Source organism: Mobula hypostoma, chromosome 14 (assembly GCF_963921235.1).
Source record: "Mobula hypostoma chromosome 14, sMobHyp1.1, whole genome shotgun sequence".
Classification (NCBI taxonomy): Eukaryota; Metazoa; Chordata; class Chondrichthyes; order Myliobatiformes; family Myliobatidae; genus Mobula; species Mobula hypostoma.
Genome location: NC_086110.1, coordinates 45875590 through 46007968, shown reverse-complemented (window position 1 = coordinate 46007968; position 132379 = coordinate 45875590). Strand labels below are relative to the sequence as shown.

Here is a 132379-nt window from a genome sequence, read left to right as displayed (position 1 = left end):
TTCATCCGTCACCTCACTATCTCCTCATTCCCTTTATTTCTCCCTTCACAATAATCCATCTCTCCCCAGCTGTCTACCTCTGATCCCGAATCCCTATCCTGCTCCTTCTCCACTTTCTTTCCCTCAACTCCCCCTCTCACCTTGTCCGCCATTACCGGACCAACACGACCCCCTCCCAGCAATTCCCGCTCCTTCTCCACTCCTTTTCCCTCAACAGGTTCCAAACCACATTCACACATGCGCCCACTCCCCGAAACAATTCGCAATCCAGCCCCCTGATTTCTAATTTTTCCCAGTTTTCATTAATTACCGCACACCTGCTTTCCATCAGTGAACTGAGGATAAGAACCCTGGTGTCACTGTCATGCTTCGCTAGTTCGTTGGTCTATTTTAGTGTGTGTAAACCTCGTTTCCTGATTCCTTAGGACTGTCAGTTCTAAGCTCCGTACCATTCTCTGGATAATCTACGTAAACCTTGTCTCCGTGTAAAGTTTCTCCTGAATACCTGTTCCATGTTCGCGGCTGCGCTAACGCCTCCCGACCCTGTCTCCGCGCCTGTGTCCCCTCTTGGGTTCGTCCCCAGCCACATCCTTGCAACAACCACAGACTAAACTGCAAATTAACCTTTAGAAAATCCTGCACAAGGACCCACAAGTCCCTTCGCATCTCAAGTTTCTGTATTTTCTCTCCAGTTAGAAAATAGTCAACCCTTTCATTTCAAAGGTTTTAAAGGTACATTTAATGTCAGGGAAATGTATACAATACATATCCTGAAATGTTTTCTCTTCATGACCTTTCATGAAAACAGAGGTGTGTCCCAAAGAATGAATGACAGTTAAATGTTAGAACTCCAAAGCCCCCAGCAACAATTCCCCCTCCCCCACCAGCAAAAAAGCATCGGCACCCCCCACTGAGCATTCAAGTGTGCAGCAAAGCATCAATAAGGACACAGACTTGCAGTACCCCAAAGGCTACTCATTCACCCAGTATTCGACATACCACAGGCTCTCTCTCTCTTCCCGCTAATAAAGGAAAAAGAGATGTCTCCGTTTCACAGTGAGACGGGAGACATAACAAACAACTCACTGAGTTACGAGGTTAAAAGTCTGTTGCGTCGCTTTTTCCGAGCTCTGTGCCCAAAGAACTCAGGTCTCTGGGCACACAGCCAGCAGCCAGCTTGCTGCTTTCGATCTTTCATCTCCCACTTCTTCTACCAAAGTGCAGAACCATACACTTCCCAACACTGTATTCCATTGCCATTTCTTTGCCCATTCTGCTAACCTGATAAACCAAAAGCTTTCTGCCATTTACAAAGAGTGTTTCGGGATACACTTCCTGATGAAGGGTCTCAGCACAAAACGTGGACTCTATTCCTTTCTATAGATGCTGCCTGACCTGCTGAGTTTCTCTAGCATTTTGTTTGCATTACTTGAAATTTCCAGCATCTGCTGAATCCCTTGTCTTACTCATCCCTTTTAGCATGGCTACCAAATGGAAGTGCTGAATTTTCTCTATAACACACACCACTTCCCTTTATAAGAGGATTTGATCAGTGGCACTAGTTTCTGGACACCAAAAGTTGAAGTTGAAATGGGGAACTAAGAGTCTGTCCCTACTGCCTTGTCAGTTTGACCTGAAAGTTCTGCTGCCCGGGTGAGACAGCCACCAGATCAAACAGAACCCTTATTTGTCTCTGCAATTCTCTTTACAGTTTTGAGGTCTCACTCAAAAGTGTCATTCTACTCTCACTGGCCTCTTTATTAATTATCTTTTATTCCGAATAAAGTGGCCACTGGGTGTAGATTTGTCTGGTCAAGGCCCTGGAGTGATGTTTGCATCAATGAGGCAAGTATTGATTTCAGTTTGATCTGCTTACCTGGTACTTGCTATGGAGGGAATGCAGTGGATGGTGGGTTTACAGTGTAAGGAGAGACTGAGTATCCTGGACATGTGAGTCCAGAAGAATGATAGGCAATCTCATTGAAACTTACAGAGCCTGGCAGGCTGATTGCAGCGAGGATATTTCCCCTGGCTGATGAATCTCAAACCAGATTCACAGTGTTACAATGAGACCATAAGACAAAGGAGCAGAAGTAGGCCATTCGGCCCATCGAGTCTGCTCCGCCATTTTATCATGAGCTGATCCATTTTCTCCTATTTAGTCCCACTCCCCTGCCTTCTCACCATAACCTTTGATGCCCTGGCTACTCAGATACCTATCAATCTCTGCCTTAAATACACCCAATGACTTGGCCTCCACTGCTGCCCGCGGCAACAAATTCCATAGAATCACCACCCTCTGACTAAAAAAATTTCTTCGCATTTCTGTTTTGAAAGGGTGCCCTTCAATCCTTAAGTCATGCCCTCTTGTACTAGACTCCCCCATCATGGGAAACAACTTTGCCACATCCACTCTGTCCATGCCTTTTAACATTCGAAATGTTTCTATGAGGTCTCCCCTCATTCTTCTAAACTCCAAGGAATACAGTCCAAGAGCGGACAGATGTTCCTCATATGTTAACCCTCTCATTCCCGGAATCATTCTAGTGAATCTTCTCTGTACCCTCTCCAACGTCAGCACATCCTTTCTTAAATAAGGAGACCAAAACTGCCCACAGTACTCCAAGTGAGGTCTCACCAGCGCCTTATAGAGCCTCAACATCACATCCCTGCTCCTATACTCTATTCCTCTAGAAATGAATGCCAACATTGCATTCACCTTCTTCACTACTGACTCAACCTGGAGGTTAACTTTAAGGGTATCCTGTACGAGGACTCCCAAGTCCCGTTGCATCTCAGAACTTTGAATTCTTTCTCCATTTAAATAATAGTCTGCCTGTTTATTTTTTCTGCCAGTGTTGTACCATTAAAGACTGAAATGAGCAGAAATTTCTACACACAGGATGGTGAATCTTTGGAATTCTCGAGCTGTGGAGGTACAGGCACTGAGTTAATTCAAAGCCAAGACTGATGAATTTGTGTATGTTAGAGTAAAGGGATTTAGAACTGTTTCCAGCAGCTGGCACAGAGCAAGAAGATCAGGAACAATCTTTGTGTGGAGAACATTGAAAGGATCAAAGTGCAGACAATCCTGTGTTTTTCTATAGTTGTCCACTGGACTCTTTTTTCCTGCTGACTTCGCCTGGAGTTATTGAGAGAATGCAAACTGTTGGCCTTGGCATATATCCTCTATTCGTAGAGCAGGAACAAAGAACAGTACAGCACAGGAACACAGTGTTCCACAATGTTATTGTGAACTGATTAAGCTAATGATGCTAATTAACTGAAACCCTTTTATTTGTTAAGATACAATGCAGAGTAGGCACTATGAACCTCACCACCCAACGAATCCTGATTTAATCCTATCCTAATCACAGGACTATTTACAATGACCAATTAACCAAACAACCTGTAGGTCTTTGGACTGTGGGAGGAAATGGAAACACTCAGAGGAAACCCACGTGGTCACCAGGAGAATGTACAAACTCCTTACAGGCAACATCGGGAGTTGAATGTGGGTTGCTGGTACTGTAAAGCATTGTGCTAACCACTACGCTACTGTGGAGCCCTTTTTGCCCAGACATGATCCATATCTTTCCATTCTATTGATGTGCCCATCTAACAGCAGATTAAACCTCCGTCATATCTCTCTCCATCACCACTATGGCAGCACTTTCCAGCTACCCACCACACTGTGTTTAAAAAAAAACACTCCCTTCAACTCTTTTGGAGTTTCACCCCTCACCCTAAATGCATCCCCTTTACTATTAGACATTCCAGTTCAGAGAAAAAGATACAAGCTGTGGACTATATCTATGCCTCTCATAATTTTATAAACCTATCAGATCTCCCCTCAGCTACCGCCAATTCAGAGAAAACAACTCTAGTTTGACCAACTTTTCCTTTTAGTATAGAACATAGAACATAGAATAGTACAGCACAGTACAGGCCCTTCGGCCCACAATGTTGTGCCGACACTCAAACCCTGCCTCCCATATAACCCCCCCACCTTAAATTCCTCCCTATACCTGTCTAGTACTCTCTTAAACTTCACTAGTGTATCTGCCTCCACCACTGACTCAGGCAGTGCATTCCACGCACCAACCACTCTCTGAGTAAAAAAGCCTTCCTCTAATATCCCCCTTGAACTTCCCACCCCTTACCTCGAAGCCATGTCCTCTTGTATTGAGCAGTGGTGCCCTGGGGAAGAGGTGCTGGCTATCCACTCTATCTATTCCTCTTATTATCTTGTACACCTCTATCATGTCTCCTCTCATCCTCCTTCTCTCCAAAGAGTAAAGCCCTAGCTCCCTTAATCTCTGATCATAATGTATACTTTCTAAACCAGGCAGCATCCTGGTATATCCCCTCTGTACCCTTTCCAATGCTTCCACATCCTTCCTATAGTGAGGCGACCAGAACTGGACGCAGTACTCCAAGTATGGCCTAACCAGAGTTTTACAGAGCGGCGTCATTACATCGTGGCTCTTAAACTCTATCCCTTGACTTATGAAAGCTAACACCCCATAAGCTCTCTTAACTACCCTATCCACCTGTGAGGCAACCTTCAGGGATCTGTGGACATGTACCCCAAGATCCCTCTGCTCCTCCACACTACCAAGTATCCTGCCATTTACTTTGTACTCTGCCTTGGAGTTTGTCCTTCCAAAGTGTATCACCTCACACTTCTCCTGTTGAACTCCATCTGCCACTTCTCAGCCCACTCCTGCATCCTATCAATGTCTTTCTGCAATCTTTGACAATCCTTTACACTATCTACAACACCACCAACCTTTGTGTCGTCTGCAAACTTGCCAACCCCCACTTCTACCCCCCATCCAGGTCGTTAATAAAAATCACGAAAAGTAGAGGTCCCAGAACAGATCCTTGTGGGACACCACTAGTCACAATCCTCCAATCTGAATGTACTCCCTCCACCACCACCCTCTGCTTTCTGCAGGCAAGCCAATTCTGAATCCACCTGGCCAAATTTCCCTGGATCCCATGCCTTCTAACTTTCTGAATAAGCCTACCGTGTGGAACCTTGTCAAATGCCTTACTAAAATCCATATAGATCACATCCACTGCACTACCCTCATCTATATGCCTAGTCACCTCCTCAAAGAACTCTATCAGGCTTGTTAGACACGATCTGCCCTTCATAAAGCCATGCTGACTGTCCCTGATCAGACCATGATTCTCTAAATGCCTATAGATCCTATCTCTAAGAATCTTTTCCAACAGCTTTCCCACCACAGACGTAAGGTTCACTGGTCTATAGTTACCCGGACTATCCCTACTACCTTTTTTGAACAAGGGGACAACATTCGCCTCCCTCCAATCCTCCGGTACCATTCCCGTGGACAAGGAGGACATAAAGATCCTAGCCAGAGGCTCAGCAATCTCTTCTCTCGCCTCGTGGAGCTGCCTGGGGAATATTCCGTCAGGCCCCGGGGACTTATCTGTCCTAATGTATTTTATCAACTCCAACACCTCCTCTCCCTTAATATCAACATGCTCCAGAACATCAACCTCACTCATATTGTCCTCACCATCATCAAGTTCCCTCTCATTGGTGAATACCGAAGAGAAGTATTCATTAAGGACCTCGCTCACTTCCATAGCCTCCAGGCACATCTTCCCACCTTTATCTCTAATTGGTCCTACCTTCACTCCTGACATCCTTTTTTTCTTCACATAATTGAAGAATGCCTTGGGGTTTTCCTTTACCCTACTCGCCAAGGCATTCTCATGCCCCCTTCTTGCTCTTCTCAGCCCCTTCTTAAGCTCCTTTCTTGCTTCCCTATATTCCTCAATAGACCCATCTGATCCTTGCTTCCTAAACCTCATGTATGCTGCATTCTTCCACCTGACTAGATTTTCCACCTCACTTGTCACCCATGGTTCCTTCACCCTACCATTCTTTACCTTCCTCACCAGGACAAGTTTATCCCTAACATCCCACATGAGATCGCTAAACATCGACCACATGTCCGCAGTACATTTTGCTGCAAAAGCCTCATCCCAGTTCACACCCGCAAGTTCTAGCCTTATAGCCTCATAATTTGCCTCATCCCTCTTCCTGCCTATGTCGTTGGTCCCAACGTGTATCATGACTTCTGGTTGCTTTCCCTCTCGTACCAGGATGTCGTGCACCCGGTCAGAGACACTCCGGACCCTGGCACCCGGGAGGCAACAAACCATGCGGGTGTCCCTCTCACGTCCACAAAATCTCCTGTCTGCTCCCTTGACTATAGAGTCTCCCATCACGACAGTTCTCCTCTTCTCCCTCCCACCCTTCTGGACCACAGGGTCAGACTCAGTGCCGGAGGCCCTGCCACCGTGTATCTGCTCTCTATTCCAGGTAGTTGGTCAGTACTTGGAGTAAAGTGCTGATTTAAATGTCTAACTATTTGGGCTGCCGTGCTTTGACACGAATACCTCGGCAGAAATGTTCTTCTATTAGGTGTGATGTTAAACACCTAATGAGCTGATACAACTCTCCAACATCAGGAAGTTGCAAAGGCTGGTGGGTTACCTGATTCAGTTCTTTGCTTCTGCACATTGTTACCTTGACAAGGCAATAGGATGTACATTCTTATTCTGAGGGTGGAGGCATGAGGGGGTTTAGGACCTGAGACTAAAAACAGAAAATGCTTGAAATTCTCAGAAGATTACTCACTACCAGTGAAGAAACAAACCACGTTCATGTCGCAGACTCGTGACCAACTAAACCTCATGGATGTGAAATGTTAATTTTCCTTCTCTCTTCTGAGGTGTTGTGTGGACTGTTGAGTATTTCTAGCATTTTCAGGTTTCAGTTCCATCTTTTAGCATCTGGAGATTTTCCTCGATGAACTCACTGTAAGGTGGGGATTTATTAAACAACTGAAAGTAACAGTTCACCACTACACTTGATGGGCCAAAAGGCCTGTTAGCCATTAGACAATATCATTGAAAAATAAAGCTGTCAAGGCGAGCTGGTATTTACATTCCTGTTCCAGCTTCCAGAGGTCAGATTTGTTTACTGTTAAGATGTCAGGAAATTAAAAGAAAAGTAGTTTTTCAAAAAATAGACATGCATTTGTACATTTAAGTGGTGACAACATATGTTTAGCGTTTACCATCAAGGGAATACTTATAAATTATACATTGTTGTAATTTAAGAAAAGTAGAAGTTAGTGTGTGCACAGCAAGCTCCCACATATAGTACTGTGTGACAATGACCAGAGAATCAGCAGTGTGATGATGGGGGTAGGATTGCAATGTTGAGAAATCTGCCATGGAATGGTTATAGAGTAGATTAAACATAATTCAATGTTATTTTTGAAGACAACGACAAACATACTCAATCCTATTTAAAGTGCACAGTGTACAAGATGTTGAAGTTGTGGCTCAAACTGCTTTAAGTGTCAATATTCTGAAACCCACAGATTCACTTCCCCGAGAAACAAGCTTCTGATCTGCAAAGTGTTTCTGACACATGGTTTAAAGTGGAGAAGAGCCTTCCTCAGACCATTGTTTATTACTTGAAAATGCCTGGTTCGAATAAGTGCCCCTCACCTCCTCAACAGCACATCTGTGGCCTACAAATGCCAATAGAGAGAGAAAAAAACAGGTGTGTATCGAATAAAAAGGTTTGGAAAACTATCAAGACAATCATTTTGCATTACTTTTTACATGGCTTCTGAGAGCCATGCTATGACCATTATAAGCATTCCTTCAGCTTTTTGAACTTGTCAGAATGTACTGTCAATTGTACAGAATTCATCTAAAAAGACACCACAACTGAAAACTGGCTCTTAAAGTTACGTAGCTCTGCTCTCCATGTACACTCAATGCGATTCCTCATCGACACTACCAATGTGCTATTCGCCTTGAAGGTTTCATCTATTATAAATAAATTCTTTGGAGCCCCTGCTGCAACCCAGCACGGGAGATTAAAATAATTCCATAATTTAGTTAATCTTATATATAGCTTCCAAAATAATTGTCTTTGTTATCAGTTCCTGCAACTTTTGAGTATTTTACTGCAGACAGGGATGTTCATGCTCTGTGGTCAAAGTGAGTAAGGACATGGTGAATAGCATTAATAGACGTGGTTGAAATTACACAGCTCAGCACACTGGTTTGAAGAATGATGGTTCCATTTTCTTTGAAATTGGGACTAAAATTGTACCCAATTTTGTGTATGAACTAGTTTTGAACACTGCATGTCTACTACTCAATTCAACCAATCCTTGATATTCAAGTTTGGTTAAGCCTTCAAATTCACTATTGACCTGAAGTCCAACAAATCAAAGTACAAACGTCTGTATTTTTATTCCGATTTAACTTGTTGAGTTTACCGAGACTTGCTAACATAGAGCAAGAGCTTATAAGTATGAATCATAATGGCTAATCTCCCACTCCAGGTCTTTCCTGCTTCAGAAAGGCTTGTATTTGTTGAGTGGATGACCCAAAGTGCTGAACTACTAATGAACTATTATCTGTTTCCAATGTGGTGTGAAAATATGCCAAAGAATGTGTCTAAAATAATTTTCTATACTCTGGATAAGGAACTCGTCTGATTCTCTTATCCCACTCTGTAATCTGACATTAGTCTGCTCATTGTGGCTCGGAGAACAGGAGGCCTTGGAACATGTTGGAAGGCATACGCAACATATTTGCAAAATAAATAGTGAGTAGAACCAGTTTCTCCACAAGTTCCCTCAAGAGGTTCATAAGTTATTGTTGTACTGATAATTTTCATTCTCACTCTCACGACCTCTGAGTAAAGAAGTTTTCCCTCATGTTCCCCTTAAATTTTTCACCTTTCAGCCTTGACCTATGACCTTCGGTAGTTGTCCCACCCAACTTCAGTGGAAAAAGCTTGCTTACATTTACTCTATCTATATGCCTCATAATTTTGTGTATGTACCTTTTTCAAACCTCCTCTCAATCTTCTACATTCTAAAGAATACGGTCCTAACCTATTCAATCTTTCCTTATAACTCTGGTCCTCCAGATCTGACTGGCAACATCTTCGTAAATTTTCTCTGTGCTCTTTCAACCTTGTTTACATCTTTCCAGTAGGCAGGAGACCAAAACTGCATACTATACTCCAAATTAAACCTCACTATCATATAACCATATAACCATATAACAATTACAGCACGGAAACAGGCCATCTTGGCCCTTCTAGTCCATGCCGAACTCTTACTCTCACCTAGTCCCACCAACCTGCACTCACCCCATAACCCTCCATTCCTTTCCTGTTCATATAGTTGTCCAATTTAACTTTAAACGACAACATCAAACCTGCCTCAACCACTTCTGCTGGAAGCTCGTTCCACACAGCTACCACTCTCTGAGTAAAGAAGTTCCCCCTCATGTTACCCCTAAACTTTTGCCCTTTAACTCTCAACTCATGTCCTCTTGTTTCCACGTCAACTCTATCTATCCCCCTCATAATTTTAAATACCTCTATCAAGTCCCCCCTCAACCTTCTACGTTCCAAAGAATAAAGACCCAACTTGTTCAATCCTTCTCTGTAACTTAGGTGATGAAACCCAGGTAACATTCTAGTAAATCTTCTCTGTACCCTCTCTATCTTGTTGACATCTTTCCTAATTCGATGACCAAAACTGTACACAATACTCTAAATTTGGCCTCACCAATGCCTTGTACAATTTCAACATTACATCCCAACTTCTATACTCAATGCTCTGATTTATAAAGGCCAGCATACCAAAAGCTTTCTTCACCACCCTATCCACATGAGATTCCACCTTCAGGGAACTATGCACCATTATTCCTAGATCCCTCTGTTCTACTGCATTCTTCAATGCCCTACCATTTACCATGTATGTCCTATTTTGATTAGTCCTACTAAAATGTAACACCTCACATTTATCAGCATTAAACTCCATCTGCTATCTTTCAGCCCACTCTTCTAACCGGCCTAAATCTCTCTGCAAGCTTTGAAAACCTACTTCATTATCCACAACGCCACCTATCTTGGTATCATCTGCATACTTACTCATCCAATTTACCACCCCATCATCCAGATCATTAATGTATATGACAAATAACATTGGACCCAGTACAGATCCCTGAGGCACACCACTAGTCACCGTCCTCCAATCTGACAAACAGTTATCCACCACCACTCTCTGGCGTCTCCCATCCAGCCACTGCTGAATCTATTTTACTACTTCAATATTAATACCTAACGATTGAACCTTCCTAACTAACCTTCTGTGTGGGACCTTGTCAAAGGCCTTACTGAAGTCCATTTAGACAACATCCACTGCTTTACCCTTGTCAACGTTCCTAGTAACATATTCAAAAAATTCAAGAAGATTTGTCAAACATGACCTTCCACGCACAAATCCATGTTGACTGCTCCTAATCAGACCCTGTCTATCCAGATAATTATATATACCTTCTCTAAGAATACTTTCCATCAATATACCCACCACTGACGTCAAACTCACAGGCCGACAATTGCTAGGTTTACACTTAGATGGTAATGGCAGTGGGGTGCTCAATGCCTCAGCCCAACTCGTTGGTTTTCCTCAGGCTGATGGTCAAGCTGAAGTCCTGGCAGCCTCTTGAGAAGCTGTCCATGAGACATTGCAGTTGCTGTTCAGAGTGTGTTGCCAGTGCCGCGTCATCTGCAAACAACATGTCCCTGATGAGTACTTCACGAACCTTGGTTTTTGCCCTCAGCTGGGACAGACTGAACAGCCTCTCGTCCGATCTGGTGTGGAGGTAGACACCATCAGTTGATGTTCCAAAGGCGTGCTTCAGCATGACTGTGAAGAAGATGCCAAACAGGGTGGGGGCAAGCACACAGCCCTGCTTCACACCGCTGCGGATGTTGAAGGCCTCCGAAGAAGAGCCGTCGAACTGAATGACGCCCTTCATGTCTGTGTGGAATGACTGAACTATCCTGAGGAGCCTTGGGGGACAACCAATCCTGGCAAGGATTTTGAACAGGCCGTGTCTGCTCACAAGGTCGAAGGCCTTCGTAAGGTCAATGAAAGTGACGTAGAGTGGTTGTCTTTGCTCTCTGCATTTCTCTTGTAGCTGTCGAAGGGAGAAGATCATGTCGATTGTGGAGCATTTGAGCACCCCCCTGCCATTACCATCAACAACTACGAGCTGGAGGTAGTTCATGAGTTTACATAACTTGGCTCCACCATCACGGACAGCCTCTTCCTAGACCCTGAGATCAATAGACGGATCGGACGAGCAGCCTCAATATTCGCCAGGCTGACAAAGAGAGTCTGGAAGAACAGAAAGCTGATGACGCACACCAAAGTTACAGTCTACTGGGCCTGCGTCCTCAGAACACTGCTTAACGGCAGCGAGACCTGGAGCCTCTACTACAGACAAGAGCAGCGTCTCAACGCCTTCCGCCTTCGCAGCCTGAGACACATCCTGGACATCATGTGGCCTGACCGAGTCACCAACAATGAGGTCCTGGCACGCACCCAGATACCCAGCCTCTTCACCCTGCTCCAACAATGCTGTCTCCGCTGGCTGGGCCACGTACACCGCATGTCAGACGGGAGGATCCCGATAGACCTGCTGTACAGGGAACTGGCCTCCGGCAAGAGAGCACAAGGGCGGCCCCATCTTCGTTTCAAAGACGTTTGAAAGAGAGACATGAAGCCACTGAAAATGAACGTCGAGAGGTGGGAGGACATCGCAAGCGATCGCTCTCACTGGAGGCTGGAACTACGCAGAGGTCTAAAAAGAGAAGAGAAGCTGAGGCTTGCTGTTGAAGAAAAGCGCACTTGTCGGAAAAACAGCACCAAGACAACACTGGAGGACAGCGCCTTCAAGTGCAGTCGATGCAGCCGAGACTGTCACTCCCGTGTGGGCCTCTACAGCCACAACAGACGCTGCTCTAACACAGACTGAAGCAAGACCTTCCAGGCGCAGAGCCATGGTCTCGCGAGACTAGCGGATGCCACCACCACTCTTAGAACCCTTTTTAAACAACGGAACAACATGAGCAATATGCCAATCCTCCGGCACCATCCCTGTTTCTAATGACTTCTGAAATATTTCTGTCAGAGCCCTTGCTATTTCCGCACTAACTTCCCTCAAAGTCCTAGGGAATATCCTGTCAGGACCCGGAGACTTATCTACTTTTATATTCCTTAAAAGCACCAGTTCTTCCTCTTCTTTAATCATCATAGTTTCCAGAACTTCCCTACCTGTTTCCCTTATCTTACACAATTCAATATCCTTCTCCTTAGTGAATACCGAAGAAATTGTTCAGAATCTTCCCCATCTCTTTTGGCTCCACTCTGATTCTCTAAGGGACCAATTTTATCCCTCACTATGCTTTTGGTATTAATATAATCGTAGAAACCCTTGGGATTTATTTTCACCTTACTTGCCAAAGCAACCTCATATTTTCTTCTAGCTTTTCTAATTTCGTTCTTAAGATTCTTGTTACATTCTTTATATTCCTCAAGCACCTCAGATTCTCTATGCTGCCTATATTTATTGCAGATATCTCTCTTTTTCCGAACCAAGTTTCCAATATCCCTTGAAAACCGTGGCTCTCTCAGACTTTTAACCTTTCCTTTCATCCTAACAGGAACATAAAGATTCTGTACACTCAAAATTTCACCTTTAAGTGACCTCCATTTCTGTATTACATTCTTCCCATAAAACAAATTGTCCCAATCCACTCCTTCTAAATCCTTTCGCATCTCCTCAAAGTTAGCCTTTCTCTAACCAAAAATCTCAACCCTGGCTTTAGACCTATCCTTCTCCATGATTATATTGAAACTAATAGCATTGTGATCACTGGACCCGAAGTGCTCCCCAACACAAACCTCTGTAACCTGACCTATCTCATTCCCTAACAGAAGATCCAACACTGCCCCTTCTCTGGTTGGTACCTCTATGTATTGCTGCAAGAAACTATCCTGCACACATTTTACAAACTCCAAACCATCCAGCCCTTTTACAGTATGGGCTTCCCAGTCTGTGTGTGTAAAATTAAAATCTCCCACAATCACAACCTTGTGCTTACTACAAATATCTGCTACCTCCTTACAAATTTGCTCCTGCAATTCTCACTCCCCATTTGGTCGTCTATAATACACCCCCATAAAGGTTACTGCACCTTTCCCATTCCCCAATTCCACCCAAATAGCTTTCCTAGACGAGCCCTCTAATCTATCCTGCCAGAGCACTGCTGTAATATTTTCTCTGACAGGCAATGCAACACCTTCCCCTCTTGTCCCTCCCATTCTATCACACCTGAAGCAATTAAATCCAGGAATATTTAGTTGCCAATCACACTGCTCCTGCAACCATGTTTCACTAATAGCTACCACATCATACTTCCAGGTATCAATCCATGCTTTAAGCTCCTTCACCTTTCTTATAAAGCTCCTAGCATTAAAATAGATGCATTTAAAGAATTTTCCACCTCCTACTCTCTGTTTATCACTAACAGCGCAAACAATTTTACTATTTATTTTCTTCCTTCTTCCCTACATCTGTTCCTACACTCTGGTTCCTCCTCCCCCTCGTATCTGGTTTAAATCCTCTCTAGCAAATCTACCTGCAAGAAAATTTGTCCCCCTCCAGTTCAGATGTAGACTGTCCCACTGGAACAGGTCTCACCTTCCCTGGAAAACTGCCCAATGATCTATAAATCTGAAGCCCTCCGTCCTGCACCATGTCTTCAGCCACGTGTTGATCTGTGCTATCTTTCTATTTCTAAACCTGCCTGCACGTGGCACTGGTAGCAATCCTGAGATTGCTATCCTGAAGGTCCTGTCCTTTAACTTGGCTCCTAACTCCCTAAACTCTCCTTTCAGGACCTCCTCACTCTTCCTACCCACGTCATTGGTCCCTACATGTACCACGACATCTGGCTGCTCACCCTCCTTCTTGAGAATATCGAGGACTCGATCTGAGATATCGCGGACCTTGGCACCAGGGAGGCAACAGACCATCCGTGATTCTCGATCTCATCCACAGAACCTCTTATCTGTCCCCCTAACTATCGAATCCCTTATCACTACTGCTCTCCTCTTTTCCCTCCTTCCCTTCTGAGTTGAGGGTCCCATCTCGGTGCCAGAGATGCAACCATTGCAACCTGTCCCTTGTAGGTCATCCCCATCAACAGCATCCAAAACAATGTACTTATTATTGGTGGGAATGGCCACAGGGGTGCTCTGCTCATTCTGTCTATTCCCCTTCCCTCTCCTGACAGTCACCAAGCTACCTGTCTCCTGACCCTTAGGGGTACCTATCTCCCTGTATCTCCTCTCTATTTCTGCCTCTGCCTCCCAAATGATCCGAAGTTCATCCAGCTCCAGTTCCCTAACTCGGTTTGTCAGGAGCTATCGTCTTATAAAACTTCAATTTAACATCCCTCTTCTGTACTGAATACATTGATTTATGAATGCCATTTGCCAAAAGTTTCCTTTATGACCCTATCTACCTGCGAAGCCATGCTCAATGAATCATGTGCCTGTATTCCTAGATCCCTTTGTTCTACCATGCTCCTCAGTGCCTTACTGTTCACTGTGTAAGACCTACCCTGCTTGGTAACGTGCAACACCTTGCACTTGTCTGCACTAAATTCCATCTGGCATTTTTCAGCCCATTTTTCCATCTGATGCAGATCCCGCTGCAAGCCATGATAGCCGGCTTCACTGTCCACTACACCCCCAAACCTGATATCGTCCACAAATCTGCTGATCCAGTTCACCACATTATCTAATTCAGATCATCGATATGGATGACAAACAACAATGGACCTAGCACTGATCCCTGTAGCACTCCACTAGCCACTGTTCTCCAATCAGAGAGGCAATCCTCTACTACCACTCTCTGGGAACCCCCTCGTTCTAATTTTCCTCACTTCTCACATAATGATGTCCACTCAAAGGCATGCTGTAAGCCATGTTTAAAATTTCAGCCCTGTAACCTTTCAAAACCACCACATGACTTGCATGCACAGTGACTGGTCTCCAATTCCTCATCAACATCCCATCTTTAAGGTAATATCCCACTGACTCTCTGAACCTCCTCTCCTCTGAAAGCCACCTCCCTTAAAGCCACTATTTCAGAACCTCGCTTCTGTTCCTTGACACATTCCTTTCTCAACAAAGACAAACCTTTCTTATACACCTTACCCTTATCAATTGTACTACTCTCTAAGTCCTGCTGAAATCTGGAGGATAGAAAAGTCTGTGACACATCATAATAATTCACCTTTGGTCTTCCCATCACAGGTCTCAATAGCAACTTTGCTCATTAGTTGATTTGCTGAAACACTCTTATCTTGGAGAGCTGTCAACATGCCTCCATTGTTTATTAAACTCAGTACCATCATCAGGCTGATCAGAATCATGTATACATTACGAAAGAGACCAAATAAACTACCCATCTGATTATGACCTATACTTCGACTTGTATCCATAGCAACTTCCACTCCAAAACCACAACAACTCTTCTTCCTCTCCATAATATCACTCTGAATAACAGCATGATCTTGCAGGTAACCAACAGGAATTCTGCAGATGCTGGAAATTCAAGCAACACACATAAAAGTTGCTGGTGAACGCAGCAGGCCAGGCAGCATCTCTAGGAAGAGGTGCAGTCGACGTTTCAGGCCGAGACCCTTCGTCAGGACTAACTGAAGGAAGAGTGAGTAAGGGATTTGAAAGTTGGAGGGGGAGATCCAAAATGATAGGAGAAGACGAGGGGGAGGGATGGAGCCAAGAGCTGGACAGGTGATTGGCAAAAGGGATACGAGAGGATCATGGGACAGGAGGTCCGGGAAGAAAGACAAGGGGGGGGGACCCAGAGGATGGGCAAGGGGTATATTCAGAGGGACAGAGGGAGAAAAAGGAGAGTGCGAGAAAGAATGTGTGCATAAAAATAAGTAACAGATGGGGTACGAGGGGGAGGTGGGGCATTAGCGGAAGTTAGAGAAGTCGATGTTCATGCCATCAGGTTGGAGGCTACCCAGACGGAATATAAAGATCTCCCAGTCTGCATCGGGTCTCGCCAATATATAAAAGGCCACATCGGGAGGACCGGACGCAGTATATCACCCTAAACGACTCACAGGTGAAGTGTCGCCTCACCTGGAAGGACTGTCTGGGGCCCTGAATGGTGGTAAGGGAGGAAGTGTAAGGGCATGTGTAGCACTTGTTCCACTTACACGGATAAGTGCCAGGAGGGAAATCAGTGGGGAGGGATGGGGGGGGCACGAATGGACAAGGGAGTCGCGTAGGGAGCAATCCCTGCGGAATGCGGGGGGGGGGGATGGAAAGATGTGCTTAGTGGTGGGATCCCGTTGGAGGTGGTGGAAGTTACGGAGAATAATATGTTGGACCCGGAGGCTGGTGGGGTGGTAGGTGAGGACCAGGGGAACCCTATTCCTAGTGGGGTGGCGGGAGGATGGAGTGAGAGCAGATGTACGTGAAATGGGGGAAATGCGTTTAAGAGCAGAGTTGACAGTGGAGGAAGGGAAGCCCCTTTCTTTAAAAAAGGAGGACATCTCCCTCGTCCTGCTACAGAGTCTACTACAAATGACTGAGAATCCCCACATTCCACTGGTACCAAGGTTAACCCCTTACTCACTGAACCAAGGTCAGCTGACACAAAAGGACTGCATTCCCTTTCAACCAAGTCAGACACCTCAGACCTTAACTGAGTTTCAACACAAGGTTCAGTACCCCATGAATCCACAGGTACTTCAGCAACCTGAACACTTTCAATCGGAACAACTGCCTCTTCTGGGCTGTCATCACTTGTCTCAGTTTCAAATTCAAGGTAATCTCGAACCTCCCAGCTACTCTCTGGCAAACTCTCTTCTGGAGTTAACTCAACCTCATGGGTTAAAACTTCTTCATCTGCTTTCTCAGCAGACCCCTGCAGGGTAAGGGCATCCTCTGCCACTGGGTATGCCCTTACCTCATCAGGAACACAACTTTTAAATTCATCACACAAAACTAGCCCTTCTGAGCTGCAAAAATCATCAGGGTCCGACACTAAACCTCTCTGCTGCAACCTCTCCCTTTTAAACTGTCTCTGCCTTTCTGCCACGTGATCTTCATGTTGCCATTTCTCCCTTTCGAGCTGTCTCTGTCTTTCTGCCTCTCTAGCCTCATGGACCCTCTGTTTTTCTGCTTCTTCTCTCTGTTTCTCTGCCTCTCTGGCCTCTTTCTTGAGCTGTTTTAATCTCAATTCATGCTCCCTTCTTAATATTTCCAACAGAAGCTGAAGCTCATCCTCAGTAGGTTCACTTTCCAGGAACACCTATAATGCCTCCTCATCAAATGTTCCATTTTCTATATAATATTCAACTATTTTCCTTTGAATTTCTACCTTACTCACACCCTTCTTTACCTCAATTCTCAATTCTTTAGCAATGTCCCGCAACTCATACTTTTTAGCAAACTTCAAAGTCACCAGGTCTGGTGATTTCAGAAAGTCTCTAACATCCATTTCTGCTGTTTTTCCACACAACCAAATCAAAAGTCCAAATTCAAAAGGGATTCTCCCCAATCAAATCAAACCAGCCTCCTGACCAATTTGTTCATATCCCAGACGAGCCCTCAATTAATATCACATACCCCATGACGGGGATAAAGAACCAGCAGAAATAGAAACCACTTTGGAGTCTCGTATTGCTATAACTAATAATATTTATTAGTAACTACGCAATACAGTAATATAAATGTAAATAAATCAAACAGGTTAGCAATGATTATATATAAAAGTAAGTGTGGAATATATATGTATGAAAACCAAGCTTCTTTAAGTCTAGGGGTAAAAAGATACAGTCTTAAGATGTTGAGTAAAGTTCAGTTCAGTTCAGTTCATGGTATTTAGTTGAGTAGTGATGAAGAGAGAGAGAGAGACAGAGAGAGAGTTGAGTCCTCAGGTGAGCTCATGCCGTCAATCTTCTCGTCGTCCTCCAAAATCCTTTACAAGTCACCGACTGTGACTTTAAGCAGGGGGACCGGTTTTCTGTGGTGGAGCTATCACCCAGGCGAGGGTGGACACATAGACAACTCCCCACCAGTCAACCCCTTCTCCTCAAACTGGAATAGCAATTTGGATCGATCCGCCTGATCGATCCTCCAAAACCCACTTTCCCTGCAGGCACAACAATGCTCATTCGGTGTCCAGATCATGTGTCTGAGGTCTGCATCATCTGACCTCCTACTTATTTCACCAGGCTGAGCATCACCTGTCTTTCAAAGAGTCCCTCCTTCCTTTGTCTGTAAAGGAAATGCACAAGCAGGCAACAAGTCCTTGAAGAAATATCAACAACCGGCTGAAAATCATAACATCGGGTGTCCATTAAATAACACTGCCTTCGGTCACCATAGCAACTTACGAGCTGCTCGGTGCTGTCTCCAACTCCAAACTCAGTAAAAATCCAAAGTTACTTCCAATGCCTTAAAGTGACAGTCCAACCGTTAATCTTCGTCTCTCTCTCTCTTTTCAAAAGCAACATATCGGTGGTAAATAACTCTGTGTCTCTCTCTCCTTTCCAAACAAACCATCAATGATAAATGTCTCTCTCTGTCTCTCTTCAATCAGTTAATAGGGGCACTCCTGGATCCCCTCACACATCCCACATCCCAAGGAAGCATGGGTTGTGAGGTGAATTGATATGGGAAATGGCTCCTTGTGTATGGGTCAGTGCTAGAATCTGAGGAGAGTTGATAAGGAGAATAAAATGGGATGAGGGTAAATGGTACTTTCAGCATGGACTTCATGAGCCCAAGGGCTATTTCTGAGATGTGTGACTCTAAGAAGATCTGTCCCCATTGAGACATAGAACATTCTTAAATGCTTGACCAGGGAAATGCAGAATGGATATTTGTTCAGCTAAAGAGTCACTGCAATGAGGAGAATTCTCTGAAAAGGTTCAGATATATGGAATTCCCTAGTTTAGACAGGGGTACACCAACAGTATTCCACAGACCTGTCAGTTAACGTTTAGGGTCCAAGGTATAAAAACAGTTGGGAATCCCTGCTCTAGATCATCAGGCATGATCAGTCATTACATTTAAAATGGCAATCAATAGATTTATGAATACAAATATGAGTAAAATGGTGTTGTGATAGATGAGGCATGATTTTGTTAACTGATAGAGCAGATTCAAAGGAGCTACTCATGTTCAATGGAGTCTTCTTCATTGCTCAGGAAAGTACTGAGGATTCCGCAAGTTCCTTATTAAACAAAAAGTCCTACAGCACATGACAGTGTTGAACAGAAAGACATCTTTATCTTATGCAATGGGTTTTGTTTGGTTGACCATAACTGTTTGCTTACTACAATCAGACATTAGCACTGTGAACATCTGTCATAAATTGCCATCCTTTGATGCTTCAGTGCCTAGAACAAGGACCAAATGGTAAAATACAATAAAAACACATAGATATGAATAACTATGTCCAACCTCCCCCATCACTTAGTTCCCTCTTCAGGACTTCCCTGCTGGGCTGTAAAAGAGAGATTGCAGTTGTTGAGTGGATATCCCAAAGTGGCTAACTACTAATGAAATATTAACTCCGTTACTAATGTGATGCAAAAATATGCCAAAGAAATCCCCCCAAATAGTTCCCTAGAAGCTAGTGGATGTGTTTCAGTAGGCTCACAACGATGTAGGATTTTGTTTAGTTTATTCACTCCATGTGTAACTTCCCTTATTGGCTACCACTTGATTGCTGAATTAACTTGACTGAATGGCTAAAAATATGTGGAACACATGTTTGTATTTGAATAGCTTGTCCACTGAAGGAAATGTTCAGATAAAGAGACAAACATCAGATATGAAGAAAAAAATGTGGATGTTAAAAATCTAAAAGGGAAACAGAAAAATGCTGGAAATACCCAGCAGGTCAGTTCACATCTGTTTCGTGTTGATGAGTTTTTGTCAGAAGTGGGTCGGAGAGAAATGAAGCTTGTTAAGTCGCAGGAATGGTGTGGGGGTAGGGGGAATATGTCTGATGAGGTAAAACCAGGGTAATCATGGATTAGTATAAACAAGGTTACCTTGTCAATGAGTGAATGAGAGAGGGTCTCTCTCGTCGACTATTTACTCTTCCATAGATGCTGCCTGGCCGACTGTGTTACTCCAGCACATTGTGTGCGTTGCTTTGGATTCCAAGCATCTACAGATTTTCTCTTGTCCTGGAGAGAGGGAAACACCTCCTAAAGTTGAAGAACTACCGAATGTTTATCAGAAGAGGAAGTCTGTGTTAAGCAGCAGCGGGGAGAGGACACAGCGCAGCGAAAGCGGAGAGAAACCCGCAAATAAAACAGAGATCGGTGGACAGTCGCTCTGGCTCCGATGAGTAGTTTCACCTTCTCCTGCCTGGGAATCCTCGCCCTCCTGCTGCAGGTGAGCCGCAGTCCCCAACACTGATCGTCTCCAACTCATCTGAGATGCTGCCGTGAGCTCTTTCATGTGTGATTGTTTTTCGCTCGGATCGCCAGGTGTGGGTGGGTCACTCTTGCCCCAACACCGGCTTCTGGTTTCCCGTCACAGTATATTCGCCCATCTTTTTAATCCAATTAAAACCGAGATTTTCGAGTGGGGTCCAATCCAGGCGGGTTAGACAGACCTCGGGGATCGGCGGTGCAGGCGGCGAGCGGTTGCTTCACGTTATCTAACATGAAACGACTCTGTCCGACAGGTTTGCAGTGGCGAAGGATCACAGCGATGCGAGGGGTTCGATAAAGACTCCTACGTTTTCGAGGTGGAGTCTCTGGCGGTGGGTCAAGTACTTGGCAGAGGTGAGAACGAGGAAAACACCCGGGTCTCATCGGGGAATAACGTCGGGTGTATGGGAAAGGCAGAGCGAGTTTTAAGGCTCAGACTGCAATTCACAGAGACAGATCAGGCGGGAAAGGATGCAAAGTATCCGGGGAGTGGATATGAACTGCAAAAAAGGGGCTCTGATATCGGGGGGCGTGGGGTACAAAGTCGTTAGCTTTTCAATGTGCAAGGCACAACATTGCAGAGTGAGAGTTTGACCACCCTTCCCTCTCTATGCTGTTCTGCAGATGTATCTGTCGTTCTCGGTTACGTTCCACTGGAAGTTCGGCATATCTGCGAATTATAACTGTGCACTTTATACCCAAATTCAAAACATCTGCTCCAGATTAGCTAAGAACTGTGAATAGTTTGGTGTCGTGTTTTCAGTCAATTTTCTGTTTTGTTTCCAGAACAGGTTCAGGTATGCCGTTCCATATTACCTGACAGATAGTAACCTTCAAGCGAATTTGCGTTTTGTGTACTAGACGTTTATAACTACAACTGGCAACTTTAGTTTATGTTACGTACATTTTCCACTGCTTTTTGTGTGTCCGGTTTTGGATCAAGTTTATGCGAGATGGATGCCATACCAATTTCAAAAACAGACTCCACCCACTTTGGGAAAAGTCTTCTGGCCGCACAAGATGTGTTCCTTCATTTTGTCGGAAAGTTATTTTATACTAAACGTTTTCAGCTAAAATGCTCTACTTTCCTTGAGTTGGACTTGTGTCGCTTGAGCAGTCTTTGAGGAACTAATCCGATTGTCAAGTGTCTGAAACTTTCAGAGGAAGTTGCATAGTTTTTATTGATGGGATTGCCAACAACTTTGTATTGGTTAAAATGATGCCACATCAGTCACGAAATTCATGTAATGCAGCAACAGCCCAGTTTGTAGTTTCACTTTGCATAGTTACAAATGCATGGATTTTCGGTATAGTTCCCTCAGCAGTAGGGTGTCACTGAAGTTTACTGAGTCTACCTAGATTTGTTTGAAATACCCACTGTACGTTGTCCTGAATGATATTAAAAAGGGATCGATGAAGTGTTTCATTGTCAAGGTTTTAATTCTTGTGAGCAAAGAGGTTTAATTGCTGGAAAATTCAATAATATTCAGAAACTACGGCTGATCGCTTTCCTCCACCACCCCAGCTCAACCTCTACAACCTATTTGTCATTGTAGTCATACTTCCACTTTGAGTAGGATGTGTACACTTACAGCGTACATTTGACGCAGAATTACAGATCAGCCTTAAGAGTAACGTAAAGAGGAACAGGAACAATCCTTAACAACAGGAATTCTGCAGATGCTGGAAATTCAAGCAACACGTCTAGTCCTGACGAAGGGTCTCGGCCTGAAACGTCGACTCCACCTCTTCCTAGAGATGCTGCCTGGCCTGCTGCGTTCACCAGCAACTTTTATGTGTGTTGCAGGAAAAATCCTTATCGCAGTAGACTGATGGATACTATTTCCAGAGACGGGCCGAATGCCCATGTCCTGTACTGTAATAATTGTCTGATTCTCAGCAGTGGACTGATTTTAATGGGGCAAGTGGTGATTCATTCGTGTTCATTTATTGACATTTAGCACCGAATATTGAAATTTCTTAGCATTCTCGTTTCTTTTGTGAATATCGGTGGTTGGTTTGAGGAAAATTGATGCGTCATCATTATGGCACATCCTTATTTACTAATGAGGGCATTGATATGGCGTTCCTTTCTCTTAAACCCGGCAGTTCACTCACAATTACGTAATACAGAGTGTTATGGCCGGTGTGGGGAACGGTCTTCCTTTTACTTAAAACCTCAAGAAGATGCGCATATTCAGCCAAATCCCAGACAGGCCTGCATCCTTAGCTGATAGCGGAGGGGACTCATGGAGTGGAGACTGAGCTGGACCCAGACAGGTAGACAGGCATGCCGGTCCCTACTCAGACAAATCGATTCGTGGGGTATGTCGGGATAACCGGGGGAGACCAGGTACCAGTGATGCTTCAGGCGAATCAACCAGATAAGAGAGTTGTTCACTATGGTTGCCTTCGAGCACCCTTTGGAGGGGTTCGGTGGAAAAGTGGTTCTGGCCGGTACCCAGAGGTCGACCGCTCAGCTCCTTGACGTTAATCTTTTCTCTTAATTCCCGAGTCGGAACTCCCCACCTTTGAAATTGAGATTTGTCCATGAGATTGCTGGCTGCACCGGAGTCGATAAACTCCAGGTTCATTGATCAGAGACCTCCACGATAAGGAAACTTCGAGCATTACACAATTGGGGAAAGCCGACTGAAGAGAGAACTGACCCGCCAGGACTCCTCTCGCTGCTGACGTGCATCTTCTTTTACTGGACGCTTTTGACCTGCCGCCCAGAAATGTCCTGGATCGGCACAATGTTCTCCCGCGCCGCTCTCGTTCCTCCTGAGACAGGTGCAAGAGTCCTACTTGCATAAGCTCCTCCATGGGCTGGGCGGTGAGGAATGGAGGGTGGGTGAGGAAAGACGCGGATCAGTTCCTATTCGGAGGAAGTTTCAAACATTCTTTCCCTGCGCCACTCAGTTACCCAGTCGTTAACTTGAAAAGTCAGATTAATCAGGATATCCAAACTATCCTGCTCGCCCCAGACAGGTTCTCACACCGGACCCCCGCGTTCAGTCCACGCTGGAAGGCAATGATGAGAGATCACTCATTCCAACCCGTCTCCTCTGCAAGTGTGGGGAATTTGAATGCATAGGCTCTCACTGTTCCTACCTTAGCGCAGGTCCAAGTTTGTGGGCAGCCTCTTGACCCCGTACTGGAATGTCAAAAAATCTCCTTAACACCGCCACGAAATGTCGGAAGGACTATGCTTGCTTCCGTTAAGCGTCGAACAGGCTGAGTGGAGGTCCATCTAGGAGATTGACCATGTACGCCAGTTTTCGCGCATCCTTACAGAAACGACCAAGCTGGGCTTGGAATGTCGGCTCGCATTGCGTAATAAAATTCCTTCAGTCACCGACATCATTAGAATATCTGCCAGATGGTGGAATACCCTGTTCCTGTGCAGTCGCGGGAGTCTGTGGGGTTCCGAAGGCGGGACTCAGTTCTGGTCCGGGAGCGGGAGTATTAGTAGCAGAGATTGTCAGGGCAGCAGAAAAAGAGAACCTGCGAGATGCTGGGAGTGGGACCTCTCATGATCCTCTCGTATCCCTTTTGCCAATTACCCGTCCAGCTCTTGGCTCCATCCCTCCCCCTCCTGTCTTCTCCTATCATTTTGGATCTCCCCCTCCCCCTCCAACTTTCAAATCTCTTACTAACTCTTCCTTCATTTAGTCCTGACGAAGGGTCTCGGCCCAAAACGTCAACTGTACCTCTTCCTAGAGATGCCGCCTGGCCTGCTGCGTTCCACCAGCAACTTTGATGTGTGTTGCTTGAAATTCTAGCATCTGCAGATTTCCTCGTGTTTACGTGGTTAAACTAACTATAGTGTTAACGTACTACTAAACATGAGCAAGGGCAACTGTCCTGATGAAATCTGAACATGGGGGATGAACAGTAATTGAAACCATACCAACATGTACCTTATACACATTCTTTTTAAACTAGTTCTCTTTATGTTTTGTGATGAAAATCATACACATATATATGGCCAGTGTGCAACAGATTTCAAGACAATAGGAAACAATGTATATACAAGTCAGGAGGAGCAATACTTAGCAGATGCATGGGCTGCACGCCGGAGGTGTGGAAAGCAGTCAGCAGCAGCCAGGGAGCATGTACTCAATACGGGAGAAGATAGGCCTGGCCCAGACTACAACACTGCAGAATACCATGGCATAGTAAACATTTGTAACTCAAGTTTCAGGGACCAGTGACACAAATCACAGGCAACCCCTGTGAATCTTCACCTTTGTTTCCAGACTGGTCTGAATTCACTCTCCTCAGCAACTGATAGGAAGGGAAGGAGAGGCCAATATTAGCATCATGATGGAACTGTGCATGTTGAACAAAATGGCGTAACTGGGCACTGGATTTGGCTCAGAACTCATTCTTTTAATAATACAACCACAGGATAAGTAGCAGCAAAAAAAGGCTATTTAGCTTCTCGTGCCTGCTCCACCATTCAATACGATAATGGTTGTTCCTATCACCCTTATTCCCATCGACATCCAAAAAGTATCAATCTTTGTCACTGATAGTGACTTTATTATGGTCACAGGCACTGAGATACAGTGAAAAGCTGTTTGCATGCCATCACTATAGATCATTTCAGAACACAAGTACATCGAGGCAGTTGAAAGAAAAATGCGCAAAAGAATGCAGAATTTAATGGAACAGTTTCAGGAAAAGTGCAGCTCAGGCAGACTAAAAGGGAACAAAGACCAGGTGGCAACTCCAGTGTACTGTGTGTGTTGCTTTGGATTTCCAGCATCTGCAGATTCATGTCTTTTTGAAGGACTACAATGAGGTGGATTGTGAGATCAAAATAAGAGCCTTTTAACAGCAAGATAAAAGCTGATCTTGAGCCTGGTGACGTGTTTTCAAGATTTTGTATCTTCTAGCCAATGAACGAAGGGAGAAGAGAGAATGAGACAGGTAGGAGGGGTCTTTGATTAAGCTGCTGCTTTCCTGAGGCAGTGGGAAGTGTCGACGTAGACAATGAAGGGGAGATTGGTTTTCATGATGGACTGAGCTGTGTCCATAACTCTGCAATGTCTTGTGGTCTTGGCCAGAGTGGTTGTCATACCAACCTGTGATGCCTCCTGATAGAATGGTTCCTATGGTACATCTCTAACAACTGATGAGCATCAACTAGTTCATGCCAAATTTATTTAACTGGGGGGGGGGGTGCGGTGCTTCCTTGGCCAGAGTGCTGATGTGATGGGACCAGGACAAGTTATGACCAAGATATTCAATACACAAGATAAATTATATACATAGATTGATTGTATATGCATAAAGTCACACTGAGATGCACACAAGATGACTGACAGGTAATAATAAAGTGGTGGTGGAATTAGTGGGTGGAGGTGATGATCAGCCTTACTGCTTGGGGAATGTAAATGTCTTTGTGTCCGGTAGTCCTGGCATAGATGCTATGTAGCCTCCTCCCTGGTGGCAGTGGGAGAAGCAGTCCACGAGCAGCGTGGGTGGGATCCTTCATGATGTTAATGGCCGTTTTCCAGCACTTTTCTCTACCCATGTCCTTGACATCTGAAATTTGACCAACTTCTATAGATAGTTATTGGAGAGTATATTGACTGATTGCATCACAGCCTGATACGAAAACTCCAAAACATTCAGAGGATTGACCACAAAAGAACAGCACACCCTCCCTACGTCACAGTTGAGTTTCTGTAATGATGACCAGTCAACTAATGGATAAGTATATAATGGCCCAGCATATGGAGGACACACCAGAAATGAACAGCATATTGATGATCTCAGATTTTTATGTGTATAGTTAGTTTAACCAGTTGTGTGGGAGTCTACATGCTTTCCTGTACTGTTACTTTTAATCCAACAAGCTGTCATTTCTATCACTTCTACGTAGAACATTAACTGTGTTGACAGCCTGACACCATGGTCACCCTCTCCCCCAGTGTCCACAAAACCATAAGATATAGGAGCAGAAGTAGGCCATTCAGCCCATAGAGTCTGCTCCGCCATTCAATCATGGGGTGATCCAATTCTTCCAGTCATCCCCACTCCCCTGCCTTCACTCCATACCTTTGATGCCCTGACTAATGAAGAACCTATCTATCTCTGTCTTAAATACACCCAATGACTTGGCCTCCACAGCCACTCGTTGCTACATATTCCACAGATTTACCACCCTCTGACTAAAGTAATTTCTCTGCATCTCAGTTCTAAATGAATGTCCTTCAATCCTGAAGTCGTACCCTCTTGTCCTAGAATCCCCTACCATGATAAATAACTTTGCCATATCTGACCTGTTCAGGTCTTTTAACATTCGGAATGTTTCTATGAGATCCCACCATCATGCTCCTGAACTCCAGGGAATACAGCCCAAGAACTGTCAGACGTTCCTCATACGGTAACCCTTTCATTCCTGGAATCATTCTTGTAAATCTTCTCTGAACCCTCTCCAATGTCAGTATATCCAAGAAACAAAAGGAGCTGATTGTGGATTACGGGAAGAAGGGCATTGAGTTTGGCTCGATCATCATCAATGGGTCTGCAGTTGAGAGGGTGAGTAGTTTCAAGTTCCTCGGTGTACACATTGCCGATGATCTCACCTCGACTGTACACGCCGACTTTGTGGCAAAAAAATGCACAACAGCATCTCTTGCACGTCAGGCAACTGAAGAAGTTCAGCATGAGCCCTCAAATCCTCAAGACTTTCTGCAGGGGCACCACTGAGGGCATCCTGACTGGCTATATCCCTGCCAGGTACGGAAACTGCACCAACCTTGATCGCTGGGCACAGCAGAGAGTGGTACAGACAGCCCAGCGTATCTGTGGATGTGAAATTTCCTCCATTGAGGACATTTATAGCAGCTGGTGCATAAAGAAGGCGTGGAAGATCATCGGGGAAACCAGTCACACCAACCATAAACGGTTACAGCTACTTCCCCCTGGCAAACACAACCGCAGCATTAAAGCCAGGACCAACAGGCTACGGGACAGCTTCTTTCTACAAGCCATAAGACTTCTAAATTCACATGTCTGTACATTGCAACAGAGTCATTACACAAAGAGTTTTACTCCCTCACGTTGTGGGATGGATGTAAGATTTAAATAAATTCTAATTCTAATTCTAAAAAATAATTCTGATGAAAATTGTGGGAGGGTTAATCAACACAGTGAAACATGGGGAATGAGAAGGTAAATCTTTGTCCCTTGTGACATGTGGTTAGAATGTGCAAAGTCCATTACATCCAAGCAGAAAGTACATTGTTATAATACAACATTTATAGTTTGTGTGAAGGTTTTTCTTCTGTAAAACCAATCAGTCAGGAATGGTGTTTGGATGATAATCTGCTTATGTGTTATTTTCCTTTTTATTTTTGTAGTTCACTTCAACTGCAGTGAACCGAATGGCCTGGAATTCCATATGGATGATCCCTCTTTCCAAGTGGAATCTGATGGAAGGGTTCTTGTTAGTGACGTTCCATCAACAAACCAAACCAGCTTTATCATCGTTGCATCGAGCAAGGCAGAAGATGCATGGAGAACAGTCATTACTGTGCTAATAAATGGTGACAAGGTACTTTAAACAGAGATTTTTGGATGAGTGGTTGAATAGTCATGACCAAAGTAAATGCCAAAGCATTGAAATGTTATGGAGCTTTTAAACAATTACTTTAATGAGTTTTGGTAAATTGATGAAATGATTGATGAATGGGAAAATTCCCACCTGAATGAATGTTGTCATGAAATGCAGCATTCATGGTTTTTAATGCAGAAACACTTATTTCAAAGTTCAAAGTAACATTTATCATCAGAGAACATACATGTCAGCACCTAGAACCCTGAGATTCTTTTTCCTGCGGGCATATTCAGCAAATCTATCGAATTGTAACTGTAAACAGGATCAATAAAAGAGCAAGAGCATAGAAGACAATTGTGCAACTGCAAATATAAATAAATAGCAATAAATAACGAGAGCATGAAATAACAAGATAATGAGTCCTTAAATTGAGATGATTGCTTGTGGGAACATCTCAATAGATGAGTGTAGTTATCCTCTTTTGTTCAAGAGTCTGATGGTGGAGGGGTAGTATCTGTTGTTGAACCTGGTGGTGTGAGTCCTGGGGCTCCGTTACCTTCTAGTTGATGGCAGCAGTGAGATGAGAGCATGGTCTGGGGGATGAGGATCTTTGATGGATGCTGCTTTTTTACGGCAGTGTTTCATGTCGATGTGCTCAATGGTTGGGAGGGCTGAATCCACAACCTTTTGTAGGATTTAATGTTCAAAGGCATTAGTGTTCCCATACCAGGCTGATGTGGCCAGTCAGTACACTTTCCATTATACATCTATAGAAGTTTGTCGAGGTTTTTGATGACGTGTTGAATCTCCGCAGACTCCTGAGGAAGTAGAGGCACTGTTGTGCTTTCTTTGTAATTATATTTATATGATGGGTCCAGGACAGGTCTTCTGAGATAGTGACACACTGGGATTTAAAGCTACTGACCCTCTCCCTCTCTGATCTTCCAATGATGACAGGCTCACAGATCTCTGGATTCCCTCTCCTGAATTCTACAATCAGTTCCTTGATCTTGCTGACATTGAGTGAGAGGTTGTTGATATACACCACTCAGCCAGGTTTTCAATCTCCCTCCTCTATGCTGGTTCATCACCACCTTTAATATGGCCCACAACAGAGGTGACATCAGCAAATTTGTATATGATGTTGGAACTGTCCTGAGCCACACAGTCACAGGTGTAAAGCAAGTAGAGCAGGGTCTAAGCACCGATGCTGATGGAGATTGTGGAGGAGTTGTTTTTACCATCCGAACTGACTGAGGTTGGCAAGAGAGCAAATGCAGGATCTCATTGCAGATGGGGTTATTGAGGCCCAGTTAGAAACATTTATTTCAAAGTTTAAAGTAAATTTATTATCAAAGTACATAAAGGTCATCATATACAACCCTGAGGTTCATCTTCTTGCAGGCGATCACAGTAAATAAAGGAGACACAATAGCGTCATTGAAAGACCACACCCAATCACTAATGTGAAAAAAACTGCAAATACAAAAAGACAGGGAAATAAATAAATAGATAGATAAATAAATAAATGAACAATAAATTTTGAGAATTTAAGATGACGAGTCCTTGGAAGTGAGTCCAGTACACTGGGAACAATTGACTGATGAGGCTAGTGAAGTTATCCCCTCTGGTTCAAGGGCCTGATGGTTGAGGGGTATTAACTGTTCCTGAATCTGCTGGTTTGGGTCCTGAGGCTTTGATACTTTCCTGATGGCAGCTGCAAGAAGAAAGCATGACTTGGATGGTGGAGGTTGTTGACAATGGATGCTGCTTTCCTATGACAGCTCAATGGTGGGAAGGGCTTTATCTGTGATGGATGAGCCATATCCAATATTTTTGTAGGTATTTCAGTACAAGGGCATTGCTCCCTCTGGACCAGGCTGTGATGCAGCCAGTCATTATGCTCTCCACTACACATCTGTAGAAGTTTGTCAAAGTTTTAGAGGACATGCCAAATCTTTGCAAACTTTTAAGAAAGTAAAGTGGGTGCTCTGCTTTCTTCATCATGGCACTTAATTGCTGGACCCAGGACAGATCCACTGAAATGATAGTAACGAGGATTTAAAGCTACAGAAACTCTCCACCTCTGATTCCCTGATGAAGACTGGCTCATGGAACTCTGGTGTCCTCCTCCTGTAGTCAATAATTATCTCTGTGGTCTTACTGATACTGAGAAAGAGGTTGTTGTTGTGACACCACTCAGCCAGATTTTCAATCTCCCTCTATACTTTATACTTTATACTTTATTATCGCCAAACAATTGATACTAGAATGTACAATCGCCACAGCGATTTTTGATTCTGCGCTTCCCACTCCCTGGCTTACAAATATTAAATATTAAAATATTAAAAATAGTAAAAATTTGTAAATATTTAAAATTTAAATTATAAATCTTAAATAGAAAATAGAAAAATGGAAAGTAAGGTAGTGCAAAAAAAACTGAGAGGCAGGTCCAGATATTTGGAGGGTACGGCCCAGATCCGGGTCAGAATCCGTTCAGCATCCGTTCAGCAGTCTTTATCACAGTTGGAAAGAAGCTGTTCCCAAATCTGGCCGTACGAGTCTTCAAGCTCCTGAGCCTTCTCCCGGAGGGAAGAGGGATGAAAAGTGTGTTGGCTGGGTGGGTCGTGTCCTTGATTATCCTGGCAGCACTGCTCCAACAGCGTGTGGTGTAAAGTGAGTCCAAGGACAGAAGATTGGTTTGTGTGATGTGCTGCGCTGTGTTCACGATCTTCTGCAGCTTCTTTCGGTCTTGGATAGTACAATCTCCCACATAGGAGATTAGTGTGCAAACTTAAAGCACACGGTATTGGGGGTAAGGTATTGGTGTGGGTGGAGAATTGGTTAGCAGACAGGAAGCAAAGAGTGGGAATAAACGGGACCTTTTCAGAATGGCAGGCGGTGACTAGTGGGGTACCGCAAGGCTCAGTGCTGGGACCCCAGTTGTTTACAATATATATTAATGACTTGGATGAGGGAATTAAATGCAGCATCTCCAAGTTTGCGGATGACACGAAGCTTGGCGGCAGTGTTAGCAGTGAGGAGGATGCTAAGAGGATGCAGGGTGACTTGGATAGGTTGGGTGAGTGGGCAAACTCATGGCAGATGCAATTTAATGTGGATAAATGTGAAGTTATCCACTTTGGTGGCAAAAATAGGAAAACAGATTATTATCTGAATGGTGGCCGATTAGGAAAAGGGGAGGTGCAACGAGACCTGGGTGTCATTATACACCAGTCATTGAAAGTGGGCATGCAGGTACAGCAGGCGGTGAAAAAGGCGAATGGTATGCTGGCATTTATAGCGAGAGGATTCGAGTACAGGAGCAGGGAGGTACTACTGCAGTTGTACAAGGCCTTGGTGAGACCACACCTGGAGTATTGTGTGCAGTTTTGGTCCCCTAATCTGAGGAAAGACATCTTTGCCATAGAGGGAGTACAAAGAAGGTTCACTAGATTGATTCCTGGGATGGCAGGACTTTCATATGAAGAAAGACTGGATGAACTGGGCTTGTACTCGTTGGAATTTAGAAGATTGAGGGGGGATCTGATTGAAACGTATAAGATCCTAAAGGGATTGGACAGGCTAGATGCAGGAAGATTGTTCCCGATGTTGGGGAAGTCCAGAACGAGGGGTCACAGTTTGAGGATAGAGGGGAAGCCTTTTAGGACCGAGATTAGGAAAAACTTCTTCACACAGAGAGTGGTGAATCTGTGGAATTCTCTGCCATAGCAAACTGTTGAGGCCAGTTCATTGGCTATGTTTAAGAGGGAGTTAGATATGGCCCTTGTGGCTACGGGGGTCAGGGGGTATGGAGGGAAGGCTGGGGCGGGGTTCTGAGTTGGATGATCAGCCATGATCATAATAAATGGCGGTGCAGGCTCGAAGGGCTGAATGGCCTACTCCTGCACCTATTTTCTATGTTTCTATGTTTCTAACTTCCATACCAGGTTGTGGTGTGCCCGAGGAGAATGCTTTCTACGGTGCATCTATAAAAATTAGTGAGGGTTTTAGGGGACAGGCCAAATTTCTTCAGCTTTCTCAGGAAGTAAGATGCTGGTGGGCCTTCTTGGCAGTGAACTCTGCTTGGTTGGTCCAAGTCAGGTCATTTGTGATATTGACCCCGAGGAACTTAAAGCTTTTGACCTGTTCCACTTGCGCACCACCGATGTAAATTGGGTCGTGTGGTCTGCTACTCCTTCTGAAGTCAACAATCAATTCCTTTATCTTGCTGACGTTGAGGGATAGGTTATTGTCTTTGCACCATGCCACCAGGTTCTTAATTTCCTCTCTGTACTCAAACTCATCATTACCCGAGATATGGCCTACAATTGTGGTGTCATCAGCAAACTTATATATTGAGTTCGATGGAAACTTGGCTACACAATCATGGGTGTACTGTGAGTACAGCAGGGGGATGAGTACACAGCCTTGTGGGGCACTGGTGCTCAGAGTGATTGTAGAGGAGAGCTGGGTTTTTTACAGCCTGGGTCCTGTCTGTGAGGAAGTTGAAGATCCAGCTGCAGATCTGAGTGCTAAGGCCCAGGTTCTGGAGCTTAGGAATCAGTTTATTTGGAATGATGGTATTAAAGGCAGAGCTGTAGTCAATGAAAAGGAGCCTTACGTATGTCTTTATTCTTCAGGTGTTCTAAGGCGGAATGTAGGGCCAGAGAGACGGCATCTGCCATTGACCTGTTGCTCCGGTAGGCGAATTGCAAAGTGTCGAGGTTGACCGGTAGGCTGTGGTTGATGTGTGCTATAACCAATCTCTCGAAGCACTTCATTGCAATTGATGTCAGAGCCACAGGTCAATAGTCATTCAGGCATGCCACCTTGCTCTTCTTCGGCACTGGGATTATCATTGCCTTCTTAAAACATGGGGGATCTTAGACTGAAGCAAGGAGCAGTTGAAGATGTCAGCAAACACTCCAGCTAGCTCGTTTGCACAGGCCCGGAGAACCCGTCCTGGGACGCCGTCTGGGCCCGTCACCTTCCTTGGATTTATCTTCAGGAAGACCCTTCTAACGTCCTCCTTGGTGATGATGAATCTTGATGCCACCAGGTCCGGTTCATCCGGAGGGAGTGGGATGCTCCTCTTCTGTTCGAATCTTGCGTAGAATATGTTAAGTTCATCAGGAAGAGAAGCGCCACAGTTATTGATATTCCCAGCCTTTTCTTTGCGCCCAGTGATCTCATTTAGACCCTGCCATAGTCTACTGGCATCCCTCTGGTTAGCCTGGGCTTCCAACTTGGCTTGATATTGCCTTTTGGCGCCCTTAATTGCTTTCCGGAGTTCACACCTGGATTCCGTGTAGCGACTAGTATCCCCGGACCTAAAAGCCGCAGCTCTAGCCTTCAAAAGGGACTTGACCTCATAATTCAACCAAGGTTTCCGGTTAGGGAATACCTGGATTGTCTTGCGAGACACACAGTCCTCCGTGCATTTCCAAATAAAGTCCGTGACAGCTGAGGCATACTCATCGAGGTTAGCTGCCGAGTCCTTGAATACTAACCAGTCCACCGATTCAAAGCAGTCACGGAGGACCTCATCCGTTTCCTCCGTCCAACACGACACCACTTTTGACACCGTGACCTCCCGCTTCAGTTTCTGTTTGTAAGCCGGGAGGGGGAGTACGGCCTGATGGTCCGATTTTCCGAAGTGAGGTCATGGGACGGAACGGTAGGCATCCTTGACTGCTATGTAGCAGTGGTCAAGTATATTTGGGCCTCTAGTGAGGCAGGAGACATGTTGGTATAACTTTGGCAGCGCCTTTCTGAGGTAATAATACTAATATATACTAATTTGTCACCACCCTTGACTTGGGCTACGACAGTGGTGTCATTCGCAAACGTAAATATGGCTTTGAAGCTGTGCATAGCCTCATAGTCATAAGTATACAGTGGGGTTGGGGGGAGATGTAAACACACAGCCTTATAGCACTTGTGCTGAGTGAGATTGTGGAGGAGATGTTAAGACCATAAGATATAGGAGCAGAAGTAGGCCATTCAGACCAATGAGACTGCTCCACCATTCAATTATGGGCTGATTGAATTCTTCCAGTCAACCCCACTCCCCTGCCTTCTCCCCATACCCTTTGATGCCCTGGCTAATCAAGAAGCTATCTATATCTGCCTTAAATACAGTACACCCAATGACTTGGCCTCCACTGCCACTCGTGGCAACAAATTCCACAGATTTACCACCGTCTGACGAAAGTAATTTCTCTGTATCTCTGTTCTAAACGGACGTCCTTCAAACCTGAAGTCGTGCCCTCTTGTCCAAGACTCCTCTTCCATGGGAAATAACTTTCCATATCTAATCAGTGCAGGCCTTTTAACATTCGGAATGTTTCTATGAGATCCCCCCTCATTCTCCTGAACTCCGGGGAATACAGCCCAAGAGCTGCCAGAGGTTCCTCATAATGTAACCCTTTCATCCTTGGAATCATTCTCGTGAATCTTCTCAGAATCCTCTCCAATGTCAGTATATCTTTTCTAAAATAAAGAGCCCAAAACTGCACACAATACTCCAAGTGTGGTCTCACGAGTGCCTTATAGAGCCTCAACATCACATCCCTGCTCTTATATTCTATACCTCTAGAAATGAATGCAAACATTGTATTTGCCTTCTTCAATACTGACTCAAACTGGACGTTAACCTTTAGAGCATCCTGCACAAAGACTCCCAAGTCCCTTTGCATCTCTGCATTTTGAATTCTTTCCCCATCTAAATAATAGTCTGCCCATTTATTTCTTCCACCAAAGTGCATGACCATACACTTTCCAATGTTGTATTTCATTTGCCACTTCTTTGCCCATTCCCCTAAACTATCTAAGTCTCTCTGTTTCCTCAATACTACCTGCTCCTCCACCCATCTTTGTATCATTGGCAAATTTAGCCACAGATACATTAATCCCATAATCCAAATCTCTGACATACATCGTAAAAAGCAGTGGTCCCAACACCGACCCCTGTGGAACTCCACTGGTAACTGGCAGCCAGCCAGAATAGGATCCCTTTATTCCCACTCTGTTTTCTGTCAGTCAGCCAATGCTCCACCCATGCTAGTAACTTCCCCGTAATTCCATGGGCTGTTATCTTGCTAAGTAGCTTCATGTGTGGCACCTTGTCAAAGGCCTTCTGAAAATCCAAGTACCCCACATCCACTGCAATTTTTCCTTTGTCCACACTGCTTGTAATTTCCTCAAAAAAATTGCAGTAGATTAGTCAGGCAGGGTTTTCCTTTCAGGAAACAATGCTGGCTTTGGCCTGTCTTGACATGAGCCTCCCTGTATTTTATAATCTCATCCTTAGCAGTCGATTCCAAAAACTTCCCAACTACTGACGTTGTTGCCAATCCAAACTGACTGGGGTCTGCAAGTGAGGAAATGGAGGATCCAATTGCACAAGGAGGTTTTGAGGCCTAAGAATTGAAGCTTATTGATTAGTTTTGAGGGGATGATAGTATTGAATACTGAGCTGTAGTCAATGAAGAGCATCCTGATGTAGTATGTAGATTTGCTGTACAGATGATCCAGGATTGAGTGAAGAGTCAATGAAATGACATCTGCTGCTGACCTGTTAGAGTAGACAAGTAGTAAACTAATTGTAACCTACCTTCTGATTTTTGAGTTACAGGTGAAAGGTTCTGCAGAGGACAAGTCAGATGTGCCAGTGTTCATGTGGCCTTCACGGTTTTCTCATTCTGCGTTGAGACGAAGGAAGCGAGATTGGGTGATTCCAGTTATCAAGCATCCAGAAAATGACCGAGGCCCATTCCCGAAGTTCCTTGCACAGGTTTGTCTTATCGTTCAAATTGTAGTGGAATTCTGCTTTGGGATTGAATCAAACTGTTATCATTTTGATTCAGTTCAGGCTTCTGGTAACATTTGGAATAAAGAACAAGGAGTGTAGAGATCAGAAGCAAGGAAGCAGCAAATGCAGTCCTGTACTGTGAAATGTCTTAGGCACTTCTATTTAGCGAGGTAATGTCGGCGACTGTCTCTCTGCAAGATGCTCTGTGGTTGACCTGCAGTGATTTGACAATTTCAGATGGTTTTAAGTTGTTACTTTAAAAAAATAAATTCTTAGATATTGAATGACATGTAATTTAGATTTTGCTGGTGCGGCCTGATAGAGGTGTATAAGATGATGAGCAATATTGATTGTGTGGTATGCCAGAGGCTTTTTCCCAGGACTGAAATGGCTAACATAAGGTGCTTGGAAGTAGGTACAAGGGGGATGTCAGTGGTAAGTTTTTCACACAGAGAGTAGTGGGTTTGTGGAACGCACTGCCAGCAAAGGTGGTAGAGGCGGATACAATGGGGTCTTTTAAGAGACTCTTCGATGGGTACATGGGAGCTAGGAAAAATAGGGCTATGCGATGGGGAAACTCTAGGTGGCTTTTAGAGTAGGTTACATAGTCAGCACAACATTGCGGGTTGATGGGCCTGTAATGTGCAATAGATTTCCTGTTTCCATGGTTCTAGTGTGCTAAACTGCAATTACCGCTTAAAAACCATTCTGAGCCAATATACTGCTGCAGGCCTGACTCAGAGCTCACATGGATCCCTTGAAGCTCCAGACCCACTTTTTTCCAGACAGGAAAGGTTGGTCCTTTGCACCCACAGGTTGTCTGGAGAGGCAGTGCTGGGTCTGACAGTGACTTTAAGTCTGGGAGCCATGTGTGATGTCTGTGTGGACTTGTGATTGCTGTCATGTTTTCTCCATGTAGTTCAATAGCTTATGATTATTCTTGTAGATTTAAAATGATTAAAAATGCAAAATACAATGAATTGTTTTAGTTTTAAAGCATTAAAATATAATAATGTAAGCACTTGCCTACACTTGGGATTACCATTTCAGTGCCCGCCCTGTCTACCATATATTTAAGGGCCAAGGTGGTACTCAAAACATCACTCCTTTGCTCATGATTGCAGTGGCAGAGTGCGCCCTCCGATGCACTGACATCCTGCCCAGGACTTACCTTTCACTGAGCATGCACACAAGTCTGAGATGTGCTGAGCGGCAAATGTCAGTTGTCAGTCAATGTCATTCAGATGTGTCGGTTGTCACTCAAATTCTCGTGCTTTTTAATAGTATATGACCCTTCCGTACCCTTGGCTTCATGTGCAAGGATCATTCTTCTTTTCTCTGTAAAGTGTTTTAAAAGTGGTGTAACGTGTTTTAATTATTTTTGAATTTTTGTCTTGTTATCTGCAAGATCTAGTCTATTATTTAACATTGTTATTGGATGTACAGATCTCTTAGAAGTGACGTCTGACAGCAATTCAACAGTTAATTCATTATCAAAGCACGTATCCATGTACAACTCTGAGATTTGTCTTCTCCAGATAGCCACGAAACAAAAAAAGAACATGAGCATCATTCAGTAAGCATCATCACCCCCCCCACACAAAACTCAACAAGAACATTGACCCCCCAAATGATCCCTCCCCCACATAAAAAACTAAGGGAATGCAACAAGAACAGTGCAGTTCGGGTCAGATCCTGCAACATACCTACAGGTCGTAGGGGTGCTTTTGTGTGTCTTGGGCTAGTGAGGCCTCCAGGCCAGACCACAGCTGATGTCCTTCACTCGGAGGATCACCCTGGTCTTGAACATATGGCTGCTGCAGTTCTTCAGGGAACTTATCTGCCCTGGCCAGTGACTTTGTCAACGAGGTCCTTCCCCCAGTGGTGCCCTGTTAACATAACGCAGGTGTACCAGGTTGTGCCACTTAGAGGCAGACGTGAGAGATTTAGGAATTCAAATGAATTGAATTGACTTTATTACTTACAACGTTCATATACCTGAGGAGTAAAAATCCTTACGTTATGACTCCGTCTAGATGTGCAATTATAGTAATTTATAATAAATCGTAAGTACAACAGGACAGTTAATATAACATAGAAATGCAGTTGTCTCAGCATGAATTAATCAGTCTGATGGCCTAGTGATGAGAAGCTGTCCCGGAGCCTGTTGGTCCTGGCTTTTCGGCTATGGTACTGTTTCCCAAATGATAGTAGCTGGAACAGTTTGTGGTCGGGGTGACTCAGGTCCCAAATGATCCTTCAGGCCCTTTTTACACACCTGTCTTTGTAAATAAATGTTCTGAATAGAAGGATGTTCACATCTACAGATGCGCTGGGCTGTCCGCACCACTCTCTGCAGAGTCCTGCGATTGAGGGAAGTACAGTTCCCATCCCAGGCAGTGATGCACCAGTCAGGATGCTCTCAGTTGTGCCCCTGTAGAAAGTTCTTAGGATCTGGGGGGCCATACCAAACTTCTTCAACTGTCTGAGGTAAAAGAGGCGCTGTTGTGCTGTTTTCACCCATGTGAGATCCTTGGTGATGTTTATACTGAGGGACTTAAAGCTGTTCACTCTCTCAACCCCAAATCCATTGATGTCAATAGGGGTTAGCCTGTTTCCATTCCTCCTGTAGTCCACAACAAGCTCCTTTGTTTTTGTGACATTGAGGGAGAGGTTGTTTTCTTGACACCACTGTGTCAGGCTGCTCTTCTTCATTGTAGGCTGCCTCATTATTATTTGAGATAAGGCCAATCAGTGTAATGTCAACAAATCTAATTAGCAGATTGGATCTGTGGGTGGCACCATAGTCATGGGTATACCGAGAATAAAGAAAGGGGCACCACTGTTGAGGGTCAGAGGGACAGAGGTGAGGGAGCCCACGTTTACCATCTGCCGGCAATCCGACAGGAGTTCCAGGATCCAGCTACACAAGACAAGATGAAGGCCGAGGTCTCTGAGGCTCTAGTCAAGCCTGGAGGGAATTATGGTGTTGAATGCTGAAACGTAGTCCAAGAACAGCATTCTCACATAAGCATCCTTCTTCTGCAGATGTGTTTGGGCGGTGTGTAGAGCTGTGGCTATTGCATCATCTGTCGATTGGTTTTGTCAGTAGGCAAATTGTAGGGGGTCCAGTGTGGTTGGTAGCATGCTACAGATGTCGTCCTTGACCACCCTCTCAAAGCATTTGCTTAATTTTGAGGTGAGTGTGACAGGACACCTGTTGTTCAGACACGTTACCTTGGTCTTTTTAGGCACAGGGACAATGGTGGATGTTTTGAAGCAGGAGGGCACTCTACACTGGGAGAGGGAGAGATTAAAAGTGTCTGTAAACCCACCTGCCAGTTATGCCACGCACACACTGAGTACCTGCCCTGGGATGCCATCTGGTCCCACAGCCTTGTGACTGTCCACATATTGGAAACACCTCCTTACTTCAGCCTCAGAGATGACCAAGCTGCTGGTTGCATCAGTGGCTCTCTTCAGGGGCTCAATATTCCTGACATCGAATTGAGCGTAAAAGAGGTTTGGCTCATCTGGGAAGGAGGCAGCAATGTTGGAAACTCCACTGTGTTTAACTTTGAAGTCTGCGATGGTGTGCAGACCTTGCCATAAGCTGCGTGTGCTGTTGGTGGAAAGTTGAGTCTGAATCCTGTCCCTGTGTTGTTGCATTTCTTGAGCTCCTGTTGGTTATCGACAGCGTAAGCTCTGTGTCACACAGTAAGTGCTGCTCACATGGAACTGTTGGTCCAGGGTTTCTGGTTTGGATAGATGCTGACCGATTTCTGGGGGCAACATCCTCGATCCACTTCTGGATAAAACTCGTGACCCCACCCGTGAACTCGGAGACATCCTCATCATGGAAACATTCCAGTTGACGTCATCAAAGCAGTCCTGCAGCATGGAGACTGATTGGTCGGACCAACAGTGGATGGTTTTAGCTATGGCCGCCTCTTGTTTCAGCTTCTGCCTGTACTTTGGCAGCAAGAAGATGGAGTAGTGATCTGATTTTTCAAATGGTGGGTGAAGGAGCGCTTTGTAAGCATTGCAGAAGGGAGAGTAGCAGTGGTCGAGTACGCTGTCTCCCCGTGTGCTCACCTGGATGTGTTGACAGAACTTCAGAGAGACTTTAGTTGGTGACGCTCTATGAAAGTCACCGGTGACGATGAAGGCAGCCTCTGGGTGTGCAGTCTCCAGGGTGCTGATGGTCTTGTACAGTTCCTCGAGACCCAGACCAGTATCAGCCTGCAGTGGAATATACAGCGCTGTGATAATAACAGCCGTGAACTCCCAAGGCAGCCAGAAAGGTCTGCACAGCAGCACCAGGTACTCCAGATCCAAAGAACAAAAGGGTTTGAGGGCATGCATTTTCTGGGGGTTGCACCAAAGATTATTGAGCATGAAGCATACCCCTCCTTTACTCTTCCCAGAGAGGTTTTTGCACCTGTATGCCCGGAACAGGGAGGTGGATGAGGACCAGTGATGCTTGTCCACCTTACAAGCTAGAGTGCCACTGCCAGACATCAAAGCTACTACCTCTATCCAGCCCCCTACACCCTGCAACAAGAACATCAAACCCCCAAACGTCCTCCCCTTGCACAACAAAATGATAAAGGAATGAGCAAAAAAAAACACACAATCTACAAATCATAAGCCTGGAAAAAGTCCACAGTCCATAAATGCAGTAGTCTAATCCATAGTTGCAGAACCATGTTACCATCCTCCGACATCACCAACGTTCATCGAATGGGAGGGACAGCATACGAGACAGTGGCTTACCCGTCTGCCACAGTGAGCCAGACGGCGCCGACTGACAATAGTAAACGGGACATCTATATCAGAGATGGCATTAAGTCTTTACAAACTGCTTGCCTTACTGTTATCAAAGAAGATTATCACTTTGCAGACCACAAAATCCACACTACTGTATTTAATTTCATACTTTGCAGTAATGTCTAATTTTGCTGAAGCCATATATTTCAGTTTATTTTCACTTGTGAGGCCCCAAGTAATTTAAACTGGTCCTCAGATTTTCTGCAAGTAAGTGGAGTGAAAGTGTGGCTTTTCTGTGTTTCTACTTACCCTAAATCTGCATTTACAGTTTTACATTTGCACTTACTACGCTTTACCTAGGTTCAATTCCCATTGCTGTCTGAAAGGGGTTTATCTGTTTTCTGCATGACTGTGTGGGTTTCCTCTGGGTGCTCTGGTTTCCTCCCACAGTCAAAAGACATACCATTTGGTTGGTTAATTGGTCATTGTAAGCTGTCCTATGATTACGCTAGGTTAAATGTCAGGTTGCTGAGCACCACGGCTCAAAGTTCCAGAAGGACATATTCCACACTGTATCGCAATCAAAAAATTTTTCACATGTACAGTGAGCCCAATCATTGTGTTCAGAGAGAATTATTCAGAGAGAAAAGTGTATTTGCTATATTTGAATTGGAATTGTCAATGACACAGATTTCCTGGGTGGCTTGCAAATAATTGGAAAACATTCTAATTATGTTAATCAAACAGTCCTGAAGAAGGATCTCAGTCCAAAATGTTAACTGTTGACTCTTTTCCATCGATCCTGCCTGACCTGCTGTGCTCCACCAGCATTTTGTGTGTTGATTAGGATTTCCAGCAATTTTGATACAAGTTTCTTTTGATATTTCTGTTTAAAAACTTCAGGGAAGTAATGGTTAGAAGACTGAGGTGCAGATGATCATACTTCTGAAGTCACATTTCTTAGTTTTATGTACTGTATTCATATATATTTACATTACTGAGTAACTTAATTCTTTTTTCTTAGAATTACATTTGGGTGAAGTTAATTTCTATACATCTTGCAAGTTCTGTCTTAGTGCATCCTGTATATTTATAAAATTAGCTGTTTTTTGTAAATATTAAGAAAGGCTCTTTGTAGAGTGTTTTAATAGACCAGATTTCACTCTTGTTAAGCTCATTTTATCCCTTCATCTTTCTTTCTGTCTCTTCCACCTACCTTTTGAAACAACACATGAGTGATATAATGTTTGAAATCCTGGTTCCAAAATGAGGTTGCTATTAGCCAGCTGGTGCTTGGGTCCAGCAATAAAGAACAAAAGTTATTCCCCTGAAGCTAAAATTTCAGGAGATGTTCTAATCTCTCCATTTAATCCTGCTCTCACTTGCTATCACAACTGTCACCTTTACCTCTGCTCCCAAATCTTGAAATTTTTCTTAGTCTTCTCGCCAGGAAACCCTTAACCTCTTTGTTCTCCCCAGTTTGCATCCTCTTGACTTGGATCCCCTGATTTTCAGCCAGGGTTGTTGGAATATTTATGAGGAGATGATACCGTGCATATTTCCTTCACCTGGCTCTCTCAACCTAATTGAGGCAATTTAGTAAAAACATTGAATTAAATATGGGACTCCTTAACCTTAAGTGCTTTTCAGTGATACCTTGAGGCAATTCACAATGAACATTACATTAATGGGTCCTACTGAAACATCAACTGTACTCTTTTCCATAGATGCTGCCTGGGCTGTTGAGTTCCTCCAGCATTCCTCCAGTGTGTTGTTTGGATTTCTAACATCTGCAGATTTTCTCTTGTTTGTCGATACATTAGTGAGTATTTTACTCTGACTTGTCACAATCTGCTTGTGAATATTATGCTGACATTTCTTTTTCCTCTGAACAGATCAAGTCCGATCGGCAAAAAGAAACAAAAGTATTTTACACTATAACAGGCCCAGGAGCTGATCAGTCACCTGTCGGCATTTTTTCTGTAAATAGTAACGACGGTAAAATTTCTGTGCATAAACCTTTAGACAGAGAAGAAAGAGACAAATACAAAGTGAGTTTCATTAATTATAATCCTTCCTGTACCACAGTGATTTATAGTAGAAAGTTAACTTTGTTCTCAATTATTTCTCTGTACAAGACTGATTCTTGATTCACACAATGTCAGTATAGTATTGCTCAACTAACTGAGCTTAAAATTTGAGGGACAACACTTGATTGGACAGATCACAGTATCAGACGGTTATTGCTGTAATTTGTTATCACAACCTCCTTGCCCTTTCCCATGCTAATTCATCTGCTCTATCATTGCATATTGGATAATAACGTTACATCCACCCATTCACCTCCCCCCTCATCTCCGTTCAGGACCTCAAACAGTCCTTCCAGGTGACGGCACACATCACCTGTAAATCTGTTGGAGTTGTTTATTGTACCTGGAGTTTCCAATGCGGTCTCCTCTACATTGGTCAGAACTGATGTAAGTAGGGGTTCCACTTTGGCAAGCAACTTTGCTCGGAATGCTTTAATTCCTATCCTATTCCCGTTCTGATATTTCAGTCCATGGCCCCCTCTTCTACCACAATGAGGAAACTCTCAGTGTGGAGAGGCAACAGCTCATATTCCATCTAGGTAGCCTCCAACCTGATGGCATGAACATTGATTTCTCCTTCTGGTAATTTTTCTTTCGCCCTCCTCCTACCCTCTCCTTTTTCGCACTCTGACTTCTTACCTCTTCTCCTTACCCCCTATCATCTCTTCCAATGGCCCTCCTTCCCTTTCTACCATGGTCCACTCCTCTCCTGTCAGATTCCTTCTTCTCCAGCTCTTTACCTTTCCCACCCACCTGGCTTCACCTACCCTCTTCTAGCTTGTCCTCCTTCCCCTAACTTTTTATTCTGGCATCTTCCCCCATACTATCTAGTCATGAAGAAGGATCTCGACTTGAAACATCGACTGTTAATTCAATTCAGTAGATGCTGCCTCCAGTATTTTGTGTGTGTTGCATTGGGTAAAAATGGTAGCTTTAGTAACATGAATGCATTAATATATTTGCAAAACAAAATACAATAAATGTCTAGTTGATATACCATTTTCTTTAACGCTCCTAACCTTTTTTTGAAACGTGTAATTCATTAGAATAGCACTGAATGATTACAAAAGTCTTTAGGTTTCAGTGGTTTCATATTAACTCACTGGCCTGCATTTTATGGATGTAATAACTGCAGGAAAGTTCACAGTATTTGCAATTCGGTGGATACACAGTTTATCTCAAGTTGCTGCTGGTGATCAGTAAGCTTCTCCACAAACAGCTGTTGACAGATTTCTCCAGTAGAATCAAGGGAAAAACTGGAGATATGTGTCAATTATAGAATTTCATCAAAATTCTGTTGTTGAGTGAAAGACAAGTGAGTTTGATTTAATTTACTAAGCCATTCCTACATTTGGTAAACTCTGCCGAAGTGTAATTGGTTTTAAGATGGAAACATTTGTTCATGGCATATTTCTGTTTATACTTCAACTGAAGCATATAATGAGTTCAATTTTGCACCACAACAGATTAATTTGTCTGTTTTTCTTTCTGATTTTCTCACTGTGAGGACACTTTAATGATTGCTGTTTGTTGGTGGAGAACTGATTTTGGGTAATCATGATCAGAAAGGATTTAAATTCATTCTTCCGAATCAAGTATTTTTGTAATCATCTTTCACTGATCAGGGGAAAGTGCTATTCAGTGCAAAATCCAGACCTATGTCTTTGTGATAATAACTGACTTGTTAATAGTCAAGGTGAAATGGACATGGGTTTTCAATCCACTATGAGCCAACTAACCAACACACAACTTTTAAAAGTCTTGAGATTCTGGTTCAATATTGAATGAATGTTTCTTATTGCAGTACTTTTGGAGCTATTGTACCCTAACAACCAATATTCTTATCTCACTGAAATAGATGTTAGCTCATGCACTAGATGAAAATGGGGTTCAATTTGAAGAAGCAGTGGATGTTGTCATCGAAGTCATTGATATGAATGATAATAAGCCACAATTTGTTGCTCCAACTTTCTATGGCAGGGTCGTAGAAGGAGCTACACCAGGTAAGGGGAACATTTTGTTTTGTCTTATTTCTGAATTGAGATTGAGCTAACAATTAAATGACAGTGAATCTTGATTTTGTTCCTCAATATATTATTCCTACTCTTAATGTATGTTTGTTGATCCAATGCGTTTGGATGAATCAAATGTTACAATTCTATTGTGCCTTGCTACCAAAAAAATTCACTTGTTTTTTCTGAAGCTTTTGCATTTGTGTGTTTCCTGTAAGATCAGTGAAGGGTCTTGTCTCCCAAGAACCACCATTTCAAATAAGCAGCCACATTGTTCAATTTTTGCAATGATTATTTGGACAAGCAGGCTAACGAAGAAGTTTCTGCATCCTACAATACAGTTCCCACTACTTTTTCATCAGTTACACAATATCATCTATTCACAGGAATAAATTCACTTAATCTTCTTTTGGCCGGGAAAGTGACTAAATAAATTAATGAAACTGAAAACGGGCATTAATGTATCCTACTGTGTGCAGATTGCTACAAAGGAAAGGACACATGACTGCTTCATCCAAAGGTGCCATACTTGCGTCTGATGGCTTTCATCACTAATTCTGACAGTGCAGTGGTCTCTCTATTTTCTTCGCCCCTGTGGAAAATCCTAAAGGGATTGGACAGGCTAGATGCAGGAAGATTGTTCCCGATGTTGGGGAAGTCCAGAACGAGGGGTCACAGTTTGAGGATAAAGGGGAATCCTTTTAGGACCGAGATTAGGAAAAACTTCTTCACACAGAGAGTGGTGAATCTGTGGAATTCTCTGCCACAGGAAACAGTTGAGGCCAGTTCATTGGCTATATTTAAGAGGGAGTTAAATATGGCCCTTTTGGCTAAAGGGATCAGGGGGTATGGAGGGAAGGCTGGTACAGGGTTCTGAGTTGGATGATCAGCCATGATCATACTGAATGGCGGTGCAGGCTCGAAGGGCCGAATGGCCTACTCCTGCACCTATTTTCTATGTTTCTATGTACTTTGTCTTAAACACTCCAGTCTAGAGTTTGCTTTTGGGTGTTCATTCAGTGTGAGAACATATTTGCAAAGGGAACATTCTGATGGGCTTCAACAGGATAGATACTTTTACTACAGCTTATACGCCTTATCTGAAAATCCAAAATCCAAAAATCTTCAAAATCTGAAATTTTTTTGAGTGCTGACATGAAGTCACAAATGGAAAATTCAGCAAGGCACGCGGAAAGCTCCCAGGTGAAGTACAGGTGATGAGAGTGAGGAGATCATCGATCAGAGTCACAGGGAAGTAGTCACCCCTAAACTGCAGGAGGCGAGTAGCAGGGTGACTGTCAGGAGAAATGGAAATGTGAATAGACAGTTAGCGCAGAGCACCCCGTGGCCATTCTCCTTAATAATAAGTATACCGTTTTGGATACTGTTGTGGTGGATGACCTCCCAGGGGATTGCTATGGAGACCAGGTTATTGGCACTGAGCATGGGTCTGTGGTGCAGAGGAGGGGAGCGGTAATTATCATTAGTAATTAGTGGAACAGACAGGAGATTCTGTGGACGTGAACTGGACACCCAGATGTCATGTTGCCACCCAGGCGCCAGGGTCAGGGATGTTTCAGATCGTGTCCACAGGATTTTGGAGGGGGATGGAGAGCAGCCTGATGTAACCCAGGTTTACCAAACCCAAGATGTAACGTTAGAAGGTGTCACCTGCAGAAGGATGAAAATGAGGTTTACCGATTTTTTTTTTAAAAAAGAGAGAATTTGGAAAAAAAATGCAACGTGAGGGCTGGGCGGGCTAGACACAGAATGGACAAGGAAAGAAATGCAGCAACGATTAGAACTTGAAGACATGAACTGTTAAGAGTGGAGTTAGTAGTGAGTATCTTTACCGTACTAACTTGAATATCTCAGCGTGAAACCCCTGGAAGAAAGACAATAGCAATAAAAGATTTATTGAAGCTACAGCTATAACAAGACAATATTGGCAGAGACCAGTGTCCAAAATCCCTACTGTGTAGTCGGGAATGAGTTCTGTAAAATCATACCAAGGCATTTGGTCAAGTTTTTGGGCAAGGTTGTGAATTGACTTTCCGAGGATGATAAACTATTTCATTCCAATGAACCCATTGACAAGATGGCGAGCCACCCAAGATGGAGAACCAGCTCAGGAACAAAATGTGTAATGACGCAGAGGATTTAATACAGTTGGATGTACAAGTTATTTTCCTTTGAAGAATCTGAATTTGATTTTCTGCAAGAACTGATTATTTTTGCAAAGACTTTGATAAGTTACAGAATCAGATTTACTTTGTTTAAAAGTTGTGATGTTGGAAAATTGTCGTGAAAGGAGCTAAAATGTGTATATATAATTTTTGAATTTGAATTTAAACTTGTACATATAAGCCTGGAACTGAAATTGAAGTTAACTATAATAAGAATAGGGATTGTATTTGGTTTTCTAACTAACTAGGGATAAGTAAAAAGGAAAGTTTAGTCTGTAAACTTTTAAATAGGGAATAACACTAGATCTAATTAGTTAGAGATTAGAGTAATAAAGGAATCTCACTGATTCTAATTAAAAAGGAATTTGTTTTGGTTTGATATCAAGGATTTAGAACCTAAATAGAATGTTGGAATTTTGAATTGTTCTTGCTTATGTAAATATTTTGTACATGTTGTTTTTGCCTATAAACAAACCTTACTTCCAGAAGTGTGTGGTTTCTATTCACTGCCTCCTACCGATACCTAGAACCTTCTGATGGCCTATTAGCACCAAGTGTAATTTGATTTTCTCGGAGTGTGGCAACCAGTCACATGCGATAAGACCGGTGCTACTCAGGTGTTACACAGATATCTTGGTATATATTGGTACCAATGACGTAGGAGGGAAAAGCAAATAAATCATGATGAGAGAATTTAGAGAGCTGGGCAGAAATCTGAGAAGTACGACCTCCAGAGTAGTAATCTCTGAGGGTAGAAACAGGATATTTCAGCAGATAAATGCGTGGCTGAGAAGCTGGTGCAGGGGGCAGAGCTTCAAGTTCTTGGATCATTGGGCTCTCTTCTGGGGAAGGTATGACTTGTACAAAAGGGACGGGTTGCACCTGAACCCGAAGGGACCAATATTCTTGCGGGCAGGTTTGGCAGAGCTGTTGAGGAGGCAGGGGCGAGGGAACCGGAGTGAAGGGACTCAGGACAGGACGGATGGTAAAATAGCAAAGATAGCCTGCAGTCAGGCTGTCAGGAATTTCAGGCAGATGATAGGTCAAAATTTCAGCCAGCAGGGTGAGTATCAGTGCTTTAGGGATGCAGAATCATATCATTGAATCACTGAATCATGGCTGGGGTTGGTTGTAGTTGGGAGCTGAATGTCCAAGTTTACACATTGTATTGAAGGGGTAGGAAATTAGGCAGAGGGGATGGTGTGGCTCTGCTGGTAAAGAATGGCATTAAATCATTACAACAATGTGACGTAGGATCGGAAGATGTTGAATCCTTGTGGGTTGAGTTAAGAAACAGCAAGGGTAAAAGGATCCTTATGGCAGTTTTATACAGACCGCCCAACTGTAGCTGGGATGTGGACTACAGATTACACCGGGACATAGAAAAGCCATGTCAAAAAGACATGGCTATGATAGTCATGGGAAGTTTTAACATGCAGGTTATTTGGGGAAATCAGGTTGGTAATGGCTCTCAAGGGAATGAATTTGCTGAATGCCTACAAGATAACCTTTTAGAGCAGTTTATTATTATACCTACCAGGAGATCAGCTATACTGGATTGGGTGTTATGTAATGAACTAGAGATGATTAGGGAGTTTAAGGTAAAGGAATCCTTGGGAGCCAGTGATCACAATGATTGAATTCACCTTGAAATTCGATAAGGAGAAATTGATGTCTGACAAAGCAGTGTTTCGGTGGTGTAATGGAAATTACAGTGGTATGAGAGAGGATTTAGCCGAAGTAAATTGGAAGGAGATGCTGGCAGGGATAATAACAGAGCAGTAATTGCTTGAGCTTCTAGGAAAAATGAAGAAGGTGCAGGATCGATGAATTCCAAAAAACAAAGAATACTCAAATGGCAAAATAGTACAACCGTGGCTGACAAGGGAAATCAAAGCTAATGTAAAAGCAAAAGAGGGGGCATAGCGCAAAGCAAAACTTAGCTGGAAGATAGAGGATTGGGAAGCTTTTAAAAACTTGCAGAACACAACTAAAAGAATCTTTAGGAGGGAAAAAATGAAATATGAAAGCGAACTAGCAAACAATATCAGAGTGGATAGTAAAAGCTTTCTCAAGAATGTAAAAAATAAAAGAGAGATGAAAGTGGATATAGGACCCCTAAAAATGAGGCCGGAGAAATAACAACAGGGGACAAGGAGATGGCAGATGAACTAAATGAGTATTTTACATCAGTCTTCACTGTGAACTGCACCCTAGGGTTCTGAAAGAGATGGCAGTAGAGATTGTGAAAGCATTAGTAATGATCTTTTTCAAGAACCATTAGACTCTGGTATGGCTCCAGATGACTGGAGAATTGCAAATGTCACTCCTCTGTTTAAGAAAGGAGGGAGGCAGCAGAAAGGAAATTATAGACCAGTTAACCTGATCTCAGTGGTTGGGAAAGTGTTGGTTAATTGAGGTTATGGAGTACTTGGTGACACAGGACAAGACAGGACAAAGTCAGCATTTTCCTTCAGGTAAAATCTTGCTTGTCAAACCTGTCAGAATTCTTTGAGGAGATTACAAGTAGGACAGATAAAGAGGATGCAGTGGATGTTGCGTGTTTGGATTTTCAGAAGGCCTTTGACAAGGTGCCACACATGAAGCCGCTTACCAAGTTAAGAGCCCATGATATTATAGGAAAGTTACTGGCATGGTTAGAGCATTGGCTCTCACTGCTTTTGCTACTAATGAGCATTCAAGAACTACAGTTTGTACCCCTTATCTGAAAATCCAAAATCCAGAAGTTTTTTGAGTGCTGACATGATGTTACAAATTGAAAATTCTTCAACCCAAGGAAAATCCCAGGCGATGCGCTGGGCTCTGTACTACAGACAGTTCTGAGAAGTAAGCTTACAAATTTAATGAGAAGAAGGTAATTAAAAATAGAAAAACACTGCATAAAGGGAAAAGTGAAGATCTCGATCATGATTTGAAAGAGACTCAGCATCAGAGTGTATGTATGCCGCTTAGCACTATGCTGATCATAAAACAAGCAAAGATCTGTCATGACAAACTGAAAATTGAAGGTAATTGTGAATATTCAGCAAGCTGGTGAGAGAAATTTAAGAAAAGGCACAGCATTAAATTTTCAAAGTGTCTGCTGAACACAAAGCAGGAGAGAAATTTGTTGATGAGTTTGCCAAGATTGCCACTGTTGAAAATCTAACACCTGAACAAGTCAACACTGCTGATTGTTTTTATACCTTACATAAAACCTAATTAAAAAGTCGAATACAAATACAGTGTACTGTCATCTTCTAATCAAAACACACCATCGTAGGTGGAGTCTGAAAGCCTGCCATTGTTTGTTGTTGTTCAGCAGCTGGTTCGGGTATTCTCTCCCGATGTGCCTGTGCTGCAGCTGTTGCCTTGCACACATTATATTTTCATTATAGTAATGTTATGGCATAATTTTCACTGTTACGTACGTAATGTGTGACGAACAAGGGTATGACAAAGACTGCTTACCTTTCGCACCTAAATTCAAGGTTAGAAATGGTGTCGATCCCAAGCTGTCTAATTATATATTCCAAAATACAAAATGTGTAAGATCTGAAACACTTCCAGCCCCAAGCATTTTGGATAAGGGGTGCTCAAACTGTGCTAGATATGAAATCAGCCACTTATGATCCGATGAGGGAGAATTGCTTTTAACGGTTGCAGTTAAAGTTTATGTGATTTTCTTTGGATAGCTGGAGTGAGGTTATTGGTTGGGCGCGTGAATTTCTGATAATCCATGCCATTTTATGCTGGAGCGGGCTCGATCTCCTCCTTCAATTTCTCTGGCTGCAGTGAGATTTATGAAGTCCTGTTCTTTACTTTTTTCTTCTAGTTCTATCTGAGTGTTTCATTTAGTTAAATATTTATGCATTCAAAATACAAGCAATCCCTTTCAATAGAGTATTATTTTATGTACAATTGCTAAAATTACCCATTGTTTGTTCAATGGTAATAAGTGTTGTTAATGAGAGTGGGGAGGCTAATGTTGTGTATTTAATATTTGAGTAATCTTGTATCTATGATTAAGCATTCTTGTTCGTTTAAATAATCATTGAGTTAAATGTACAAGTATGTGAATTGCATACGTTATCACGCTACCATGTGATATATGTGCACCTCACTAAAATAAACACTAAGATAGACTTGCATTTTGATCTCCCATGCCTTCCTTTGAATTAGTTTAATGTTTTGAAGTTACAAAACATAACAACTGATATTGCAGTAGGTCTGATTTATGAAAATCAATGTCTTGGCTGCATCTCAGAAGATGCAAAGTTATGTGATGAAATTGATCCAATTAAACCTATTACTTTCCATGGATTTGGGGCAAGAGAACGTTTATGAAGCCGTCGGTGTAATTTTAATGTACATTTGTCGATAGGTACTGCATTCATGAATGTGACAGCCACAGATGCAGATGAGAAAGACAATTCTAATTCTATACTCAAATACTCCATTGAGAGTCAAGATCCAACCAGTCCAGATCCAGCCGGTACAGAATTACAGATGTTTACAATTAGTTCAACAAGTGGACTGATCAGTGTGCTGCGTGCAGGTCTGGACCGGGAGGTAAGTGGGCAGAGATATGTCCGTGCACATAGTTGAAAAGTTTGTTGCTGAAATGTTTATTCCTATTTGTAGCATCTTTTATGCTGCTTTACCCCGCTTTAGTAAGTAATTATTTTCGTGTATAATGTTAAGTCTCTTTTAAGATGTAATTCAATTCCAATTGAAGCATGCTCGAGGGTGCCCATGATGACTATTCTGTGCTTGCCTGCTTGCAGTTCAATAAAGTAAATATTCTCGACGTTTGCTCTATACTTTGTTACTCACTAATTCGTAGGAGAAGCATTTTTGATGGAAAGAAAGAAAGAAAGGTGGAAAACATGCACAAAGCAAAATGACAGAAACATTGTCAAATTGCAACCACAGATACTGGGAAAGATTGTACTATAAAATAAATATTGAACATAAATAGTATGTCTGGTAGTATTGAAATTATTTTAAAAAATGATTTATTCAACTGCAAAAAAATCTTATTTGAATTATACTCATCATTCCGAGAAAAATCCTGCTCAAATTTCTGTACATGTTGCAAAAGACACAATCTCTTATCTGTTAGTGCCCTATGAGATGGCATTCATTGCCATTTTAACAAAGGTACTTCATCTGTAGTTTGAAGTTGTCCAGTAGAAGAATTAGAGGGAAGTTGAGGAAAAAGATTTGCACTTTAAAAAATGGGAAACTGGAGTGGTTGGCCTGGATACATGGAGAAAGTGACAACCCTTTTTACACTTAAGATATTCAGATGAGGCATTGACAATGGTCCTACAGACCATGGACTGAGAGTGAGAAGTGAACGTGACCTTTTCTGACCAGTATACATGAATGTGGTAGACAGAATGTGTTGTTTCTGATAATGTGAAAATTACACGTCATACAAGTTCTTTGATTCTTTTAATCTTGTTTCAGAAAGTGGATAAATACACGCTTATTATTCAGGCAGCAGATATGGAAGGTAAAGGATTGACGACCACTGCCACAGCAATAATCACAATCACCGACACAAATGATAATGCCCCAAAATTTGTGACTTCATCGGTAAAGATTTCATTAGTCATATTTAAACATTTCCATTTGAATATGATAAACTGATCCTTAAATTCAAAATGAAATTATTTCTTTTAATTGTTTTGAAAAAGAATTTGAAGCATTGTGTGATCAAAAGTATACCATGTTCACTTTCATCTTGTCTCGATCGTGATGAAAATGTTGTCTTTTGACTTTGTTGGGGTAAAAGAGCTTACATCTTGGACGCTTAAGGAAATCAACTGTCCCAGGTCACCATTGCTTAGTCCCTGGTCAGCATTATTGAGTTGTGATTCAGACAAAAGCTCCCACTGCCTCTATTTGATGAAAAGTCACTGTAAACAAAGTTTCAGAGGCCTTTGGGAACTATTCTGCAGTAATTTGTTAGTAGGTTCAGGAGGATAGATTTGTTAAGGATTGGGTAGCTGGAAGGAGGGAAAGAATTTAGTCACAGAAAAGTACCGCACAGAAGCAGGCCCTTCAGCCCGTCTAGTCCATGCGAACCATTTAAAATGCCTAGTTCCATTGAGCTGCACTGGACCATAGCCCTCCATACCCCTCTCATCCCATGTACCCATCCAAACTTCACTTAAACTTGGGAATCAAGCTCGTATTCACCACTTGCTCATTCCACTCTCACCACCTTCTGACTGAAGAAGATTCTCTTCATGTTTCTCTTAAACGTTTCACCTTTCGCTCTTAAGCCATGACCTCTCAATGTAGTCCCACCCAATCACAGTGGAGAGCACCTGCTTGCATATACCCTATCTGCACCCCTCGATTTTTGTACACCTCTATGAAATCTCCTCTCAATTTTGTATGTTCTAGGGAATAAAATCCTAACCTATTCATATTTCATTATAACTCAGATCCTCCAATCCCGGTAACATCCTTGTAAATTTTCTCTGTACACTTTCAACTTTATTTACATTTTTTCTGTAGGTCAGTGACGATAAATACACACAATACTCCAAATTAGGCCTCACCAATATCTTATACAACTTCGACATAATATCCCTCCCACTATGCCCAATAATTTGATTTATGAATGCCAATTTGCGAAAAGCTTTCTTAATGAACCTATCTACGTGTGACACCACTTCCAATGCATTATGGACTGTTTTCCCGGGTCCCTTTGTTCTACTGCACTCCTCTGTTCCTGACTGTTCACTGTGTTAGGCCTTGCCCTGGTTGGCCCGACCTCACACTTGTCTACATTAAATTCCATCTGCCGCTCTTCAGCCCATTTTTCCAGCTGGTCCAGATGCCACTGCAAACACTGACAGTCTTCTTCACTGTCCACTGCAAAGCCAATCGTGGTGTCATCGCAAATTTGCTGATCCAATTTACCACATTATCATCCAGGACATTGATATAGATGACAAACAACAACCGATCCCTGCAGCACTCCATGAGTCACAGGGCTCCAGTCAGAGGCAACCACCTACTACCACTCCCTGGCTTCTCCCACACAGCCAAAGTCTAATCCAAACGACTACCTCATCTTGAAAGCCAAGTGACTGAACCTTCCTGGCTAATCTCCCATGCAGGACCTTGTCAAATGCCTTGCAGAAGTCCACGAGGACAACATTCACTGCCTTGGCTTCATCAACATTCCTGGTTACTTCCTTGAAAAACTCTGTAAGATTTGTTAGACATGACCTACAATGCACGAAGCCGTGCGGACTATCCCTAATCAGTTTCCGTCTATACAAATACTCATACTGCATCAACCCTAGTTGAATTTGAGTTTTGGTGTTGATCAGGAAAGTCTGCAACTCTGTAAAGGTAAATTACTGCACATTTCTAATTGCAGATTACTGTCGAAGTCCCTGAAAATGAAGTGGATTATGATGTGTCAAGACACCCTGTAACTGATGATGACCTGCCTCATACACCAGCCTGGAAAGCAAATTTCAGTATAACCTTTGGAAATGAAAGAAATCAGTTCACAATGATTACTGACCCACAGAATAATGGAGTTCTTAAAATTGTGAAGGTATGGTAGTCTACCAGTAGATTTTTGTAGTCATTTTAATATTTACTAGTAAATGATTTGGGCTTTTTCCACAACTTTGGCATCTATTTCATAACTGAACATTTTTTGGAGATGTCCTGCCCACAAAAGGCTAAATGTATCTGTGCGACCAACTACTCAGTTGGTCTGCCCTCAATAATGAGCAAAGGATGAACATTATCCAATGTTGATAACTTGCCAATAAGCTGCTCACTGAAGATCAGTCTTCAGTAGATCACTTGTAGATCAGTAGATCAATCTGTAGATCTCTTGAAAGATTGACAAAGTGTGAATCACTGCACATGAAATTTGATGGAGAATGGTATCAAAGAGTTTTAAGGAATTGATGGCAAGCCTCTTTATTGGCGCAAGTTGTACTTTATTCACATAAGGAAGGTGGTTGGGGCTGATGGTTGAAATCCCACCTTCCATGCCCATTTATTAATCCTGGGCTGCTGCTGAAATTCCTTGGTACCCTGGGATCAGACGTAATGAGCTGTAAATAAAAGCTCACGTGGGAAGATTCATTTATGTTTCCCTGTCAAGGAATGTTCAGTTCTTTCTGTAGCATCTCAAAGTAAAATGGACCAGTTTGAGCTTGCATGTGGCAGGAACCGGGCTGCAAAATTGGAAGGATCATTCATTTCGTATACATGCAAAGTGACTAAAAAGAAACTCTTAACACCTCATGACATTTCCACAAATTTGTCAGCAAATTCCTGGGACAGCCTTTATCAGAAACTTAACTGGACCAATCATGATTCAAGTCAATGGTTGTATCATCTCATTTCTAGTTTGACTCTTCACTTGCCTGGAGGCACATGATTTAAACAAGTCAAACCCGATCCGATACAGAAAGATTTCACTGGATTAGTGCCCTGCCTGCCACTCCAAACATGTACTTCCTCCACCACTAGCTGATTTTTTTTGCTGCAAAATGCACTGTAATTACTCATGAAAGCTTCTCCAAAGTTACCTCCCAAACCCACAACTTCTACCACCAGGGAAGACAAGGACAACAGACACTTAGGAACTCCCTCCATCTGCAGGTTCCCTTCCAAGTTACACGGATCCTGATTAGAAAAGGTGTATTAACATTCCTCCATTCTCACTGGATTTAAGAATCCTGAAACTATTAGCCCAACAACACTGAGAATATCTTCACTAGAAAGGCTGCAGGAGCTCACCAATGTTTTCCTCGGGCAGTCAGGGATGGCGATAAACATTGACTTTGTCAACGATACCCATATCCTGCAAATAAAGTGAAATCTGGTGATATGTGTGAGTTTGGTTCTCATTTTTCTGTTGGTCATGCAAACAACGTAGAAGGTGGAGCAGTACAGAACAAGAACAGGCTCTTTGATCCAGAACAGTTGTTACAAGGACCAGATATTTACTCTGAGAATATGATTCCGCTCCTGAGGCCAGGTATCTATTATTGGGAATGTACCTGGCTGTGTAGTGCACATGGATCAATATTGCATATCTTTAAGATAGGAAAAAAGCTAATTTGGAAGATAATGCATTCAAATTTAATATAAATTGAAAACTCACAAGTTTCAATTTTGACAAATGTTTAGCTTGCTTTTCGATATGCATAATGTAAGGAAAAGTCAAAGATATGGGATGTAAACAGAATATATGTTCTCAGAGTTAAGACAAAACTTGCCATAGCTCAACAGACAGAAAAGTCGGTACTTCTTTGCACGTTAGTGTGGAACACTGCTATAACTGAGGCAATGTTTGTCATTGTGAAGATACCGACATGGATTTGATTTTGTGGTGAAATGGTTCATTTAGGGATACAAAGAAACATCTTGCTAAGCTTTTCCCTTAAAAATAGGGAAACCTTGTCTTTTGTTTATTCTAAATAAACTACCAATCGATGTGATACTACATGTCATGTGCACTTTAGTCACTTTACTTTTCATGAAGAAAAACTTCACATATATTACTTTGAACTTTTTACTGCAGCCTTTGGACTTTGAGAAGAGCAAACAACATAAGGTGATAATTGAAGTAAAGAATGAGATACCATTCACCATTACCATGCCACTGTCTTCAGCTACAGTAACCATCAATGTGCTTGATGTCAACGAAGCTCCAATATTTAATCCAGAAGTCAAGACCGAAAAGCAGCTTGAGGATATACCAGTTGGGAGTACAGTAACTACATGTAAGGCAAAGGACCCTGACACGGCTCAGGAGCAAACCATCAGGTATGAGATGGATTTGTGGGAGCACTTTTAAGTTAGCAGTATGTTCCCCTCCTCAGAGGTACAGAGAAGATATTTGTGCCTACAAAGAAGAACTATTAATTGAGAACTGCAAGGGGCATATTTGGGAATAGTCAATGTGATTGGGAATGCTGGAGCCTTGAGTTAGATCCTAGAAAAAAAATTGGGAGCAACAAATGCAATAGAGCAGATTGTAGATGGTGCCTCATGTGGAAGGGCTGTTTGGAGGACATAAAGAAACAAGTTTTCGTACCTCTTACAGCTGCAAAGGAAGGTATGAGGAGAACAAAGGTTTGGTGGGAAGGGAGGAGCAAACCAGGCAGTCACCAAGAGTGGCCTCTGCAGAGAGTGGAAGGAGGAGAGTAGAAGATCTGGTTGGTGCTGCAATCTCTTTGGAGCTCACAGAATTGGTGAATGACTTGGTTGTTATTGAGGCTACTGAGGTGCAAGGTGAGGGCCAGGGAAATTAACACCCTCTTCCCCTCCTGGACGGTGAGATCAAATGTGAAGGAAAGGGAAGGAGTGTATGGCAGGGCTCCATCAGCAGGGAGAAGCAATGTTCCTGAAGGAGGAGGAAGAAAGGGGAAATCTTTCTGTTTTACTTTTTTTCTTGGTCAGTTGTAATCCTCCTCCTATACCCAATGCAGACTTTAAGCTATTGCTTGTGACTTATTTGCAATGCTTTCCATTGTCTCTTCTCTTTTTAAGGAAGCTGATATTGATAGTATTTATTCTATAAATATATTATCGTTCACTCACTTCCCCCGTACCTCTTAGACTGATGATAACCTGTTTCATTATCTCCTACTGCCATAACTGTTTTTAATAATTTCTATATCATACAGCTCCTTGCCTTCTCTGACTTGCTCTCACTATTGACGTCACTTATTCATGTCTTCAACATATTTGTGTCCTGGACAAAAGGCTTTGATCTTATTTGCTATTATTTGTTTTTCCTTCTTAAAAATGGTACAGTTGAAACAATAGTTTGCACAGCTGTGCAGCCACACCTATGACTTGTGGCTGTGACAGAGTTTCTGTCCATTCATCATCTGCCAAATAACGAGTAGCAGTGAGACATTAGACCAATTTATATTATCCATTGTAGCAATTCGTTTGCACATAAAACCAGAGCGTTGAAGGATGACTAGATCACCAAAATGTTTGGTATATGTAAAGTGTTTTAAAATTAGCTGATGTCTCTGCTTTACTTCCTGAAAGAATTCCATGCCACAATTACATTGGGTAGGGAGCTTATTAAAGTTACTAACTCGGTGATGGAACATCTGATTTCCATTACGGCAGCACTTTGAGATACATTATATTTTAAGTGGAAACTAGTTTTGTTAATTTTCTTTGATTTTGGGATTTGTGGTTAATAATTTATTTGTGTTGCTGCATATATTCCAGATACCGGATGGGAAGTGACCCAGCAAAGTGGTTTGACATTGAGGCGGAGACTGGCATCGTTAAACTCATCAGCCCTATGGATCGAGAGTCAGAATTTGTTAAAGATAGTATTTATACCACAACAGTTCTTGCTTCTGATAATGGTGAGACTCTGTGGGTCTACAAGGCACATGCTGTAATTGTCGTGGTCCGGTCCGTGAAGTCCGGATTCTGGTTCACGGTCTGGCCATTGTTCCCTATTCCTGGTTTTCTGGTTTTCCCTTTTTCTGTTGGGTATTCTAATTGAGGCAGCTGATTCACATTTTAGATAAATAGCTCCTTGGTTCAGCTTCAGTTGCTGGATTGTTCCTGTCAAAACCCCCTGTCTGAATCCCTTCTTGGCCCCTTCCTTCTGGAGCCTGGCCTGGCCTGCAACCTTTGCCTGCACCATTGTCTAGTTCAACCGTTGGGCAAGACCGGAGCCTCGCTGTGTCAGGATAAGAAACTCTCTGTCATTGTATGCACCTGTCCCTCTGTGTCCAAGCCTTTGCTAGGTAGGTCTGGCTGTTTGCCGCTACCTAGAGTTGGGAACTGTCTTTGTGTCCACACCTTTGCTAGGTAGGTCTGGCCATTTGCTGTTACCTAGTGTTGAGAACTGTCTCTGTGTCCATGCCTTTGCTAGGTAGGTCTGGCCATTTGCCGCTACCTAGTGTAGGAAACCATCTCTCTGTGTATGAGTCCCGGCCCTACGTCCTGCTCCTTAGGAAGGGTCCTGACTCTGTGTAGAGCCCCGGCCCCAAATCCTATTCCCAAGGAGGGGTCCCAGCTCTGTGTTCCATGTCTCTGTGTTCCTGTCCTCCCTCGACCAAGGCTCTGTGTTCCTGTACTCTCTTGACCAAGGTTCTGCGTTCCTGTCTCCCAAGTCCAAGGCTCTGTGTTCTATGTTCCTGTTCTGCCGAGTCCAAGGCTCTGTGTTCCATGTTCCTGTTCTGCCAAGACCAAGTCAAGGCTTTGGGGTCTCATCCTGTCCTTGTGCCTCATCCTGCCCTGGAAAGCCTCGAGGAACCCAAGCCATGAAGAACCCAAGTCTTGAGGAACCCAAGCCATGTCCAGTCCTGTAGCCACATCATGTCCTCGCCTAGTTCCGGGGTTCGAGCCCGAATCAAGACCCAGGTTCTGCGTCCTTGTCCAGTCTCTGGCTCGGAGTCCAAGCCCAGGCTCCTAGTTCCCAGTTCCTTATCCTGGTCCTGCTTGCCTAGCCAATATCCTAGACCAAGTCTGTGTTCTTGTCCCAGCTCTCTAGTCAAGTCCTGTTCCTGGTACTTCAGTGTCTGTGTCTTGCATTTGGGTCCGCCACCAATGCCCCCTGATGATAGTAATATTTCAGCTTTCTCCATCAGTGATTCATGTTTCAATATCTTTTTATCCAGTGGTTCAGGAGAAGGTATGGTAGTGTAGTGGTTAGCAGAAAGCTTTTCAGTACCAGCAAACTGGGTTCAATTCCTGCCTCTGTCTATAGGTTTGTACGTTCTCCCTGTGACTGTGATTCTTCCAGATGCTCCAGTTTCCTCTTGCAGTCCAGAGGTGTGCTGGTTGGTTGGTTAATTGGTCATTGTAACTTGTCTGATGATTAGGCTGGGGTTAAATTGGAGGGTTGCTGGGTGGCGCAGCTTAAAGGTCCGGGAGGGCCTATTGTGCTCCATCTTAATAGATAGATCGGTAAATGTGATTAATTTTGGTGAATTTTTCTCTTAATATGAAAGTGAGAATACATTTTGATAGGATTTATCTAAACCCTCCTGGATTTGGCCTTTGAAGCGTAATGTTCAAATCCCTTTTGTGTATCTCAAATATTTCTTCAGTACCAAAACAAGTCAGTGATGAGAAAAATCTAAAAAACACCTTCAGATTAGAGATTTTATTTGAAATCTCCATGTGTTAAAAGTGTCTTCTGGTGGGGAAGGTGATGTAAATTTGGACCAGTATTTCCCATTTCCTTGCTTACAGCACTGAAGGAGGCTGTTCAGCTCCTTGGTCCATGCCAGCTCACAGAGGGGCAATCTTAACTGTTCCATTCCCTTTTCCAATATCCCTATAACCCCATCATTGATTCTCTCTCAGAAGCCCATCAACTTCCCTCTGGTATGATTTCAGCATTAAGGAGTAATTCACAGTGCTGACTTAATATAGCTGGAGTAGCAAACAGCAGCTCACATGGTCAAAGAGAGGACAAATACATTCCACACTGACAGCATCTGAGAGCGGAATTGAACACAGTTTTTCAACTAAATTGTCAAGGAACCTATTATAAATTGGTGAAATATGGGTGAGACTTGGGCATCAGATCCACATTCTAATGGGCAGGGATATAGTGAGCCTCCTTTGAGTGCTACTCTTGTCCACCCCAAGTCCACCAGTGAAGATAGATGTTGAAGAAAACCTGGTGCATGTAGTCTCAAAATGTATTGGTGAATTGAGTTGTAAATGATAAAAAGTAACTAGAACCAATTTCAAAATGAGTTTCAATGGGATTGGTTCTGCAATGTTGCAAATAGTTTGTGTTTCCTTTAATCCATGATGTAGTTCATCCATATAGTTTAAATTATTCAGCGGAACCAATCAGAAAAACACCTTCAGTGCTTCAGAAAAGTTGTGCAATCCGCTGTTTATCTCTGACAGTTGTGTACTTGTACCCAACGTTTACAATACAGGTACACTGATTTGGCTGGTAACAGGGAGTAATCTGTTATTACCATAATATCACCAGTACGAAACTAGAGAGGACCTTATTGGTCCACATCAGAGTGCTCCTTGCTTGTATTAGGCACCATGGAACATGTGGTAAATGGTATATTGGACAAGTTTAAGTTTAAGTTAAGTCCATGGTGATAATTATATTTTTCAATGAAAAGGTTTTCAACTTTGAACGAAGCAATCTTATAAATGTGGAAATACACTCAGTGGCCACCTGAGTGTACCTCCTGTACCTAATAATGTGGCCACTGTGTGCATGTTCATGGTCTTCTGCAGCTGTAGCTCATCCACCTAAATTTTCAACGTGTTGTGCATTTAGTGACGGGTCTTCTACACACCACTATTGTAACACATGGTTATTTGAGCTACTGTCAGCTTATAACCATATAACAATTACAGCATGGAAACAGGCCATCTCGGCCCTTCTAGTCCATGCCGAACTCTTACTCTCATCTAGTCCCACCGACCTGCACTCAGCCCATAACCCTCCATTCCTTTCCTGTCCATATAGCTGTCCAATCTAACTTTAAACGACAACATCGAGCCCGCCTCAACCACTTCTGCTGGAAGCTTGTTCCACACAGCTACCACTCTCTGAGTAAAGAATTTCCCCCCCATGTTACGCCTAAACTTCTGCCCATTAGCTCTCAACTCATGTCCTCTTGTTGGAATCTCCCCCATTCTCAATGGAAAAAGCCTATCCACAGCAACTCTATCAATCCCCCTCATAATTTTAAACTCCTTTATCGGGACCCCCTCAACCTTCTATACTCCAAAGAATAAAGACCTAACTTGTTCAACCTTTCTCTGTAACTTAGGAGATGAAACCCAGGCAACATTTTAGTAAATCTCCTCAGTACTCTCTCAATTTTATTGATATCTTTCCTATAGTTTGGTTACCAGAACTGTACACAGTACTCCAAATTTGGCCTTACCAATGCCTTATACAGTTTCAGCATTACATCCCAACTCCTATACTCAATACTCTGATTAATAAAGGCCAGCATACCAAAAGCTTTCTTCACCACCCTGTCCACATGAGATTCTACCTTCAGGGAACTATGCACCATTATTCCTAGATCCCTCTGTTCTTCTGCATTCTTCAATGCCCTGCCATTTACCATGTATGTCCTATTTTGATTAGTCCTACCAAAATGTAGCACCTCACATTTATCAGCATTAAACTCCATCTGCCATCTTTCGGCCCACTCTCCTAACTGGCCTAAATCTCTCTGCAAGCTTTGAAAACCTATTTCATTATCCACAATGCCACCTATCTTAGTATCACCTGCATACTTACTAATCCAATTTACCACCCCATCATCCAGATCATTAATATATATGACAAATAACATTGGACCCAGTACAGATCCCTGAGGCACACCGCTACACACCGTCCTCCAATCTGACACACAGTTATCCACCACTACTCTCTAGCGTCTCCGATCCAGCCACTGCTGAATCCATTTTACTACTTCGATATTAATGCCTAACGATTGAACATTCCTAACTAACCTTCCGTGTGGAACCTTGTCAAAGGCCTTACTGAAGTCAATATAGACAACATCCACCACTTTACCCTCGTCAACTTTCCTAGTAACCTCATCAAAAAATTCAATAAGATTTGTCAAACATGACCTTCCACGCACAAATCCACGTTGACTGTTCCTAATCACACCCTGTCTATCCAGATAATTATATATACCATCTCTAAGAATACTTTCCATCAATTTACCCAGCACTGACGTCAAACTCACAGGCCGATAATTGCTAGGTTTGCTCTTAGAACCCTTTTTAAACAATGGAACCACATGAGCAATACACCAATCCTCCGGCACCATCCCCGTTTCTAATGACATCTGAAATAGTTCTGTCAGAGCCCCTGCTACTTCCACACTAACTTCCCGCAAGGTCCAAGGGAATATCTTGTCCGGACCTGGAGACTTATCCACTTTTATCTTCCTTAAAAGCGTCAGTACTTCCTCTTCTTTAATCGTCATACCTTCCATAACCACCCTTCTTGTTTCCTTTACCTTACACAATTCAATATCCTTCTCCTTAGTGAAATACCGAAGAAAAAGAAATTGTTCAATATCTCCCCCATCTCTTTTGGCTCCACACATAGCCGTCCACTCTGGTTCTCCAAGGGACCAATTTTATCCCTCACTATCCTTTTGCTATTAATATAACTGTAGAAACCCTTTGGCTGTATTTTCACCTTACTTGCCAAAGTAGCCTCGTATCTTCTTTTAGCTTTTCTAATTTCTTTCTTAAGATTCTTTTTACATTCTTTATATTCCTCGAGCACCTCATTAACTCCAAGCTGCCTATATTTTTTGTAGATCCCTCTCTTTTTCCGAACCAAGTTTCCAATATCCCTTGAAAACCATGGCTCTCTCAAACTTTTAACCTTTCCTTTCAACCTAACAGGAACATAAGGTCCTGTACCCTCAAAATGTCACCTTTAAATGACCTCCATTTCTCTATCACATCCTTCCCATGAAACAAATTGTCCCAATCCACTCCTTCTAAATCCTTTCATGTCTCCTCAAAGTTAGGCCATTGACCCAGTCTGGTCATTCTCCTCTGACCTCTCTCATTAACAAGGCACTATTGACCACAAGTTCCACTCACTGGATGTTTTTTGTCCATCACCCCATTCTAGAAACTGTTGTACATGAAAATCTCAAGAGATCAGTAGTTTTTGAGATAATCCAAACATCCCATCTGGCACCAATAATCATTCCACAGCAAAGTCATTTAGATCACATTTCTTCCTCATTTTGAAATTTTGTCTGAACAACAACTGAACCTCCTGACCATGTCTGCATGCTTTTATGCATTGACTTGCTGCCACATGATTGGCTGCTTAGATATTTGCATTAATGAGAAGGTGTACAGGTGTACCTAATAAAGTGGCCACTGAGTGTACATCAAATTTAATAGATAAAACCGGAATGTTTTCATTATGAGACAGTGTCAAAAAAATAGAGGTTTAAAATTAATAAAAGTTTAAGATTGAAGAAAACTTGCCTCATAATTGGAATGAGTATGCCTTGAAAGAAATGTTAAGATGATGAGACTCTAATGTTCCTTCGGATGAATGAATTAAAATGGTCATTGTCAACCTTTTTCCAAGTGTTTATATAAAAAAGGCTGTCAACTTATGAACTTTTTCTCCCTAAGTTTTGCTATTGGATTCAGAGTTTCATTTTTGTGTTTGCAGGGAGTCCACCTGCCACTGGTACTGGGACCATTCTTCTGCAGCTTGAAGATATCAATGATAATCCACCCATTGCTACTACACTTATTAACCGTGTGTGCAATGAAGATCCTGTCCCTGTGAATGTGACCATTATAGACAAAGACATCCCACCCAACACTTCTCCTTTTGTGGTTATGCTGGTTCATGGAGCTGAGAGAAGCTGGACAATTGAATCAACAGAGAATCGTAAGCTTATTAAATTTAAAATAGAGTTACAAACCTTAACAATAAATTTATTTTTTTCTTCTACCTCCATTTTTCCCTAGTAATTATTTATTTCTCCCTACAATTTGATGCCTGCTTCCTGGATATAGCACACTTTGGAAGAAGGTCGAAAGTATTTAGCTGTAGGAATCCCAAATAAATATTCCTTTACTCTCACTTTGTCTTGATACCACTTTCCTGCACTTACATCCTGCCCTCGCTTATCATCCCAACATGCCTCCAATGTTATGAAGTATTGCAAGGTGTTAGACAAAGAGGTTCAAGGAAACCAACATCAAGGCAAGAAAATGGGAGAAATGATGGTCTGATGGAACAGGTGGACCTGTAGATCAGCAACATGAATGGATGGTCGTGGCGTTTGGGGTTGGGGAGGGAGACGTGGTGATGGGGGAGGTGAAGATTTGGAAGCCTGTGGAGCCACATTCCTAGAGAATGTGTTTCTGTTGCTGTAACCTCTCCCCCCCCCCCGCCCATCACTCCCTCCAAAACAATCAAGTGCAATATGAAGTTCTTTAATAGGATGGTTAAAATGGCTGCAGCTGGTGTGTCAGTGCCAATGGGACTAAGATCAGTATGCCCAGCGTATACTGGGTGCAGAATGGCAAATGGTATTGGACTAAGGAAATGAAGATGTGGGCCAGATCAAAGTGCAGATTGCAGTGAGGCTAATAATCTCGGGTGATGAGAATTAACACAAGGGACAATTGTCCTGCTGTCTGAAAACTGACACCCAAACATGTTCCAAGTTAAGCAATACTTTCTTGTGTAGAATTTACAAAACGACATGTTTTCTTTTATTTAGCTCACGTGAAGCTATTAAAGCTGAGGAATAAAATTGAACCTAATACATATGAAGTCCCTCTGAAAGTGACAGACGGTGGGACACCACAACTCTCTCAGGTTACAGGATTGCAAGTGGAGGTGTGTGACTGTGAACATGGTGCTTGTAGCCAGAAGATTGCTGCTCGCGCCTTTGGCTTCCTCGACTCTTTGGCTATTCTGGGTGCTACCTTGGCTTTGTTCAGTGAGTATCATTTGCATACAATTTAAAACAATAGATCTTAATCCCCTTTAGCTTTATGGAAAATTAGGATGTGGATTAAGTTTAAAGAGTATTCCTACTATTCAATTCTCACACAATAAAAGACCCCACTTGGAGTACTGTGCTCAGTTCTGGTCACCTCACTACAGGAAGGATGTGGATACTATAGAGAGAGGGCAGAGGAGATTTACAAGGATGTTGCCTGGATTGGAGGGTGTACCTTATAAGACTAGGTTGAGTATACTTGGCCTTTTCTCCTTGCAGCGACAGAGAATGAGAGGTAACCTGATTAAGGTGTATAAGATGATGAGGGGCATTGATTGTGTGGGTAGCCAGAGGCTTTTTCCCAGAGCTGAAATGGCTAACACGAGGGGGCATAGTTTTAAGGTGCTTGGAAATAGGTACCGAGGGGATGTCAGGGGTAAGTATTTCACACAGAGAGTGTGGTGGGTTCGTGGAATGCACTGCCAGCAAAGATGGTAGAGGCAGATACAATAGGGTCTTTTAAGAGACTCTTAGGTACATGGAGCTTAGAAAAATAGAGGGCTATGTGGTAGGGAAATTCTAGGCAGTTTCTAGAGTAGGTTACATGGTTGGCACAACATTGTAGGCTGAAGGGCCTGTAATGTGCTGTAGATTTCTATGTTTCTAATTAGTCTTACCTTTTTTCTGTTTTTTTTAAACTTTCCCCCATTTGATTTTATGTTTGATATAATCAAATATATTATTGATTACACGTCAATCACTTTATTTAAAATGACTTGCTGTGTTTTTAATAAAAAGAGATCTCATTTTCTCTGGTTCTTTTGTCAATTACATAATATTGTCCAGTTGTCCCTTATTTACTTAATTAACACCTTCATGATCTTGAATTCTAATGAACAATCTCCTTCAAAGGAAAGCAATCCCTGATTGCACAGATGAGTTTTATTCCATTCATACCTCCACCCCATTTCTCTTGTGATCAACATGAGTTGTTTAAAATTTCCATGACATTTATCTGGTGACAGCCAGCAAACACTGCACTTTCCACCATAGTAAGCTATCTGCAGATCTCCTTTTAAAGATCTCCATTCCTGCCTGGCCATTTTGCTGTGAGTTGTGTCCATGTACCTTATATAATGTACATTCATATCTACAAAAGTATAAGTCTGTATAAAGTAGTTAAATTTCCAATTGCAGATTTTACATACGGAGTTTAATTTCCATAAAATTTAGTACCTTTTTTTTAATAACCAAAATCAGGAATAATATCACCAGCATATGTTGTGAAATTTGTTAACTTAGCAGCAGTAATACAATGCAATACATGATAAGTGTAGAAAAAACTGAATTACAGTTAGTATATACGGTATATGTCTATTAAATAGTTAAGTTAAAAATAAGTAGTTCAACAAAACAGAAATTTTAAAAAGTAGTGAGGTCATCTTCATGGGTTCACTGTCCATTCAGGAATCAAATAGCAGAGGGGAAGAAGCTGTTCCTGAATCTCTGGGTGTGTGCCTTTAGTCTTCTGTACCTCCTTTCTGATGGTAACAATGAGAAGAGGGCATGTACTGGGGTTCCTTAATAATGGATGCTGTCTTTCTGAAGCACTGCTTCTTGAAGGTGTCTTGGATACTGTGGAGGCTAGTACCCATGATGGAGCTGTCTAATTTTTCTGTGGCTTCTTTCAATCCCGTACAGTAGCTCCCCTCCCCCCCATACCAGACAGTGATGCAGCTGTCAGAATGTTCTCCACGCTACATCTGTGGAAGTTTGAGTGCTTTAGGTGAAAAACCAAATCCCCTCAAACTCCTAATGAGATAAAGCTGCTGGCTTGCCTTCTTTATGGCTGCATCGTTATGTTGGGACCAGGTTAGATCGTCAGAGATCTTGATACCCAGGAACATGAAATTGCACACTCTCTCTGCTTCTGTTTGTGTTCTCTTGTCTTACCCTTTCTGAAGTTCCCATTAAGTTCTTTGGTCTTACTGACACTGAGTGCAAGGTTGTTGCTGTGACACCACACAGCTAGCCAGTAAATCTTGCTCCTGGTGTGTCTCCAACTGGGATCCTGCCAACACTGTATTATCAGCAAATTTATAGATGGCATTTGAGCTATGCGTATTCACACATAATTGTATTTCATTCAGTTTTAGTCTTCCTGCTCCTGCTTTACATAAGAAAAAAGCGAAGTGTCAATAAGAAGTCATTTTTGCCCAAAGAGGACATTGGAGACAATATTTACCAGAATGATGAAGAGGGTGGTGGTGAAGAAGACAAGGTCAGTTCTAGTCATCATCATCATCAGGTGCCGTGCCCAGTTTGAGCTTTGACTACCATGGCCCACACACTCCTGTTTCGGGTCAAGTGGATCAATTTATTGGTATTTATTTCCAGTTCTCTGGCTGCTGTCTCCATCATCCTTTGTCTTTGTCTTCCTCTTGCCTTCTTCCCTTCAATCTTTCCCATAATTACCATGCATTCTAACTCCTCTTTCCTAATCACATGTCCAATGAAGTTACGTTGCCTTTTCATGATCTCATACATTATTTCTCTTTTTGTGCTTGCTCTGTTCATGACATCCTCATTAGATATTCGTTTCGTCCATGATATTCTTTGCATCCTCCTCAAAAACCACACCTCTACTGCTTCAATTCATTTCCACACGTTACTAGATATTGTCCAACATCCTGAGCCATATAACATAAATGAATAAACGTAACATTTCAGTACTCTGAGGCCGGTTGTCATGCCTAGTTTAGTGTTGGCCAGTATATTCTTCATTCTCGTAAAGGTATCTTTTGCCATCCCTATTCTTCTTTTGAAGTCCATGTTGCACCTGCCATCTGATGTCACCCAGCTTCCTAAGTAGCAAAAGTTCTGTACTTGTTTTATGTCTTCCCCATTTATTTTCAGCCTGCAGATAGGATTCTCCTTCTTTTTGGATATCACCATACAGTCCTGGTAGCACAGTTTAAATTTTGCTTTTTTGAGGATCAGTTATCTAGGATTCTAAAGAAGTTGATTGTTTACTTTTGCGAGATCCGTAATTTACACAGGGAGGCTTGCTGAGCATGAATTCTGAAGTGGTGTTTAAGCCTACGGCCATTATGCCTGTCAGAGCCAGACCTCTGTCTGCCATCACCAGCTTGACCAGTCCTCCTCCAAGTAGAAGCGTTCAGCATGAGCTCTGCTATGGGAGACGGTAATATGGGCATTTACTAAATGCCTTATAAGTATTATCTAAATGAATCAGTTAAAGACCATAAATCACTGGTCATGAAAGAATTGATACAAAATTAAGAAAACATTGTTTAAATTACCAAAACACTTAGTAGGTTGAGAAACATACTCATTTCCTCACTTTCCCATCTCTGATGTAGAGTCCCTGAACCAAACATTGACTTTCCCTCCCTACTGTTAATACACTGAGTGCTCCAAGCATTGTCCATTTGATGTTTTAAGTTTCCCTTATCTCTACTTTTCTCCTCCGATTACCATTCATTTACTCGGATCTGTCAGGTTATCGATTTCCAAGTCCATTTATGGTGCCAAAACTTGGGCTCCTGTGAAATGAACTGAAGAACGTTCCTTGCATTACAAATCACATATAGATACATATTTTTGAAATTGACATTTTGCGTGGGAATGTATTTTGAAGTGTGAAGAAAATGTGTCCACAGATTTGATATCAATGGTATACAGGATGAGCAAAATCTGTATGATATAGTATCTTAAATCCAAACTTGTCATGAATACATCAGAAATGTGACCATGGGATGGAAAGACAGCTGGTTATATTGCTTCACAACTAATTAATGACTGCTATGGACCTCGAGGCAGGCTGACGTCCAGCCAGATCCCATTATGAATGACTACTCATGATCAGATTCCATTACCATCTTTTGGCCTCCCCACCTGGCTGCAGTGGAGTCGAGATCCTACAGAGGATTTGAAAGCTGCATGGTTTCTACACGTGTGACACGTGTTGCTTTCAGCTGCTATTTCAGGCACCGAACAACGCCCTGCTTTTGAGCTGTTTTTGCAAGGACTAGACATGATGCCATCCCACCCACTTCTCAGTCCCGACTTGGCCAGCCAGTTGTGGCTGACATCAGCTTTCACTGAGCAATCAGTATGTACTGTATGTTCATTTATAACAAAACAGGAGGCATATTTCATCCTGCTAAGATGTCTACTATCAATTGCTTGAGTCTCACTGATTCATCTGGGCAGTTGGCAGATTGAGAAATAAAACCTGTATTAAATCTCCACTCAATATTGTGATATAAGACCATAAGACAAAGGAGCAGAAGTAGGCCATTCGGCCCATCGAGTCTGCTCCACCATTTTATCATGAGCTGATCCATTTTCTCCTATTTAGTCCCACTGCCCCGCCTTCTCACCATAACCTTTGATGCCCTGGCTACTCAGATACTTATCAATCTCTGCCTTAAATACACCCAATGACTTGGCCTCCACTGCTGCCCGTGGCAACAAATTCCATAGATTCACCACCCTCTGACTAAAAAAATTTCTTCGTATTTCTGTTCTGAAAGGGCGCCCTTCAATCCTTAAGTCATGCCCTCTCGTACTAGACTCCCCCATCATAGGAAACAACTTTGCCACATCCACTCTGTCCATGCCTTTTAACATTCGAAATGTTTCTATGAGGTCTCTCCTCATTCTTCTAAACTCCAAGGAATACAGTCCAAGAGCGGACAAACGTTCCTCATATGTTAACCCTCTCATTCCTGGAATCACTCTAGTGAATCTTCTCTGTACCCTCTCCAACGTCAGCACATTCTTTCTTAAATAAGGAGACCAAAACTGCCCACAGTACTCCAAGTGAGCTCTCACCAGCGCCTTATAGAGCCTCAACATCACATCCCTGCTCCTGTACTCTATTCCTCTAGAAATGAATGCCAACATTGCATTTGCCTTCTTCACTACTGACTCAACCTGGAGGTTAACTTTAAGGGTATCCTGTACGAGGACTCCCAAGTCCGTTGCATCTCAGAACTTTGAATTCTTTCCCCATTTAAATAATAGTCTGCCCGTTTATTTTTTCTGCCAAAGTGCATAACCATACACTTTCCAACATTGTACTTCATTTGCCACTTCTCTGCCCATTCTTCCAATCTATCCAAGTCTCTCTGCAGACTCTCCGTTTCCTCAGCACTACCGGCCCCTCCACCTATCTTCGTATCGTCAGCAAACTTAGCCACAAAGCCATCTATTCCATAATCCAAATCGTTGATGTACAATGTAAAAAGAAGCGGCCCCAACACTGATCCCTGCGGAACACCACTGGTAACCGGCAGCCAACCAGAATAGGATCCCTTTATTCCCACTCTCTGTTTCCTGCCAATCAGCCAACACTCTATCCACGTATGTAACTTTCCTGTAATTCCATGGGCGCTTATCTTGTTAAGTAGCCTCATGTGTGGCACTTTGTCAAAGGCCTTCTGAAAATCCAAATACACAACATCCACTGCATCTCCCTTGTCTAGCCTACTGGTAATTTCCTCAAAAAATTGCAATAGGTTCGTCAGGCAGGATTTTCCTTTAAGGAAACCATGCTGAGTTCTGCCTATCTTGTCATATGCCTCCAGGTACTCTGTAACCTCATCCTTGACAATCGACTCCAACAACTTCCCAACCACGGATGTCAAGCTAACAGGTCTATAATTTCCTTTTTGCTTCCTTGCCCCCTTCTTAAATAGCGGAGTGACATTTGCAATCTTCCAGTCCTCCAGAACCATGCCAGAATCTATCGACTTTTGAAAGATCATCGCTAATGCCTCCGCAATCTCCACAGCTACTTCCTTCAGAACACGAGGGTGCATTCCATCTGGTCCAGGAGATTTATCTACCTTTAGACTATTCAGCTTCCTGAGTACTTTCTCTGTCGTAATTGTGACTGCACACACTTCTCTTCCCTGCCACCTTTGAGTGTCCGGTATACTGCTGTCTTCCACAGTGAAGACTGATGCAAAATACTTGTTCAGTTCCTCTGCCATCTCCTCATCTCCCATTACAATTTCTCCAGCATCATTTTCTATTGGTCCTATATCTACTCTCACCTGTCTTTTACTCTTTATATACTTGAAAAAGCTTTTAGTATCCTCTTCGATATTATTTGCTAGCTTCCTTTCATAGTTAATCTTTTCTCTCTTAATGACCTTTTTGGTTTCCTTTTTTAAGGCTTTAAAAACACCCAATCCTCTCTCTTCCCACTAATTTTTGCTTCCTTGTATGCCCTCTCTTTTGCTTTAACTTTGGCTTTGACTTCGCTTGTCAACCACGGTTGCATCCTTTTCCCACTCGAAAATTTCTTCTTTTTTGGAATATACCTGTCTTGCACATTCCTCATTTCTCGCATAAACTCCAGCCACTGCTGCTCTGCTGTCTTTCCCGCCAGTGTCCCTTTCCAGTCAACTTTGGCCAGTTCCTCTCTCATGCCACTGTAGTTTCCTTTACTCCACTGAAACACCGACATATCAGATTTCGGCTTCTCTTTTTCTAATTTCACAATGAACTCAATCATGTTATGATCACTGCCTCCTAAGGGTTCCTTCACCTCAATCTCTCTAATCAACTCCAGTTCATTACACAATACCCAATCCAGTACAGCCGATCCCCTAGTGGGTCCAACAACAAGCTGTTCTAAAAAGCCATCTCGCAGACATTCTACAAATTCTCTCTCTTGAGATCCAGTGCCGACCTGATTTTCCCAATCTACTCGCATGTTAAAATCCCCCACAATTATTGTAACACTGCCCTTCTGACAAGCCTTTTCTATTTCCAGTTGTAATTTGTAGTCCACATCCCTGCAGCTGTTTGGAGGCCTATAAATAACTGCCATCAGGGCCCTTTTACCCCTGCTATTTCTTAGCTCAACCCATAAAGATTCTGCACCTTCTGATCCTATATCACCTCTTTCTAATGATTTAATATCATTTATTACCAATAAAGCCACACTTCCCCCTCTGCCTACCTTCCTATCCTTCCGATACACCGTGTATCCTTGGACATTCAGCTCCCAGAGACATGCATCCTTTAGCCAGGTCTCAGTGATGGCCACAATATCATACCTGCCAATCTGTAGCTGTACAACAAGATCATCCACCTTATTCCTTATGCTGCGTGCATTTAAGTACACCTTAAGACCAGTATTTGATACTTTTTGCTTTGATTTCACTGCAACTTTATTGCACTTCAACTCATCCCAGTGGCTACAAATTTGCCCCATCAACTGCCTGTCTTTCCTGACATCTTTACTGCTCACTATCTTAGATTTATTTCTGTTTTCCCCTTCCTCCGATCTATTATTCCAGTTCCCATCCCCCTGCCAAATTAGTTTAAACAATCCCTAACAGCTCTATTAAACTTTCCCGCCAGGATATTGGTCCCCTTCGGGTTCAGGTGTAACCTGTCCTTTTTGAACAGGTCATACTTCCCCCAGAGGAGATCCCAATTATCCAAGAATCTGAAGCCCTGCCCCCTGCACCAGTCTCTCAGCCACGCATTCATCTGCCTGATCCAACTACTCTTGCCCTCGCTAGCATGTGGCACAGGTAGCAATCCCGAGATTACTACCCTGGAGGTCCTGCTTCTCAGCTTCCTTCCTAACTCCTGGAAATCTCTCTTCAGGACCTCCTCCTTTGTCCTATCTATGTCATTGGTACCAACATGTACCAAGACAACTGGCTGCTCACCCTCCCCCTTTAGAATATTCAGGACCCGATCCGAGACATCCCGTACCCTGGCACCTGGGAGGCAACACACCATGCGGGTATCTCTATCAGGCTCACAGAATCTCCTGTCCGTTCCCCTGACTATGGAATCCCCCACGACTACCGCATTTCTCTTCTCCCTCCTTCTCTCCTGCACAACAGCACCAGGCTCAGTGCCAGAGACCCGGTCACCATGGGCATCCCCCGTCAGGTCATCCCCCTCAACAGCATCCAGAACAAGATATTTTTTGCTGAGGGGGACAGCCACAGGTGTGCTCTCCACTATCCAGGCATTTCCCTTCCCTCTCTTGACAGTGACCCAGTTTTCTGACCCCTGTAGCCTAGGGATGACTACCTCCCTGTAGCTCCTGTCTATCACCTCTTCACTTTCCCTGATAAGCAGTAGGTCATCAAGTTGCAGCTCCAGATCCCTAACACGGTCTCTGAGGAGCTGCATCTCGGTGCACTTGGCGCAGATGTGCCCATCAGGGAGGCTGGAGGTCTCCCAGGATTCCCACATCTGACACCCTGAACAAAGCACTAACCCTGCAGGCATGCTATCTAATTCTACAGGAATGAAACAGGAAAAATAAGTGTAGTCACCTACTTACCTCACCAAACAGACGAACTTTTTAAATCGTTAGCTCGTACCGTTAGCTGTGAGAGCCCTGCTGTTCCTGTCTGTCCGGGCCGATTCGCGAAAGGGGTGGGGGGGATGAGAAAAAAAAGAGTTGGCGCTTCGCTCTCGCTTCTTCCCGTTTACCACCGAAGCCCATATATAACTCTGATTTTACAGGATTATGATCTCAGTCAACTGCACCGGGGCCTGGATGCCAGACCCAGTCATAGTCATACTTTATTGACCCCGAGGGAAATTGTGTTTCATTACAGTTGCACCAACCAAGAATAGAGTATAGATATAGCAATATAAATTCATAAATAATGAAATAATAATATGTAAATTATGCCAGGAAATAAGTCCAGAACCAGCCTATTGGCTCAGGGTGTCTGACCCTCCAAGGGAGGAGCTGTAAAGTTTGATGGCCACAGGCAGGAATGACTTCCTATGACGCTCAGTGTTGCATCTTGGTGGAATGAGTCTCTGGCTGAATGTACTCCTGTGCCCAACCGGTACATAATGTAGTGGATGAGAGACATTGTCCAAGATGGCATGCAACTTGGACAGCATCCTCTTTTCAGACACCACTGTGAGAGAGTCCAGTTCCATCCCCACAACATCACTGGCCTTACGAATGAGTTTGTTGATTCTGTTGGTATCTGCTACCCTCAGCCTGCTGCCCCAGCACACAACAGCAAACATGATAGCACTGGCCACCACAGACTCGTAGAACATCCTCAGCATCGTCCGGCAGATGTTAAAGGACCTCAGTCTCCTCAGGAAATAGAGATGGCTCTGACCCTTCTTGTAGACAGTCTCAGTGTCTACTGAAGTTGTATGTAATGATGTGGCTCCTGTACTCTTAGCACCACAATATCTGCTGCGCTCTGCAAACCCAGATGAGGTCGGCAACTTTATTGAGGAGGTAGGATATTGACCGTTACTAACATAGCCATAGTCTTGGGAAATATTTGACACAAAAGTCTGCAATTGGCAACATTCACAGTTTTGTTTGTACTATTGATATATCTCAGCATATCCAGGAAAATGAAAAATTCAGATTATTGAAATTGTTATAGGGTCATAGAACATTACTGCACAAAAACAGGCCATTCAGCCCATCTAGTAGGTGGTAAACTATTATTCTGTCAATTATTCTTCCGATCTGCGCCCAGACCATAGCCCTCCATACCCCTCTCAACAAGTGTACCCATCCTAATTTCTCTTAAAAGTTTGAATTGAGCCCACATCCACCACTTCCACTGGCAGCACATTTCACTCTCACCATCCTCTGACTGAAGAAGTTTCCCCCCTCATGTTGCCCTTTCCTCATTTCACCTTTCACCCTTCACCCATGAGCTCTAGTTCTTATCTCACCCAACTTCAATGGGAATAATCTACTTGTATTTCTCCTGTCTATACCCCTCACAATTTTGGGTACCTCTATCAAATCTCCCCTCATTCTCCTATGGTCTAGGGAATAAAGCCCAAACTTACTCAACTTTTCCTTATAAATCAGGTCCTCAAGTCCAGATAACATCTTTGTAAGTTTGCTCTGAACTCTTTCAATGTTATTGATATCCTTCCCCTAGGTAGGTGACCTGAACTACAGGAAAGATATCAATAAGGTTGAGAGCATTCAGATTCCATAGTATACCAATTAGGCTCACCAACGATTTATACAGCTTCAATATAACATCCCAACTACTGTGCTCAATACTTTGATTTATTAAGGACAAGGTGCAAAAAGCTATATATGACCCAATCTACATGTGATGCCATTTTCATGGAATTATAAATCTGTATTCTCGTATCCTTCTGTTCTACTGCACTCCTCAGATCCCTAGCATTCACTGTATATGTCCTACCCTGGTTTGTCCTCCCAAAACACAACTTCTAACTTGTCTGCATTAAATTCCATCTGCCAATTTTGAATGAACTTCTTGATCAACGTCCCATGAAGACCTTATCAGAAGCCTTGCTAAAGTCAATGTAGTCAACATCACTGTCTTTCCTTCATCAACTTTCCTGGTAACTTCCTCAAAACTATTTAAGATTGGTCAGACATGACCTACCATGACTACCTGAATCAGTTCCTGTCTATCCAAATCCAATCCCATAGAATACCTTACAATAATTTACCCACTCACAGGGTTGATAAATTACTGGAAGATATTCTAAGGGACCAGATCTAAAAGTCAGACTCACCAGCCCATAATTTCCTGGCTTATTTGTATAGCCTTTCTTGAGCAATGGAACAATATTAGTTCGAGAAAATCTGCAGATGCCGGAAATCCAAGCAATACACAGAAAATGTTGGAGGAACTCAGCAGGCCAGGCAGCATCAATGGAATAGAGTAAACGGTTGATGTTTTGGGCCTATACCCTTCATCAGGACTGGAAAAAAAGATGAAGAGTCAGAGTCTGATGTCATCCTTTTTCCCAGTCCAAAAGAGAATAACTACATTCATGCTATTTCTGGTGTTCCCGTAACTGACCGTCTCACTTTAAGGACTCATATCTTGTTATTCCATAGTTGTTATTTATTGCTATTTACTTATATTTGCATTTGCACAGTTTATTGTTCATCGATCCTGTTTAACAGTTACTGTTCTATAGATGTGCTGAGTATGCCCGCAGGAAAAAGAATATCAGGGTTATATGTGCTGACATGTCTGTACTCTGATTATAAATTTTACTTTGAACTTTGATCTTTGTGTGCGTTGTTTGACCAACATTAGCTAACTAGTTGGAATCTCTATGTATTAATTAAGGAAATTCTCCTGAACAGACTTGACAAACTCTACCCCATTCAGCCTTTTTATAGTGTATAAATCCCAGACAATATGTGGAAAATTAAAATCACCTACTATCATAAACTTGCGTTTCTTGCAACTGTCTACAAATTGCCTCTCTAAATCCTGCTGACTATTGGGTGGTCAGTAATATAATCCCATTAATGTGATCATCCTTTTGTTGTTCCTCAGTTCCACTCGAGTGGCCTGAGTAGATGAGTTCTCTAGTCTGTTTTGTCTCAGTACTGCCGTGACATTTTCCCTGACTAGTAATGCCCTCCCTCCAGCTCTATCATGAAATTGATGCAACTCTGAATATTATTCCCACCAGGCTCACCCTTTTCGATCTCCATCTTTGTATGCAGGTTTAACATCTTTTCCCACAACCACTCCACTGTCTGTCCTGGTGCTCTAGGTCCCATCTCCCCGCAACTCTAATTGAATTAATTTAATTAGCAGCCATCATCTTAATACAAAATCATTAACAACCCTGCTACCAGCACTGTTGCTATCATGATCAGAATCACAGGTTACCAGAGTTTTACTTATTTTCCCTTGGTCTTATCACCACAGAACATGAAGACTGCTGACAATGATCCCATTGCTCCCCCCGCCCCCATGGCTCTCTCTTGGTGTCTGAATATGAAGGTGGTGGTTCAGAGGCAGAATCTTTAAATCCAGTGAATTTATCCAATAACTTTGTTGCAGACCAAGATTACAACTATTTGATTGAATGGGGCCCACGCTTCCGGAAACTTGCTGAAATGTACGGTGATGGCGAGGACTGAGGAGTTGAAAATAAGCCGAGATTTTCGAGACTTGTATTTTTAACCAATTAATGATTGGCAAACGGAGTGCTATTAGGTGAGAAGGTGAATTGAAATTATATTCCAGTTGATCTTGCATTTGAACTTGAAGTTACTAAATTGTTCGGATGAAAAATAAGCTTTTCCTGAGCTAACTGCAATAAATTATCGCTCAGAGTTTTATTTTCATTTATTTTGTCTTTTCAATTTTCCCAAAGTTTAAATGAGGCAAAGTTTATTCAGTTTTACATTTTTTTCCTACTAGGCTCTTACTGCAATATCCTACTGCTCAAATAACCTTTGCCTGTATCCCTTTGAGAAATTTGGGAAAGTTAGTGAAGTTACGATTTAAGTATAAAATGTTTTATAAGGTAGTATTGCTTTTGAATAATTAACAATTCCATATGCAGAGTTTAAAACATAACGCTTCTACAGCTACTGGCCAAAAAACTGCTTTACATTGACAACATATGAATTCTCAGGAAATACTAATTTCGGGGCTTTTATAGAAAATTCAAAAAGAAAAAAAAATAGGATTATCTCCCTGTTTATGTACTACTGACTGAGTAAATAAAGTATTTTTTAATTTTGCTATTTGCTCAAACTTGGTTTTACGATTGGCAGGTATATTTTAAATGCATAACAGGATCCTTGCTTCATATGAAATTAACTGTTGTATAATTTTATATTGATTGTAAATCATTGCAGTGGTTATGGTTTTTTTGTAGCATGTTCTGAATTTGTCACTGAAAATGACTTTGTCATGGAACCTAATATGGGGATTTCTAAATCCACTTTCATCTTTGTTCCACTGTATATAGTGGTGGAGGTAAAAAGAAAATCAGTAGAATTAGATAACAAATCTATTAGACAAAGTTCTCTACAACTAGAAATTAACTCCTGATGTTGTCAGTCACAATACGTTGTCTTTCACGACCCTTCTCATTCCATCCCACACTTCCCAAAATGCCATGAATTCACACCTGAACTGTTCAATACATGCATCGATTTGGTTAGGAAAATAAACAGACTTGCATCATAACAGCAATACAAACATTTGGCACTTTCTGTGCTCCTTCCATTTCTCTTCCACTCACATGTCTGGGCAATTTGGATTTGGGCTCGTGTACCTGCAGTTGTCACTGTGTGTGAAATGTGCTGTCTGGCTGACAACGTTCATGAAAGAGCTTAATATCATAGTTTAGCACTGTCTTAAGTTACAAAAGGCTTTTCCCTGCTGCAACATTTTATAATGACTAATTTGTCTTTAGTTGAACATAAAATGTTCGATTTTCATTTGAAATGCAGACATTTAGATCCTGGTGATGGAGTGAAGTCAGTAATAGCAGTCTTTTTATGTTTCCATTTTTTAAAATTTGACAACTGAAGCAGGAGTCTATTTTTGTTTAAAGTTGCCTGTAAATTGTCTAGTTATTTTTTATATTAGTTTTATATTTGGCAGGTGAAATTTAAGTGAGCTTTCACTGTTCAAATGTATGTGTTTTAATAATTTTTCTTAGCAAATAATGCTTACCTCTGATCCTGTAGACTTTGATTGTGGTTTTTAATAAGGTGCTTTTAAAACTGAGCTGTTTTCATACAAGTCATGAAGAAACTGAATTGCCTTTTTAATATCTTCCTCATCTTAGTTGTTGTGGACATTTTCCTCTTCTATGTTTATGTCAGCATCGAGCTGACCTGACCAAATGTATCCTAAGACACTGCGAGCAGCAATGGAAAAATCTGTAGAAGCTCTGGCAAATATTTGCATAGTCTTTAGCTGCAGGTGAGGAACCAAATGTTAATGAGGGCTGCAAGGAAAGATTAAGGATGGTCAACATGGCTTAGTGAGTGGGAAAATAGTGTCTCACAGCATGGATAATTTTTCTCATGAAGGCAGGTTGATGGACATTATCTACATGGACTTTAGGAAGGCCTTTGCTAGGGTGGGGACATTAGTTCCTTCATTCCCTCCCACCAACCTAATGGAGAGCTGGGCTTCAATAGTACTTACACCAGCAACAGCAGTGGAAAACAGAACAACTTCAAGGCAAAAGTTTCTGAACACAGACTCATAATGTACAGGAAAAATCTGTTCATTTGTAACCAAGGATTCATCTCCAAGCAAGCTTATCCAAATATCACCAACACTGAGTATGGCAAACTTCAAAGCATATCTAGAACAGATAATACTTAGTGATCACAATGTTCAAGTAATAGAATCAAGTAAACCATGGTTCTGGCTTAATACACTAACCAACCAATATTATTTAAGCAAGACTGGAAAGAGATATTCATCTTGGGATTGCTCCCTTCACATTGAAGAAACAGGTGAAGGAAAAGTTTGATAAATGAGAAGAGTGGCTTTCTAGGAAAGACATTGGAGTGAATAGATGACAGACTTGTGTAAAGCAGGCAAAACTTTTCAGTAATGTGGTGATTATAAGGTGATATTGAACCAAACAGTGAACAATGGACAGTGTTCCTTGTCTACTTCACAAGATTGCTGCCAGGCAAACTAGACTGGAGACAAACAAGCACATACAAAAAAAAAGAAAATTGTTTCAAAATGATACTAGAATGATTTAAAATGATGGATGGGCTAGATTAGATAACTACCCAGATGAAGATATAAGACTCTACAGTAACTGACAGAGTTGACAGTCGACGACCACACTGATTTGACATGAAGTTACAGAGCAGTTAACTTTTAGAAGAGTTTCACACTTAATATTCTGATATTGTGAGTACTTTGCCAAAAGTTAGCCATTTGTTGATTGGCCTCAATCAGCAAAAGATCTTGAAGAGCTAATATACATATTCACTATATCAGGATTGCAGATCCAAACTGTAGTGATTAGAAAGTGGCCAAGAACTTTCCAAAGAGTACATAATGATTAATATGAGAATGGAGCAGATAATAATATTCATGATGGTCACTTTAATGGATAGAAGTGAAATCTGTTAAACTCTCTACAACAATGGACCATATCAATGAAGAACTGAGTTCTATTCAATACTATTATTACAAGCAAGCTCACCACCAAACACTGAACCCTGGGACCCTGGGAGTTAATACCTCTCTGCAACTGGACCCTTGACCTTTTGACTAACAGACTGCAATCAGTAAGGATTGCAGCAACACATTCTCCATGATTATTCTAAATACTGATGCTCCACAAGGTTGAATCCTCATCCCCTACTCTACTCCCTGTTCACTCATGACTGCAAGGCTAGATACTACTCTAAATTCAGCAAGGGACTTGTGCGTATACTTGTCCATTGACACATTCTGCTTCCTGATTCACAGTGTAGTTTCTGTCCATCTAGATAAGACCATAAGACAAAAGAGCAGAAGTCAGCCATTCGGCCCATCGAGTCTGCTCTGCCATTTTATCATGAGCTGACCCATTCTCCCATTTAGTCCCACTCCCCCACCTTCTCACCATAACCTTTGATGCCCTGGCTACTCAGATACTTATCAATCTCTGCCTTAAATACACCCAATGACTTGGCCTCCACTGCTGCCCGTGGCAACAAATTCCATAGATTCACCACCCTCTGGCTAAAAAAATTTCTTCGCATCTCTGTTCTGAATGGGTGCCCTTGAATCCTTAAGTCATGCCCTCTCGTACTAGACTTCCCCCATCATGGGAAACAACTTTGCCACATCCATGCCTTTCAACATTCAATATGTTTCTATGAGGTCTCCCCTCATTCTTCTAAACTCCAAGGAATACAGTCCGTGGACAAACATTCCTCATATGTTAACCCTCTCATTCCCGGAATCATTCTGGTGAATCTTCTCTGTACCCTCTCCACATCCTTTCTTAAATAAGGAGACCAAAACTGCCCACAGTACTCCAATTGAGGTCTTACCAGCGCCTTATAGAGCCTCAACATCACATCCCTGCTCCTATACTCCATTCCTCTAGAAATGAATGCCAACATTGCATTCGCCTTCTTCACCACCGACTCAACCTGGAGGTTAACCTTAAGGATATCCTGCACAAGGACTCCCAAGTCCTGTTGCATCTCAGAACTTTGAATTCTCTCCCCATTTAAATAATAGTCTGCCCATTTATTTCTTCTGCCAAAGTGCATAACCATACACTTTCCAACATTGTATTTCATTTGCCACTTCTTTGCCCACTCTCCCAATCTGTCCAAGTCTCTCTGCAGACTCTCTGTTTCCTCAGCATTGCCAGCCCCTCCACCTATCTTTGTATCATCAGCAAACTTAGCCACAAAGCCATCTATTCCATAATCCAAATCGTTGATGTACAACGTAAAAAAAAAAAACGGCCCCAACACTGATCCCTGTGGAACACCACTGGTAACCAGCAGCCAACCAAAATAGGATCCCTTTATTCCCACTCTGTTTCCTGCCAATCAGCCAATGCCCTATCCACATATGTAACTTTCCCGTAATTCCATGGGCTCTTATCTTGTTAAGTAGCCTCATGTGTGGCACCTTGTCAAAGGCCTTCTGAAAATCCAAATATACAACATCCACAGCATCTCCCTTGTCTAGCCTACTTGTAATTTCCTCAAAAAATTGTAAATGGTTTGTCAGGCATGATTTTCCTTTAAGGAAACCATGCTGAGTTCTGCCTATCTTGTCATATGCCTCCAGGTACTCCATAACAACATCCTTGACAATTGACTCCAACAACTTCCCAACCACCGACGTCAAGCTAACAGGTCTATAATTTCCTTTTTGCTTCCTTGCCCCCTTCTTAAATAGCGGAGTGACATTTGCAATCTTCCAGTCCTCCGGAACCATGCCAGAATCTATCGACTTTTGAAAGATCATCGCTAATGCCTCTGCAATCTCCACAGCTACTTCCTTCAGAACACGAGGGTGCATTCCATCTGGTCCAGGAGATTTATCTACCTTTAGACTATTCAGCTTCCTGAGTACTTTCTCTGTCGTAATTGTGACTGCGCACACTTCTCTTCCCTGCCACCCTTGAGTGTCTGGTATCCTGCTGTCTTCCTCAGTGAAGACTGATGCAAAATACTTGTTCAGTTCCTCTGCCATCTCCTCATCTCCCATTACAATTTCTCCAGTATCATTTTCCTATATCTACTCTCACATGTCTTTTACTCTTTATATACTTGAAAAAGCTTTTAGTATCCTCTTTGATATTATTTGCTAGCTTCCTTTCATAGTTCATCTTTTCCCTCTTAATGACCTTCTTAGTTTCCTTTTGTAAGCTTTTAAAAACTTCCCAATCCTCTGTCTTCCCACTAATTTTTGCTTCCTTGTATGCCCTCTCCTTTGCTTTAACTTTGGCTTTGACTTCTCTTGTCAGCCACGGTTGCATCCTTTTCCCATTCGAAAATTTCTTCTTTTTTGGAATATACCTGTCTTGCACCTTCTTCACTTCTCACATAAACTCCAGCCACTGCTGCTCTGCCGTCATTCCCGCCAGTGTCCCTTTCCAGTCAACTTTGGCCAGTTCCTCTCTCATGCCACTGTAATTTCCTCTACCCCACTGAAATACCGACACATCGGATTTCAGCTTCTCTTTTTCAAATTTCACAGTGAGCTCAATCATGTTATGATCACTGCCTCCTAAGGGTTCCTTCAATCTCTCCAATCACCTCTGATTCATTACACAATACCCTATCCAGTACAGCCGATCCCCTAGTGGGCTCAACAGCAAGCTGTTCTAAAAACCCATCTCGCAGACATTCTATAAATTCTCTCTCGAGATCCAGTGCCGACCTGATTTTTCCAATCCACTCACATGTTAAAATCCCCCACAATTATCATAACAATGCCCTTCTGACAAGCCTTTTCTATTTCCTGTTGTAATTTGTAGTCCACATCACTGCAGCTGTTAGGAGGCCTGTATATAACTGCCATCAGGGTCCTTTTATCCCTGTGATTTCTTAGCTCAGCCCATAAAGATTCTGCACCTTCTGATCCTATGTCACCCCTTTCTAATGATTTGATATCATTTCTTACCAATAAGGCCACGCCACCCTCTCTGCCTACCTTCCTATCCTTCCGATACACCGTGTATCCTTGGATGTTCAGCTCCCAGAGACATAGAAACATAGAAACTGCATCCTTTAGCCACATCTCAGTGATGGCCACAATATCATACCTGCCAATCTGTAGCTGTACGACAAGATCATCCACCTTATTCCTTATGCTGCGTGCATTTAAGTATAACACCTTAAGACCAGTATTTGGTACTTTTCACTTTGACTGCACTGCAACTCATCCCAATGGCTACAAGTTTGCCCCATCACCTGCCTGTCTTTCCTGACATCTTTACTGCTACTATCTTAAATTTATTTCTGTTTTCCCTTTCCTCTGCTCTATCATTCCGGTTCCCATCCCCCTGCCAAATTAGTTTAAACCCTCCCTAACAGCTCTATTAAACCTTCCCGCCAGGATATTGGTCCAGGTGTAACCTGTCCTTTTTGAACAGGTCATACTTCCCCCAGAAGAGAAGCCAATGATCCAAGAATCCGAAGTCTTGTCCCTGCACCAGTCTCTCAGCCACGCATTCATCTGCCTGATCCTACTGTTCTTGCCTTTGCTAGCACATGGCACAGGTAGCAATCCCGAGATTACTACCCTGGAAGTCCTGCTTCTCAGCTTCCTTCCTAACTCCCGGAAATCTCCCTTCAGGACTTCCTCTCTTCTCTGCTTGTATTTGGCTTTCATAGAATTTATAGAGACATTTGATACAGTAGACTGTCAAGCTCCCTGGCGTGTACTATAAAGACATGGCTGTCCTGACAAGTACTTATGATTACTGAAGCTACTGCATGACAGTATGTCAGCCACAGTATTAGTAACAGTGGCACTGAATCAGAACCCTTCACTGTGAAGACAGAAGTCAAACAGACTGTATCATTGCACACTCCCTATTTGCCATTTTTATTGCTGCCATCATCTCATTGGCCAAGACCTGCCACAGGGAATCCCAATCATGTATAGAATGGACAGCAGGGTTTTCAAAATCAATGGGTTTAATGCCAAGAACAAGGTCAGCACCACCACTATCATGAAACTTCAATAAGTGGAGGACAACACATTGCAGGACACTCTGAAGGATCTTCAATGTATCCTGAAAGCCTTTGCCAAGGTAGATAGGGCCCTAGATCTTGTCGTGAATATAAAATAAAAACAAAGGTCCTATATCAGCCACTATCCAACCAGCCATTTATTCAGCTCTTCAGAAAAGTTGAAGTTATCACCTTTGAAATTGTAGATCACTTTCCCTAACTTGCCAGCATTCTCTCCTCAAAACCAGACATTGACTCAGAGATCACCACTGCCTGAGTGGTGCTATTGGAGTCTATACAAGATTAAGGAAAAGTGTCTTTGAAGACCGTGACCTACTGTTCCAAACAAAATTATTCGTCTATGGAGCAGCTGTCTTTCCTACATGACTGTATGGAGCTGAATCATGGACCACCTACAGTAGGTACCTGGGAGCCCTGGAACAATCCCATCAAGGATCATTGCGACCAATGTTGAGATCAGCTGAACGGACAGACACAGTAACACCAGCACACAGGAGGAGACCGACATGAACAGCACCTCCACCACGATAAAGCAATACCAACTCCGATGAATAGCTCATGTCATCTGGATGTCTAACTCACATTTCCTCAAACAGATCCTTTACTCCCCATTGAAGTGAGCCCCTGTTGGGCAAAGGAAACGTTTCAAAGATAACACCAAAGTCAGCCTGAAGAAATTCAATATTACATCTTAAAAACTGGGAAGACTCTGCACTCAATAGATAGATCTGGAGGAAATCTGTTCAAGAGGGAGCTGTGCTATGTGAGATGAACCTCCACAGTGAGAAGAGAGATTGAAAATCCAAATGAACCAACCTCTAACCAGAGCCAGCACTTACTCATGTCCACACTGTCCCAGAAGGTGTGGATCCCAGATCAGCCTCTACAGCCAGCTGAGGACCCAGCAACAGACAACCCCTCAGGAGAGCATCACACTCGACTCAAGTGATCACAAACCAATAACTCTGTCTCCATCCACAAATTTGCAAATGAAACCATAGAAATGGGCTGCATCTCAAATAACGAATTGTCAGAGAGCAGAAAAGAGATAGAACATTTAATGACATTGTATTATGGCAACCTTTATCTGAATGACAACAAAACAAGAGCTGGCCATTGACTGCATAAAGGGGGCTGTACACATTCTCCTCTCTACATCAACAGTGTTGTGATTGAGGGCTTCAAGTTCCTATTAGGTGTGAACATCTTCAATCACCTGTCCTGGTCCAATCATACTGATGTCACGGCCAAGAAAGCTCACTAATGCCTCTACTTCTTCAGGAGGCTGAAGAAATTCAGCCTGTCCCCATTGACTCTTACAATGCATCATGGGAAGCGTTCTGTCTGGATGCATAATGGCTTGGTATGACAACTGCTCTGCATGTGTCTGCAAGAAACTGCAGAGAGTTATGGACACAGCTCAGCACAGCACAGGAACCAGTCTCCCCTCTATGGAGTCTGTCGACACTTTTCACTGCCTCAGTAAAGCAGTCAGCATACTCGAAAATCCCATCCACCACGGGCATTTTCCCTTCTCCCTTCTCTCATCAGGTTGGAGGCTACCCAGATGGAATATAAGGTGTTGCACCTCCAACCTGAGTGTGGCTTCATTGCAGCAATAGAGGCCATGGAGGTAGCTTCCAACTAGGTGCGCATGAATATCAATTTCTCGAACTTCCAGTAATTACCCCTCCCCACTCTTCAGCACTCCCCATTCTTGTTTCCCTCTCACACCTTATTTCCTTAGCTGGCCATCATCCCCGTCTGGTGCCCCTCCTCCTTCGCTTTCTTCCATGGTCTTCTTCCCTTTCCTAACATTTTCCTCCTTCCCCATCCCTTTATCTCTTTCACCAATCTACTTTCCAGCTCTTTACTTCACCCCTTCCAGGTTTCACCCATCACCTACCAACGTGTACTTCTTCTTCCCTTCCCCCCACCTTCTTATGCTGACTTATCTTTTTTTTCTATTCCTGGTGAAGGTTCTTGGCCTGAAATGTCAACTGTTTACTCTTTTCCACAGATGCTGCCTGGCCTGCTGAATTCCTCCAGCATTTTGTGTGTGTTGCCTCTTAGCAACCCTGTCTATCTGTGCTGCTACTTTCAGAGATGTATCTACAAGTATCCCTGCTCTCTGTACTACAACACTGTCCAGGGTCGTACTATTTGCTGTGCAAGGTCATTCCCTGACCCATTTCCACAGTTGATCAGGATTTTATTACAATCTTAGAATACTTGCTTCACTGCCAGCTTCCGACCACACCACCAACCTTGGTGTCATCTGCATATTTAGTAACTATGCCACATATATTGTGATCCAAGTCGTAAATATAAATGACAAACAACTGTGAACCCAGCACAGATCCCTGTGGCACCCATTAGACACAGTCCTCCAATCTGAAAAACAACACTTCATGACCACCCTCTCTCTCCATCTACCAAGACAATCTTGTATCCGATTGGCCAGCTCTTCCTGGATCCCATGTGCTTTAACTTTCAAAATTAATTTGCCATGCAAGCCTTTAATAAAGACCATGTAGACAACATCTCTGTCATGGTCCGGTCCATGGACTCCGGACTCCAGATCTTCTGGCTGTCCCTTGTTTCAGTTGGGTTTAATCATAGGCACCTGATGCTCATCTTGGGGCTGGGAATATAAGTGGCCCTGAGTTCGAGTGTGGTTGCTGGTTTGTCTTGTCAGTATCCTGTCCTTGCCTCTATGGGGTAAGTCAGGCTGTCTTTGCCGTTACCCTGCAGTTGGATCTGTCCCTTCCTGTCCTTGCCTCTGTTGGATAAGCCAGGCCATCTTTGCTGTTACCCTGAGGCAGGACTGTTCCCTTCCCTTCCCCTTCCTTCTGAAGCCTTGCCTGCAGCTTGTGTCTGCAGCCTTGCCTGCAACCGTGTCAAGTTCAACCATTGGAGTGAGACCAGGGCCTTGCTGTGTCAAGATAAGGAACTGTCTCTCGTTGAGTTGGAACTGTCTCTGTGTCCACACCTTCGCTAGGTAGGTCTGGCCGTTTGCCACTACCTAGTGTTGGGAACCGTCTCTGTGTCCATGCCTTTGTTAGGTAGGTCCGGCCATCTGCCGCTACCTAGTGTTGGCTACCGTCTCTGGGTCTATGCCTTCACAAGGTAAGTCTGGCTGTCTGCTGCTACCTAGTGTTGGGAACTGTCTGTGTGTCCACGCCTTCGCTAGGTAGTCCGGCCATTTGCCGCCCCCTAGTGTTGGGAACTGTCTCCATGTCCATGCCTTCACTAGGTAGGTCCGGCCATTTGCTGCTCCCTAGTGTTGGGAGCCATCTCCATGTCCACGCCTTCGCTAGGTAGGTCCGACCATTTGTCGCTACCTAATGTTGGGACCTGTCTCGTCGTGTTCAGCATTCTGTATTGAGCCCAGGCCCCAAATCCTGTTCCCAAGGAGGAGTCCTAGCTCTGTGTTCTGTGTACGAGTCCTTGCCCTAAGTCCTGTTCCCAAGGAGGGGTCCCGGCTCTGTGTTCCTGTCATCTCAAGTCCAAGGCTCCATGTTCCCGTGCTCTTGACCAAGGCTCTGTGTTCTGCGTTCCTGTCGTCCCGAGTCCAAGGTTCTGAGGTTCCTGTCATCCCAAGTCCACGGCTCGCCTGTTCCTGAGTACCAAGTCAAGGCTTCGTGTTCTCCTCCTGTGCTGGAGTTCTCTCATCCTGGCCAGGAGTCTCTTGTTCTGTCCTGTAGCCTCGCCTAGTCCTGTCTCCCAAGACCACGTCATGTCTTCATCTAGTTCCGGAGTCTGAGCCTGAGTGAAGACCCAGATTCTGGGTCTCTGTCCAGTCTCTGGCTCGGAGTACGAACCCAAGTCTCGTCGTGTCCTCGCCTCGAAGAACCCAAGTCTCGTCATGTCCTCGCCTCGAAGAACCCAAGTCTCGTGTCCTCGCCTCGAAGAACCCAAGCCATGTCCAGTCCTGTAGCCACGTTATGTCCTCACCTAGTTCCGGCGTCCGAGCCCAAGTCAAGACCCAGGTTCTGGGTCCTTGTCCAGTCTCAGCTCGGAGTCCAAGCCCAGGCTCCTACTTCCCAGTTCCTTGCCCTGGTCCTGCTTGCCTAGCCGATGTCCTAGCCCAGGTCTGTGTTCTTGACCCAGCTCTCTAATCAAGTCCTGTTCCTAGTACTTCAGTGTCTGTGTCTTGCATTTGGGTCCGCCACCATGCCCTACCTTATGACAGTCTCGTGTCTTGCCCTCAGTCTTCTTTGTCATCTTTTCAAAAGACTCAAGACTTGGGACCCACTTATTCTTATGCAGCCTTTGCCTTTCCAAATGCAGGTATAACCAATCCCCCCCCCAACCCCCAGAATGCCCTCTAGTAACGTTCCCACCACTGAAGTTAGACTCACCAGCATGTAATTCCTTGGCTGTCCTTGCAGCCATTCTTAAGTATACCTACCTACCGAACTACACACACACCCACACAGCACAGAATATATTGGCCCTTCCAGTTTCACTACACAGCAACCCCTGACAGTCCCTATTTAACTGTAACCTAATCATGGGACAAATTACAATGACTAATTAACATTAGGCACTCTCCAGTCTTCCACTTGTGAAGGAAGATACAAATATCTTTGTCAGGCCCCTGCATTTTCTTCCTCCGCTTCCCACAGATCTCCTATACCTGATCGTGCCAAAGGGATTTATCCATCTTATATGCCAACACCTTTTCTTTGGGAATGTCAACATCATCCAACACCTCTCTATTCATTTCCCTTAGTCCATAGCTTCTATGATCTTCTCTGTAGCAAATACAGATGAGTTATATTCATTCTCTGCGCTACCGAAGCCGTGGTTGTGACAAACAGCCGGTCAGTGTAGATTCAGAGTGAACAGAGGCACATCCGACATGACCTTTGTCCTGCGCCAGATGCAGAAGTGTCGAGAACCGAACCTGAGACTGTACGCGGTGTTCATTAACCTGACCAAGGCCTTTGATAGAGCCAGCCGCAATGGTCTCCGGAAGATTCTGTCGAAGCTCGGCTGTCCCCCTGAAATTCCTCATCGTCCTGCAGCAGCTCCAAGAAAGTCAAAGCGGTCAGGTTAAACACTACGGTGACCTGTCTGACCTATTCTCCATCAGTACCAGCGTGAAACGAGGTTGTATTTTGGCACTAACTATCTTTGCCATCTTTTTCAGCATGAAGCTGTAGAAAGCGAAAGAGACCAGCTCGGAGAGCATCTACATTTGGTTCCACACTGACAGAAATACCTTCAACCTCTGCCACCTTCTCGCCCGAACAGAACCCTTGCAAGAGCCCATTCTCGAGCTACTATATGCGGACGACTGTGTTGCAATGAGCAAATGAAGCAAACCCAAGTGCAGGACACAGGCAGGAGATCGAGTTAGGATGCTTACGCAGACGTGAAGATTAGACAGCTAGCAGGAGGGACCTTGACATGGAGAGACAGGGTTTCATAGGTAAATCCTGAAACTGGAGCAAAACTTAGAACACATGGTTCTAAGCGGCTGGGAAATGTTAACCACCACACAGGCTAAATCAATGATCTGGCGACTAGTGGTTGTAATGCAGGGGTTCTTAAGCTGCAAGTCTTGATGGAAACTAGGTGTGCCATCATCAGAGAGAATTAGAAGCAAGTAGGAAATTAACAGTCAGAACCATGGCACAATTAAAGGAAATTAGGAGCAAGATAGAGAAATAACGATCAGGACTGTGACAGTAAACCCTCGCACCGCCCCCCCCCCCCAACGGGAGCCTCCAGGCGAACCACCAGGCTTGTCCGGATTGTCTCGATGGAAATCACAGATGAAGGAAGGGTCCAGGATGAAGGAGCAGGGAATCCAGGAGCATTCCTCCAGGTCCTATCCCTCCCAATTGACCAGGTACTGGAAGCCTCTGCCTCCGCGGCACACATCCAGTATTCGCCGGACGGTGTATGCTGGGTGGTCATCAGTGATCCGGGCAGGAAGGCACAAAGGGCTGACAGACAAGGTTTCAACTGGGAGACATGGAATGTGGGGTGAATGTGCATGGATCCAGGCAGTTTGAGTCTGACTACCGAGGGGTTGATGACACTCTCAATCTCGAATGGTCCCAGATAGTGAGCAGCGAGTTTCTTGGGTTCATTCTTGAGGGGGATATCTTTTGACAAGAGTCAAACCTTCTGCCCAGGCCAATAATTTGGTGCAGGAATTCGATGGCAATCGGCAATCTTCCGGTTGCGGTCAGCTGAGCAGAGCAGGGCCGCGCGTGCATCCTTCCAGATCTTGCGGCACCGGCAGAGATAGGCCTGAACAGAAGGCACAGCAATGTCATCTTGTGCGGGAAACAGAGGGGGTTGGTAACCAAGGGAGCATTCGAAGGGACACATTCCGGTGGCGGTGCTGACCAGGGAGCTGTGGGCATACTCGACCCAAATGAGATGGGTGCTCCAGGATGACGGGTTGTTGGTGGTTATGCAGCGCAGTGCTGCTTCCAAATCCTGGTTAACTCATTCTATTTGACCACTAGTTTGCAGATGGAAGCCCAAAAACAGGTTTACTGAGGCTCCAAGAGCTTGACAAAAGGATCTCCAGACTTGAGAGATGAATTGGGGGCCCTGGTCAGAAATAATGTCAGAGGGAATTCCATGAAGGCGGAAGACGTGATGAACAAGAGGGTCGGCTGTTTCAGAGGCTGTAGGGAGTTTAGGAAGGGGTATGAAGTGCAGGGCTTTGGAGAAACGGTCCACCACGCTGAGTACAGCAGTGTTACCATGTAAAGGGGGTTGTCCAGTAACGAAATCCAGAGCAATGTGGGACCAAGGACGGCTAGGGACCGGTAGGGGACGAAGCAACCCAGCAGATGGTCGATGGGAGGCTTTTCCGCGGGCACACACAGAACAGGCAGAGATGAAGGAAAGGGTGTCAGTGTCCATGGACGGCCATCAGAAATGTCTCTTCAGGAGGGAGAGAGTTCGATCGATTCCAGGATGGCAGATGAACCGGGAAGTATGCCCCCCACTGGAGAACCTGAGACCGAACAGAGTCAGGCACGAAGTGGTGATGGGGGGTCCATTGCCTGGGTCAGGTTGGGTCCATTGGGCCTCTTTGACTATGGATTCGATCTCCCAGGTGAGGGCAGCCACCATACAGGATGGTGGAAGGATGGTCTCGGAGTTGGGAAGGCCTTCCTCGGAGATGTATTGACGAGAGAGAGCATCAGGCTTCCCGTTCTTGGACCCCGGACAACAGGTGAGGATGAATCTGAAACAGCCAAAAAATAATGCCCAACGGGCTTGGCGGGAATTCAGGTGTTTGGTAGTTTGGATTTATGCGAGGTTCTTGTGATCTGTCCAGACGATAAATGGATGTTCTGCTCCCTCCAGCCAGTGCCTCCACTCCTCCAAAGCGAGTTTGACGGCCAATAACTCCCGGTTCCCTACGTCATAGTTCTGTTCGGCAGGGGACAGCTGGCGAGAAAAGAAGGCACAGGGGTGGAGTTTTTGGTCAGGGCTGGAACATTGGGAGAGGACCACTCCCACCCCAGAGTCGGAGGCGTTGACTTCCACAATGAATTGGCGAGAGGGGTCTGGTTGGACCAGGATGGGAGCAGAGGTGAAACGCCTCTTCAGCTGAGACGGCTGAGTCGTAGGTGAGGTGAGTCAAGTAAGGGGTGCTGCCACCCAGCTGGAATCCCTGATGAAGCAATGATAGAAGTTTGCAAACCCAAGAAATCGCCGGAGTTGCTTGAGTGTTGTGGGTTTTGGCCACTCCGACACCGCCCGGATCTTTTCGGGATCCGCCCTCACTCGCCCGCTCTTGATGATGTACCCTAAGAAACTGACAGAGGGGACATGAAACTCGCACATCTCAGCCTTAACGAATAGTTTGTTCTCCCAAAGCCTCTGCAGAACCTGATAGACATGGTGGGTGTGTTCCTGAAGACTGCGGGAGAAGATTAAGATGTCGTCCAACTAAACAAAAATGAAACGGTTAATGAAGTCCCTAAGGACATCGTTTATCAGGACTTAGAAGAAGGCGGGGGCATTCGTGAGAACGAATGGCATGACCAGGTATTTAAAGTGACCAAGAGCGGTGTTAAAAGCTGTTTTCCACTCATCTCCCTCCCTTATCCTGACCAGATGGTAGGCACTTCATAGGTCCAACTTGGAGAAGATGGTGGTTCTGTGAAGTGGTTCGAAAGCATAGTTGATCAGGGACAGTGGATACTTATTCTTTATGATTATGCTATTCAGGCCCCGGCAGTCAATGCAGGGGCGCAGTGAACCATCTTTCTTCCCCACAAAGAAGAAACCTGCACCTACAGGGGAGGATGAGGGTTGGATAATGCCCGCCGTGAGAGAGTCATTTAGGTAAGCCTCCATTGCTTCCCTTTCTGGCCGGGACAGGTTATACAGCTGACTGGTGGGTAGAGGAGCTCCAGGGAGAAGGTCAATTGCGCAATCATAAGGGCAGTGTGGAGGCAGGGAAAGAGCCCTTTGTTTACTAAACACTTCTCCCAGATCGTGATACTCTGCTCAGGGGTTTCAGAGGCAGACAAGATCGCTGTGATTTTCATAGGGGACGGGGCCGATTGTAGACAAGTGGAATGACAGAACGGACTCCGGCTGGCTATCTTCCCAGTGGACCAGTCAATGTGGGGATTATGGCAGCTTAACCAGGGGTACCCAAGGACTATAGGAGCTTGAGGAGAAGTCATTAAGTTAAATCGTACCTGCTCTCGATGGCTCCCGGAGAGAAGGAGACACAGGGGTGGTGTGCAGTGTGTGACTCGGGCCAGAAGTCTACCATCCGGTGCCCGGGCTTCCAGAGGGGTACACAACAGCTCCTGAGGAAGTCTGGCCCGGGAAGCTATATCTTCATCCAAAAGATTTCCCTCAGCACCAGAGTCCACGTGAGCTGACAGAGGCAAGGACTGTTGGTTGTAACGTAAAGTAGCTTCGATCTGCATCTGGGTTCGGGGAATGGAAGGGAATGTTGTCTGGCTCACCAGGGTCCCCCTTTCTACTGGTGAGCCTTCCCTTTTGGCTGAAGAGAACAGGTAGCACGGAAGTGGCCGGACTGGCCACAATAGAGACACTCCCCGCTCTCAATCTCTGGAGTCATTCTGTGGGAGAACGTCCCAGCTGCATTGGTTCCTCTCCCGGGGTGGTGGAAATGGCCAGGCTGGGAGCTATTCTAGGAGCAGGAGGAGAAGAAAGGCTTGTGCTGGTGGGAGACAGTAATGAGTGCCATGGAGTGGCCAAAGATGGTGGATGACCAGATCTTTCCCTATGGCATTCTCAGAGATGATTGTCCAACCTGCTGGCTAGGGAGATCAGGGAAATCAGGCTGTCGGTGCCATCGCTTGCCACCAACTCGTCTTTCACCATGTCACTGAGGCCATTTCGAAATACCCCTTGGAGTGCCTCGTCATTCCATCCCGATCTGGCTGCTAACGTCCGGAACTCCATGGAATATTCAGCTACACGGCGTGAGCCCTGACGGAGAATGAGTAAACGCTTAGCGGCATCTTTACCATGGACATGGTGGTCAAAGATCTTTCTCATTTCCATGATAAAGGTGGGGAAAGAAGAGCAGATATCTGGTTGATTATCCCAGACAGCTATAGCCCACGCTAAGGCAGTTCCCCGCAACAACCCCATGATATAAGCTATCTTTGACTTACCCGTGGAGTATGTGGATGTCTGCTGTTTGAACACCAAGGAGTATTAGAGAAGGAAGGCCCGGCATTTCCCCAAATCCCCAGCGTAGTGTTCTGGTTCAGGTACGTGTGGCTCTCTTGGCGGGGGAGTTGCTGACACGTAGGGGGTTGCCGCTATAGGCTGTCTGGGCTGGTTAGACAGAGTTCCAGGAGTGGATGGGGTAAAATGAGTGGATACACAATCCACCTGGTCACCGATCTTCGTAACATTAGGAGACAGTGAACGGAGGTTCTCCATGACATCCCGGAGAAGTCGATCGTGCAGACCCAGTAGGGAGCCCTGGCTGATGACGGCTTGTTGCAGGGAACTCATGTCCACTGGGTCCACTGTGGCCAGATCGTCCTGTTGCAATGAGCGAATGAAGCAAACCCAAGTGCAGGACACAGGCACGGAGATTGAGTTAGGATTCTTACCTGGACGTGAATGTTGGATAGCTAACGGGAGGGACCTTGACACAGAGCCTTGACAGAGAGAAGGGGTTTCATAGGTAAATCCTGAAACTGGAGCAAAACTTATAACACACGGTTTTAAACGGCTGGGAAACATTAATCACCAGACAGGCAAAACCAATGATCTGGCCACTAGTGGTTGTAATACCGGAGTTCTTACGCTGCAGGTCTTGCTGGAAACCAGGTGTGCCGTCATTGGAGAGACATTAACAATCGACTCGCCAGAGCCAGCAGGGTGTTGGGGTACCTCCAGAAACATGTGTGGAAGAGCCACCAGCTGGACAAAAATCCAGGTGTACGGAGCTGCCATTGTCACAGCACTGCTATAAGGCTCTGAAGCCTAGGTCTTGTACTGCAAGCAAATCCTGTTGTTCGACTGCTTCTATCAGCGTTGGCTCTGCTCCATCAAGGGTATCAGCTGATAGGATCATGCCTCCAACAACGAGGTCCTGGAGACAGCTCATCTGCCACAAATTGAAGCACTTTCCTGCTCAAGCAGCTCCACTGGCCAGGCTACGTGTCTGGTATGGACAACACCAGGTTACCGAAAGCAGTACTCTACAGGGAACTCTCTCATGGCAAGATAGATCATACAGCCCCATGCAAGAGGTACAAAGACCAACCTAAGCAGCAGCTCTCTCAGGCAAATGTTGACATCAACGAGTGGCAACAGCTGGCTTGTGACAGAGACTGCCGCAGAACGCTGACCCACAGAACAGCCAAGAATTTTGAGGAATCCAGAAGATCGGCTGCTGAAGAGAAGAGGAGATGCAGGAAGGATCCTACTACCCAAGTGCCTGCATCCCAGCTGTTCCCATGTCCCTACTGGTCCAGAGTCTGCAAATCCAGAACTGGCCTCTACAGTCACCAACGATCACGCTGTTGTTACTGAGGACACTTCTTCCCTCCTGATCTTCACAAGCGAAGAACCAGCCATCAATGGGCTAGATGGTGGTTGAAGGTTAGCGTAGACTCTGCGATTGCCTTTATGACTACAAGATACCTTTGGTTCCCTCAGACAAAGCCTGTATCATTCTGAAGGTCCATATTTTTGGTTGTGCATAACCTTACAGTGTGTGGTTCCTAAATCTGGCTGTACCTTCTGACCTAAATACTTGATACGTCAATTTGTTTCAGCGTTAAGTGACCGAGTAGAAAAGGCAGCGACTCGCAGCAGTTTATCTGGAGCATTGACCGGCGACCGATCGGCATTTGGGATTGGCCAGTAAAAGCAAATGAAAGGAAGACAGGGGCAAGTGCAGCAGCCATCAGTGGAGTGGACATGGTCAGAGAGGTGATCTTGAGGTTTTAGCTCTTCAAGGCTTCAATCAGGGAGAGAGCCAAATGAAAAGCTCTAGCTAGGTAAGTTTTTTTTTTCCTTTCCCTTCTTTACATCTGCTCAGTTAGGACAGTAGTGATGCTGGTCAGGATAGTTGAATGTTCCTCTTTCAGGATGTGGAAAACAGAGACCTCCAGTGTCCCTGACGACTACAGCTGTGAGGAGTGCATCCAGCTGCAGGTTTCAGTAATCTGCGTTAAGGAGTTGGAGCTGGATCTGGACAAACTCTGGATCACTTGGGAGGCTGAAGGGGTGATAGAGAGGTAGTTACACCCAAGATACAGGACGCAGGAAACGGGGTGACAGTCAGGAAAGGGAAAGGGGTTAAGGAGCCAATGCAGAGTACCCCTGTGGCCGTCCCCCTCAGCAACAGGAATACCACTTGGGAGGGGTGGAGAGATGACCTAACAGAGGAAAGTCACAGTGGTTGGCTCTCTGGCACTGAGTCTGGCTCTGTGACTCAGAAAGGAAGTGGGGGGGGGTGGGGAATGGAGAGAAAGCAAGCTGTGGTGATGGGGGATTAATTAGTCAGCAGAATGGACAGGAGGCTCTGTGGGTGAGAGCTAGATTCCCAACTGGTATATTGCCTCCTGGGTGCCAGGATCCGAGATATCTCGGATTGAATCATCAGCATTCTTAAGTGACAGGGTGAGCAGCAGGAAGTCATGGTCCATGTTGGTACCAATGATGAAGTTCTGGGATTTCGGGAAGTTAGGTGCTAAGTTATAGGTCAGGACCGCCAGGGCAGTGATCACAGGATTGCTAGCCATGCCACATTCTAGTGAGGCCAGAACTAGGAAGATTATACCGTTTAACAAGTTGCTAAGGAGTTGGTGTAAGAGGGAGGGCATAAGATTTTTGGAACACTGGGCTCTCTTCCAGGGAAGGTGGCACCTGTACAGAAGGGTTGGTTTGGACCTGAACTGGAGGGGGAGTAATATGCTAGCAGGAAAGATTGTTAATGCTGCAAGGTGGGGTTTAAACTCAAGTTACAGGGTGATGGGAGCTAGAGTGCCAGAACAATTAGTGGAGAGGTTATGGAGACAGACCACAGACAAAGTCAGGAATTAAAAAGTTGAAGATTGTGTGACTAGAGTCCTGAGCTGTGTATATTTCAATGCAAGAAGTATTGTAGGAAAGGCAGATGATCTCAGGACATGGATCAACACTTGGAATTACAACATGGTGGCCATTAGTGAGACATGGTTGCAGGAGGAGCAGGATTGGGAGCTCAATATTCTGGGCTTCTGTTGTTTTAGACATGACAGAGCGGGTGGGATGAAAGGAGGTAGGGGTGGTGTTACTAGTCAGGGAAAATGTTATGGCAGTGCTCAGTTAGGACAGACTGGAGAACTCAACTAGTGAGGAATTATGGATGAAACTGAGAAATAAGAAAGGTATGGCCACATCAATGACCACACAACAGTCCTACGGATTTAGAGGAACAAATTTGTAAAGAGATCACAGACTGTTGCAAAAAACATAAGGTCGTTATAGCAGTTGATTTTAACTTTCCACAGATTGACTGGGATTCCACCTCTGTAAAAGGACAAGATTGGATTGAAAGCAACACACATCAAAGTTGCTGGTGAACGCAGCAGGCCAGGCAGCATCTCTAGGAAGAGGTACAGTCGATGTTTCAGACAGAGACCCTCCGTCAGGACTAACTGAAGGAAGAGTTAGTAAGAGATTTGAAAGTGGGAGGGGGAGGGGGAGGGATGGAGTTTGTCAAGTGTGTTCAGGATGTTTTCTTCATCAGTATGTAGAAATCCCAATGAGAGAACATGCAATATTGGATCTGCTATTAGGGAATGAGACAGGGCAGGTGACAAAAGTTTGTGAGGGGGAATACTTTGCAACTAGTGACCACAATGCCACTGCTTTCAAAGTAATTATGCAAAAAGGTAGGTCTTGATCGTGGGTTGAGATTTCAATTTCGAGAAAGGCTCCAAATTAATTCATTTGTGATGGTATCAGAAATGATCTTGCAAGTGCAGATTGGGACAGGCTTTTTTTCTGTCAAAGGAGCACTTGGTAGGTGGGAGGCCTTCAAAAATAAAACTTTGAGAGTACAAAGCTTGTATGTGCCTGTCAGAATAAAAGGTAAGATAGCAGGTTTAGGGAACCTTGGTTTTCAAGGGATAGTGAGGCCCTGTTGGTAAAAAAAGTGCATGGCAGGTAGGAACAAATGGAGTATAAAAGATGCAAGAAAGCACGTAAGAAATCAGGAGGATTAAAAGAAAGCATGAAGTTGCTCTAGCAAACAAGGTGAAGGCCAATCTGACAGATATGTTAAGAGCAAGAGGATTGCAAGGGACAAAACTGATCCTCTGCAAGACCAGAATGATAATCCATGTGTGGAGCCAAAACAGATGGGGAAGATCTTAAGTGAATTCTTTGCATATGTCTTTACTCGGGAGACGGACACAGGGTCTATAGAGGTGAGGCAAAGCGGCATAAATTTCATGGATCCAGTACAGGATACCCAATGTTGTTCCACTACTTTAAAAAGGTTTTAAGCATAAACCAGGAAATTATAGACCAGTGAGTCTGACATCAATTATGAGAAGGTTATTGAAAGGTATTCTAAGGGACTGGATATATAAACATTTGGATAGACATGGACTGATTAAGGATAGTCAGCATGTCTTTGTGTGTGGTAGGTCATGTCTAATCAATCTTGTGGAGTTTTTTGAGGAAGTTACCGGGAAAGTGGATGAAGGCAAGGCTTTGCTGTCTACACAGACTTTTGCAAGGCATATGACAAGGTCCCGCATGGGAAGCTGGTCAAGAAGGATCAGGTGCTTGGCGTTCAAGATGAGGTAGTAAATTGAATTAAACACTGGCTTTGTGGGAGAAGTCAGAGAGTGGTAGTAGAGGGTTGCCTCCCAGTTGAAATGCCTGTGACTAATGGTGTGCCATAGGGATCGGTGCTGGTTCATTTGTTGTTTGTCATTTATATCAATGATCTGGATGATAATGTGGACAACTGGATTAACAAATTTTCAGATTACAATTGGGGGTGTATTGGACGGTGAGAAGGGCTATCATGGCTTGCAGAGGGAACTGCATCAGCTGGAAAAATGGACTGAAGAATGGCAGATGGAATTTAATGCAGACAAGTGTGAGGTTTTGCACTTCAGCAGGACTGACCAGGATAGGCCTTACACAGTGAATGTCAGGGCACTGAGGGGTGTGGTAGAACAAAGGAATCTGGGAATGCAGGTCCATAATTCATTAAAAGTGGTGTCACAGTTGGATAGGGTTGTAAAGAAAGCTTATGGCACATTGGCCTTCATAAATCAATGTATTGAGTGCAGGAGATGAAATGCTATGTTGAAGTTGTATACGACATTGGTGAGGTCTAATTTGGATGATAAGGACATAAGATATAGGAGCAAAATCAGGCCATTTGGCCCATCAAGTCTGCTCTGCCATTTCATCATGGCTGATCCATTTCTCATCTCAGCCCCAATATACTGCCTTCTCCCTGTATCCCTTCATCCCCTGACCAGTCAAGACTCTATCATCTTGTGCCTTAAGTATACATGAAGACTTGGTCTCCACCACTGTCTGTGGCAATGGATTTCATAGATTCACCACTCTCTGGTTAAAGAAATTCCCCCTCATCTCCATTCTAAAAGGCCACCCCTTTACTCTGAAGCTGTGTCCTCTGGTCTCAGACTCTCCCACCATAGGGAACATCCTCTCCACATCCACTCTGTCAAGGCCTTTCACCATTCGATAGGTTTCAATTAGGTCACCCTTCATTCTTCTGGATTCTAGTGAATACAGACCCAGAGCCATCAAACACTCTTCATACGACAAGCTGTTCAATCCTATAATCATTTTCGTGAACTTTAAACCCTCTCCAGTTTTATGACATCCTTTCTCGGATAAAGGGCCCCAAATTGCTCACAATACTCCAAGTGAGGTCCCACCAGTGCTTTATAAAGATTTAACATTACATCACTGTTTTTATATTCTAGTCCTTTTGAAATCAATGCTAACATATCATTTGTCTTCCTCACCACAGCCCCAACCTGTAAATTAACCTTTAGGGAGTCCTGCACAAGGACTCCCAAGTCCCCTTGCACATCAGGTTTTTTAGTATTTTCTCTCCAGTTTGAAAACAGTCAACCTTTTTATTTCTTCTACCTTTGGTATGCATAACCATACACTTCCAAATACTATATTCCATCAGCCCATTTTACTAATCTGTTTAAGACCTTCTGTAATCTCTGTAAATTCTCAAAACTTGCTGCCCACTACCTATCTTCATATTGACCACAAACTTTGCCACAAAGCCATCAACAGGTGGGAGGAGAAGATGGTGCCGCGACGCAGCGCGTGTAGCCTCTCTGGTGAAATGGTATCATATTTGTTAAGTAGGGGCCATGCACAATTTTGATTTGATGGCGACAGCTGTGAGAGCATGGAGGGACATCTGGAGTAACTGCTGAAATGCCCAGTTCGTTGCCGCTACTACTGTGCAATCAAGAATCTCCAGAGGGAAGGCCCCAAAATCCTCGGCTTTGCCTGCTGCTGGCAGCCGGGGCTGGGGTCGATGCGTTCGGCAGAGGTGGTGCTCGGTGTCGGAGGGCTGGTTGGAGCTCGAAGTTTTCAGATGACTTAGAGTCGGACTGTGGTCGGGTATGGCAGGGGGAGTTTTCTTCCTACTCCCGTCTGTGTGAGGTGTGGGACTTTCGAGTAACTTTGAACTTTTTACTGTGCTAATGGCCTGTTCTTCATCAAGTTATGGTATTGCTTGCACTGTTGTAACTATATGTTATAATTGTGTACTTTTGTCAGTTTTTCAGTCTTGGTCTGTCCTTTGTTTCTGTGATATCACGCTAGCAGAATATTGTATCATTTCTTAATGCATGCAGTACTAAATGACAACAAAAGAGGACTGCATGTCCTCATAATCTAATCTAATTCTGTCATCCATATCATCGACATGTAACATAAAAGTAATCAGTCCCAATACAGACTTCTGTGGAACACCACTAGTAAATGGCAGCCAACCAGAAAAGGTTCCCTCTATTCCCACGCTTTGCTTCATGCCATTCAGCCACTGCAATATCCATGCTAGAATATTTCCTGTAATACCATGTGCTTGCAGCTTAATGTGTGGCACCTCGTCAAAGTCCTTCTGAAAATCCAAGTAAGCAGCATTAACTGATTCTCCTTTGTCTATTCTTCAAAGAATTCCAACAGGTTTGTCAGGCAAGATTTTCCCTTGAGGAAATCATGCTGAGTAGAAACATAGAAAACAAAGCTGTGCTGAACATGTCCCTACTTTAGAACTACCTAGGTTTTACCCATAGCCATCTATTTTACTAAGCTCCATGTAGCTATCCAGGAGTCTCTTAAAAGACCCTATCGTTTCCACCTCCCATTGCTGCCGCCGGCAGCCCATTCCACGCACTCACCACTCTCTGCGTTTATATAAAAAAAACAACAGCAACTTGCCCCTGACATTTCCCCTGTACCTACTTCCAAGCACCTTAAAACTATGCCCTCTCGTGCTAGCCATTTCAGCCCTGGGGAAAAGCCTCTGACTATCCACACGATCAATGCCTCTCATCATCTTATACACCTCTATCAGGTCACCTCTCATCCTCCGTCTCTCCAAGGAGAAAAGGCCGAGTTCTCTCAACCTATTCTCATAAGGCATGCTCCCCAATCCAGGCAACATCCTTGTAAATCTCCTCTGCACCCTTTCTATGGTTTCCACATCCTTCCTGTAGTGAGGCAACTTGAGCACAGTACTCGAAGTGGGGTCTGTCCAGGGTCCTATATTACCTCTCAGCTCTTAAACTCAATCCCATGATTGATGAAGGCCAATGCAACGTATGCCTTCTTAACCACAGAGTCAACCTGCATGGCAGCTTTGAGTGTCCTGTGAACTTGGACCCCAAGATTCCTCTGATCCTCCACACTGCCAAGAGTCTTACAATTAATACTAAATTCTGCCATCATATTTGACCTACCAAAATGAACCACTTCACACTTATGTGGGTTGAACTCCATCTGCCACTTCTCAGCCCAGTTTTGCATCCTATAAATGTCCCACTGTAACCTCTGACAGCCCTGCACACTATCCACAACACTCCCAACCTTTGAGTCATCAGCAAATTTACTAACCCATCCCTTCACTTCTTCATCCAGGTCATTTATAAAAATCACAAAGAGTAGGGGTCCCAGAACAGATCCCTGAGGCACACCACTGGTCACCGGCCTCCATGCAGAATATGACCCATCTACAACCACTCTTTGCCTTTATGGGCAAGACAGTTCTGGATCCACAAAGCAATGTCCCCTTAGATCCCATGCCTCCTGACTTTCTCAATAAGCCTTGCATGGGATACCTTATCAAATGCCCTGCTAAAATCCATATGCACTATATCTATGACTCTACCTTCATTAATGTGCTTAGGCACATTGTCAAAAAATTAAATCGGACTCGTAAGGCACGACCTGCCTTTGACAAAGCTATGCTGACTATTCCTAATCATATTATGCCTTTCCAAATATTCATAAATCCTTCCTCTCAGGATCTTCTCCATCAACTTACCAACCACTGAAGTAAGACTCACTGGTCTATAATTTCCTGGGCTAGCCCTACTCCTTTTCTTGAATAAGGGGACAATATCCGCGACCCTCCAATCCTCCGGAACCTCTCCCGTCCTCATTGATGATGCAAAGATCATTGCCAGAGGCTCAGCAATCTCCTCCCTCACATCCCACAGTAGCCTGGGGTACATCCCGTCCAGTCCCAGTGACTTATCCAACTTGATGCTTTCCAAAAGCTCCAGCACATCCTCTTTCTTAATATCTACATTCTCAAGCTTTTCATTCCACTGCAAGTCATCCCTACAATCACCAAGATCCTTTTCCATAGTGAATACTGAAGCAAAGAATTTATTAAGTACCTCTGCTATTTCCTCTGATTCCAAACACACTTTTCCATTGTCACACTTGATTGGTCCTATTCTCTCTCATCTTATCCTCTTGCTCTTCACATACTTACAGAATACCTTGGGGTTTTTCTTGGTCCTGTCCACCTTCTCATGGCCCCTTCTGGCTCTCCTAATTTCATTCTTAAGCTCCTTCCTGCTAGCCTTATAATCTTCCAGATTCATATCATTACCTAGTTTTTTGAATGTTTCATAAGCTCTTCTTTTCTCTTGACTAGATTTACAACAGCCTTCGTGCACCACAGATCTTGTACCCTACCATCCTTTCCATGTCTCATTGGAACGTACCTACTCAGAACCCCACGCAAATATCCCCTGAACATTTGCCGCATTTCTTATGATTATGGCCTATTTTATCATATACCTCTAAGTACCCCAAAACCATAACCTTAATCATTTCCAACATTTTCCCAACCACTGAAGTCAGACTAACTGGCCTATAGTTTCCTTTCTCCTGCCTCTCTCCCTTCTTGAAGAGTGGAGTGACATTTGCAATTTTCCAGTCTTCCAGAACCATTCCAGAATCTAGTGATTCTTGAAAGATCATTACTAATGCCTCCAAAATCTCTTCATCCACTTCTTTCGGAACCCTGGGGTGTACACCGTTTGTCCAGGTGACTTCTCTACCTTCAGACCTTTCAGTTTTCTGAGAACCTTCTCCATGGTAATGATAACTTCACACACTTCATGACCACTGACACCTGGAACTTCCACCATACTGCTAGTGTCTCCCACAGTGAAGAATGATGCAAAATACTTATTCAGTTCATCTACCATTCATGTTTGGGCCATGGATTTCACACTGTAACTGGAAATTCAGTCAGAATAGTCACCAGAAAGAGTAGGGAATGGCAGAGGAGTTACCAGAGTTACGAAAAGAGTGGATCAGTACATTTGATTACCATTACCTGAACGGTCTCTGAATTGACCTCGTCTTGAATACCAATCTATCTCTCTTCATTGCCTCCTTTTCCTGGAGGTGCTGATTCATAATGAAACAAATTTCCAAATACCAATTGGTTTTCATTGCTTCAGCGCCTTGATTATGTATCATTTGATTTTTAACCACATAAACCCAATTTTCAAATACCAAACATTCACTTTCCCAGTGAAGTGAAGTTCCCTCTTTGAGGCCCCTGGAATAAGCATGTTTTTGCAGCCTAACATTATTCCACTGTGTTATGATGCCTGGTCATGAGAATATACCTGGTGATGTTTCAATATAAGTACTATCTATTAGAATCCCATTTAAATAAGTTACATTATGAGTATTAATCTTCTGTATTAAAGCCAATATAAATTATTTCCTGGATTTTTGGTCACTATCCAATGAAAATATGTAAAATGTATAGCTCCAAGAGAAATTCTGATGAACAGATTTATCTTTGAAATAGTAGTTATTCTGCTTAATATTCTGAAGCATTTCTGTTTATTAGTTCATTTCTACTGATGGTCTGATTGTGTTGATGGGTCACCTGGTAGTTTGAAGTTGATCTAAAACTAGCCAGGCTGTGATGCTTTACACAACAGATTTTCTAAAAGCAGCATCAATATTGGGATGGGTGGCCTGCCCATTTGATTTTTGATTATTACAAAACATCACAAAACTACATAGATAGATAGATAGATAAATAGATATACTTTATTGATCCCGAGGGAAATTGGGTTTCGTTACAGCCGCACCAACCAAGAATAGAGCATAAATATAGCAATATAAAAAACCACAAACAATCAAACAACAAAATGCAAACTATGCCAGATGGAAAATAAGTCCAGGACTAGTCTATTGGCTCAGGGTGTCTGACCCTCCACGGGAGGAACTACAAGTTCGATGGCCACAGGCAGGAACGACCTCCCGTGCCGCCCAGTGTTGTATCTCGGTGGAATATGGCCAAGGTCCAACAGTAAAAAATATCTTGCTTATTTTACTCTAATTTTCACTGTATTGTCGATGGGGACCATAATAAATGGTTTGAGACAATAGCGTATGTGACTACCATAACTCACTTTTTGATGGTTGGAACGGGGGTTTCCCAGAAACATATCAATGTTTTCCGCTGATAGTCCTGAAAGGAAAAAGACTGATTTTCTCTTAATGCCATTGACTTTGGGAATAAATTTATTGAAATTGTGCTGGTTTGGGGTACAATGCTTTGAAAGGTAACTCAATAACGTGTGCTAAATGCACATAATTGTTTGGGAATTGGAACTTACATTTTACACAAGGGAACAAAAGTGAGAGCTATCTTCACGGGTTGGGCTTAGCAGAAACCACAGATGGGGAGGGCAATCCCTGGGAACTGGGAAGTTGAAAAATTGTTGTAAGGGAGATACTGAATGGGAGAAACCAGAATTTCACAAGCACAGGCACATCTTCAAAAATCGTGAGATTAGGGAAAATATATTAAAAACATTTTGCTGATAAAGAGGAATCATGCAATAAAACAGGAAATGGACAAGGATAGATCTGGTCCTAGGGTTGAGGTTCTGAACTGGAAGAAGGCCAAATTTGAAGAAATGAGAAAGGATCTAAAAAGCATGGATTGGGACAGGTTGTTCTCTGGCAAGGATGTGATCGGTAAGTGGGAAGCCTTCAAAGGAGAAATTTTGAGAGAGCAGAGCTTGTATGTTCCTGTCAGGATTAAAGGGAAAGTGAATAGGAATAAGGAACCTTGGTTCTCAAGGGATATTACAACTCTGATAAAGAAGAAGAGAGAGTTGTATGACGTGTATAGGAAACAGGGAGTAAATAAGGTGGTTGAGGAGTATAAAAAGTGCAAGAAAATACTTAAGAAAGAAATCAGGAGGGCTAAAAGAAGACATGAGGTTCCCTTGGCAGTCAAAGTGAAGGATAATCCAAAGAGCTTTTACAGGTATATTAAGAGTAAAAGGATTGTAAGGGATAAAATTGGTCCTCTTGAAGATCAGAGTGGTCGGCTATGTGTGGAACCAAAAGAAATGGGGGAGATCTTAAATGGGTTTTTTGCGTCTGTATTTACTAAGGAAACTGGCATGAAGTCTATGGAATTAAGGGAAACAAGTAGTGAGATCATGGAAACTGTACAGATTGAAAAGGAGGAGGTGCTTGCTATCTTGAGGCAAATTAAAGTGGATAAATCCCCAGGACCTGACGGGGTATTCCCTTGGACCTTGAAGGAGACTAGTGCTGAAATTGCAGGGACCCTGGCAGATATATTTAAAATGTCGGTGTCTATGGGTGAGGTGCCGGAGGACTGGAGAGTGGCTCATGTTGTTCCATTGTTTAAAAAAGGATCAAAAAGTAATCCGGGAAATTATAGGCCGGTAAGTTTGACGTCGGTAGTGGGTAAATTATTGGAGGGAGTACTAAGGGACAGAATCTACAAGCATTTGGATAGATAGAGACTTATTAGAGAGAGTCAACATGGCTTTGTGTGTGGTAGGTCATGTTCGACCAATCTATTGGAGTTTTTCAAGGAGCTTACCAGGAAAGTGGATGAAGGGAAGGCAGTGGATGTTGTCTACATGGACTTCAGTAAGGCATTTGACAAGGTCTCGCATGGGAGGTTAATTAGGAAAATTCAGTCGCTAGGTATACATGGAGAGGTGGTAAATTGGATTAGACATTGGCTCAATGGAAGAAGCCAAAGAATGGTAGTAGAGAATTGCTTCTCAGAGTGGAGGCCTGTGATCTGTAGTGTGCCACAGGGATCAGTGCTGGGTCCATTGTTATTTATCATCTATATCAATGATCTGGATGATAATGTGGTAAATTGGATCAGCAAATTTGCTGATGATACAAAGATTGGAGGTGTAGTGGACAGTGAGGAAGGTTTTCAGAGCCTGCAGAGGGACTTGGACCAGCTGGAAAAATGGGCTGAAAAATGGCAGTACTCTGCTCAGTTCTGGTCACCTCACTACAGGAAGGATGTGAAAACCATAGAAAGGGTGCAGAGGAGATTTACAAGGATGTTGCCTGGATTGTGGAGCATACCTTATGAGAATAGGTTGAGTGAACTCAGCCTTTTCTCCTTGGAGCAACAGAGGATGAGAGGTGACCTGATAGAGGGTATATAAGATGATGAGAGGCATTGATCATATGGATAGTCAGAGGCTTTTTCCCAGGGCTGAAATGGCTAACATGAGGGAGGGCATTGTTTTAAAGTGCTTGGGAGTAGGTACAGAGGAGATGTCAGGGGTATGTTTTTTTTACGCAGAGAGTGATGAGTGCATTGAATGGGCTGCCAGCGACGGTGGTGGAGGTGGATATGATAGGATGTTTTAAGACTCCTGGGTAGGTATATGGAGCTTGGAAAAATAGAGGGCTATGGGTAACCATAGGTAATTTCTGAAGTAAGTACATGTTCGACCCAGCATTGTGGGCCAAAGGGCCTGTATTGTGCTGTAGTTTTTCTATGTTTCTAAATCCTCAGAACTTTCTACAGGGGCACAATTGAGAGCATCCTGACTGGCTGCATCACTGCCTGGTATGGGAACTGTACTTCCCTCAATCGCAGGACTCTGCAGAGGGTGGTGCGGACAGCCCAGCGCATCTGTAGATGTGAACTTCCCACTATTCAGGACGTTTACAAAGACAGATGTGTAAAAAGGGTTCGAAGGGTCATTAGGGACCCGACTCACCTCAGCTGCCACTATCCAAGAAATGGTACTGGAGCGTTAAAGCCAGGACCAATGGGCTCCAGGACAACTTCTTCCACCAGGCCATCAGACTGATTAATTAATTCATGCAGATACAATTGTACTGACTGTCCTGTTGTACATACTATTTCTTACAAATTACTGTAATTTGCACATTGTACATTTAGACGGCGACGTAACATAAAGATTATTACTCCTCATGTATATGAAGGATGTAAGTAATAAAGTCAATTCAGGTCAGTTGAATTCAATTCGTTCCCTTTCTCCAATGACCCAGTGTTCTGACCTGTCAGATTCCTTCCTCTCCATCCCTTTACATTTTCCACCTATCACCTCCCAGCTTCTTAGGTTATCCCCCCTTCCCCCACCCACCTGTCTTCACCTATCATCTTCTAGCTTGTACTCCTTCCCCTCTCCCCATCTTCTTATCCTGGCTTCATGCATGTTTCTTTCCAGTCCTGACGAAGGGTCTCAGCCCAAAATATCAACTGTTCATTCTTTTCCATGAATGCTGCCTGACCAGCCGAGTTCCTCCAACATTTTGTGTGTGTTACTCTGGACTTCCAGCATCTGTAGAATCTCTTATGTTTCTGATCTACATCTTGGTTTTGAAAATGGAGCCTGTAAAGATAACTTATACCCTGCTTATCTACTTTCGATTCTACTTCTATAGATTCCAGAATGGTTTCCATAGATTGAAGAGTACCAAGTGCAATCCTACTCTTGAGGAAGGACAGAGCAAGAGAAAAAAGACCTTACTGACCCATTAGTCTGATATTGGTATTTGGAAAATATAATGCTGGAATTGATAATGAAGGGTGTCATATCAAGTTACTTAGGAACAAAGATATGATAGATTACTGAGGATCCACATATGAAAGGTAAATTGTTTTTGAATAACCACTGGAGTTTGAGTTACTTTATAGAATAGATGTCATAAACAGTGGATGAGGTGCATTTGAACTTTCAGAAGGTTAGAGTACAAGTTCCTGGGTGTCAACACGTGACTACTAAATATGGACCCAACATGTTGATATAATTACAAGGAAGGCATGACAGCAGCTATATTTCATTAGGGAATTGGAGAGACTTGGTACGTCACCAAATTTTTACAGATATACCATGGATATAATACTAATTGGGTGCATGCATCACCATCTGGTATGGAGGGGCCACTGCACAGGATCGGAAAAAAAAATGCAGCAGGTTGCAAAGTAAGCCAGCTCTATTATGGACGCCAGCCTTCCCAGCATCGAAAATATCTTCAAAAGGCAATGACTCAAAAAGATGGCGTCCATTTTAAGGACCCCTATCACCCAGGGCATGCCCTCATCTCATTTCTACCATCAAGCAGGAGGTACAGGAGCCTAACACCCACTCAAGGTTTTAGGAATGGCTTCTTTGTCACCAGCATCAGATTTCTGAATGGACAATGAAACCATGTCCACTACCTATGAACCCATGTGGGAAAGAAGCTGTTCCTGAAACCTTGAGATATTGCACTGCTTATTTAATTTTTATATATATATATATATATATATATAAAACAACATATTCCACAAGATATACCAGTGATATTAAATTTGATTCTGATTCACAGAAAGGAGGATATTATAAATCTAATCTTTCCAAAATTGCTGATATCACACAATTAAGTAGGACTGTGAATGGTGATGTTGAGCAAGGAGGTTCCAAGGGGAATTAAACAAGCAGAGAAAATGAGAGTATGTTGTGCAAAGATCATGAAGTTTTCCACATCAAATTCAGTTTAATAAACAATGCTGAGTAATTTTTAAATAAATGAGAGATGGGGAAAATTTGGTATTGAAAGGGATCAGGGTAGCCTTGTGCACAAGGCTCTGAAAGCCAATGATGATGCCGCTGGTAGGTATGAAAACAAAGATTATGTGGTGTACAAGAGGATTTAGAGGATTAAGATAGACCTGGGTTATTTGTAAGGTATGGTATCATATACTTTCCAGTCCTCATTGACATAAAAGCATTACAGCACCCGTCTCTTCCTTGACTACCAACTTTCAATGGGCAAACAGCTGTTCCCAAATTGAATGTAGATTCCGTGTATTGAGGAGTGTAGTGGATGTGGCCCTTGCCGTGGATCAACTGTAAAGAAAATTCAGAATAGCATTGTCATAGCAAGGGCACTGGGAGCGGACCCAAATGCAAGACACAGACACTGAAGTACTAGGAACTGGACTAGTCTAGAGTCAGGGACGGGACAGGACACAGACTTGGGCTAGGACTTTGGATAGGAAAGCTGGACCAGGACAAGGAACTAGGAACTAAGAGCCTGGGCTTGGACTCTGAGCCAGAGACTGGACAAGGACCCAGAACATGGGTCTTGGCTTGGGCTCAGCCCCCGGAACGAGGCGAGGACGTGACGTGGCTACAGGACTGAACATGGCTTGGATTCTTCAATGCTTGAGTTCTTTGAGGCTTAGGTATGGACTCTGAGCCAGAGACTGGGCAAGGACCGAGAACCTGGGTCTTGACTGGGGCTCAGTCTCCAGAACTAGGCAAAGATGTGACATGGCTACAGGACTGGATGAGGCTTGGATTCTTCGAGGCTTTCCTGGACAGGACGAGGTACTCCAGGGCTGGGCGAGGCACAAGAACAGGATAAGACACATGGACAGGACAAGAACCCCAAGCCTTGACTTGGTCTTGGGAGAACAGGAACACAGAGCCTTGGTCTAGAGCATGGGAACATGGAGCCTTGGACTTGAGAGACAGGAACATGGAACACAGAGCCAGGACCCCTCCTTGGGAACAGGACATAGGGCCGGGACTCATACACAGAATGCTGAACACAACAAGATGGTTCCCAACAGAAGGTAGTGGCAAATGGCCAGACCTACCTAGCAAAGGTATGGACACAGAGACAGTTCCAAACAATGATAGACAGTTCCTTATCTAGACACAGCAAGGCTCCGGTCTTGCTCCAGCTATAGAACTTGACAGCGATACAGGCGAGTCTTCAGGTCAAGGTCAAGGTCAAGGTCAAGGCTTCAGGCAAAGGTTGCAGGAGGGAAGAGAACAGTCCAGCAAATGAAGTTGAACCCAGGAGCTATTTATGTAGCTGCCCAAAATGAGAATCAGGTGCCTCAATTAGAGCACTCAACAGAACAAGGGAAAACCAGAAAACCTGGAATAAGGAACGATGGACCTGACCGTGAACTGGAATGCGGACTTCACGGACCAGACCATGACAAGCATCAACTATCAGACATAGCATTTTATGATCTCACTATAGCTTTTGGCTCAATCAGCTTAGAGGAACTCTGCAGCATCTTCTCAAATCTGTCTGCAAGCTGAAAATTGTTTCCACCTTATGCAGGTTACATGACTTCAATCAATAGGTACACAACAGACCAATTTCAGTATAGACTGGTGTCAAGCAAGGCTATGTCCCAATGTTTCCCTCCATCTTCCTCACCATAATACTGCATCTCATCTCCAACAAACTTCCATTTGGACTAAAACTACTCTACAGAAGAATGGGGAAACTATTCAGCCATGCCAGAACCAAGACAAATCTGATCCCACCCTTATTACAGAGCTGTTATACTTGATTATTTTAAAGTTCGGGGTTAAGTTCCAAATCACCATTGACTTAGGCATTGCTGAATGAGGGAACTGACCTTTCATTAAAGATCAGCAAAGCACTGAATCTTGACCAACCTATTCCCACTGAAGAAACCTTCTGTTGAGAAAGGTGCAGGATGAGATCTGTCAATGTATAGACTATTTCTCATATCTTCGGAGCTAATTTTCAACAAAGCTGGACATTAATGATGATACTTTGCTACAAACGTATTATTGTCAGTGTGCCAGTGCAGCCTTTGGGCATCCGAGAATAAAAAAGACTTCAAATGCAGTACCAAGTTTGTGGTCAACTGAACAGTTATAATTTCTAAACACAAGAAAGTCTGCAGATGCTGGAAATCCAAAGCAACACACACTAAATGCTGGAGGAACTCAGCAGGTCATGCAACATCTATAAAAATGAATAGATAGTCATCGTTTTGAGATGAGATTCTTCTTTAGAGTTGAGTTATAATCTCTGTTCCCCTGCCACAAAGCCATGAACAATTTACACTGGACATCTCAAAAAAGAAATCAGGACAATTCAAAACAAATCCATATTTACAATGTTTCCTTGGAACTACAAACCCTTTCACAGCTCCCTCCTTCGCACCCATTCTACAGACACCCAAGTACACGGAAATAACAAATTTAAATCAGTGTTGTCTGCCCATTATTCAGCTTTGCATTTTAGACTTAATCTTCAATGCATATTCAAATCTGAAGTGTGCCCACTGATGTCAAGATTCACTTTATGTCCCAATCCCAAAAGTACCCAAGCAAGTGGGCTGCAGCTTCTATGTAGCTCCCCACAGATTCCCAAAATACTGGCATTATTGTGAGCTCCATTGTGGCAAAATATTCCAAGGAGGACAAACAGAATGCATTAATCATATTCTTGAAATGTTCTTGGGGGTGGGGGGGGGAGGGAACACATCATCCTCACTGACTCTGAAGATCCCTGATGTAAAACCGGAGGAACCAGATGTCTCAAGTCTCTCTGGCAGAAGCATGAGAAGGACAAGCACACAAAGTGGGAAGTCACCCAATATCTCAATCTACCCACCTGCCCCTTCTAGACAGTCCGTGGCTCAGCCCAAAATGGCCTCACCAGTCACACTCCGATCCTCATGAACTGTTGTGGGAATGAGTCATCCTTGAATGTCGAGGATTGCTGAAGAAGAATGATTAACATGGCCAGTCACCTTAAAATCATTAAGGAGGGATCTGAATAAATATGTCCTGAACGAAACTGAAACTATTTGTTCAATGAATTGTCTATAGATCACAAATCCATGGTTTCTAACCTTCTGGGGAAGGTAGAATTGGAAGTCAGAAATGCCAGCAGGAACGTTCTGACAGGTTAGACTTTTGAAAAGATGATGCGTGGCAGATTGGGGCAAAAGCAGGAATTTTTATAAATACGCGCCTACCAATGATAAGCATGGGCTAGAAAAGATTAAATTCTACACTCAGCCTGGTGAAATATGGGAAGCAATCACCAGTTTGTTAGCCATTTGGATTCAAACAGAAAGAATAAGGCATCTGCCAGGCAGAGTGAATTTTATGCAGGAAAGGGCTCGGGCTGCAGTTTAGCAGGGACAGGAGTTCTGGCGGGAAGGGATGTAAATTATCCGGGGAGTGATGTGAACTGCAAAAGGGGGGCTCTGATATCGGGGGTGTACAAAGTTGTTCCCTTCTCAATTAGTGAAAGTTCTATTGATTTTAATGACTGATGGCAGTCCCATTTAAAGATGAATTACCACCACCAACTGGACTAGAGTGTCATGCAGAGAATTCTACCAACTGGCTGAAGTGTGGTGCAGAGAAATGGGAAACAAAACCCTTACTAGTTCTTTATCAAATGAAAACTAATTTATCCCGAAAAGCCCTATAGATTGTAAATAGTGAAAGACAATACTGTGAATTAAATTGAAGTCACTCCTATAACTTAATAAAATTTTTAAATGAAAACTATCAACCCTAAAAGGAAGTAGTGAATCCTGTATTTGATTGCTTTCAACCGTACATGCTTCATACTGTAATAGAATATGTTCAGCTGTTTCATAATGACGACAAAACCTACACTCCCCAGAGTGATGTTTTCCGACAAGAAATGGTCAAAGTTTGGTGATTACTGTTCCTTCTCTACACAGCGGACGGAAACAGCACTTTTGGTTCTGCAGTTGTTTGTCTTTCTCGGTTACATTTCCACGGGAAATTTTCATGCGAAATTTGCGCCTTTAAATTTTTTCTAATTTCATATGTAGCCAAATTATTAATTTCATTCCTTTTTTAAAAATTTCCTCTAGTGTATCCTGTGCCAAACTCAATTTGTGCTTTTTTCTAGTTCCTTCAGCTTATTTTGTAATTCCTTTAATGCTTTATTCCTTATTTTTTCTTATATTAAGATATCACTATAATTTTCCCTCTTAAGGCAGCCTTCATAGTATCCCATAGAATGGGAGGGGAAACCTCTCCATTATCATTGAATTCTAAGTAAAGATCAATTTCTTTTTTAATTTGTTCCTTAAAATAGGAATCATTGAGTAGACTTGAATTTAGTTTCCAGGATAGTATTCTTTGGTTGTAGGTCAAAATCAACAGATAAATATATAGGTGCATGGTCACTTACATCTATTGTCCCAATTCCACAGGTGTTTATTTTGTCTTTTATCTTTTCCAAATGTTATGAAATAGTCTATTCTTGTATATACGGAATGGGGGGCAGAATAATGAGTGTAATCCCTTCTGTCGGGGAAAAGAATCCCTCCGTATGTCAATTAGATCAACATCCTCAAAAAGAGTGTTAACTTTCTAATGTAAGGACTTTGTTTCATAAGTTTTTCTATTAAACTAATATCACTTCCTGGGGGTGCGTATATATTCAATAAAGTAACTGGATTTCTGTCTATATTCCCCCTTACCAGAATACATCTGCCCTCCTTATCTCCCATTTTGAATACTTTTTCAAAATTTAGCTTGCTTGAGATGAGAACAGCAACTCCTCTTCTATGTCCTGATTTATATGAGGAGAAAGTGTTAAAAAAAAAACACATGGACTAAGATGTTAACTGTCCTGTGCTATCACCAGTGGGATCATCAGTTGATCTGCCACCTGTCTTCAGGAGTTTCGGCCGCTTATGATCAAGACTCCCTCGAGGTGGTGGGCCAGCAGTGCTAAAGCACCACCTCCCACTGGTGAGCTTAAAAACTTGGCATCTGCCTCTATCAGAGCTGTTGGTCGCTTCCATCCAACAGATAGTCTGCACTTCAGGTGTCTATGCAACTACTGAAGGGTTTGCAAGTATGTATACACTGTCTGACTATCTGCCCCTCTGGACAGACTTGGTCCACACCCATGCTGATCCTTTGTCTGCTGCCTCAGCTACAGCCCTGCTGGTTGACTTGATCTCCCTTCTAGTGAAGCCAAGGTCGGGCAGCCACTTCTGGAAAGTGAATGCAATAAACCCACAGCAGCCTACTTCGAATGGATAGCATGAGACCTTCCACCCTCTGTCTCTGCACTCTGATCTTAATTCTGCATACTTGGTTAACTTGCACTCATGGACTTCATCGATGTTGTCTTCCCAGGGGACTGTGAGTTCACCAATAACCACTTCTCTACTGGTGTCAGACCATACAATATCTGGACGCAATGTTGTGAAAGCTATTTGCTCCGGGAAACTGCCTTTCCCATCCAGGTCGGCCTTGACACACCAATCATTGGCTGAAGAAAGTATGCTTGATCGTGAGCCTGCACTGTACACCCTTGACTTGGAGCCTTCTTTCACAACTGATATACGATGTTCTGTGCAGCATGGGGCATGAGATAAGTTGTGCTGCAGTACTCTCTGCTCAACCGCTTCTGTTACAACTTTGAGAACGTTGTTATGTCTCCAAGTGTACATGCCACTGGAAAGATTGACTCTGCATGCACTCAAAATATGTTGAAGTGTTCCCTTCTCGCCACAAGCAGCACACCTGTCTGTCTTACCTTCACACCAGGTGCCGAGGTTGGCAGGTGTTGGGAGCAGATTGTACGCTGCTCTGCATAGAAAAGAAATGCGGAGCGGTTCCATCTGCCACAGAACATTCCAAGATAGATGTCGTTGTTCAACACTTTCCCACCGGGTCCAAGCCCCTTGCTTGGCCGGGCCAGCTGTTTTAGCTAACCTCTTCTCCTCTTCTACCGCTCGTATTTCTTGTGTTACAAGCTCACGGCGCTCCTTACCTGTAGAAGATGACCACCACTTGTGGGTTGTCCATCCAAGTCCCTGGCGGCCTAGCTGGATAGCCCCAACCGTCTCCTTGTGCTTCAATCTGGACTCTGCCTCATCAACTGCTACACGGGCTGACCACTTCCTGCCTGATCTCACATCCAGCTGGGTGTTCTTGATGACAGAGTCTTTTGAGTCTCGAAGCATCAAGAATGATCTTACCTTGGCTACCCTGATCTCCTCAACAAGGGATTGCACTGGGATGGTAAGCTTTGTCTGGCTACTGTGGATTGCAACATTGGTGAGGCTGCTCGGTACTCCAAGCCACTTCTTCACATACTTATTGATCTTCCATTCCATTGCCTCAACGTGGGACATTGCCACTTCATAGACAGTTAGCGGCCACATTATCCGTGGCATCAGTCCATACTGCAAGCACCACAACTTCAACTTGCCAGGCAAGCCACACTTGTCAACAGACATCAGACCTCTGCTGATCTGTTCTGCTGTCTCTTGAACCCTCTTGGTGTCTCTCAGCTCCTCTGTGTACCATCGCCCAAGACTCTTAACTGATTAGTGAAGCCCATTCTCTTCAATTTTCCTGCTCATTATCACTTGTGAGTTTCCTGTAAATATACTACATTGGCTTGTTTTTTTTTTCATTTTTGATAGAATTTTACTTTGTTTGATTGGATTTCACAGCCCATTGACATTAAAAGAAATGAATTTTACTTTGTCCTTAGCCATGTGTATTTATCTGTTGGTATATCATGGAAATTTGCAGAATACAACTTAATCGATCTACTCCCTGAACAAATAAGAACCAAGAAACGAGAATAATAAAAAAAAGATAACAAAGGTGTGATTCCTAGTCTGGGGTCTCTAGATGACCCTGGGTTGAGCTAGAGGAAACATCTAGCCCCTCCTACCTGTGAGTTAAGGGCCCCCGCTGCAGTACCTAGAAAAGTAAGTTAAAAAAAAAATCTATGTCCATGAAATGATTTCCCTGTGTATTCCTCCCATATATATATTCTCATTTAGGTGGGGGAAAAGGAGTGAGTGAATGAATAAAAAAATTGAGTAATATAAAATCCACATTATAATACGTATTTCTTGAGATAGGTATTTTTGCTTCCGTTTAATTTATCAGCACTTTAAAAGTTAGCCAAACCTTATGGCTCTTCTGGAGGAGGTGAGGGCTGTCTTCGGAGAACCCACAGTCTCTTTTTAATATCCTTCTCTCATCCTCCTCCCGTCCCCTGCTTTCTTGGTTCTCTTACTATTTCCCAAGCAGTTCGGGATAACTGCTCAGCCAGACTTTCCCTTGGTTTGACCACGCTAATGGGCAGTCCTCTGTTCTTCATGTCTGTAGTCACCTTTTCCACCGTCTGATATAGCTGTATCTCTCCTTCATAAAATACCCTCAGTTTAGCAGGGTACAGGGTTTGGAATTTAATCTTTTCTTGCTTTAATATTCATTTTGCTTCAAAATATTCCTTCTGTTTCTGTAGGACCGCCGGGGGGGTAATCATGATCGAAGTATATTAACTTCCCGTTCCAAAACACCCTCTTCTTACCCCAGGCCCTTCGTAGAATCTCCGCCTTGCTCTTGAATCGAAGGAATCTAAGTACTATTGAGCATGGCTTACTTTCTCTGTCTCTGGGAGGCCTCGGGACGAGCGAACGATGCGCCCTCTCAATTTCAATCTCCATAGTTGGGGGAATCTCCAGTGCTTCCCACAGCAACTTTTCTACAAACTTCATCATCGACAATCCCTCCACTCCTTCAGGAACATTATAAATCCTGATATTTTTCCGTCGCGATCATCCCTCCTGGTCAAGCAATTTACTTTCCTGTTGATTTAATATTTTTATTGTCTAACTTAGTATATGTTCCACGTTTTGTCTGCGATTTTCCACCTTCTCAATTCGAGTCTCTGCCACCCCTATTTTCTCATTGACGTTGGCAAGCTCTGACTTGATATCATTGAGTTGCTGTTTTATGTCTTTTTGGACTTCCCCTATCTCTTCCAAAATCCTTATCATATTTGCCGCTTCGCCTGAACGAGGCCCAGCGTCAGCCGCGCCACCACGCGCACGTGTAGGAGAGCTGCTTGTTACACATCTCTCTTCCATTGGCTCCGCAGTGGTGCCTTTTTTATCTCCATTCTTTTTCCCCATTCTTGCCTCACTTATCAATTCAGATATTTTCAAAAGTTCTTATATTTGATGGATTAACGGGGCAAAATATGCATTTTTCCAGAGGAGCTGTTGATTTAAGCTGCCATTCTGGATGATGACGTCACTGGAACCAAATATTATCTGTTCTAGATATGTATTTTATTTAGATATGTTTTAAAGTTTGCCATATTCAGTGTTGGTGATATTTGGATAAGCTTGCTTTGAGAAGAATCCTTGGTTGTAATTGAATAAATTCCTGCTGTATATTATTAGTCAGTTAGGAAACTTCTGCCTTGAAGTTGTTCTGTTTTGCACAACTAGTCCTGGTAGAAATGCTGTAGATGCCCAGTTCTCCATTAGATCTGTAGGAGGGTATGAAGCAACTAATGTCCCACCCTAGCAAAGGCCTTCCTGAAGCCCAAACAGATAATGTCCATCAAGCTCAGTTCATGAGGAAAATTATCCATCCTGTGAGACACAATTGTCCCGCACACTAAGCCATGTTGACCATCCTTAATCTTTCCTTGCAGCCCTTATTAACACTTGGTTCTTCACCTGCAGCTAAGGACTTGGTAAATGTTTGCCAGAGATTCTATGAATTCTTTCATTGCTTCTCAGTGTCCTAGGATACATTTGGTCAGGTCAGCTCGATGCTGACATAAACACAGAAGAGGAAAATGTCCACAACAACTAAGATGAGGAAGATATTAAAAAGGCAATGCAATTTCTTCATGACTTATATGAAAACAGGTCTGTTTTAAAAGCACCTTATTAAAAACCACAATCAGACTCTCCAGGATCAGAGGTAAACATTATTGCTAAAATCATTTATTCAGGCGTATACACTTGAATAGTGAAAGTTCAATTAAATTCAAACAGCCGAACGGGAAACTAATATTAAAGAATCAGAATTAGACAACTTACAAGCAACTTTAAATTCACAAAGATAGCCACCTGCTTTGGTTACCGAATCTTAAAAATGGAAATTGTAGAAAGACTGCCATTATTGACTCAACCCCATCACCAGGAAAGTGCAACTAGCCTTCATTCCATATTATCTAAATGTCTGCAATTCAAATGAAATCGGACATTTTATGTTCAACTAAAGACAAGTCAGCAATTATAAAATGTTGCAGCAGGGAAAAGCCTTTTGTAACTTAAGACAGTGCTAAACTATGATATTAAGCTCTTTCATGAACGTTGTCAGCCAGACAGCACATTTCACACACAGTGACAACTGCAGGTACACGAGCCCAAATCCAATTTGCCCAGACATGTGAGTGGAAGAGAAATGGAAGGAGCACAGAAAGTGCCAAATGTTTGTATTGCTGTTATGATGCAAGTCTATTCATTTTCCTAACCAAGTTTTTGCATGTATTCAACAGTTCAGGTGTGAATTCATGGCATTTTGGGAAGTGCAGGATAGAATGAGAAGGGTCATGGATAAGTGAAAATAAAGCTCTGAGCAGTAATTTATTGCAATTTGTTCAGGAAAAGCTTATTTATCATCCTAACAATTTAATAACTTCTCAAGTTCAAATGCAGAAATCAACTAGAAAGTAATTTCAATTCACCTTGTCACCAAATTCTGCCATTAACTCTGTTTGACAATCATATTTTGCATCACTAGGTGGTTAAAAATACAAGTCTCTAAAATCTCTGTTTATTTTTAATTCCTCAATCCTCACCACCACCGTACATTTCAGCAAGTTTCCGGAAGTGTGGGCCCTGTTCGTTCAAGTGGTTATTGTCCTGGACTGCATCAGAGTTGTTGGATGAATTCACTGAACTTAAAGATTCTGCCTTTGAACCACCACCTTCATAATCAAACACCAAGAGCGAGACATGGGGGCGGGGGGGGGGGAGAGCAATGGGATCATTGTCAACAGTCTTCAGGTTCTGTGGTGATAAAAAAAAGAGGGAAAATAAGTATAACTCTGGCAACTTGTGACACTGATCAAGATAGTTTTATGCTCAAACTATCACTACAATGGATAATATAAATTGGTCTAATGTCTCATTGCTACTCGTTAGTTGGCAGATGATGAATGGACAGAAACTCTGTCACAACCACAAGTCATAGGTGTGGCTGCACAGCTGTGCAAACTATTGTTTCAACTGTACCATTTTTAAGAAAGAAACACAAATAAAAGCAATGAGATAAAGGCCTTTTGTCCAGGGCACAAATATTCTATGTTGAAGACATGGATGAATGATATCAATAGTGAGATCAAGTCAGAGAAGGCAAGGAGCTGTATGATATAGAAATTATTAAAAAAGAAAAATTATGGCAGTAGGAGATAATGAAACAGGTTATCTTCAAGCTAAGAAGTATGGGGGCAGTAAGTGAACGATAATACATTTATAGCTTGATAAATACATTCACTTTCAGCTTCCTTAAAAAGAGAAGTGACAATGGGAAACATGGCAAATAAAGCTAATGTAGTATGTTAAAAGCAATAGTTTAAAATTTAGAGAGTATGCACAGACTGAGGATCACAATTAATTCAAGAAAAGAAGCGAAACCGAAAGCTTTCCCCTTCCTTCAGGAAACATTGCTTCTCCCTGCTGATGGAGCCCTCCTATGCACTCCGTCCCTTTCCTTCACATCTGATCTCACCGTCCAGGAGCAGAAGGGCGAAGGGGAGTTAGCTTTCCTGGTCCTCACCTTGCACCTCACGAGCCTCTATAACAACCAAGTCATTCACCATTTCCATGAGTTCCAATGGGATCTCACCACCGACTGCACCTTTCCCTCTCCTCCTTCCACTCTCTGCAGAGACTACTCTTGGTGACTGCCTGGTTTGCTCCTCCCTTCCCACCAAACTTTTGTTCTCCTCGTACCTTCCTTTGCAGCTGTAAGAGATACAATATTTGTTGCTTTAACTCCTCCCAGCCAGCCCTTCCACATGAGGCACCTTCTCCAACCTGGTCTATTCCATCCGGTGCTCCCAGTGTGGCCTCCCCACATTGGCAAGGTAGGTATCCATTTTGTGGAGCATCTGCTCCCTGTCTATAGTGAGCGCCTTAAGCTTCTAGATACATGTCATTTCTACTCCACTCCCCTTCCCATTCTCACACTGACCTGTCAGTCCTCAGCTTCTCCACAGCAACAGAAAGGCCAAACACACAGTAAAATAATAACACCATAAACAGAATAACATTCTGTTTGTGTATCCTAGGCTCAATGGTATGAACTTCAAACTTCCCGATTTCAGGTAACTCATTCTATGGGTTACTTTCCCATTCCACCATTACATCCAGGTTTTTGCTCCCTTTGTTCCAGATTCATCACTTTCGCCCTTCATCCACATACATATCAACCTGGGTTTGTCCTCCCTTGGTTCACCTTTCCCAAATCCTCCCCAAACTGGTTCCACCTGCTCCTCATCCTTCCCTCATCTGGTTCCACTTATCACCTACCAGCCTTATCTTTCTCTCATTTATACCGGCTGTTGCCTCCCCCTCTTGCCCTCTCCCTCAGTGTCTCTCTCTCTATCTCTATCTCTCTATCTCTATCTATCTCTCTATCTCTCCACTGGCAGTGTTCAACACAAAATGTTGACCATCCCTTTGCTTCCACGGATACTGCTTGACTCACTGACCTCTTCCAGCAATTTAGGATTGAGAGGTTGCTGAGCAGCAACTAGGAGTTACAATGCCATTAAAAGCCTATTCCCAATTTTTAAAAAGGCTGAAATACTTTATTTTAACATTAATAGTACCTTGAAGTTTTTAAGCACATGTCAAACAGAGAAGGCATCTATGCAGACTTCAATGTCTTGCAAGATTTCTGGATCTCTTTATTTAAGTGTTTTAGTTATGATGGTAATTGTTACAATCTTTCTGTAATAAACTGTATATACAAAATTCCTGTTTCAAATGTTGTGTTGTCATTGTGCAAGCTTTCAATCTCAAGGTGAGTGGAGAAATTTTAATTATTACTACATGTCTGCAGACTAACCACATACACCAGTTTTACAACTTCTAAAAAATTAGAAGGCTGAGCATCTAACGAGAAATGACCTTGCTGAAACAAAAAGATTCTGGGAGGACGTTCTAGACAAAGCAGGGAGCTTGATGCAGAGGGCAACTGTGAATGACGGTATGATTTCAAAAACAGTATTTTAAAAGGAAAACAAACTTAATCCATGAGTAACAGGAATCTTTGGAATTCCCCATCATGAAGAGCTATGTAGACCAAGTTATCGAGACATTCAAGACCAAAGCCAGGTTTTGGTCTGTAGTAGGGTCATAGGTTATTGGAATCAGGCAGGAATTTGGAGCCAAGGCCAGAGATCACGTCAGCCATGATCTTATTGAGTAATGGAGCAGGCTTAAAAGCTGCGTGTACTCCTCTTGCTGCACTGTGATTTCTAGGATCTAACTCAAGGTCCCAGTATTCCCAATCAATTCCCAAATATGGCCCCTTGCAGTTCCCAATTCATAATTCTTCTTTATAGCCACAAAATATCTTCTTTACACACTTGAGGATGGGAACATTATTGCTAACTTAAAAGCGTCCCCACAAATAGTTTACTGGTGAGCCGTGTCAGGGTCTTTTGGCTTACATGTAGTTACTGTACTCCCAACTGGTAGATTCTCAGGCTGCTTGTTGGTCTTCTGGAGCTTCGTTGACATCAAGCACGTTGATGGTTACTGTAGCTGAAGACAGTGGCATGGTAACAACGAAAGGTATCTCATTCCTTACTTCAATTATCACCACATGCCGTGTGCTCCTCTCAAAGTCCAAAGGCTGCAGTAAAAAGTTATATCTATGAAGTATTTTCTTCGTGAAAACACAAAATGCTAACTAAAGTGCACATGACATGTAGTATCACATTGAGGGGTAGAAAGAAAGACAAGGTTTCCCTATTTTTAAGGGAAGAACGTAGTAAGATGTTTCTTTTAATCCCTAAACATTTCACCACAAAACCAAATCCAACTTGGTTGCTTCACAATGGCAAACATTGTCTCAATTATAGCAGTGTTCCTTTGTCTCCTCAGTAAATTGCAAGGAAGTACCCACTTTTCTGTCTGGTGAGCTAGGGCTAGTTATTTCTTAACTCTGAAAACATATATTCTGTTTGCATTTCATATTTTTGACTTGTCCTTTCAATACTCAAATCTAAAAAAAATGAAAGTTTTGAGTTTTCAATTTATATTAAATTTGAATGCATTATGTTACAAACTAACTTTTTTCATATCATGAAGATACGCAATATTGATCCATGTGCACTACACAGCCAGGTACATTCCCAATAATAGATACCTGGCCTCAGGAGAGGAATCATATTCTCAGAGTAAATATCTGGTCCTTGTAACAACTGTTCTGGATCAAAGAGCCTGTTCTTGTTCTGTACTGCTCCACCTTCTATGTTGTTTGCATGACCAACAGAGAAATGAGAACCAAACTCACACATCTCTCCAGATTTCACTTTATTTGCAGGATATGGGTATCGTTGACAAGTCAATGTTTATCGCCATCCCTGACTGCCCGAGGAAAACATTGGTGAGCTCCTGCAGCCTTTCTAGTGAAGATATTCTCAGTGTTGTTGGGCTAATAGTTTCAGGATTCTTAAATCCAGTGGGAATGGAGGAATGTTAATACACTTTTTCTAGTCAGGATCCATGTAACTTGGAGGGGAACCTGCAGATGGAGGGTGTTCCCAAGTGTCTGTCGTCCTTGTCTTCCCTGGTGGTAGAAGTTGTGGGTTTGGGAGGTAACTTTGGAGAAGCTTTCATGAGTAATTACACTGCATTTTGCAGCAAAAAAAATCTGCTAGTGGTGGAGGAAGTACATGTTTGGAGTGGCAGGCAGGGCACTAATCCAGTGAAATCTTTCTGTATCGGATCGGGTTTGACTGTTGTTTAAGTCATGTGCATGCAGGCAAGTGAAGAGTCAAACTCTCAACTAGAAATGAGATGATACAGCCATTAACTCGAATCATGATTGGTCCATTTAAGTTTCTGATAAAGGTGGCCCTGGGAACTTTGCTGTCAAATCTGTAGAAATATCATGAGATGCTAAGAGTTTCTTTTTAGTCACTGCTTTGCATGTATGCAAATTTTCCATTTTTGCAGTCGATGTCCAAATATTATCCAATTCCTGCTGCATGCAAGTTCAAACTGATCTACTTTATCTTGAGATGCTCCAGAAAGAACTGAACATTCCTTGACAGGGAAACATAAATGAACCTTCCCATATGAGCTTTTATTTACAGCTCATAAAGTCTGATCCCATGTTACCGAGGAATTTCTGCAGCAGCCCAGGATTGGTGAATGAGCATGGAAGGGGGGATTTCAACCACTGGCCACAACCATCTTCCTCAATGTGAATGAAGTATAACTCGGGACAATTAACAGACTTCCCATCAATTCCTTTCAACACTTTGATACCATTCTGCATTAAATTTCATGTGCAGTGATTCACACTTTGTCAGTCTGTCAAGTGATCTACTGATACTGTATTGATCTTCAGTGAGCAGCTTATTGGCAAGTTATCAACATTGGATAATGTTCATCCTTTGCTCATTATTGAGGGCAGACCAACTGAGTAGTTGGTCGCACAGATACATTTAGCCTTTTGTGGGCAGGACATCTCCTAAAAATGTTCAGTTATCAAGTAGATGCCAAAGTTGTGGAAAAAGCCCAAATCATTTACTAGTAAATATTAAAATGACTACAAAAATCTACTGGTAGACTGCCATACCTTCACAATTTTAAGAACTCCATTATTCTGTGGGTCAGTAATCATTGTGAACTGATTTCTCTCATTTCCAAAGGTTATACTGAAATTTGCTTTCCAGGCCGGTGTATGAGGCAGGTCATCATCAGTTACAGGGTGTCTTGACACATCATAATCCACTTCATTTTCAGGGACTTCGACAGTAATCTGCAATTAGAAATGTGCAGTAATTTACCTTTACAGAGTTGCAGACTTTCCTGATCAACACCAAAACTCAAATTCAACTAGGGTTGATGCAGTATGAGTATTTGTATAGACAGAAACTGATTAGGGATAGTCCGCACGGCTTCGTGCATTGTAGGTCATGTCTAACAAATCTTACAGAGTTTTTCAAGGAAGTAACCAGGAATGTTGATGAAGCCAAGGCAGTGAATGTTGTCCTCGTGGACTTCTGCAAGGCATTTGACAAGGTCCTGCATGGGAGATTAGCCAGGAAGGTTCAGTCACTTGGCTTTCAAGATGAGGTAGTCGTTTGGATTAGACTTTGGCTGTGTGGGAGAAGCCAGGGAGTGGTAGTAGGTGGTTGCCTCTGACTGCAGCCCTGTGACTCATGGAGTGCTGCAGGGATCGGTTGTTGTTTGTCATCTATATCAATGTCCTGGATGATAATGTGGTAAATTGGATCAGCAAATTTGCGATGACACCACGATTGGCTTTGCAGTGGACAGTGAAGAAGACTGTCAGTGTTTGCAGTGGCATCTGGACCAGCTGGAAAAATGGGCTGAAGAGCGGCAGATGGAATTTAATGTAGACAAGTGTGAGGTCGGGCCAACCAGGGCAAGGCCTAACACAGTGAACAGTCAGGAACAGAGGAGTACAGTAGATCAAAGGGACCGGGGAAAACAGTCCATAATGCATTGGAAGTGGTGTCACACGTAGATAGGTTCATTAAGAAAGCTTTTCGCAAATTGGCATTCATAAATCAAATTATTGGGTATAGTGGGAGGGATATTATGTCGAAGTTGTATAAGATATTGGTGAGGCCTAATTTGGAGTATTGTGTGTATTTATCGTCACTGACCTACAGAAAAAATGTAAATAAAGTTGAAAGTGTACAGAGAAAATTTACAAGGATGTTACCGGGATTGGAGGATCTGAGTTATAATGAAATATGAATAGGTTAGGATTTTATTCCCTAGAACATACAAAATTGAGAGGAGATTTCATAGAGGTGTACAAAAATCAAGGGGTGCAGATAGGGTATATGCAAGCAGGTGCTCTCCACTGTGATTGGGTGGGACTACATTGAGAGGTCATGGCTTAAGAGCGAAAGGTGAAACGTTTAAGAGAAACATGAAGAGAATCTTCTTCAGTCAGAAGGTGGTGAGAGTGGAATGAGCAAGTGGTGAATACGAGCTTGATTCCAAAGTTTAAGTGAAATTTGGATGGGTACATGGGATGAGAGGGGTATGGAGGGCTATGGTCCAGTGCAGCTCAATGGAACTAGGCATTTTAAATGGTTCACATGGACTAGATGGGCTGAAGGGCCTGTTTCTGTGCAGTACTTTTCTGTGACTAAATTCTTTCCCTCCTTCCAGCTACCCAATCCTTAACAAATCTATACTCCTGAAGCTACTAACAAATTACTGCAGAATAGTTCCCAAAGGCCTCTGAAACTTTGTTTACAGTGACTTTTCATCAAATAGAGGCAGTGGGAGCTTTTGTCTGAATCACAACTCAATAATGCTGACCAGGGACTAAGCAATGGTGACCTGGGACAGTTGATTTCCTTAAGCGTCCAAGATGTAAGCTCTTTTACCCCAACAAAGTCAAAAGACAACATTTTCATCACGATCAAGACAAGATGAAAGTGAACATGGTATACTTTTGATCACACAATGCTTCAAATTCTTTTTCAAAACAATTAAAAGAAATAATTTCATTTTGAACTTAAGGATCAGTTTATTATATTCAAATGGAAATGTTTAAATATGACTAATGAAATCTTTACCGATGAAGTCACAAATTTTGGGGCATTATCATTTGCGTCGGTGACTGTGATTATTGCTGTGGCAGTGGTCGTCAATCCTTTACCTTCCATATCTGCTGCCTGAATAATAAGCGTGTATTTATCCACTTTCTGAAACAAGATTAAAAGAATCAAAGAACTTGTATGACGTGTAATTTTCACATCATCAGAAACAACACATTCTGTCTACCACATTCATGTATACTGGTCAGAAAAGGTCACGTTCACTTCTCACTCTCAGTCCATGGTCTGTAGGACCATTGTCAATGCCTCATCTGAATATCTTAAGTGTAAAAAGGGTTGTCACTTTCTCCATGTATCCAGGCCAACCATTCCAGTTTCCCATTTTTTAAAGTGCAAATCTTTTTCCTCAACTTCCCTCTAATTCTTCTACTGGACAACTTCAAATTACAGATGAAGTACCTTTGTTAAAATGGCAATGAATGCCATCTCATAGGGCACTAACAGATAAGAGATTGTGTCTTCTGCAACATGTACAGAAATTTGAGCAGGATTTTTCTTGGAATGATGAGTATAATTCAAATAAGATTTTTTTTTACAATTGACTAAATCATTTTTTAAAATAATTTCAATACTACCAGACATACTATTTGTGTTCAATATTTATTTTATAGTACAATCTTTCCCAGTATCTGTGGTTGCAATTTGACAATGTTTCTGTCATTTTAATTTGTGCATGTTTTCCATCTTTCTTTCTTTCTTTCCATTAAAAATGCTTCTCCTACGAATTAGTGAGTAACAAAGTATAGAGCAAACGTCGAGAATATTTACTTTATTGAAGGGCAAGCAGGGAAGCACAGAATAGTCATCATGGGCACCCTCGAGCATGCTTCAATTGGAATTGAATTACATCTTAAAAGAGATTTAACATTATACACGAAAATAATGACTTACTAAAGCGGGGTAAAGCAGCATAAAAGATGCTACAAATAGGAATAAACATTTCAACAACAAACTTTTCAACTATGTGCACGGACATATCTCTGCTCACTTACCTCCCGATCCAGACCTGCATGCAGCACACTGATCAGTCCACTTGTTGAACTAATTGTAAACATCTGTGAATTAGGACCGGCTGGATCTTGACTTTCAATGGAGTATCTGATTATAGAATTAGAATTGTCTTTCTCATCTGCATCTGTGGCTGTCACATTCATGAATGCAGTACCTATCGACAAATGTGCATTAAAATTATACCGACAGCTTCATAAACGTTCTCTTGCCCCAAATCCATGGAAAGTAATAGGTTTAATTGGATCAATTTCATCACATAACTTTGCATCTTCTGAGATGCAGCCAAGACACTGATTTTCATAAATCAGACCTACTGCAATATCAGTTGTTATGTTTTGTAACTTCAAAACACCAAACTAATTCAAAGGAAGACATGGGAGATCAAAATGCAAGTCTAACTTAGTGTTTATTTTAGTGAGGTGCACACATATCACGTGGTAGCGTGATAACGTATGCAATTCACGTACTTGTACATTTAACTCATGATAATTATTTAAATAAACAAGAATGCTTAATCATAGATACAAGATTACTCAAATATTAAATACACAACATTAGCCCCCCCACTCTCAGTACAACACTTTTTACCATTGAACAATGGGCAATTTTAGCAATTGTACATGAAATAATACTCTATTAAAAAGGATTGCTTGTATTTTGAATGCATAAATATATACCACTAAATGAAACACTCAGATAGAACTAGATGGAGAAAGTAAAGAACAGGACTTCATAAATCTCACTGCTGCTCAAAACTACTCCAGCCTGAGAAACTGCAGGAGGAGGTCATGGCCTCAAGCCTGCTCCAGCATAAAATGTCATGGATCATCAGCAATTCACTCGCCCAACCAACAACCTCACTCCAGCTATCCAAAGAAAATTACCCAAGCTATGAGTACGGCTCAGTAAGCCCCAGGAGTAAAGACTTGCAAAGATTCACACTCATCAGAAGTAATTCCCTCTCATCAGATCATAGGTGGCTGATTTCATATCAAGCACAGTTTGAGCACCCCTTATCCGAAATGCTTGGGGCTGGAAATGTTTCAGATTTTGGACATTTTGTACTTTGGAATATAACCTGAGACAGTTTGGGAACAGCAGCAGCACAGGCACATCGGGAGAGAATACCCGAACCAGCTGCTGAACAACAGCAACAGCAAGCTTTCAGACTCCACCTACGATGGTGTGTTTTGATTAAAAGGTTAAAAGATGTTTTGATTAAAAGGCGTTTTGATTAAACTGTATTTGTATTTGACTTTTTAATTAGGTTTTATGTAAGATACAAAAACAATCAGCAGTGTTGACTTGTTCGGATGTTAGCTTTTCATCAGTGACGACCTTGGCAAACTCATCAGTAAATTTCTCTCCTGCTTTGTGTTCAGCAGACACTTCGAAAATTTAATGCTGTGCCTTTTCTTAAATTTCTCTCACCAGCTTGCTGAATATTCTTAATTACATTCAATTTTCAGTTTGTCATGACAGATCTTTGCTTGTTTCATGATCAGCATAGCGTTAAGCGGCATACATACACTCTGATGCTGACTCTCTTTCAAATCATGATCGAGATCTTCATTTTTCACTTAATGCAGTATTTTTCTATTTTTAATTAACTTCTGTTCATTACATCTCTCAGAACTGTTTGTGGTACAGATATGGGCACGTGGCCAAGTGGTTAAGGCATTCAACTAGCGATCTGAAGGTCGTGAGTTCGAGCCTAGGCCTAGGTAGCATGTTGTGTCCTTGAGCAAGGCACTTAATCACACATTGCTCTGTGATGACACTGGTGCCAAGCTTTACGGGTCCTAATGCCCTTCCCTTGGACAACATTGGTGTCGTGGAGAGGGGAGACTTGCAGCATGGGCAACTGCCAGTCTTCCATACAACCTTGCCCAGGCCTGCACCCTGGAGAGTGAAGACTTTCTAGGCACAAGACTAACAGATGCCTTTACTTGTGATACAGAGACCAGTGCATCGCCTGGGATTTTCCTTGTGTCTTGAATAATTTTTGATTTATGACATCATGTCAGCACTCAAAAAATTTTTGGATTTTGGAGTTTTTGGATTTTGGATTTTCAGATAAGAGGTACTCAACCTGTAGTTCTTGAATGCCCATTAGTAGTAAAAGCATCTATCCTGTTGAAGCCCATCAGAATGTTTCCTGTGCAAATATGTTCTCACTCTGAATGAACACCATAAAGCAAACTCTAGGCTGGAGAGTTCAAGACAAAGTATATTTTTCATATACTTTTAAGTATTTGGTCCTGGACTTATTTCCTGGCATAATTTACATATTACTATTTAACCATTTATGGTTTTATTACCATTTATTATTTATGGTGCCACTGTAATGAAAACCAATTTCCCCCGGGATCAATAAAGTATGACTATGACTATATGAGAGAAGAAAACACAGAGGTTGCTGCACTGTCAGAATTAGTGATGAAAGCCGTCAGATAAACGCACGGCACCTTTGGAAGAATCAGTCATCTGTCCTTTCTTTTGAAGCGTTCTGCACACAGTAGGATACGTTAATGCCTGTTTTAAGTTTTGTTAATTCATTTAGGCAGTTTCCTGGCCAAAAGAAGATTAAGTGCATTTATTCCTGTGAATAGATGATATTGCGTAACTGATTAAAACACAGTGGGAACTGTATTACTGGATGTAGAAACTTCTTCCTTAGCCTGCTTCTCGAAATAAAGCATTGCAAAAATTAAACAATGTGGCTGCTTATTTGAAATGGTGGGAGACAAGACCCGTCACTGATCTTACAGAAAACAAGTGAAACGTTTTGACAGCAAGGCACAATAGAATTGTAACATTTGATCCATCCAGACACACTGGATCAACAAACATACATTAAGAGTAGGAATAATCTATTGAGGGAAAAAGGTCAAGATTCACTGTCATTTAATTGTTGGCTTAATCTCAATTCAGAAATAAGACAAAACAAAATGTTCCCCTAACCTGGTGCAGCTCCTTCTACCACCCTGCCATAGAAAGTTGGAGCAACAAATTGTGGCTTATTATCATTCATATCAATGACTTCGATGACAACATCCACTGCATCTTCAAGTTGAACCCCATTTTCATCTAGTTCATGAGCTAACAGCTATTTCAGTGAAATAAGAATATTGGTTGTTAGGGTACAATAGCTTCAAAAGTACTGCAATAAGAAACATTCATTCAATATTGAACCAGAAACCCAAGACCTTATAAAAGTTGTGTGTTGGTTTGTTGGGTCATAGTGGATTGAAAGACCCATGTCCATTTCACCTTGACTATTAATAAGTCAGTTATTATCACAAAGACATAGGTCTGGATTTTGCATTGCATAGCACCTCCCTCTGATCAGTGAAAGATGATTACAAAAATACTTGACTTGGAAGCATGAATTTAGATCTTTTCTGATCGTGATTACGGGAAATCAGTTCTCCACCAACAACCAGCAATCATTAAAGTGTCCTCACAGTGAGAAAATCAGAAAAAAAACCACACAAATTAATTTGTAGTGGTGCAAAATTGAAATCATTATATGCTTCAGTTGAAATATAAACAGAAATATGCCATGAACAAATGTTTCCATCTTAAAACCAATTACACTTTGGCATTTAGGCATTTATGTGGAGGGAAACATTGGGAGTCAGAGCTTACCAAATGCAGGAATGTCATGGTCCAGTCCGTGAAGTCCGCATTCCGGTTCACAGTCCGGTCCATCGACCCTTGCTCCAGGTTTTCCTGTCTACCCTGTTTCGGTTCCTGTTGAGCACTAATTGAGGCAGCTGATGCTCGTTGGGGCTGGCTGCATAAATACCTTCAGAGACCAGGCCGTGACTACTGGATTGTTCTTGTCCTTACTTCTTGTATCTCTTCCCCTGCCTTCTGTTTCCTCGCCTGAAACCTTGTTTAGTCTTGCCGGTAACTCTCGCCTCGCCCTAAGTTTTTGTCTCGCCTTGCATTGCCTGAAGCCTTGACTTGTCTTGCCGGTAACTCTCACCTCGCCTCGCCTGAAGTCTTATCTTGGAGCCACCCTGTACCTATGTCCCTTCCTGTCCCTTGCCTCCATCGGGTAAGTCAGGCCAGATTGCCGTTACCCTGCGGTGGGTTCTGTCCCTTCCTGTCCCTTGCCTCCGTCGGGTAAGCCAGGCCAGATTGCCGTTACCCTGCGGTGGGTTCTGTCCCTTCCTGTCCCTTGCCTCCGTCGGGTAAGCCAGGCCAGATTGCCATTACCCTGTGGTTGGTTCTGTCCCTTCCTGTCCCTTGCCTCTGTCGAGTAAGCCAGGCCAGATCACTGTTACCCTTCAGTGGGTTCTGTCCCTTCCTGACCCTTGTCTCTGTTGGGTAAACCAGGCCAGGTTACTGTTACCCTGCGGTGGGTTCTGCCCCTTGCCTCCATTGGGTGAAGATGCGCGCCCTGCCCAGAAGTACTGCGCCCTGCCCAGGAGGCGCTTCAAGCCTCAAGCCTCTAGCCAAGCCTCGCCTCAAGGCTCTAGCCAAGCCTCGCCCCAAGCCAAGCTTCAAGACCCCAAGCCTCGAGCCTTGCCCCAAGCCACGCTTCAAGACCCCAAGCCTCAAGTCTCGGGTCTCAAGCCTCGCCACATGTCTCGGGTCTCCAGCTTCGTCCTGCCTGCCAGCCAAGTCACGTCCTTGCTTACTTCTGGGGTCCGAGCCAGAGGCAAGACCCAGGTTCTGGGTCCTTGTCCAGTCTCTGGCTCGGAGTCCAAGCCTGGGCTCCTAGCTCTCTTGTCCAGTCCTGTTCCAGGTTTCCGGTTTTCGAGTCCAAGTCCTAGCCCTCACCCTGTATTCTAGTCCTGTCCCTAGTACTTCAGTGTCTGTGTCTTGCACTTGGGTCCGTTCCCAGCCACCGCCCTATGACAAGGAATGGCTTAGTAAACTAAATCAAACTCACTTGTCTTTCACTCAACAACAGAATTTTGATGAAACTGTATAATTGACACATATCTCCAGTATTTCCCTTGATTCTACTGGAGAAATCTGTCAACAGCTGTTTGTGGAGAAGCTCACTGATCACCAGCAGCAACTTGAGATAAACTGTGTATCCACCGAATTGCAAATACTGTGAACTTTCCTGCAGTTATTACATCCATAAAATGCAGGC

At 43.1% G+C, this 132379-nt stretch overlaps 2 protein-coding genes across 2 annotated transcripts in view; one reads left to right on the top strand and one right to left on the bottom strand.

The window, feature by feature from the left end:
* Positions 1–20264: 20264 nt before the first annotated feature.
* LOC134356254 (B-cadherin-like) lies at positions 20265–78630 on the top strand. The gene is given in 18 exon segments (XM_063067057.1): positions 20265–20402; positions 20698–20797; positions 27823–28016; positions 35659–35817; positions 42501–42656; positions 44554–44698; positions 51278–51465; positions 52369–52497; positions 54302–54484; positions 56477–56721; positions 58150–58292; positions 64109–64333; positions 65175–65396; positions 67550–67680; positions 73935–73986; positions 74591–74682; positions 77126–77164; positions 77167–78630. Coding segments are annotated over 18 exon segments (2628 nt in total). The 5' UTR covers positions 20265–20351; the 3' UTR covers positions 77341–78630.
* Positions 78631–118295: 39665 nt separating this feature from the next.
* Positions 118296–132379, bottom strand: part of LOC134356386 (cadherin-1-like) — a 49919-nt gene continuing 35835 nt past the window's right edge. The window contains exons 10-15 of the mRNA XM_063067320.1: positions 130228–130372; positions 127245–127417; positions 126211–126339; positions 124224–124406; positions 122083–122267; positions 118296–119410 (exon numbers count right to left, since the gene is read on the bottom strand). Of these exons, the coding sequence (XP_062923390.1) occupies positions 122115–122267; positions 124224–124406; positions 126211–126339; positions 127245–127417; positions 130228–130372 (783 nt within the window). The 3' untranslated portion in view covers positions 118296–119410; positions 122083–122114. The remainder of the gene's footprint in view (positions 119411–122082; positions 122268–124223; positions 124407–126210; positions 126340–127244; positions 127418–130227; positions 130373–132379) is intronic.